The sequence below is a fragment of the Nyctereutes procyonoides genome, unplaced genomic scaffold, assembly GCF_905146905.1.
Source record: "Nyctereutes procyonoides isolate TBG_1078 unplaced genomic scaffold, NYPRO_anot_genome, whole genome shotgun sequence".
NCBI classification, from domain to species: Eukaryota; Metazoa; Chordata; class Mammalia; order Carnivora; family Canidae; genus Nyctereutes; species Nyctereutes procyonoides.
The window spans coordinates 204,023-338,995 of NW_026575098.1; the positions used below are offsets into that span (position 1 = coordinate 204,023).

The 134,973-nt window shown below is 41.2% G+C and overlaps 2 pseudogenes; one reads left to right on the forward strand and one right to left on the reverse strand.

The window, feature by feature from the left end:
- Positions 1 to 56,780: 56,780 nt before the first annotated feature.
- On the forward strand, positions 56,781 to 100,012 carry LOC129514754 (growth/differentiation factor 3-like; annotated as a pseudogene).
- A 4,135-nt stretch (positions 100,013 to 104,147) lies between these two features.
- On the reverse strand, positions 104,148 to 104,864 carry LOC129514755 (ras-related protein Rap-2b-like; annotated as a pseudogene).
- Between the last annotated feature and the right edge of the window lie 30,109 nt (positions 104,865 to 134,973).

The following is a 134,973-nucleotide window of genomic DNA, read 5'->3' on the forward strand; positions in this document are numbered from 1 at the left end:
ACTTGAATAGCCAGGTGGTAACAGACTGAATTATGTGATAGGGGCCTGATCAAAGAAAGAAAAATGTGGAAATAGCTAACATACAGGTAACGCCAAGACAGAGTTTGGCCAAGTGTCTAAGAGAAATCATGTGAGAGAGTGCAGACAGGGCAACTGCTCTGGGAATGGTCCACAGTTAGGGAAGAGGAGCCAGTGAAGGAAAGAGGGAAGCAGAAAGTAAGAGAATCCAAAAAAAGTACACCGTATTTGAGTATCTGTGATGTGGGAATTGAAAAACAAAACAAAACAAAACAAAACAGAGTAGTAGGTAATAATCAAGTCAAATGTAACAAAGTTTAGGAAGTGTGAGGATAAGGAAAGAGCCATTGGCTTTCCTGATTTATTGTGTTGTTTGAGTTTGGAAAATATCTTTTGTACTTCACATATTTGTCTTTACTAATGAATTCTTTGGGGCAACTTTTGGAAATACCCTGTATATTTAGGGAGCAAGCTTTCTATGTGCCCAATACTGATATCATTTTGATGCTTCTTATTTGTTCTTGATCACGTGGGCAGTAGTAAGAAAGTTCCTCTATAATCCCATTGTCTCTTGAAGGTTTCTATGAAATTCTTGCTTGTAAAGATAGAAGCTATGAAATATAAGGAACTCTGGGTTATCAAGATATATTCACAGAATGAGACTCAAATCAGAAAGAGAATGTATTTGTTTATTTTAAGTTAAAAATATTTTATGACACTTTGCATGCTTTGGTTGACAAGTCTATGGAGACAGGTTAATGCCATCTAAAACATCACCCACAAAGCCCCTCCTGGAATGTCATAGACTAAATCAGCATACCTATTAGTAAAAGAACCGCTTTTTATCTACTGTCAGTATTATGGAAGTCCTATACTCAAGCAAAGTTATAATTATATGTAATTAACTTTTCCATTTTCAGCTAATTAAATTTAAAAAAGACCTGAAAACCCATCATCCCTGTATAACAGAGTGTACTGAAGCTTGAATGTTTGAACATTTAATCAAAAAAAGCATATCAATTGTGGCTTCTTCTTATCCCTCTTGTTAACCAAAATAGTCCACGGGCTCTAGAATAGAAATGCCAAGCTTTGAAATTAGGTGGTGTTAGGTTGAGTATAAATTTGCTGTCATACTTTTGACATGCATTTTTAAATTCAGGTCTCGAAAGATCTAAAGTGGTATAATTTGTAAATTGAAAACAACATATTTAATAGGAAATGATTCAAAGAATCAAAATAAAACAGAAGATAGATCCTCTGAATAACATCTAAATAAAGCCATATGAAGAGATATCACGTCCTTACTGGTTGACAAAATGTAGTCTCAAGCATATACTCATTTAATTTGCTCATTCTTACGTCTGCTAAGAACAAGATTGCTTTCAAATGTTACTAATGTTAGAGCCATGGGTGACAAATTCTGTCTTACAGATAGGGAAACCTGAGATCGTTTATGTTTGAACATGGTACAATCCCAATTATATACAGCGAGCACAACTTCCCCATCAACATGGACTTTAATTACAAAATGTAAATTAAAATTAATCATGGACAAATACCTAATGTTGTAGAAGGGAAGAATTATTGTTGCCAAAAAGTACTGTTTGATATGGAAAAGTTCTAAGTGAAGAGAGTCTTCAAAAATAATAAAGAATGATACTGTGCATGTGTGTATGCACAAAAGGGTATATGTTTATTAAAGATGGAAACGACATATACCAAAATGCAGTGTATTGGGATTACAGGTTAATTATTTTCTTATTTGCATTTTCCAGATGTTCTCCAATATACCTCTATTACTTTGGCATTCATTTTATAATAATTTATTTATGATACTATGTGCCTGGCACTGTGTCAATCAGTGTATTGAAAAGTAAACCAAACAGGCACAATCCCTGCCTACATAAGAATGATATTTACAACACACAGTTTACTTTAAAATTTTTATTTCCTAATGGTTAAGAGCATGCTTTGGAAACCAATTTCCTATGTTCCAACCCCAGGATTAACTATGTGTGACTTTGGACAAGTTATTTAACTTGTTCCATGTTTCAGAGACCTCATAAGTAATAAAGGGATAATAATAATGCCTACCTTGTAGAATATGTTGAGATAAAAGAGTTGATATTTGCAAAGCACTTAAATCGGTGCTGGCATCTGGCAAGCTTTTTCTACGTGTAAGCTATTATTATTATTATTTTATTACTATTATTACTACTACTATTATTTCTATTTATTGTACTTTAAAATCTCTGATAATATGTGGGTGAAGAGTTTCATTGCCCCTTTATTTAAAAGGAGGTAGCTGAGCAGGCAAAATGAAAGCGTTCACCATACAAAATCTACAAAAGTGCAATGGAATCTAAGGAGTGGTAGTTATATTGAGAAAAGAGAACTTTAATCACAAGTTTATTATGAGGAATGTGTTAAAGTTTTACCATTAAACCTGTCATTGCAGATGCATTAGTTCATCGATGTTCCATTTCTGTGTTTACACAATAGTCAGCACACATCTGGCTTATCGGAAAATAAGGAAAATTTTTCCTGCTCATCTTTAATATGGGAAGAATAATTTCACTTAATGGGCTTGATATAAATTGAAGTTATAAGACATGAGGAAGAAAGGATGCTTTGAAGATATAATTATTATTTTTAAAATAGGTATAATTTCTGCATCCCTATTTATCAGGTTTAATTAATTACCATGCTTACCATGTTGTCTGATATGCAGTTTATGGTACATACAATGGTTGTGAAAACTGCCAATTACTTTTTTTTCAAAATGCCTTTTGAAGTTTTCAAATTTTATCCCAAGGGGGAACAAACAGGATTGGTAGAATGGTGTGAGGGATGGGATAACAACCATAGCGAGTGGCTTGCCTTTAAAGTTAAAATAGCTATTCTGCAAATTAAAAGGGAAGAAAAGAAAAGAATAAAGGACAACTTCTCAGGCATGTTTTTGCAAATGAAAACTACCCAGAAAAACTGAGCCTGAGGGTTGCATACTATTTCTTAGGATTATTTATTATTCGACCATCTATCAGTAGCTGCTTATGCTAGAATCTTGGTGCTTCGTTCAACTGCTCTTATTGAGACCCTCTTTGTGTGCCAAGCACTGGACTAAAACTAACTTCTCTGTCAACAAAGATGAATAAGGTCTAGCCCTTGCCCTCAAGGAGTTTACAGTCTAGGAGGAAAGCAGACATGTATACAAGCCATTACTGTTCAATATATTATTGCTAGAGAAAGGTTTAAGGGAAGCCATGCATTTCTTCCTGGCAATGAGTATGTGAAAGATTTTCATGGCATCTGTTGTCATTGTAAAACTTCAGGAGAGCCACCACATTTCTATGCACATTATCACTAGTTTCCATAAGTGTTTGTGATCCAGGCAAGTAATCAAGGTCTAAAATAAGGATTGAATAGAATAGGAGGGTCGTGTCATGTGGTCTACAGGAGGACAGTTATTCCTAGGCAGGGTATTTGTTTGGTAAAACTTGAAGTACTAGTGCTCATGTCTTCATGTGCTATGCTCATTTCTTTATGGATTTTTAAAGCCTTTTCCCTACTTCCACTATACTATGACCCTCTCCTGCCAAAGGGTATAAACTTGATGTTTCTGCAAATGAGTCTATCACATCAGAAACTAATTTTTTTTTGAGCAAAACCATGTCAATGAAGATGTAAAGAAAGGTGGTTGGAACTCCAAAACAGCATGTAAGACCTTCATAAAAGAGGGCCATTGTGAACAGGGCAATGATCTCTCTTTAAGCTGGTATATGAAGCACAGACTTCCTAATTATTTCATGGATCAAAGTTTTACCCTACTAAAAATATGATAAACACAGACATTCATTGTTCACAGTCTAATAACCTCTTCTATACTTAAAAACTGAGTGGTAGGTTTGTGATAAACTATTTCACATAAACTGACACATGCACAAAGCAATGATTTTTCATATCTAAATTATCTTATTCAGAAAAATCCCACCAGAGTATGTAAAAGAACAATCTATGATAATTTTATTTTGAGCTCGTTGTCAATTCTCATTCTTAGTTTTAAAGAGAAGCAATAGAGTCTATAGTTTTGATCTGCGTTTTGATGTCATCTTGGCCATTTCTCCCACTTTGTGCAAGTTTAAAGATTAAATAATTTTTAATTGGCAAAATCACAAATAAAATGAGTAGGAACAACAAAGGGACCACCCAGAGTCAACACAAAGGTCTCACAAGTTTCTTTACATGGAAGAAATTAGAAATTGTTTGGAGTTCAATACAGATATATAAGCAAAGTGGAAACAAGTGCTTCTGATAAAGAATTTTGTTTTATAGTTTTATTACATGAAATATGAGTTTAAAGAGTTTTTAAAGGCTTCTAGTAATTTTAGAGTGAAGCCTGCTGAAAAAGAAACTGGAATAAAATCCTTTAATTATAATGGAAGGAAGAAATATCTCTTAACCTACAAAAATGACACATTACCACTCTTTCTCCATCATTCCCTACACACTTACCACTCACGGAGCTGGGTAATTCCTGGTTGTATGGGCACAGATTCCTAGTGGGATCTAGGTAGAAAAGTCACATTGGAGAAAATGTTCAAAATCTCTGTGGTCAGATCAGTCCTGAGAAACATTAGGATATTTGTTATGCATGAGGGCATTTTTCCACAGTATTTTGAATAAAACAAAATTGTTTTTGAAATTTGTTCCTGCTGTGGTCAATCTTATGTGTCAGCTTGGTTGGGCCTTGGTACCCAGATTTATGATTGAACATTCCAGGTGTTTCTGTGAGGGTGCTTTTGAATGAAATTAACATTTGAATTGGCGGACGTGGAGTAGAGCACATTACCCTCCAAGATATAGGTAGGCCTCATTCAATCAGATAAAGGCCTAAATAGAACAAAAGACTGACTTTCTTTGCCCAAAAAGGAATTGGAATTCTGGTGCAGATGGCCTTCAAACCTGACTTGCAGTATTGGCTCTTGCCTGGTTCTCTAGCCTCAGGGCACATCCTGCAGATCTTGGACTTGCCAGCCTCCATATCATGTGAGCCAGTTTCTGAAAATAAAATCTCTCTCTGTATTTGCACAGGTCCTATTGGACATATCCCCATCAGCTTCTCTGGAGAATCTTAATACATTAGATGAAGCTCTAAAATCAAATTCTGGAAAACCATAGACATGACTTATCTAGTGGCGCAAGAGTGAGACAGTGTCAGAAATTCTTTTAAAAAGTACTGGAACAAATTAATAGGCGGTCTATCCCCTCATATTTTGGAGTGCAGTTAGTATAGAGGCTGGGAGACATAAACATCATCAGGTAGTGTTGCCAGCACATAGCAGGTAGGAAATTCCCACTCTAGACAATTGTGCGGCCTGTGGTGTGTGTGGTCAACAAGGATTGTTGGATCTAATGTAGTTTCCTTCTTCTTCTTCCTCCTCCTCATTCCCCCCCTTTTTTTTTGGTTCATTCCCATTTTTGTTATTCTCATTCTTCATAAGTTAATACTATGCTGGTAAAATACAAAAAAAAAAAAGACATTTGTAAAAACACATGAGGTTATTACATTTGACCCCAAATAATTTGAGCCTGAAATTCCAAAGGAGCTTAATCTCACAGATATTGATATAGGACCGATACAGGACGATGTAAGGACGTACTTTGTTGAAAAGTAACAAGGTTAATAGAAGGCAGACCGAATAGCATTGGAGATTGGGTCTGTGAGGGCAGAGGCATTAGAAAGATGAGAGGGAGTGAGAGAGAGGCAGAGAAGGTTACACGGAAGTGATATTATTAGAACCTCGGTGCTTGAGTTGGAAGGTTCTATCGGTCTGCAAACAAAATCCCCCGAAGATAGTGACTTTTCCAAGTTCACAGCCAGGCAAGAGGAGAGTCACCCAGGGCAGATGCAGAATTTAGTTTCCTCTAAGGAAAGAATTAGGTAAAAGTGCAGCCCGATTAAACCATAAGTCCCCTGAGAGTTTATCTATGTACATTCAGCAACTTTATTACAGTGCCTTGTACAAAGGAGATGCTTGACAAACATTAGTGGTTTGAAACCGATTAATAAATAAGCAGTCAGCTTGCTGTCGCAAAGCCCTTCTCAGCCTGAGAATAGAGGCTGGGAAGTACATTTAAGGTGCAGGGACAACTTTGGGGCAGTGGGCCCTGAGGCCCACCTCTGTGCACGGCTCCATGGCAGGACTGTCTCAAAAATATCCCTCCTTCAGCCCTCTGTGCAAGCTTTTTGGTTTTCATTTTTATACAACATTCCAGATTCCCTGACCTGGGGCCTCCATTTGGTTAGGGCACCCCCACCCTCCTTAAAAAAAATAATCAATCTACCCTTTTAGGGGTGACAGTTGGACAAAGTAGAACAATTGAAATTAGGTAGCTTTCTCCTATCCATTAGCTGAAATCACCTTTATTTGTAAAGATGGGGAATTTTTTGTTAGTTTGGGAGTAGGAAGTATTTTAAAAGGAGAGATAGCAGGATGTCACAGTAAATTAGGAAAACAATCAACAAGGGTGGGGGCTGGGTAGAGGGATTGAGAGTACAGACGTTATATGACTAGTTAAGGTAATCTATGATCTTGTCACTCGAGGTGCTGTCTGAGGACCCCACTGTGGTGTCACCCAGAAGCTTGTTAGAAATACAGAACCTAAATGCAGAGACCGAAAGGAGTCTCTATGACTAGGAAAGTCAGGAAATGCTAAGCTTCCTTCTTCTATTCCAAATGACTTCCTACCTGCAGGAGTCAAGACTCATGCCTGTGCTGTTACTCATGGATTTGAACTACCCTGTGGGTTAAGTAGGTTTCAAAACTGGTTGAAGAGTCTAACTAAGCCCTCAATATAGCACCCCCAGGGAAATGTGTTCTGATTTGGAGAGCTAACTTAGAGTAAGCTATTAGAACATGATTCCTTTATACACTCGAGTTGCCTTTAGTCACCCACAGGAAAGTCTTATTCTTAGTTCAGAAACAAAACTGAATTTTCATGCACCAGTCTATAAACAGCAGAGGCAATAGTATTAGAGTTTCCATATTCAGATGTCTGTGGCAGTGAGAGAAAATAAAATAGGCAGAAAGAATCCCTCAATATCATAAAATTATATATGATAATCATGCTAAAAAAGCTTAAAATTTTCTACTGAATGAAGAAACAACAACAGCAACCAACGAATGGGTAGATAAGATTTCTCTCCAGACTGCTTGTGGTATAAAGATGGAGCCAAGGGGCACCTGGGTGGCTCAGTGGTTGAGAGTCTGGCTCTGGCTCAGGTCATGATCCTGGGATCCCGAGATTGAATCCCATATTGGGCTCCCCATGGGGAGCCTGCTTCTCCCTCTGCCTGTGTCTCTGCCTCTCTCTCTGGGTCTCTCATGAATAAATAAATAAAATCTTAAAAAAAAGAGCCAAATCTTATCCATCTCTAATATCCAGAAGTGTGCCTGGAATAAAGAAAAGTCTTATTAGTTGTGAATAAATTAATGAGTAAGTCAATACCTAGTATGAGGCCGTATTTAAAGTAGATTCTAAGAAAATGTTTGTCAAACTAACAAAAATGTACAAGAACATACTAAATCCAAAGAATTACCCAGTAAGTAGAATAGGGTGAGTCAGAGTGATTAGCACATATCTGCTAAATTAAAATAGCTTGTTTTATGTCTTCAAGGATAGAAAGTAGAAAAAAAGATTTTTAAAAACTATACATTTTTCTTTGGATGTGGTGAAGTAGTCTATTAGCAACAGGGGTAAAGTTTGTAAAGGATTATCAAAATGAATTAATTTTCCTTGAAGACCTTCAAATCCAGATAATTTCTCTTATGGAGAGCACCGCCATTCGTGTTAGTGGTCAAATTTTTCACATCTAAAAATATAAGGGAATAAAAACCAACTTGCTGATTAATGTGCATTCTGAGTATTTTGTCCTAAGTCATATCCTCCAAGATGTAAGTATGGCATCAAATCGTTATGACAAAGTTAACTCAAGAGTTCCAGATCCTAACATTAGTTTCCCATGGCAAATCAACTCAACACTTGCCATGTGAACATTTTTGTAAACCTTTGCTTTGAAGGCAATTACAGATCAACTGAGAAACCTGGCAACCTCATCAGTTTTATGAATGGAGCAAAGACTTAAGAGACTATCACTGTAACCAGTAGCTCAGGACAAAGGTGTTTTTCATGTGGATTTTTCCTGAAACTGAATTCAGGATCGGGAGTTTGCCTCTCATGGATCAGCGTATACGGTGAGCATGTCTTTCCAAACAAGAATCCAGCACCTAAGCCATTCTAGTGCTCACTCGCAACAGCAAGGCTACGTCTCCCAGGAACTGACCACTTGAATCTGTGTGCTCAGACGGTCTTCTGAGCAAAAGTAGTCGTTGTTTTTTCCACTGGCCATTATTTTTGTCTTAAAACCACCGCTGTTAAGAAGTGCTTCTCTTAGGCCTGATTGATGCACTGCAATTATGTGAACGGCATTCGGAGTCCACATTCACACTAAGCACACTTTAAAGGTGCAAGTTATCTCTATGCCACTGCAGCGTTTACCTTGCCAGAGCAGATTGCCATGCCTTTGTGATTCTACCCTGACTTCATCCTCTCTCAATACCATAACTAAAAGATGTCGATTGCCTACCATGAGGGGCACTTTGAGAGCTGGGATGGAGCCACGAACATGACGGGCCAGGTCATGGCTCTTGGGGAACGTACGTAATAGAGGGGCTACAAGTAGGCAGACAGGAGACAAAAGAAAACCAAGCAAATAAAACCTCAACCTAACCAAATCCAAAGCAAACACAAATAAGGAAATACCAGTTAATGAGAAGTGCTGTGATAACAATAAAATAGTCTGATAAAACGTGGTACGTGGTAGGAAACTTTAGATCGTGCTCCCAGAAGAAGGGTCTGTCTCAGGAGATTCCATTTAAGCTGAAACGGGGAGAAGATGTCAGGCATGCAGACATCTGGGGTCCTGGGATCCAGGCAGGACCCATGTCCTGGAAGGACATTCCAGGCAGGGGGAGAACAGCTAATGAAAAAACCTTATAGTGAACAAAGAGAAAGAAACTGGGCTGGCTTGCAAAACCCAAAGAAGTGGGTGTTGGAAGGCAGCCATTGGAAATGAGGTCGGGGGTAGGCAGGAGTGAGACCACATAGGGCTTTACAGGCAAAGGTGAAGGTCCTGACATTTTCCTCTAATTGAACATAGGAAACCTTTGATCTATTTTAAACACAGGAATAATATGATCAGATTTAGGACTTAAAAAGATCACCCCACTGTTCTGTGAAGGATGGGCTGACAAAGAGGTACGTGTGTCCAGATGGGAGACAATAGGGCTTTGTGTAATAGAAGTAGAGAGGGAAGTGGGTATATTTTTCAAAATCTATTTATTTTAGAGAGAAAGAAAAAGAGAGGGCAGGAGTGAGAGGGGCAGAGGGAGAAGGAGAGAATCTCAGGCAGACTGGCCTGAGCACAGAGCCCAATACGGGGCTCGATCTAATGAAGTAGAGGTCATGACCTGAGCTGAAACCAGGAGTCAGTCGCTTCCCTGGCTGCACCACCCATGTGCCCCAGAGTGGGTGTACTTTTAAACATGATTTGGTGGCAGAGACGATAGAGGCACCTGCAAAACACGAAGATTTTATAGCTTTTTACAAGGGTGTGCTGTCCTGTTCTATTTCTGATACCACAATTAACATTATTAGAATTCTGTTGACATCTGTGACCCAGACTAGTTCAGAGGATCAATGTCTTCATAGAAAAGTTTATGTGGACTTCTGAGGTTCCTTCCTCTTACGCTTCTGGGAAATGAGAAAACTCACAAGCCACCACCTTTTTGAGCAGTTTGGGATATTTTTACAAAAATGTGTGATTTACTGTTTGCCTCTGAGCCCCTCTGAGGACAGGGACTGTGGAAAGTTTGTTCATCACCGAGGCTCCGTACCAGATGCACAGTAGATTCCTCATAAATGCATATGCAGTAAATGAATACATGCTGACATGTTAAATTTCATTTAAAATTTCATTTCAAAAATAAAAAAAATAAAATAAAATTTCATTTCATTCCTACTTACATAAACTTTAAGGGGATATCCTTAAAATATATCCCCTTTGCTACTCTGCTACTCAGATAAGATTTTTTTTGACTCAAGATAGCTCATGTTAATGTCTACCTTGGGATTATTTGATAACAGAGTATTTTATTTTTAAAATATTTAGTTAAATTGACGTCCAATACGTGGATAATTGTGTGTGCCTTTTGTATTACTTTGCTGGAGCTGCCATAACAAATACTATAACCTGAGTGGCCTAAACAACAGAAGTTTATTCTCTCAGTTCTAAAGGCCAGAGGTCCAAGATTGGTGGCGGCAGGTTTGGTTTCTTCCGAGGCCTCTCTCTTTGACTTGCAGATGGCCACTTCCTCACTGTGTCCTCCCACGACCTATCCTCTGTGTGCGTACACGCCCCTGGTGTCCCTTCGTGTGTCTAGATTTCCTCAAGGAGGACCCCAGTCAGATGGGATTAGGACCCACCCCAAAGACCTCCTCTTAATTTAATCACCTATCTAAAGGCCCTCTCTCTAAATCCAGTCACCTTCTGGGGTCCTGGGGGGTTAGAGCATGAACATGGTTTGGGAGGAACACAACTTAGCCTATATTTCTGTTACAAATGAGAATCCATTAACAATAAGAAAATAGATAAAAATAAGAAAATAAATAAGAAAAAATGAAAATAAGAAAAAAAATTTAAAAAAAATTAAAAAAAATATAAGATTTAAAAAAAATTTTAAATAAGCTTTTTTTTTTTTTAGTGTGAGGACAATACGCCGTCATTAAAACACACGCACAGGCACATGCGTGTGCACCTTATGTAAATAGTATTGTCTGCTGATGGACAAACTGAGACTGAGAGAGGACAAACTGGTGAAGATCTCAGAGACAGAGTGTCGGGGCTCAGATTTAAACCCGGATCTTCACGACTTCAAGGCCTGTTCTTTTAACCACTATACAGTGTTGCCATCCCTAATAGAACGGTTGTGAACGTAAATAATAAAATAGTGTGTGTAAAGTATTGGCATAGTGCCTGGCACATAATGACTCCACAAATATGTTACTTCCCCTAAAACTACAGGCTTAAAGGACAATAGCGTTTCAGTCAGCTCTTTCTGGCTCTCCTCGTTTATCTGGAATGCCAGTTTTGGAGTACGTATGTTGAAAAAACAGGCCATAACGCCTGTTTCCCTCCACTCAGTGTCAAAGCCTGTTGGCTATTTCAGTAGATGCTCTGTGTACGTATGAATTCATAGGAGCTAGATAATGAAAATGCTTTTAAAATATAAAAATAGTTTTCACAATTCTAATGCTTAGCAACTAGCTTTAAAAAGGGAAAGAAAAGCACAGTAACATTCCTTTTCCTTTAAAGACCATTCTGTTTATAAAACCCTCTCTAGCTGTGAGTGCTTTAAATCAGCAGGAATTAAGGCAAAATAAAATAAACTCCAAGCTTAACATAGCAGTGAATTAACTATTCAAGGTCCCTGCCATGAATATGTTTACCGATTTATGGAGGTAAAGGTTGACGGTAAAATGAAATGTATAGGGTGAAATGAAAATTAAGTCTCCGAACTAAGAAAACAGCCAACTGCTGCAGAAATGCAATCAAAGAGAATTCGAGACAGAATTTCTCCTCTTGTGATTTCACTGGTTCCTGCGGTACATGCTGTCTCCAATTGTCCGATGGTCATAATAGTCAAGGCTTGTTTTCGTGAAACCTGTAACGTCTTCTAGACGGTTCCAGCCTAGATGGTGTAATAGCACATACGTGTGTGCTGGTTTCAACTTTAACCTAAGGGGCAGTCGGTTTGCCTTAATAGAGATTCCAGAGACGGGAGGCAAGCAATTTATCAGAAAATGCCACTTTTCAGAGGTAACTAGTCCAAGCGCCTCAGCTATCTCCAGCTCTACACCTGAGACTTGGCTAATTAGCATACTAAATGTCAGAAGTGGTTTTTATCTGGGAAATTCATGGTTTATTTATAGGCACGGTGAATGTTAGAAATGGGCCATCATGGGTGACATTAAAGGTGTTCATGGATCGCTAAGGGATTTTAGAAAGACCTTTCTACTTTTGTATGAATCTGGGGGATCCTGAAACTGGTGCCAGCAGGGAGGGGACCCACAGCTGGACTCCCAGAAGCTCTTGTGTCCGTTCATGGTTCCTTAGTTTATGGGCTGCCCGAGGAAGACTAAAGAACAGAATCCTGCCTGTGGATTTCTGTTTTATCTATCTAGAGTAAACTTTCATGCAGGACACCTAAGTAGCTCCTCTGGCACATCTTCAGTCGTTAGGACCTGCTCGTTAGCAAGTGTTTGTTAAATGTATGTCTATATGTGTGGCAAAACTGGGTCTGAGATTTGTTTTTTTATTATAAGGTGGTAGCCAGTTTGCTGGGGAGGGGTCAGCCCTTTCCCACTCAAGGTCTTTGGGGTCAGATGAATTCAGGATGTAAACGTGTATAAGCAAAGTGGCTTAGCAGTCAGAGCAGCCTTTTAGGGGACACCTTTTCCTCAACTCCACTCTTTAATTTTCTGTGGGAATGTTGGCATGACCCGTAAAAAAAATAAAATAAAATAAAATGTACTAATCTTACTAACCATGTGATTTTAAATAGATCCTTAATAATACTGAACGTGGGACCACTTGAATGAATATTTTCCTTGTTTCTTAGTTTTCAATTAACCATCTTTTACATCTTTCCAGAAAACAGAGGAATAACAGCAAGAAGCTGCCTTGGGAACTTAAGTATTATAAATTAAGAAAAGCTTTGTCCTCAAGGCAAAGAATTCAGAGAGAGAGAGAGAAAAAAGCAGGAACTAGTGCTTTAGCCTTAGTTACATTTCAGAAACCGTTTTGTTCTGAATTTGGCAGAACACAAAATGCTTTTGCCAGATTTCTCCCTCATTATTTAAAGCCACATGTTCTATGAAGGGGATTTAATGCATATGTTACAAACGTTTTTATCAATATGTTTTACTAGTAGAGATTACTGAGCTAAGGTAACCATGCCTGAACATTAGCCCATTATAACCCGAGCCATGGGATTGTTTTAATTAATCAGTCACTTTCCTAAATTATGATGGAATGGACTTTACCTATAGAGGAAATGGATTTTAGTTGAACCGTGAGGAATTGAGGTTGAATATATTTATCACCAGTGAGATTTATGAAGCCTTACAATGTATGGAAGGCTTAGGAATGTAGATTCACTAGACAAATAAAAATTCAGAGCTGGAAGGGGATTTTGGCAGGTTGCAACCCCATTTGGCGTCAGTTTCTGCTTCTGTAAAATTTAAGGGTTGGTGTATGTTGTCGAATCCCAGCCCATTAATATTAAGGACCACCTTTATTGTTCACGCAGTCACCGTGGGCCCTATAATTTTGAAAATTTTGCTAACCAAATTGCATCTGAGGACTAATAAATCCTTTCTCGGATTTTTATTAATGAAACATATTAATCACTGGTTGTGATCAGTAGAAGATATCCAGGATTACCACACTGGGTGGATATACTGTTGGCCAAAGCCAAAGAAATTTGATCTTTTAGTTAACCTGTGCAGGTTGACTGTGGTAAAATTTATTATTTCCATCAGACATTTTAAAATAGAGGCAGTGCTGATTACATGGGGACAATTTGTTCTAGGAAAGGGCCCTTTACAGTGAGTCCACGTAAAACAGAGGTCGTTTTGCCTTGAAAGTTGAAGTTTCTAATTATGAAGATGAGTTTATTTTATTTTAGTCGTATTTGTAGGTAAGGGTCTATGTGTACCTGAATATATTATAGAATAATAGTGTGACAAGGATGTTGTTGGGTTTATTTTGTTGTAATTTTTTCGTGACAAGACTTCACTTCACCGTGAAGTTTGAAGTTCGTAAGACGGGTCCTTTTGGTTGTGGTGTGGGGCATAGTGGGTGCGAAATAGTCAAGGCCCGAAGATTCCCTTAATTCTTTGATCCTTAATCAAATTGTTCTCTTGCGTACCCTGATAATCGTTGACTTCAGTTTGTAGCTGATTTTTGCATTGTACCTACTACTCCGTGTGGCTGAAAGATTACAAGCATCGAGTAACCGTCAAAGAGAACGAAGATACTGAAGCCAAAGGCAAGCTAGATCTGGTGGTGACATGGGAGTAAAGAGGGGATGTGTATATATATATATATATATATATATATATATATATATTTTTTTTTTTTTTAATAGGTGATTCATTTCTGGGTGGTTGGTTTTTTTTTGTTTTTTTTTTTGTTTTGTTTTTCATGTTATATCTACCTTCTTCTTTTTGCAACTCTTTAAACTGGTTTCCCTGCCAGGGGACTGGGGAACTCTTATAAGGAAAATGGATCATTTCCTGCCATCCATTGAAAAGCGTCATTCCTTGACCTAGGAACCCCAGACCGGGAATCGCTTGATCTTTATTACAGCCCTCAATCTCTAATATTCTATACATTGGGTTATATGCTCTTTTTTTCTGATGTGGAAATTGAGAGGCTGAGGAGCTGTTATTCGCTGTAGGTCACATGTCTCCTACTGGCCAAAGCAGGTCTAGAATCTGGATTCCTGACACTTGTTTTGTTTTTTGAAACTTGAATATAATATTTGTGACTGCAAGTATTTATGATTTTGTTAATTCAAAGCATGCCTCATCTTTAAACTCTAATATATTTGATAATTTGATGAAATAGAGATGCTAAATGTTAAAAACAATAACTTTGTTTGTCTCCCTCAGAAAACCCCTGGACTTTAAAAGGATATCTTTAAGAAATATATTGTATTCTGTTAATTTTAATTACATTTTTCTAGTCCGGAGATCAAAATTAAGCTGTAATTTCAGACACTGGCACTCTAGAACAGTACAATTTGGCACAACTGAGCCAAGGGATTTTCCTTTGTTAAAATGTTTTAAAGAGGTAGGGCCATGTGGTCTAAGTGGTAACGACACCCTACTTGTCAACCTTCAAGGCAGGGTACCTGGAGCGGGCAGGGGAGCAACAATCTTCAGGCTCCCACATTGGAAGCAGGGGAGAAGGGATGAGTCTGAATATTAGAATCTGGGGTGAAACTTAGTATTATTGGTCTCCAGTCTTTTAAAACTTACCCAGAATTTGGTTTCACCTTAAATTAAATTATGGAACATTTCCTATATAAATTCATTGATGAGACACTGTTTTTTTCATGGATGTCTTCAGTGGGAACTCTAAGATAGCAGACACGATATTGTTAGTTTTACTTATTTTCCTCTCTGAGGAGTCATTTTTTTTTCAAATTTTTTTAAGCAGAAAAATGGAAGAAAAAAACCTTACTCTGCCTTGAGTCATATCTGAATAATGTCACAGGAGAGTCATGTATATGCTCTAGTTGACCCTTCCACAGTCCAGTTTTGATAACCTCTCTTGAAGAGGATCAGGATTTTTTTCTTTCCTTTTGCTTCTCTAAAATTCATGAGGAACTTATCTTTCCACTAAGCCATTAAGCCATCTATCATAGGACAAACTGGGAAGTGGAGCCCTTCTTGATTTATGCTGGTAAAACGGGTGGTCAGGAAGAGTTAAGAGACTTAAGAATCTTTGAGTTACTTCCTGCCTCACAGTGAGACTGTTTAAATTTAGGATTGCACACATAGTATAATTCTGGAAATTCTTGTGGAAATTCGGAAAAGTTTTAAAATTTCAAAAACATTCACTAGTAGATGCACTAATTGCTTTAACCTCTTCCGGGTCACAGCAGGAGAGAGTGGTTAGGTGCATGGATTTGAAGCCGGATTGCCTGGGCTCCACCTTTTACCAGTTGGGAGGCCTCAACTTCTATCTCAGTAGAATGGGGATGAGAATAATACCTACTTCGTTGGGTTGTTGAGAGGATATAAATGAGTTAACATATACAAAACACTTAGAACTACGTAAACATGGCACATGTTAACTTCCACAGTAGTGTTGGTGTTTAAAGTTTATCCTTCTAAATCCCTGATAGACATGTAGATGAATAGCGTCACAGATCTTATTTTATAATTAGACTAAGAAATCACCAGTAGTATGTAAAAGATCAAGGCTAATCTATAGCTTTGTATCTGTAGAATCTTGGGCCATTCAAAAATAAAAAATAAAAAAAAAGAGGAAGAAGAAGAAAAAAGACATGACTGTGCATTTCTCTAAATATATGAGGAGCATGAACACCAATTGTGGAAAAGCATCTGGTGAGGTTGTGGGGGTAAATTTAGAGTTGATTGGTGATTGAGAAATGAGTATCCCAGTAATTTGGCAGATTTCATAAAGTGTGACCCCTTTCTTCATAGTTTGATGGGATAGAGCAGTGGTTCTCAGAGCTGGATCCCCAGACCAGCAGCACCTAGGAGCTAGTTGGGAATGCAAATTCTCAGGTCTCACCCCAGACTTACTGAATCAGAAACTCTGGGGGTGGGCCCAGCAGTCTATCTTTTTATAGAGACAGTGCACTAAAGTTTGTGAGCATTGGAATAGGGAGATCACATGAAGATTGAAAAACCACCTCCTGTGATTCTAACCATGACATTTGCAGCAACCTCCCCCAAAATTCAGGAACCACCTCATGCATGGAAAATCATCTGTATTAAAGAAAAACAAAATAATTTTTGAAAGGAAATTTTATCAGGGAGGCAAAAGGGTTTTAACATTATCTACATATTTATTTATGGACAAAAGGTGCTTATTGTATTAATAAATTAAATCTGAAATCAGAGTCACCCAGTTCTGCTTTAAAATAAACCAAAGTGGTTGAAAAGTCCAGCACTGTTCTCTGAAGGGCTTTTGTTATTTCCATAGTTCTACTTTCTGAACTGAAGTGGAAGTGTTTGTTTACCTAGAACAGTTTCCACGTCTTGCATATCTCTATATTTTTGATACTGACCTAATGTAAGCACTGATAAATGTTTTTCAGAGTAAGTAATTAATGAACTGAGCCAAATGCTTATTACTTAAGGAAGATTAGTGGCTGAATTAATAAAGAGCATTTTGATTTCCATGCACAGTTTTAAAAGTAATTGTATAAAGCTGTAAAAGGAATTACAGTTTTTAGTAGGCACCTTGTTTTGAAATAAGTGAGGAAATTAAAAGGTCTGGTTAAAAGCAATATTATAAGATTTTTATTTTTAAGGAGATAGTTGAAATTAACTGCTTTCCAAGTATGCATGTCATAATTCTTAGCAGAGTTTACTTATATTTCCATGATGTGGCATAGCGTATCACCTGGAAACATAGATTTATACACACACACACACACACACACACACACACACACTCATTTTACCTTTAATCTGGTGGTAAAACAGATTGAAGATACTTCCTCTAGTCAAAAGGAAATTTGTTGTTTTTATTGATAGGTTTGGGCTATTATTTTAAAAGCTAGAAGAAAGAATAGTGGGGAAAAAACAAGTTTAGATTCACTTGAGTCACTGGGCAAGAATCCGGGAGAAAGGCTGAGCTCACAGCCTTCCAGGGAAGAGATTGGCATTCGCACGCGTGGGTTCTCAGAAGTGCACAGCCAATGGCCAGATGGTGACAGTTTGGGGAGAAGCAGGGCTGTCAGCACTGAGAACATGCAGGTTGCATACAGATGTTCTACGTGGGCTGGGACAGAGGGAAGCCTTGCCTGAACAAAGATAGAACCTCGGCTAAGGAGTTGTTTAGAAGCAAGCAATTCACCTAAATAGTGGAGAAAAGAGAAAAAAATGCTTTATAATATTTAACGTATTAGTCAGTAGCTATAAGATACCAGAAGCCATGTCTGAGGTCTTTGAGGTCATAATTCTTGAATTTGAGTAAATGCAGTAAGGACAACGCTGCTTTAGTCAGCTGACTGGAATGCTGCAGAGTGCCTCAGGAGTCTTACAGGTTACAACAACACAAAACAAAACCCCAGACCCATACATTGTATTTCCAGCTTCACTGGATTCCAGTCTGCAAGGCTTCCCATGGGCTCTTCATGCCCCAGCTAGTGATGCAGTCACTCCCAGGAACAAGTACCCTTGGTGCAACGGCGCATTCCAGAGTCCAGAGCATCCTGTCTGGTGCTGCCTGCTTCTTCACCTTACTGTTGTCCTTAATCCTTGCTCTTTGTGCAGGGGCTAAAACATCTACGATCCAAGTAGAAGTAGGCTGGAGAAAGGAAGGGAGCTGAGGGAGAGAAAGAGGGCAGTGAGAGCAAACGGCAGGGTAGTGGTAATCGACTCCTAAAAGTATGAAGCTAGAAGGAACCTACGGCTGGCAGAAAATCCCAGGAAAATCTCTGTTAGGCTGGCTCGTCTTGGCTCATTTGAATGATGTTCCCTTTAGATAATTGAATTAGTAGAAACTCTGTGGGCCTAGAATGGTCGTCAGTTCCATTGCGATGTGCGCGTGTAGATGTCAGTTTTAACTAAATTGCAAGTCAGAATAAGGGCTGTGCCATCTAGACTATGCTGGGGGCCCTGACTATCCCCACCGAGCTTCAGAAAAGAGGGTAACTTCCAGTCTTCCTATGAGCTGGCCTGAGGGATCTGGTCTTGGCAGTTCCATAGTCGTTGACAACACGGCTTCATTCATTGGACCGACCTTGAAAGTGCTCTCTCTCTCTCTCTCTCTCTCTCTCTCTCTCTCTCAACTTCAGAGGGCTGTGGGCCTGGTGAGGTTGGGGGACATGCCCCCTAGCTAGCAAGCCCCTCTTTCATCCCTGTCATACCTGAGGATGGTGAGAGGAAAACTTGCTTACCCAGTAGTATGTCTATGTGTCCCTTGTTTTAGGACCAAACCTTTGGGTGAAGAGCCTTACGTAGACCTGTGTAATCTTGCTGACTCCTGGCCATTCATGAAAAAGAAATTGGGCGGCTGGGTTGTGAGAACTGAGGCCAAGCAGCTGTTTCACGACAGGCTTCAGGAGGAAAAGCAAGGGCTTCTGATTGCAGTGTTTCCTGAAGCGAGGCCTTCCCAGGACTCTGGAGTCTGGAGAGTGTGTTGGGATTTGACTTTAGCTCTCCACTGCTTTTGGTCCAGAACAGGTGTGGAGCCAGCTTCCAGTATGCCCATGCTTGGAGGCAGGAGTGGGACTATTCCTACCTGCCCGCCTAACCTACAGAGAGACTGGGAACCAGGGAAAGAAATCATGGGGCTCTTTATCCAGGGAAGGGAAATGACTGCTAGGTAGACAAGCAGACCACTACACATGTTAGCTGATTCCCTCCAACACAGTTTTGGATTTAAAAGTCTTTAGAAATTATACTTTTTTCTTTTTCTTTTGTAGGCTTCGACTTTTAAAACCCCTTTTCCATATATTTTCTAATCTTAAGCTCACCGTGAGCTCTCTGTTTGAAGAGGCTGTTATAGAGCACTGATTAAGAGCACGTATGCTGCAGCCAGGGTTCAAAGCTTGTCAGGCTGTATGATCTTTGGGGAATTATTTAGCCTGTTGGTACCACAATTTTCTCATATGTAAAATAAGGATTATATTAGCAAGCTCTTCATAAGTTGGTGGTGAGGGTTGTATAGATTTGTATGCTCCAAACACACCATGGTACCTGGCTCCTCCTAAACTCTCAGTAGGTGTGAGCTCGTATCAGGAAACCGGAGCCCCTGAGACATGGACTGATTTAGAGGCTAAATTCCACCAAAACCTCAAGGTCACAAGACTAAGAAGTGATGATGTCAGGACTTAAATCCTAGTTTACTTATGTCAGCTCCAGCTCTCCTTTTTGGCAATGGAACACTGTAGGAAGATTTAAATGCACACACAGAGCGAAGAGAGAGAGGCCCACCGCAATGGTAGAAAATCACAATACATGCCATTGTCTGACAATTATGTGGGAACATTTTGTCTGTGATCATGAGCATTTTGGGGGGCAGGGACTCTGTCATTGTTTTTCATTTTCCCGGAACCAGGTCCATAAGGTGCCTAGCTCTCTGTCTGTATAGATGTTATGGAATAAAAGAATGGAAGAACAATAGAGTGAATGAGTGGACATGCATGATTAGCTAGTAGAGTGACACTCGAAGTCTCATAAATTAAAGCAAAGAGCTCGGAGAGGTTGGTGCAATAATAGGCCCCAAACCATGTCACCGTGCTACTAGGAGGAAAGCACTTGATGCGAGAACTGTCTACCATGGACACAGCTTCAAATGGTGTCCTAAGAGCACTTGTTCTTAGACAATGATACTGAAGGGGACTAAAATGTTGGAATTCAGTGTTTCTTCAGTATAGCACCCACCCCTCACCCCCATGCCCCAACCTCATAGGTGTAACGGGTCAGATTTCCTTTTGTCACCTAAGATTTTCTCTTTAATCTGGAGTCCTCCTGGGAGGAGGAGGGGCTGTAGCAGCTATGCTTTAGCAGCCATCTAGCTTTGCACCCAGTTTTCTGTCTCCTTGGTCACTCAGATCCCTGTGGCGGCCTGCTAACACACAAGAAAGGCTTCTGTCATCTACCGTCCCAAGCCCCCTCAGATGGAACCACTATTTCCTATCTTTCCATGGCTGGCTCCTTCCAGCAATCACTAGCAGCAAATAAAGATTTGAACTCTATAAATGAACAATCTGAAACTCAAAGTGTGTGTGCACCCCATGGAATTCCCTTGGCTGCCCATCATCCCTTTAATTCACCTTTTTGTTGAAATCAGACCTTATCTTAAATGGCACTTCAATACCAAAACAGAGGATGGCACGGACACATCCCACTTAGTAAGATGTAGGTTACTTGACTATGATTTGTGGATTTGCTTGATTTCTCCTAATTTTACAGTTCCAAATTAATTTAGTTAAGTGTCCCTATTAAACCATAATAACTAAATTTCTGCAGCAATCTGCCTCAGAGATGCGTAGTCGATTTCCCCTCTCTTTGCTCCTCTGTCCTCCCTTCCTCTGGGGCTTAAATTTTGCCCCTTGTTTACGCACTTAGCACTTCAGAAAGCCAGATTTTAGACACAGGCAGAGGGAGAAGCAGGCTCCATGCACCGGGAGCCCGACATGGGATTCGATCCCGGATCTCCAGGATCGCGCCCTGGGCCAAAGGCAGGCGCCAAACCGCTGCACCACCCAGGGATCCCAGAAAGCCAGATTTTAAGTTATCACCAGGACCTTCATTTTCAGGCTCATATTCCAACAGCTTAGTCTATAGGATATATTTGCAAGATTTATAGTAATAAGCTTGTGAGTGAGCTCTATAATGCTGAACATAAAAGACTGGGGTCGAAATATGCCACCAACAGTCTGGAGTTATTTTTTATGATAGATACGAGCTCTTTATTACAGGTAGAGGTATTCATTACAGGTACAACTTTGGCATGGCCCTACTGAAGATCTTAGGATTTCCTCTGCTTTACAATAATTCCATAATTCAATCTGCTTTTTTTTTTCAATGTCATTATCATTTAGGAGGGTGAATGAATTAGTTTGAAGGCAAGAACTCAGAATAAGGAGTTGGGAGATGCAACTTTAATTTCTGGTCTTATCGTTGACTCATGTTTTAGCTTAAGGCAACAAGGCCATCACTGTTTGTTAGGAGAGGATGGACACCTACAAAGTATAATGGCGGTGGGGGTGGGGGTGGCACTAGTACTATTTTCATGCAATGACAAAGCACATGTTGTTCTATTTTTGAAGGTTAATTTTTATTTAAGTCCTTCATTCTCTTTTATAAAAAGCAAAAGGAAGTAATGCACTAAGACCCTAATAACGTGCTATGACTTAGTATACTATATTAGTGGGCTGTCAGCCAAATGACATCAGTGTGTGTAAATATGTGGTGCGTACGGGGGAGGGGATGGCAAGGTTAGGGGTGTGAGTGAGTGAGAGGGCAAAAGAGCAGGGAGGATGGTTTTACAACATCGACGACAAATCACCTCTTTCAGTTTCTTAAACTGTAAAACAGGAGAAAAGCCCTGAGTCTCTACAGTCATTTGAGGATTTGTCAGCTAATGGTTGATAATGTATTGAGAAAACAATGGGAGACGTACGCAAGGGATCGGTTATCCAGCTGGGCACATCTGACATTCCCAGTGGCTCTCGACCTTTCACGCCTGATGGTGAAAAGAGCTGTTAGTGCTGTCAGGACGCGCACACGCGCACCCCCCAACGCTGTTATCTAACACCTTTCATACTGAGCCCTCTAAGCTACCAAGTAATCAGGGCAGTTAAAATAACACATTTAAAAAAAAAAACAGAAGTCATTTCTCCTCCTTAGATTTATAGTTTTGATAAAATACTATTTGGTTTTTTCAGTCCTTCCAGTATGACTTGGAGAAGGTAATGACAGGTTGCAATTTTGAGTCCACTTAGTTTTCTTTCCTCTGAATAATCCTATTTGACAGGCTCCCCTCCGCCCCTTTTTCTTGTCATTAAGAACAGCCTCGGTTTGGTCTGGGTAAAAAGTAGATTAATTGCATGGCTGTAGGAACACTACTGCTGTGTTCTGAGGGGTAAAGAAGGGGATTTCAGAAAGGGATCTGTCTTTCTCGGGAATAAATAGACTTAACAACACCTCTGAGCTCTAAGGTAATAGTCACCCGTTTGGATCATATTAGTGGGATATTACCTTTTATGACCTCATTTGCAGTTTGGAATACTGAGCGTGATTGTTCAAATCGTTTGGTCAGGATCTCAGTGTTCCCAGAATTCCGTTTTGCCTTATCTTTCGGAAAGCTACGAGAGCAGGGAAAGCTTAGCGTCTTGAAAAGTTGCCATTTTTAATGAAGCATTTAATTTGGACTTGACAAATATTTTAAGACTTTGCACAATTAGGGTGTGTTCCTGCTCGAGAGTTATCGAAGAAGAGGACCATTTCTCACAGGGAAGATACATTTTTTTTTCCATTTCAAAAGGAAATTAAGAGAACAGTTTTGAGGTGAATTAGTTGCGTACAGTAGGTGCATGCATTTTAACTATTCCCCCCCCCAAAAAAAAAAAACTCCCTTTGAGTTTACCCAGCATTTTGGAGAGTTAGGAAGAGGCATGTATTACTCCTGTTGGAAAAAAAAAGCTATTATGGCATCTAGATGCTAAGTGGCTTGCCAAGATCACTAAGTCAAGCAGTGGGGTTGAGGATAATGCTAGAGGTTTCCTGCCTTCCAGATGGTAGCGGGAGGAGATGAGGCCTATATGTCAGGTGTTTCTAAACGGGAGGAGGGTAGAGACAGTCCTTCAAGAGCAAGGGCCTCACCTGCTTTCCTCACAAGGCAGCTGAAATGTGAAGTTCTTGTTTGGGTCCAAAAATGACAGGGAGTTTTTGAATGAAATAATAAGACTACCAGAGAAAATAGGCTGGGATTGACGTCTTGAACAGCAAAGCTTTAGTGCCTGAGTCACAGGAGGAACAGCTTGAGGCCTCTTGGCTGACCTCCCTCGTCCTTGAGGACTGAACACTAACGCACTGGAACATCTCACCAACCTTTCTTTTTGAGGGGGCAGGCGGTAGTGGTGCTTTAGGGTGCAACAGAGTTCCTCTCAGATGAACCAAAAGAGTCACTTCTTCCTAGTGGGGCCTGGAGGGGTGGAGGAGGGAGCACTCACAGTGAAGCTCAAGGCGCTTACAGCTCGCCCGGCCCTCAGTCACTGCCTGAGTCAGGAGCCCCCACTGTAGGTCACTCTCTCCTCGAAAGCTGAGGGAATGGAGAACAACTTGGGGCACCTGGTTGTTCAACAACAGGAAGATAATCCAGGAGGATGAGGAGGGAGGAAGTGTCCCCAAATTACAAGCAACCGAAGACCTGTGCTGGTGTAGCTAAGCCCATTTTCCCACCTCAGAGGTTGCCTCTCTACCTAGAAACGCAATGGCTAGATTCCATGTGACCACACCTAGTTAGCAAAGATTACAGAGGTAATTCAGGAGATAGGAAGGGTCTCTCTAAGGTTTGCTGGAAAATCCGACTGTGGCCCTGCAACTTCCATTCAGTGGCTTCCCATTGCCCCTGCAGTTAGGACATTGTCTGCAGGGGGGAAGCAAGTGCAAAGCCTTTACCATGACTTATAAAGTCTGTCCCCTTCCCCACTTAGATATGTCTCCAATCAACGCTCTGTCACCCCCACCCCTCCCCACTTGCATATCCAGAGACTCTCCAAATTATTTGCAGTTTCCCAAACCTGCCAGGCTCCCTCACTTACCACCGCTCCTTCCTGGGGGTTTCTTTCCCAGTCTGTCCTGTTCCCTTACAAATATCAACCAGTTTATCTTTCAAGATTTAGCTCATTTCATCTCCCCCCATACCGCCTAAGCTGGTCACCACCACACCCAATAAAAATCGACCAATTTACTTTTACACCCCCACAGAGCTCAGTTGATTGTGCCTATTTGTTCCAAGTCTGTCCTTCCTGGCCAGACTCTGAGTGGCCTTGGGGTGGGGCCTGTGTCTTATCTTTCCGTCTCTTGATACTAACACTAGTGTCTCAGTACTTAAATATGTTTGTTGAATGAATGATGATCAATATTCTCTGCTCTGTTCTGTCTTGTTAGATAGGACAGTCTGCAGTTGCAGATTTGTAAGCCATGAGGAATTTGGAAGAATGATAGGGAAGGATTCTGGAAACTCAAAGCCCAACTCTGGTTTTCAGACCAGTTCTTGTCGAGATAGAGCAAATTCACTGCGTGAGAAAATTCAGTGGAAACGTTCTCTCTGCTGATTATAATGAACAACATTGAAGTCAAGTCCTAGCTGTGCTGAATACTATCTGTTTGGAAGGAATTTATTCTTCCTTTCTTTTTCTTTTTTGGACTATTTTCAACCCAGATAAATATAATCTGGGGAGTTTTTAAAACTATCTGATTCCTGGATCCTACCCTTCGATATTCTGGCTAAATTGGCCTATGGTAGGGCCTGGATTTGGGATTTGTAACTTTGCCAGGTGATTCTACTGTGTGACCAGGCCTGAGAACCACCACTTGAAGAGAACTTCTCCAAGACGAGGGCCTACATAGCCTCCTCTGTATATTGGCAGTTGTCAACTTTACAATTCCAACTTAAATCTAATGGGCCATCTTCACCTTTACATGTCCAAAAGCAAACACACCCCATGTGCCAAAAATAAATGGCTTCTCCATCCTTCCAATGGCTTCTAATCACACCAAAATCCTTGCAGCTGAGGAGATGAAGGGGTAAATTGAATGGTAGGGGAGGAAGCCAGGTACATTTTGATGGGGCAAGAACATTACTGCAGTAGATGAACCAAGCAAGTGCCATAGGAATTATACAAAGACCTAAAAAGTATTCAAATGGGATTTTTTTATGTGTGTGAGAGGCCCCTGGAGATATGAGTCAGCAAAGACTTCAAGGAAGAGGTGTTGTTTGAGGTTAGTCCTGAAGAACTAACAGCATCCCTGTAGTAGGACTGAGAACATTCCAGATGGAAAGACTATCTTGGCATTAGCACAGAACTGTAATGGGGTCAGAAGTGTTCATCAGACTAGCACTGTCGGCTCATGGTAATAATAATAATAATTTCTGACCCAGGGGTCAGAAATAAATCTGGAAAGACAGGACTTTGCAGTTAGGCAGGCCTGAGTTTGGACACTGGTGCTACCACTCGATAACTACCCAAACTGGGGTGAATCACTTAACCACCCTCAGCTTTGGTTTCCTCATTTCTAAAATTGATCTAGTCACAGGGGCACCTGTATGGCATAGTCGGTTGAATGACTGTTGGTTTTGGCTCAGGTCATGATCTTAGGGTGGTGAGACTGAGTCCCCACATTGGGCTCTGCACTCAGTGTGGAGTCTGCTTCAGATTCTCTCTCCCTCTGCCCCTCTCCCTTGTGCTATCTCTCAAATAAATGAAAAAAAAAATCATCAGAAAAAAATCAAATAAAATTGATCTAGTCATGCCTTTCCTGGGATTGTTTTGAGATCTCTGTTCTGTCATAGTTGTTTAGTACATGGTAGGTATTATTATTTTGCAAAGATCTTAACTATCGGGATGAAGAGTTTTTTGTTTCTTGGGTTTTTTGTTTGTTTGTTTGTTTGTTTGTTTGTTTTTTAGCCAGCTAAAGGAAGATTTGCACAAGGTAGCTACAGTTGGAATAATCTGCCAGCAATGGAGGGTGGGCAGGGGAAGAGGGAGGAGGCAGGAGAGAAGTTAGGAAGCTGTTTTGTGGTCAGCTAGTTGATCAATAATCCTCAGGGTGATGCTACTTGATGGTCAATCAATGACATCAAAGTTTTATTTTTGAGTTTTCAGAATATATGGATCTTGTTTATTTTCTTCCCATTGGATTTTTTTCTGCCAGTGAGTAAAAGGAAAATCAGCGGAAGTTCAATCAACTGATGTTACCATAAACAAAAGAGGAACTTAAATATCCGGGGTTAATGTGTGAATATAAGCATCTTTGAAAGATTTGGATAGAGCAGGCTAGAACCAACCACTTGGATTTAATATTTTACGGAGAGAATATGTCCTGATAATTCTTCCTTTTGTTCCAATGATACAGCTGAGTCACTATAGTGTTCCAAGAACTTCTGTATAGATACTTTTCTTTCTTTCATTCATTTTAGATTTTATTCATTTGGGAGAGAGACAGAGAACATGAGCAGAGGGAGCACCAGAGGGAGAAACAGACTCCGCTGAGCCGGGAGCCAGACATGGGGCTCGATCCCAGGACCCTGAGATCATGACCTAAGCTGAGGGCAAACGCTTAACCATCTGAGCCACCCAGGTGCCCTTATAAATACTTTCCTATCGGTTAATTTAAAAAGGCGGGAGGGCGGGGCTCATTCAGAGTCAGAAGATTTGCCACTGACCAGCCACATAGGACCTTGGCCAAGTCACTTAATTTTCCTGAACCACAGATTCCACACCTGTAATTTTGGAAAGGTAATTTATTTCCTGCCTTGTTTCAGGGTTATTGTTAAGATCAAATGGAGTAACCGACATAAAAATGCTGATGTTTTGTAAGGCACAAAATGCAAAGGATTATTCTACAGACCAATCTACATCCATATCAATTAGGCACAATCATTATAAACACTATTCGAAACGTTCCTGCTTTGTTTCCTTCTGTGACCTTTGAAGATCTGCTGGATTTGTCTTTGCAGTTGGTGAGTTATTTTACTTCCATACGTTGACCACAGTTAACCGCCCATTCTGGGTGAGATTTCCACGGTGCAATTTCAAACTAAATTGTCATCTCATCATTTTGAATTTGTGCTGTTTGCCCTCCCCTGTGTTTTGGGATAAGTACGGGACGGTTTGGTTTCCGACTTCAGTTATTTCATTAAGGGCCGTTCTGGAGGAGGAAAAGTTATTTTTCAGTCATTTAATGAAACAACATCTTGTCCAGCAAATTGTCTCATTAAGGGCTGTGCTGTAGACTCCAGGGATGACTTAAGAGACTGAGTCAGCATCTTTGTCTTGTGATGCATCAGAAGATGTGTTAGTTCCCCTAGGGAGGAAGAAGAGAAATTGAAAATAAAATCTTATTCCACCCCCCTCCCCTCCTTTTTGGTTAATTTCCCATTTTTGTCAACAAGATGAGGCAGTTACTTCTGAAATATAGACACACAGATGAGAAAATATGTGTAATGACTTAATAAGAGGGGAGACTTGCATAATGAAACTGAAATTCAATGCATTTTAAGGAAAGAGAAAGCATTCCAACTAAGTTTCTGGCAGATAATAATGAGGGAAGAAATCAAAAACAGTTGAGGCTCTGAAGTCACACTTCTGTTGATACATATGGCGTTAATGGATTTTGAGCTTTTCTGCCTCCTGGTAACCAGATGGTTTTATACTTAGTCTAAAACTAGGGGTTAGAAGGCTTGGGGGAAAAAAAGCAATGACCTTTCATCTCAAGTTTAGTTTTGGGCCTGATGATTTGTGGATTTCACCCTGTCAGAGACTGAAGACAACGAACTTTTCTAACACGCATTCTCATGCTCCCTACCCTTTAAGATGCTTCAACACTGACTGGGGTTGGTAAATCGCAGTTGATCCTCAGGGTGACATGTCTGTATCTGTATCTGTGTCTACATCTATATCTACATATCTATATCCCCCACCCCCCGCCCCGTCCCCTGGCTGAAGCTGTTTTAGAACAGTTGCTTCTCTTCTCCTGAGCAAAAGGTTAAATCAGAGAATTGTTATCTCCCACTGGATTGCCTGCTGAAGTGTGCAAGATGCAAACAAGAACAGGACACTAAAAATACCAGTTCCTGACAGGTTAACCAGAAAGTAATATTCCTGTAAGTAATTAGGCTGCCATGGAACTAAGTTAATAAGCTTTCCCCAAGCCTCCCGCCGCACACGCGTATTTTATTACAAAAATACTGGGCTCATTCCAAATCCTAACTAACTTAATTTAAAACTGTGAGTTTTATACAGCGAGTATATATATATATATATATATATATATATATATATATATATATATTTTAAGTTAACTAGCCGTTGTACCATCAACTCATACATTTTATGAATGGAAACAGCACTTCTAATTGATAAGCATGGCAAGCTTATAAAAAGAAGCTTAAACAACAGTGACACTCTGGGAAACAAACGTAACCACTTTACTACTTCCCAGAACTAGCCTGTTTAGAAAAGATACAAGAAAATTACAGATTTCTGCATTCAAGGCTCATGGCTGGAAGCTGAAGTACACGTGAAAGTCAAGGAGGAGCTGATCCTTTCCTTTCGATGGGTCAGAAGTACTAGGAGCAAACTAAGGGGAGGGGATGGGCCAAATAAAACCTGGAGGATCCCATCAATAATCACATTCTCACGTGGGTTCCCTGGGCCCCAGGATGCCAGGACTCTTTCAACACCGAACACAATGATGGAGAGGGAATTCCATATAAAGAAAGAACTCTCACCTTCTTTACAGTTTAGTGTTTACAAAACACCCGGAGAGAATGCATGCTAGTATATAATACCCTACTTGATTGAGTAAAGTTATGTGAATCAAGAGAAGATTGGATGGGTATGATATATTAAGAGGAAAACAGCATGTGCAGTACAATTCATTTTTTTTGTGACAAATAGTTCTCTAAATCTACACAAGAAAGACTGCAACATGGCATTCCAACAAATAGTGAGGTGGAGGGAATACAGATGATTTTCATTTTCTTCTGACTTAATCTGTATTTTCAAACAATAATATATTATTTCGAGAATAAGAGAGTTCTTAAAAATGACTTATGGGAAGAAACTTCAATTTATGAAAGCATGGGGCAATAATTATTACTTAGACTAGTAAATCTCTAAACATAAGGGAATAGAAAGCAATTAAAATATAGACATAAAGAAACAGTATTTATATTTCCTTTCATACCCTTGAACAATACATATTTGAGAAGTGAAATGTTTAGTTGGGCTCCACACTCAATGTGGAGTCTGCTAAAGTTTCTCTCTCCCTCTCCCTCTGTTTGCCCCACCCTAAAATAAATACATAAATCTTTAAGAACAAAAAAGAAAAAGTTCAGCATATATTACTAATATAAAACATAAAAATCCTTTTCTGTCTCAAAGGATTTTATAGAAAAATAAATGGACGATGTTCACGAAGGGCCATTGGTATGAATCTCTGGGTGATGGGATTAAGAGGTGATTTTATTTTTAATGTTTTGAGTTTAATATGTTCTCTTTTAAGTTTTAATATATTCTTAAATCGTTAAAACACACATAGATGTTTTCTAAGAAGAAAAAGGTCATAATAATATCATTATAAAAATGAGGAAAGTCTATGTAAGTCTGCCAAAACAGAGCAGAGAGTTAACAAGAACATGCCAACAGTAGGAGCTGGAGAAAGAGTTGACAATAGAGACAGTTACGATTCAGTAACCTGGCATTTTACAAAGCCAGTATTCAGAAAGAGAATACTTTCATTCTGAAAGCACATGATACGTGCTTCAAAATGAAGGTGGGATGTGAAAATTCTAAAACAAGTATATAATGACTGACTCTGCCCTGCTAATTTGCTAGGCGATACAAAGCAGTCTGGACCTCGGTTGTCCTGTTTGTAGAATGGGTTTAATGATACCTTGTCTGCATCCTCCCAGAGGTATTTTGAGAATAAGCGATATAAAGATATAGGAAGAGCTTTGAACTTTCCAGAGATGTTGGCTCAAGGCATTATTACAAAGGTAGCTTATGAAAAGATATGGGGTTTGATGCACCTGAAAATTTTGTGAATCTTGTGAAACTCAACCCTCAAGAAGCACCTATACATTAGGAAGATTTTAGATAACACCATATTGAGACTTTTACACAAGAACATTTTTATAAAGAAAAAAATGAATAGAAATTAACCTTCTATTTTCAGCTTGAGAAAACTGGAACAGTTTCCTTGATCCAAATTCTTTAGAAAAATCGGAGGATAACACTAATTCTGTGATTCTCATAATCCACTGGCTATTTCCTCCTAGAGAGAGAGAAAAAGATGAGTCCTTTACCCAGAAGACACGCTGGCCTCTCAGTTCCTATTGGAATGTTGTTTATCAGCGTATTGTCAGTTACCTTTAATTTCAGAAACGTGGCCTTCTAGGATTGGTTAGATAAATGCTAAAGCGCTGACAGATAAAAACAGTTTGAAGCCTAGAAATTTCCCTCTCCACCCTAACTCCTAGCCCACCTACATTCTATGGTCTTATTTCATTACCTTAGGGGCAGGGTATTGATACACATTTACTATTTTACAGTGGAATCTGTTTTGAGCTACTATTTTTTGTTTGCCGAATAGTGTATCCTGGCATTGTTTGTCCATATCCACTTTGTCCAGAGGACAGAGCTGTGTCCATGGCCTTCAATTAATCTAATGGCCCATTGGAATGGATTTCATCGAATGGTCCTGATAACCCAAGCACCTAGATCTCTCTGGCATTCTCTAGAGCGGTGACTCCAAAGTGTGGTCCTTGGACCAGCAGCATCAGCATCATCTGGGAACCTGGTAGAAATGTAAATTATCGGTCCCCACTCCAGACCTACTGAATCATAAACTGTAGAGATGCTGTCCAGCGATCTGTATTTTAATAAGCCCTCCAAGGTAATTTTGATGCCTAAAAAGTTTGAGAACTGCTGCCCCAGAGGAATTATAGGTGCCTATAATTACATATAATCATATAATTATAATATAGGTGCCTAGAGGCACAGTATGCTCCCTGGAGGGATCTGATGAAAATTACCAGTATACACCAGCTTACTTTGAAAACAACACTGAAATCCCAAGGTAGGTATTTAACGTAAAAACATGTGGTAGCTTCACTCTGCAGCCATTTGACCATTTTTCAGCTCACCATTATGGTAGATCAAAAATATTACTAATTTACAAACACAATAAAATCAAATAGGACGGGGGAAGCAAAGACTCTTAGACGTTTGGGGCAGCTTAGCATCATCTGAGTTTCTCTGTTAATTGCAACAGAGATGATTACACTTGCCTTTCAAAACCTTTCTGCAGAAAAAAAACAAAAAAAACAAAAAAACAAACCCACCAAAAACCAAACCAACCAAACACAACAAAACAAAAAAAACCAACCCAGAATTTTTCTCCATGGCCAAACTCAGAGTGAAAACCTGAATACCGGTCTTATTTCCGCCGGTAAGTCATCCTGGTCTTTGAAGTAAGATTAAAATATATGAAATCCCCAAAGAGTGGAAAGATCTGTACTATGAGATTGTCAGGCCCCTGTTCAGCCTCTCAACCTAACCACAGCCATTGGTGTAGAAGAGAGTTGGTCTTGCCTAGAAACTTCCTTGACACTAGATGCAGAAAAAGAAGGCCTCTTCTCTTCAAAGTAAACTCAGTTTACACGTTACAAGATTGCTCCTTTCCTTACAAAAGATGGACGAGGTAAAACCAGGAAAGACATAACATGAGCCAACAATAGATTTACTACTGAATTTCTTCCTTTCTTTTTTTTTACCTTAAAAGAATAGCATCTAACAAACTCACCTCTTTACTAACTTTAACTTTACCCGTGAATTTCATATAAAGATTTCGATGCACTAGAGGCTCCCCACACAGTATGTTGGATTTGATTATCTACCTCTTATTTAAATATCCTTGTGTAAACTGTGTTTATAAAGGAGCTTCTAAAAGGATTAATTTCCTGCTAAGAGTTTGTAAACAACTTGTAAACTAAATCTCTATCTTGACTCCAGTTAAGAATCAGATTGGTGGTTTTCCTGACAAAGAGACACGTAGATAATAGTTTTAAATTTTTAATAGTGAGTGAATTCCAGAAAGCTGTAAATACAGTGGTAGAGCTTTGCAACGCTAACTTCATTGTCTGAGCCTCAGTTTTCTCATCTGTAAAAAGAAACTAACAAGATGGTGGTGAGGATAAATGAGATAATTCACGTAAATTGCTTAGGACAGTGCCTTTCACTTAGTAAGCATTCAGAACATTAGCTGCAATAGTTATTTCAGAGACTGTAAATGCTATTCTGATTTCAGTTTAAATCAACTACAAAATGCTGAAGTCCGTACAAACAGATCAACTAAAGTTGAACAGTTTAGTAATCGAAAAATTTTCATGATGATGAATGGGGTTGCCTTATCCAAAAGTACTACTATTTACCTAAAGAATTCAGATAATAGAATACTTTATCCCTTAATAATCACACTTTGAAAACATCTAACCTTGCTAAGATCCTGATATGTAATATCTTATTGGAATTTAATTTATCTATTATAAAAACAAAACTATTTTTTAAAAATATTTTATTTTAGAGAGAGAGAGTGACACAAGCAGAGTAGGGGCAGAGAGGGAGGGAGAGAATCTCAAGCAGACTCCATGCTGAGTGCAGAGCCAAGGTGGGCTCAGTCCCAGGACCCTGAGATCATGATCTGAGCTAAAATCAGGAGTCGGATGCTTAGCCAACTGAATCACCCAGGCACTCTGAGAATAATAACTTTTTTTTTTAAGATTTTACTTATTTATTCATGAGAGACATATAGAGAGAGGCAGAGACACAGGCAGAGGGAGAAGCAGGCTCCATGGTCTTAAAATGCACATATTAGAAAGGAGAAGCAAAAGGAAGAAAAGAGGCTTTTTTTAATAGCTTGTCTCAATCAATCTGGTTAAGAACGTTGGAATATATTTTGTGTGTGGGTACGCACGTGTGCGTTATACATGCATGTACAGTTTTATAGAGAAGGCTGGAGCACTGAGAGATTAAAGACAAGAAACCACACTGAGAACTCACTGGAACCCTTGAAAACAAGATCATGCCTTTTAGAGCGAGACATGCCCTGTGCTTGGGACAACTGCACATTCCACAGAAAAGGAAAGCTCTTCTCTTCTCTTCTCTTCTCTTCTCTTCTCTTCTTCTTCTCTTCTCTTCTCTTCTCTTCTCTTCTCTCTCTCTCTCTCTCTCTCCTCTCTCTCTCTCTCTCCTCTTTCTTTCTTTCTTTCTTTCTTTCTTTCTTTCTTTCTTTCTTTCTTTCTCTCATCTCTTTCTCTTTTTCTATCTTTCTTCTACTCACCCCCAACCTCTTTTTTTTTTTTTTAATAGATAGTAGGCAAAACTTTAAAACCTACTATTCAGAGCTCCCTACTGGCCTATCACCAAGTGGTCTTCAGGCCTTACTGATCTTGAATTCTAGAAAGGCTTTAAGGCAATGCACATCTCTGAATTTTGAAGATTGACAAACAACTTGGCTCAGGCATATTCAAATTGGCCACTCAGAGTGGCACATTCACGGGTCCCGACCGGGCACTGAAATATTAATATAATATTATATATTATATAATTATACTATATAATATATTGTTATAATATATATTATTAATATATTAATAATTGAAATATTAATACAAGATGCAAATAATTGGGTAGGTAAGAAAGTGTGCTAATTAGAAAGTACTACATGCATGTTAATTCTTGTTGTTGTATTTTACAACCTGAAAATCTTAGCGAGTAAGACCAGTTGATCTCTGAAAGGGGGAACCTTAGAAAGATGTTATTGTGTAGACCTTTGGTCCATCAGCTGTTCTACAATTTCAGTTCTCTCTATTTATCAGACAGTAAACATCCAGTACGAATACCACATGACTGCCGTACATCCTACAGTCTAATTACCAAACAAATATGTACTCAGCCCATCCAAAGCCTAATACAGAGTCTCAGCCTTAGTTATGGACTAAAATTAATGGTGGTAACTATAAACAGTGACAGATTGGATGGCAGTCCCTCCTCAGTCTCAATTTGCAATTTTATTTTTGGCAGAACTCATAGGTTTTATGACCAACAGTATATTGCAATCCAAGGGGGAAAAAATGGGAGCATTATGAACCATTTCCAAAGGCCATCTCACAAAATGCACACTGTAATCACTGAACTGGAGAGAACAATTCTTTCCAGATAGGACACGGTAGGGACTGTTGTTTCTATTGTTGCTATTATTATTTTAAAGACAGGGAATATAGGTACTGCAACATCTTCCAGAAGGACTCGGCAGGAGAGCCGTGTCTTTGTGTGGAGCCAAAAGTTCGCCTAATACCATTCAGAATTAATAACAGAGAACCCCAAAAAGAAATTCTGTTTTGGGGAGTGGCTCAAGCATCAAATGTTTAACAAAGGTATGGCTTTGATTCATAAATACGATTTGAGGAAACACTGATATAAAACAACTGAAGACAAGAAAAATATTATTTTCAGTTTTTCAAGCTTAAACTCTGGGATAGATCATTTAAAAATCTCTTCATGAGCTACGGAAAGGTGCAAATGCACTCTCCCATATTTTGATCATTTAAGCTGTGAAATTCGTGAGTTATTAAAATGAAACACCACTGGTTTCATTTTCGTTTTCTGTTTTCTGGTAGGATTACAGTGATATTCAAGGATTAGCTCAGATCTACATAAAATCAAGCAATATCGACACATAGATTCCCCATTCTCTTTGCTTCGCTGAATTATTCTGAGGTCCCCAGTTAGATTGACCAGGTGGGAAATACTACTCTCCGGAAACACTTTCATGAAAAATTCACCCCCTGAGAGCAAATATCTCAGAGTTCAATTTCCCACAGGTTGCAAGTCTGATTGCACTGGGGGCAATGCCTTGATTGACAGTTTTTGTATAACAAATATAGAATATGAAAAGCAGCAAGAAGCAAGAATGTTAACATCTAATGAAAAACTAGTTTCAGGCAAAAACTTAAAGACTACATAGAAAGTGAGATATGCTTTCTTTCGTAAATCAAATCGTTAAGCAATCTCTACTCCAAGGGATTCATTTCACATCTCAACCTTTTTTTTTTTTCTAATATCTATCAAAGCACCTTGTTTTATTTTCTTCTCGGCACTTATCACCATCTAAAATTATCTTTGTGACATCTTCCCGTTAATTAGCAATTGACCTTGTCGGCTTGTTTCCCAAATGAATCCCCAACACACAGTGCAGTCACTGGTATGTAGGGCCTCAAAAAAATACTGTAACACCCGGGTGCCTGGGGGCTCAGTCACTTGAGCACCTGACTCTTGATTTCGGCTCAGGTCATGATCTCAGGGCCATGATCTCAGGGTTGTGCAACCCAGCCATGCGTGGAGCCATGCAGGGAGCCCTGTGGAGGGCTCCACACTTAGGTAGAGTCTGCTTGAGATTCCCTCCTTCTGTCCTTTCCTTCTCTACTCCCCTTCTCTCTCTTTCTCTCTCTAAAATAAATAAATAAATAAATAAATAAATAAATAAATAAATAAATAAATAAATATCTCTTTAAAAAGTTCTATAGCATTAAAATGGAAACTAAAGGAAACATGAGCGGGGCATTCTCTTTAGATGTCTCTTCTCCATAAGTTCTATAGATTCCTTTTCTTGACTTTTTTTTTAATTCTGTTTTTCTTATTCTCACTGCCTCTCTCTAATTGAAGAGGAGGAGAAACATTCTGTCGTGAATGATGAACAAAAAGTGTTCCTTGATCTGAAAATTTGAGAATGAGCTATGAAAACAGGAGCTTTTATTTAGAGATCCTAGAGTCTGTGAAAAGATACATATTATTAAGTTCTCTCTAGAAAAAAAAAAAAAAAAAAAGCAAGAAATCAAAAAACAAAACCAAAAAATTTAGCCAGCCTTCTAGTTAGGTGAGCCACAGAAAAGTTTTGACTTCTCCTTCAAAAATCTGAAATCTGACTGCAGGTATGGATTCTGATTAAATATGCATTTTATGGAATAAGGTGCATTGTAAGCTGGCTTCTGTCTTTTGATTAGCAATCCAGGAGAGCTGCTAAAGCATGGGCTCTGGAGTGAAGGTGCCAGAGTCTGGCTTCTGGCCTTTCTGGTTATTCGCTGTGTGATTTTAGGGAAGTTGAACAACCTCTTGTGTTTATTTTATTTTTTGTTTTTTTTTTGTTTTTGTTTTTGTTTTAACCTCTTGTGTTTAAGTTTCCTCAACTGTAAAATGGAGGAATAATGGAAATTTTTTAGGGTCATCAAGAATAAAGGACCTAATATGTTGTGAGTCTTTGGAAGAGTACATGGCATCCTGAGGGTGCTCAAAAAAGTTTTCCAATATTATCTGTTCCAGATAAAGTGTCCAAAGTGATATCAAATAGTAGTGCAAAATTATCTACCCTCACAAATACCAAACTGTCTTCTTAGAGAAACTTCAGACCAAGTGTAGTCCGGAGTATATAACATGTATGACCTGTTCACTGGCTGCAGGCCTGGAACCCACGTTTCACGGACTGAGACCCATTCTGGGAATACCTAATATCAAATATTAATTTAATATTTTAATTTAATTTGATATTAATTAATTAATATTAATTTTATTGATTATAAATATAAATAATTATGTTTATAATCATAAATATAAATAATTATAAATATAAAATATTAAATTTCATTAATTATATTAATATCTAAATATTAAAGAACTAACGTTCATTGGGTGACAAACTACGGTATTTCCAACTTCCTCAGATGTGAGAAGGATGTAATGGCATCTCCCAGAGCAAAATCATAGAGAGATAATAAAAAGGGAAGAGTCTGAACAACCAAACCAAGATTTGTTGAATCTCCCTTTGTGGCTACTGTCTTCTAAGTTAGGCCTGCACAAACAGAAAAACATCTTGTCTACACTAGCAGGTCTCCGTGTCAAGGTCTCACATGTCCTTCCAACCAAAGGGAATGGTGTAATCTGAATATATGAACATGCAGATCCTGAATCCTTTCTTAGTCAACAAGGACTTATTAAGTGGCTACTTAATGTGCCGGCTTTAGTGGTACTGGGACTGGAAAAAAACAAAACAAGCCTCCCTACCACTCTTTAACTGCTCAGAATGTAGTCGGATGGAGATGAGTTGTGGACACACATTAGAGAAAACAAATCCAGCTGGGAGAAGGAGGGAATTTTGATTTCAGAAATGAGGGGACGTAGGGTTAGCTTAGTAAAGTTAGCTTAATAAAATAAAAAGGCAGGGTTAGCTTAGCTTAGTAAAGGTTTATTTAGCTAAATAGAGAAGGGGAAAACTGTTTTAAGCAGAAGGAAGAACACAGAAGTGGCTCAGAGGTCAGATGCCACAAGGTGGATTCTGAAACCCCAAGTAATTGAGTACTGGTTTCTGACTCCCCTTCCTCCCTCCATCTCATTCTTTCTTTTCTTTCTTTTTCTTTCTTTCTTTCTTTTTCTTTCTTTTCTTTTTCTTTCTTTCTTTCTTTTTTCTTCTCTTTCTTTTTCTTTTTTTTTTCTCTCTTTCCGTCTTTTCTTCTTTGCCCTCAGCTTCTAAAGTAACAGGTCAAGGGGTGGTGAACATGCATTGGTATCTTTAAATGCATCATAGATAATGCTGCAGTGCCAGGTGACAAAAACAACCAAAGGTGGGACCAAGCAGAAGGCCTGACCTCGACTACTACCTTGTCACCAGAATGCCATCCCTAGGGCAACGGGATGACCTTGGAGAAACTCCTGCATGGGCCGGATACTCAGAGATTCACTCTGACAGTATTGCTCTAGCCAACTTGTGGGCTGGAGGGGAGAGACCACTTCCGAGGCTCATGTGGTCATCCAGCTCACTGCCTACGGCTCTCCTACAGCTCTCCTGGTTGTTTCTTAACCCCTGCCTCTCACACAGAGCAGCTTCCTTTCAAAATACACATTGGCTATCCTTAAATGCTAAAACTGGGCAGGGGTGGGGGGGAACCACTGAGCTAAGAACCCTCACACATCACGGGGGCAATCATTCAAACAGGAGTTCTTAGCTCTAATGGATTTCAAGCAGGCTGTGGGCACCCTGAAATTGTGTGTAAACATTTTACCTTCCTGGGCATGTGTTATTTTTCTAGACTGCTGGTCTGCAGTTTCCATCAGCTCAGTGAAGGGCTTTATGACCCCCACAAGTCAACAGCACATGAGGGAAGGAGCACATAGGGCCCTGCTGGGGGTGAGGTGGGCATGGTTAGAAACCTAGTTATCCCAAATATAGCTCTGATGTCATGTGTGGGTGTTTTAGAAACTGTCTCTTAACTTGAATTCTCCTGTGGTTTCTAAACCTGAAAAAGCATCAGAATCATCTAGGGAGCTTATGAGGAGTACAGAGTTGCAAACCTCATCTCAGAATTATTGAATAAGGGCCTACAGGGGAGGACCAAAGTGGTTCCAATGGCCAGTCATGTTTGCGAACCACCGAGATACCTTTTTATTTACAGAAACATTTACTTATAGTCCCTACTGTCTTGCTTTTATTGATATGTCTTAATTATTTATGCATAAAAACTGAATCAGAACTCTCTCTTAAAATAATACAAAATAATAATAATAATAATAATAATAATAATAATAATAATAAATGTAAATACTCTAACATCACCAATTCTATAACTCTCCGAACATGGGAGCATATAGATCATCCATTTTATATTTTTGGGGAATTTTTGAGTTGGAAGGTTTTTATTGTTTTGTCTATATCTCCGTTCCACGCCCCCCCACCAAGAACTGTTATTCAATCTTCTTCTAATAGTACTGTTTTCTACTTAAGATTTTTGTGCCAAGGTGAAAATCATTCTAAATTGCCTTATCTCAGCACTTGAAATAAATGGATACTCTTTTTTAAGAAAGAGGCTTCCTGGTTTGGGGAAATTATTTTCACTCTCCTATGAATCTGGCCCTCCCATGAATAGCCTTCTTATTTTCTTCCCCTTATGCTATCTGCTCCACATCTGGTATCCAATACAAGGCAGAAACAGCATGTTATCAACCACAAGAAGAAAGAAACATAAGGCCCTTAGAAATCTTGGATCTCATTTATGGTACTATTGAAAGCATACTCCGGAGTATCTGAAAAGCTTTAGATGATTAAAAATGAAATGTAAGAATGTGTTGTCCTAGACAATTATGAAGGCAGAAAGGAAACCTTTTGTATGTTGCTGGGCTACTGCTATCTCCAAGGACAGCTTGGAATAGTTGCGGGAACATTATGATACTCAGAAGGACTGATTGTGTAGGATTGATACAGTATTTGGGAGGATTTCTTGTTCTAACAGATTTAATAATATAAATTTGACATAGTTAAGTGTTCTAAATGACAGCAACGCACTTGCTGTCCTGATGCACAACTTTCTAAAAGAAATATTTTAAATAAGTTCCACGGAAATAATCTAATCTGGAAAAAGTCTAGTAAAAAAAAAAAAGACCTTTTTTTTTTTCCAAGATTCAAAAAGAAATTTTTAAGTAATCTCTATGTGGAGCTCAAAATTGCCACCCTAAGGCCAGGAGTCGCTCACTCTTCTGACTGAGCCAGCCAGGTGCCCCCAAAAATGGTTTTATGAAGATTGGGGCTAGAATCCTCTCGCATGTTTTGCTTTATACCTTCTCCCTATTTGTTTGTATTTTTTTCCCCTCCTGCTTCCCTTTGGGTTGCTTTATTCCACATTTCTATATCTCAGTGTTACCCTTTGGCTCTTCCGTGGTTTATCCCAGCTTCTGTCTCAGAGTTCTGCACCCACAGCTCTGAGGAGCTGGGCAGAGGCTCTCAGGAGAAAACTGCTGTGTGCTCCTTCTAGAAGGACATCGGAGAGAAAGGAAGGGCCAGGAACTTGAAGGAATTTGAAGTCTGCACATGCAATTTTCTATTTGTTACTTCCCGTGAACCCTCTCTTGTCATCCCTTTGCCTTATGAGAGTTATCTTCTTATGAATATTTTTTTCTTATTTCACATATAGTTTCTTATCATGGTGGTGGTACCAAGGTATCAGATTCTTTGGGGTTTATTTAGTCTTTGCTACCAACTTAAAATACTGCCAGGTGAAAACATAAAGCCTGTCTTTAGAAGCCTGACAATTTTTAATTTGCCTGAAAAAAAATGTGCTCCATGTCCCAAGCATACTTCACATCTTCTATCCAATCTTTCCTTTCCCTACATTTAGAATTACACCATAAAGGAAATGGTTTAAGTACTACCCAGTGCAAAAAGGCTTTTCTTGGAGCAGTGGTTCTCAGTGGGTTGACTTTATCCTTACCTTTCACTCTGAGACATTGGACATTTGTAGAAGTGCTACTGGCAGGTAGTGGGTAGAGGCCAGGAAGGCTGCTAGAAGCCTACTGTGCACCCCATAGCTCCCCACTTTACCCACTGCCACCAACCAAAGAATGATCAAGCCACAATGGCAGTAGTGATGAGGCTGAGAAACCAACTATGTTCTAGACTTCAGCATGGGCAGCAATAGGAAAATGTGTTCATGAGACCTGATGCTAAGTCACAGATGATAATTGTGTAAACTTTGGGAAAACTGGCTGTGCTTGTTAGACTTGATGGGTGTGTACGTGTCTCCCTGACACTCGGCGTGTTTGTAATGGAAAGTGAAATGGAGTCTCTTAAGCAAGGGTTGAGGCAGATGGAGCACAATCTACATAAAAACAGTAGACGGAGAGCAACAGCCCTGGCTCGGCCTTCAGTTGTTCGAGGGGTGAGCAAGTCACCACCTGGGGCTTCCCTTCTCATATCTGTCAATTTGAAGTAGCTCATTGCTTCCTGTTCCAAAATTATTCAGTGAATGAAAAAATCACCTCACAGTTACATGGAAATATTTAATATAATTTAGACTAGGTGTCTTCTTAATCTGTAGTTCCCTAAAATTTTTCTCATCAAAAAGCAAGAGTCCTCTTTAAATGTCTGTACTCAAGATTTATTGTCTTGAATAAGCTTAAATTCTAGGAAGACAGAGTATCCATTGGTGTTTAAATGTTACCCCTTTGCCATGTGATTTGTACAGAAAAATCTAGTTTGTCTAGCCACTTGTTTTCCCACTTACCTTGAAGAACTGTCAGTTTTGTTCTAACAGAAATACCCTGACCTGGCTGACCGCGAAAGCTCCCTGAAAAAGACAGTGGGGTAGGATGAGGTCTGAGGATAGCCTGTGGGAATTGTGGCCTGTGATGATGACCTCAGTCTTTATCCTGCACCACACCCTTCTCTGAAAACTCCCTGGATCAATGGAGCCTTGGTCTGACTCATCAGTGCCCAGAAGTTTAGAAGATGGAAAGGGAAAAGAAAAGGAAACAGGAGCAAGTAGCCGAGCGCTCAGCGCATACTACACACTTCACAAAGGTTATCTGATTTAATCATCGCAAATACTTGACAAAGTAGATCGTATCAGCATCCCTGTAACTGATAAGAAACCAAAGCTCAGCAACACTGACTTATTGACAAGCTATAGAAAACCCAATTCAAGGGGACCCAAGTAATAAAATGAACTTATAGGGTCATGTAGCTGAGAAGTCTAGAGGTAGAAATAGAGCTTGATCCAAAGCCTTAAACTATATCACCACTGTCCCAGGTCCCAGTTTCTATTTCTCCTTTGTGTTTCGTGAAGTGTTGGTTTTGGCTTTAGGCTACACTGTGCCTCCCAGAAGCCCTGGGCTCTCCCTGCAGGACCTCATACCTCATTGCTCGAGGGAGACCATGGCGCCCCTACAAGCCGTGGATTCACTCTCTCGCTGGCTCTTGTTGAGTTACATATTTCTCCCCAAACTAATCACTCTGTGTTGAGGAGGGTGAGTTGGTGCTGGGGAATGTTGATCCATCGGGGTCCTTTCCCAGTGTTGCTGAGTCAGGGCCACAGATTCAAAAATTGAATTCCTCAAAGGAATACCTGGGCACTATTGCAAAAAAAAAAAAAATGTGAAGGATTGGATACTGAGATAGGAACTCAAAGTCCACCAGTGAGTTAGGAAATCACCAGAGCACCTGGGGTTTCTCATACAAAAATAATTTTTTAAACAAACCTAAAACTAACTTGGAATTCAAATACTAAATGAACAAAAAGATTATTTCCTGGAATCTGGGCGACTAAGCTTTAATTCCCCAAAGTGTTCTAGAAACTCTTGAGATTTCATACTAGTAATTTAGAGTTTATTATTTACTGATATTTTGAGGGGGCTGGATAAGGCATAGAGACTAAACAACCTTTCCACTAAGTACAGTTTTTTTTTTTTTTTTTAATTTTTTTCCCTAAGTACAGTTTTTATGAGTTATTTGATTGTGATGAATATGACAATTTCTAAAGTGGTTTGAGTCAATTCTATAAGATTTAAAAATAATGAAGCTAACAATTTTAAAAGGAAGACCACGCTATAGTTTCTATTAAAGAGATTTTTTAAAAAAGAGATTTTTCTCTCCGTAATAAAAGATACAAACATCTTTAATTAAGAGAACTCACATGGGCTGAGGGAGATCATCTTAGCAGCAGCCACTTACTCTGTAGAGACAAAATCCATGGAATGTGGGCATTAAACTTGTCCTCAAGAAGTGAAGAGAACTCAATACGATTTAATCTGAAATGGCAGGATTTACATGAATTGGATGTTGCAGCATTTCTCTGTATGGATGGATATTGGGTACGAGAAAAAACAGGTTTCTGATCCATTGCATAACTACCAATATGCCAAACTAGTCTTTGGTTATCAACATCCCACCTGGATGGAAAATATAGTCCCCCCTTTTTAAAAATTACTTGTTTTGCTAGGTCAGAAACCCTGAGGTTGAATAAAATACTGCCTGTGAAGAAATTAGCACAAAAATCTCAAATATTAATTTTTTTGGTTTACCTCAGGCGGTTGCCTTTAGACAGACCACAGGGTAGCAATAATCTAAAATACCCACAAAACCTCCTGTATAACATTCTATTTTGAAACAGAAAACAAACCACAACACTGAAATGGTAAAGAATCCTCTTCGTGGACTTCTTTAGAAGCACTTATTGTCTGCGGGCAGAAGTCGGAGTTGGCCTCCTGCCGGTCCGTCTTCTCTTGGGCCTGGTTTAGGACATCACTGTTGGAGTGACCAAGATATGGACGGCAGATTCAGAGAAGAGGGACTTTGGTGGTGAGGGGCCTCCAAATGAGGTCGCGTCCAGTCTGGATTTTGTTGAATTAACTTGGAGAAGATGCCAAGACTTCATTTCTTTTTTCCAAATAACCAGAAGGCTAACTGGACCTGCAGAACTCAGTGCCCTATCCTGTAGCACCTCATGGAAAACCAGCCCCAGTGAATGGAGGCTCCGGAGAGCAGCGAAGTACACGAACGATAGAGCCCCAAGTCAGGGGTTCAAATACCTGTTCCACCACATGCTAATTACAGGAGCTTGGGAAGATATTTACCACTCTGAGGCTCAGTTTCCCTATCTGATAAGTAGGGAAAATAACAATTGACTTGCAGGGTTATTATAATAATCAAATGAGTCAACAATGTATGCAAAGTGCTCAGCGTAGCAACTGGTATTAATAAGGACTCAACAAATAGTGGCTGAGTAGTTGCTTCATAAATCATCACCACGCTGTTACTATTATTTGTTAGAAGTCTCCAATGATAAAAACTCTTGCCTTTGGAAGTACTAATTTCAGCTATCACTCGATTCGAGTAGCTTCTTAATGTGTGAGGAATAGGGGCTTGAAATCACCCAGTGAGGATTTAAATTGCCGTCCTAACATTTACTAGCTCTGTTACCTTGGATAAGGAATTTAATTTGTATGAGCCTCGGTTTTCTTTTCTTTTTATTTTTTAAAGATTTTATTTATTTATTTATTCATGAGAGACACACACAGAGAGAGGCAGAGACATAGACAGAGGGAGAAGCAGGCTCCCTGAGGGGAGCCCAATGTGGGACTCGATCCCAGAACCCTGGGATCACAACCTGAGCCGAAGGCAGACGCTCAACCACTGAGCCACCCAGGCATCTTGGGCCTTAGTTCTTCCGCAAGCTTGTTTTTTCCTGAGTCATAAATATAATAGTCAAAACAAGAGTATAAGTTTTTGAGCATGTCCTCAGGGTCAGGCACTGTTCTAAATGCTTCATATGCATTCATTTATTTAATCCTTTCAACCAAACTAGGCAGAGTTTGTTACTGTTATTCCCATTTTATAGGTGAGGAAACTGAGGCAAACAAAATGAAGTCATTTCCCCATGGGTCACACAGTTGATAAGGGGTAGAGCAGGAATCATGAGCCCAAGATGTCTGGCTCCTGGGGCCATGAGCTCATGAGCATCCCCAAGCAAAGCACTTGACCCTGAACATACATTTGTTCATTCCTTCCCCACGCACTGAAAGACCACTTAGCTGCCATTGCCATATGGTCAACAAGGAAACAAGAGCCAAATTTTCCAAGGGTAGTGATCTGAGCATCCGGACTTACCTTTCTGGAATGCCAATACGTGAACATTGCCAGTTAAGGTCAGATTGCCAGTTAATCAAAGATGACTTTGAAAAGTTACTAATGGGAAGAAGAAATCTAATGAATAAGTTCAAAACTCGAGTGTAAGCCAATCCCTCAGTCTCCAGATAATATGGATCACATCAATAAATTAAAAGAAGCCAAGATGCGTAGGGTATGTTGAATGTAAAATAATGGGTGCGGAACCTCTACCTCCAACTCGGGCTCACAAGGCTGCGTGATTTAGAAGAAGCAGGAGGAGCAACATCTGGGCTCCGGGAAGGCCTTTTCTGTGAAAAACATCCTTCATCACAGTAGATGTACAATAGGAAAAAGGTGCACTTTCAGCCCAGGGCCTAGTACGTAGGAGAGAAAAACAACTGTTTAGGAAAAGGGATCAAGGGCCCTGAGTCAAGTCCTATAAAGCTGGGTCCCCTGAAGGGTCTCCTGTAGCTGAGTGACTGTGACACTGAGCAGAGGTGACAAAGAGCAAGACTGTGTGTGAGTTTCCTCTCACATGCACATATGCACGTGAATTCGCACGCATATACGTATATGTTCTGAGATTAGACCCATACAAATAATTACCGTAAATCATGTCAGTTCTTCCTTAACTCTTTAGACAAAGAGTTTCCCCAAGTTTCAGAGAGAGAGAGAGAGAGAAAAAAAAAAAAAAGCTTTGTGATTCTTCAGTTGGAATTTGACTCACAGCCAAATTAATTTTCTCTTTCCACTGTTTTCTTTCTTTTTCCCCCCTTTTCCTGAATGGTGCTTAGGAAATGAGGAGCTTTTTTTTTTTTTTTTTTTTTTTTTTTTTTTTTTTTTTTTTTTTTTTAACGGAGGCACACACACATATTTTGGTTCCCTGGATTCGATCTTGGCGTAAACACCTAGAAGGGGCCATCGATGGGTGTAGCTGGAAGGCAGGAGTGCAGGGCCGAGTCCTCCAGGATGCCCTGGGACAGCAGGTCGAGGCACAGTGTCCGAGCAGGGAGTCCAGGGGGACATTGGTAATCCCCTAATTCTCAAGAGGAGACAATGACTCAGGTGTTTCTAGCGAAGCAGAACAGCGTCTGCGTCCGAATAAGAGAAGGGCAGAATAGAGAACTGCTGTTGTACAAGATAAAGGCCTGGACATGACTTACTGTGAAGGCCACGAGAGGCCTTTACAAAACTGCAGTGGACTTGAAAGGCTATTTTTAAAGTTTCCTGTGAGTGCCAAATAATAATGAAAAACAGCTGTGTATCTTTTCCCAAATAACAGATAAATAAAATATAAAGTGAACGGAGAGCAGGGGTTCTGTGCCCTTTGCCCCTGGACGAGCTGCTGGCCGGTTCCGTGGTTATTGTTTAATCCCCCCAATAGGAGGAAAATAGAATCTTTGGGCGCCATCTGGTGGGTTAGTGGCGGAAGGCAACTCCACGAGGTGGAATTTTTGGGGGGTTTACTCCATTTCCGACGCAGGAAAGGAGTGTAGTGCAACAGGTGCGTGTCAGGGGTAAGGCTTTAGTGTGAAACTTAGTAGGGAAATCGACAGTCACTGGTGTGAGCGAGAATTTGGAGGTGATTTGGAGAAGACAAGGACTTTTGCCTCTCGGTTCTTTTGTTTTTTTTTTTGGTTTTTATTTGCTCATTTGCCAGCACCTAGGATGACACAGGATATTCTGTATAAACTTGACATGAGCCTGTTTGAAACAAAATGAGGAGATGGAGACGAAGAGTCCAGGATTTCAGTGACCATATATATTTTGTTTTGCCACATATTGCACCCACCTGTGTTTTTTAAAGGGATGATGCAACTTTGGCAAATTGTTTTAAATAATAAAATTAAAATTCTTGGCATGAAAGCATTGCTATTGTGGATTCTTCAAAATCATGTGAGGGGGTCCTTTGCAGAGTTCAAAATGGAATGTCAGAAAATCTAGACTAGTCAAGGTCTAAAATTCCTATTACCCTCCCTTACCTGCTTGCTCGATTGTTTCTCTCTCTTTTTCACTTTTGTGCATTTTCATGGAGAGAAGGAGATTCACATACATCGTAGCTCTCTGGTGAGCTCGATGTCTTATTTAGACATTAATTTATATGGTCTTCACAAAGAAGACCGTTGGGTAATTTTCTAAAACCAAGGCTCAGAGATTTAGTTTATATAGTCATAAAGTCCACTCAAGGTTTTTGGCTTGAAAGCCTGTCATTTTGGTACTTTTGCCTGGGTCCCAGGAGTTGGTTTAGAGTTGGGCCTGTAACCCAATTATGGGCAATGAGACAGAGGAGGGGTCTTCCGGAAAAGTTTCTCATCCTGCATAACAAGACAGATAAGAGAGAAATGCTTTTTTCTTTCCTACTTCTTGACGTTGGTTTCTGAAAAGGTGATGCCTGGAGTTGCTGCAGTCATCTTGTAGCCATGAGGGGAATGAGTTCACACATCAACGACGACAAAGTAAACAGATGGGAAGATAGGCATTTTGACATTACGAGAACAACTGAGCTAACCAACCCAGAAGCTGCTGTACCTTGAACTTCTTGTTACATGGATCATAAAGAACCTCCTTTAGAAAGCCATTTAGAGATGATTTTTCCGTTACTTGCAGTTGAAAACGTGTTGATTAAAGCATTTAAGTGGGATATAGGAGATAAATAATCAGAAAGAGTTTTTTTTTAAAAACACTTAGAAAAGAGAACTAATATGAAAATGAGTGTTATATTAGTGAATCAGAGAGCTAATCCTGCATTTTAAAAAGTCAACAAGTGGTTCTTTGAAAAAAGTCAAACAAAATGTGTATGGAAAACTTTAAACTGAGGCAGAAGGAGCTAAATTCTGTACAGAGAACAATAAAAAAGACAAGAAAACAGTAACTCTGCTTGCACTTTGTGGGCACCACAATTTAATAGACTGTTAAAAACCACGCTTTAATGACTTTCTCAAACTCTCTGTCCTACAAATGGAAAGAAAGACAGGTAAGCCAAACTTGAGCACACAGGATCCATGCTGTCATCAGCATGCCGCCTACTAACATACTAACTGACATAGATGTTAACCCAAATTCACTTTGTTTTTCCCATCTCAGGTTCCTGCTAAAAGTGAGTTTTCCACACTGAACTGCAAGTTCTAGTTACTACATATATTTCCCCTGTAATTAAATGAATTTACTTTTTTATTTTTTTTTATTTTTTTAGCTTGCTACCTTAATTTTCTGGAAACCAAATCTAAGTAAGAAAAAAAAATAAAACAAAACCCCAAACCAAAACCAAACAATTCCAATTGCAGTGAAAATGAGAAGCCACGAGGTGGGTAGGGGGGCTGGTTTATTGAAAGAAATTCGAATAAAAGATAAGAATAAAGGAAATGATTTCAAAGTTAATGGAGGTGTTGATGTCAGTGAATACACAGTTGCTCGGATTACATTCCCTTAGCAAGACTTGAAAGTTAGAGCTATTTGCATCGTATTGTGTCTCAGCAGCACACACACACACACACACACACACACACACACATACACAGACACAAACAAAAACAGCAGCAAAGCAAAACAAACTGACATGATAGTTTCTGGGAGGAGAAGATTCTGAATCATTTCCTTTGAAATTATTTTTGGGGGGGGCATAAAAGATTTAAGGAGTGAACAATCTATGCTTCTCTGTGCCTCGCTTTAGACGTTGGACCTGGCAGGGGTTGGCAGGGAGAAACGGAGGCACCATCGGTCACCCAACCATCTTTTCTTGCTCCCATTTGGTTATTAGAGCCATCCTGGGGTTCAGAAGATGCACTCGGAATAAAACGGAGTCTCTTCTTATCCCAGGCTTGTGAAAGTTTGGTTTACAATTTGGTACGGCTTTTGCAGGAGTGGTTCTGTTACCTTCCTATGTTTCAAAATGGATATTTTGCCAGCATTTCAACTGTGATCAATAATGTCATTTCAAGTCTGAAAGAATTTATGTGGAAAACGTCACGATATCACAGCTCAGAGACATCCCCAGAATGTGTGTGTGTGTATATATATATATATATATATATATATTGGATATAGCTATTGCTAGACTATCAAAATAAAGTATGTGGTATTTTTTTCATTACTCTCATATATACCTTTTTACAATCATATCAGAAATAAGAATAAATCAGACAACAATTATTATACTTTCAGGAAATGCCTGTGAGATAGGTCTATTATCATTCCCATTTTACAGACAGAGAAACTGAGGCTGAGTGGAAATAACTCATATGAGATCCCACAGTCTCAAGTGCCAGAGCCAGGGCTTGAACCCAGGCCAACTGGACGACCGGCAACAGCAAACAGTCTTAATTCCCTCGCTCTGGTAAGACAATAGTTACTTTAATTAGCTTGTTAAAATTATGTCAGAAAGGATCTCTCATGCATTGCTGGTGGGAATGTAAAGTGGCAAACACTCTTGCCAACAGTTTAGTAATTCCTTATAACAACCCAACATGCAACTACCATACTGCGAGGCAATTGCACTCTTGGGCATTTAGCCCAGAGACATGGAAAACTGTATTCATTAAAAAAAAAAAAAGAAAAAACAGAACCCCAAAACAAAACATCACCTTTGTACAAATGTTCATAGTGACTTTATTTCTAACAGCCCTGAACCAGGAGCTACCCACACGTCCTTGGGCAGGCGAATGGCTAAACAAGCAATGGTGCGGCCATACCCTGGAATACTACTCAGCAATAACAAAGAATGGAGCTGTCGCTACACCCAACAACTTGCTTGTGTCTCCAGGGAATTTACCCCGAGTGGAGAAAGCCATTCCTAAAAGGTTAGGCACAGATTTTAGGTGTATAACATTTTTGAAATGGGAAAAATAAGGGAGAGGGGGTTGGTGGTCGTCAGTGGTGTGGGAGAGGGTGAGGGAGTAGGAAGGCGGTAGATGTGGTCACGGAGGGCAATGCCAGCCATCCTTGCGCTGATGGAGGTTTTGTCTTACCGCTAGGGTGGTAGAGTCACAGCCCTACAGAGGTGATGAAGTCACATAGAGCTAAACATGCAGGTGCACACGCAGTTCTATGTAAAACTGGGGAGCTTTGGGTAAAATCTGTGGATTTCAGGGGCACCTGGGTGGCTCAGTGAGTTAAGCCCCGAGATGCTTGGTTTTAGCTCAGATCCAGCCCTGGGCCGGGCTCTGTGTTCAGCGGGGAGTCTGCTTGAAGGTTCTCTCCCTCTACCCCTCCCTGGCCTCAAATACATAAATGCATCTAAAAAAAAAAAAAGAAAAAAAAAAGAAAAGAAAAAAAAAAAAAAAAGAAAAAAGAAAAGAAAAAAAGAAAAAAAGAAAAGAGTCCGTGGATTGCTTCAATGTCCCTATCTGCTTTTGACGTTGTTGTATATATGTTTGCAGGTGATCGTTGGGAGGAAAACTGAGTAAAAGGTACATGGGATCTCTGTGTAAATTTTTTTTATCCCTACATGTGAATCTATAATGACCTCAAAATTAAAAAAAAGTATAATTAAAAATTATCATAGATAATCCTGTTATTCTAATTAATTTTCTCATGTCCCTAAGAAAAGCAAACTAAAGATTTTTTTTTGTATAGTATGTAATTCTAGCCACAAAGTAAGATATAAAAATAAGGTTTCATTCAGCAAATAAAGCAGCCGGGTTTCATTGGTGCCCTGCTTTTATTGTCAGTAGTGCTTCCACTAACAAGTGATTCAGGAACACTGCATCTTTGTGCTGTATGGACATGCATTATACAGTGGTATTTTTATTTTTTATTTTTTTTTTTTTTTGAAGTGTGAAAATAAATCCCTTCACAGTACAGCCTTCCTCTTGCATTAATTCATTATCTGAGCCTGGGCATATATGTCTGCTTCCCACTTTCTTTGTGTGCTTTTGTCAAAGACATCGATTTTTAAATGTAAATTGATGTTATTCGTCAATGCCCACTGATTTTAAAGATATACAGAATTCAGTTATTTTTCTTCCAAAAATGGCATAGGAGTTTTTTTTTCTGACCTTCGATTTGAGCACAATGCAAGGGATGTATCTTTGAAAAAAATAGCTTTTAAAGTCTGCTTTCTTCAAAAATAGCCTTTAAAGTCTGCTTTCTTCAAATGCAGCACTAATGAGTTGAGGCAGTCTTGTTACACAGCTTCTGGGTTGGGCTGTCATTTTCTTCCCTCACCCTCGCACCAAATTTCCCAGCTTCTGCTCCCCTGCCACTTTTGTTCACCCCACACCAGTTGTTATTGGTGTTGATATAATATACACAAAGCGAGATTTGCCTTTATGGTTACCGTGGAGACGCCGCTCATTAATAAAAGTCTTTCTTCCAAAAGGAATTGTGATGTGATGCATTTGCCCAGGTCTGGAAGCAAGATTCCTACGTTCTGAGATTACATATTTAATAAGGAAGGAGCTCCGAAAAATTAACCTCTGACACTTACTCTGTCCCCTTCAGTGACCTTGTCCTGTTTCGCAAGACGTGCACTATTTTTCCCGAGTTGTGACTACACCCCTCCTGGCCACGGGAAACTAAATGTAGTAAATAAAGCAGGCAATAACTCTCTTCTTCCCTACACCACCCTCCTCCCAATTAAAATACCTGTGACAGTTATGTACATGTCTCCCTGCTGAATCCTCCAGTCAAAATTATGGCTAGCTGTACTTTGTGAATTTATCAAACACCATGACGCTTACAGTTGACATGATCCATTTGAGAAATTTATTGCAGACTGTCTTCCATCGTAATTTGTGTCACCTCCACTGATTGTGGATGGATCAAAGGCAACATCGCTCGGTCCTGTGCTAATTTTATATTCCTCTCTTCCTTCCCTCTCCCTTGCCTTGCTGACTTAGGGATGAACAGCAAATCGCTCAGTAGACAAATGTCTATTAAGCTCCTACTGCATGCCTGGTACATTCTAGGGGCTAGGATACAGCCGTGAATAAGACAGGTTTCTAGATTTTAATTATATTTGGAGAAAACTCAATTTACTTTGGGTATAAACGCCACCCAAACTGTTTTGTGGGTGCTATTCATTGCTGGGACCCTTTTATTCCTTATACTCTAAGCATATAAAAATCACAATTCTAAAGAGAAAAGTTAAAAAAAATGCAGCATTGTTCAAAAGCAACATCAGTAACTTTGATGGGAAAGTAGTGGGGTAGAAGTGGGCCTGTTTTTAAAAAAAAAAATTATTTAAATTCATTTTAATTAACATATGTTGTATTATTATTCAGGGGTAAATTTAGTGATTCATCACTTGCATATGACACCCAGTGCTCTTCACTTCAATTGCCGTCCATAATGCCCATCACCCAGTTACCCCATTTCCCTCACCTTCCTCTCCTCCAGTGACCCTCAGTTTGTTCCCTAAGTTAAGGGTCTCTTATGGTTTGCTTCCCTCTCTGTTTTTGTCTTATTTTACTTTCCCTTCCCTTCCCCTATGTTCATCGGTTTTGTTTCTTAAATTCCACATATGAGTGAAATCATGTGGTATTTGTCTTTCTCTGACTGACTTCTTTCACTTAGCATAATACCCTCCAGTTCCATCCATGTCGTTGCAAATGGCAAGCTTTCATTGTTTTAGATGGCTGAGTAATGTTCCATTGTATATATGCCACATCTTCTTTCTCCACTCATCTGTTGATGGACATCTGGGCTCTTTGCATAGTTTGGCTATTGTGGACACTGCTGCTATTAACATTGGGGTGCAGGTGCCCCTTTGAATCACAATGTTTGTATCCTTTGGGTAAATACTTAGTAGTACAATGGCTGTGTTGTAGGGTAGTGCTATTTTTGACTTTTTGAGGAACCTCCATACTGTTTTCCGGAGTGGCTGCACCAGTTTGCATTCCCACCAACAGTGTAAGAGGGTTCCCCTTTCTCCACATCCTCTGAAACTCTGGAAATAAAAGCTAGAGAATGGCTGTAATTTTAGTGTGAGAAGAACAGGGGACCAGAACTTGCCCGTTGCTTGAAATAAAGGCCTGGGGTAAAGGGCACCCCAGCCCATGAAAGGAAGAGAAAACATTTTTTTGACCAACATCTGAGGTTCCAGCTTATAGAAAGTTAATTATCTAGGTTGAAGGGGGAAGCAAAGACTACCTAGCACCCAGGACTTAAGCTAACTTGTGTACTAGCATAGTGCCTGGGTCTGTATTTGTTCCAATATTACCCCTGGGTAAACTCAGAGTCACCTATGCATGACCTTGTTCTAGAGTAGTGTTCCCCTGGTCTAGGTAGTACTTCAGTGGAGGAGATAAAATACATAGAGCATAAGAGAACAAGCAAACAACATAGAAGGGGAAAAAAACCCTCCCATGAAAATGAGCTCGAAATCCAAAATTCCAAAGTACATCAGAAATATTGTAACTGGAAAGATCACCAAAAGTGTTTAAAGATTGGGATGTATCATCACTCTGGATGAAATGAAAATACCAGAACCATCTGAGAAATTGAGGCAAGTGTGTTTAAGATTTTAACAAGATTTTTCGGAGAGAAAAGAAAACATAACAATCCTAAGACTATAAAGATTATGAAAAACAAAAGCAGTAGCATATGAGACAGAATCAATAAAAACCTTGGAAATGAAAAATATTATTATAGAAAAAATAACAAATAGAATGAACTCCAGGCTAAATGCAGTTGAAAAAAGTTTGAGAGAGAGAGAGAGAGAGAGACCATGAGCAGGTGACTGGGGGAGGGACAGAGGAAGACTCTGCAAGCAGACCCCACACTGAGTTTGAAGCCAAGAGGAGTCTTTATCTCAGCAGGACCCATGAGATCATGACCTGAGTGGAAATCAGGAGTCTGGTGTTCAACTGACTGAGCCACCCAGGGGCCCCTGAAAAGAAAATTTTAAAACATTGGGAAAAATATGCTGAGAAATAGACCCAGAATCCAGCCCGAGGAGGTAAGACATTGAAAATACATCTGTGCAATAGCGGTCAGGAGATATGGGTACACTATCAAAAGGCCCAAAAAATTGTTATTTTTTTAAGAAGTTTTGAAATAAGGAATCAAAGAAATAGCTGAGGTGCAATAAAGATAGGTTGATATTATCCAGAACTGAAAGAATAAAACGTCATCTCAAAATACTACATAGTACACAGAGGGATATGTTTAAAAATAGACTTATTATTTATTCCAATGAGAAGATTTCCCCAAATAAGACTTTATCCATTATAAAAAAGATGGTTTGTTGTCTGTATTTATAGACTTGATTTTGCTTTTTTGATTGTTTATTCATTTGTTTCTTTGTTTAGATTTTAACTTATGAGTAGAATCATATGGTGTTTGTTTTTCTGAGTCTGACTTACTCACTTAGCATTATACCCTCTAGGTCCATGTTGACCTCCCATGAAAAAATGGATGATATTGGAAAAGTAGAAAGAAGCAAATTGGAATGCTGTACAAAATCCAAAGTAAACAACAAAACAGAACATCTCTGAAATAAATAATTGTGTATACACACATAAGTCTTAGTCTTTAGGATGTTTAGGCCACTTCCAATCTTTCTTTTTCTTTCTTCTTTTTCTTTTTCTTCTTTCTTTCTTTCTTTCTTTCTTTCTTTCTTCTTCCTTCTTCCTTTCTTCTTTTCTTCCTTCCTTCCTTCCTTCTTTTTCTTTCTTTCTTTCTTTTTCTTTCTTTCTTCTTTCTTCTTCTTTTTTCTTCTTTCTTCCATCTAAATTTCTGTATTGTCTGAAGTAAGCATGTATTACTTGTGTAATCTGGAAAAAACCTACAGTATTTTAAATTGGGACTATTAGCTTCCACTTAGTAGTTCAGACATTTTTTTTTCCTTTTTTTTTTTTTTAATTTTTTTAAATTTTTATTTATGATAGTCACAGAGAGAGAGAGAGAGAGAGAGAGAGAGAGAGAGAGGCAGAGACACAGGCAGAGGGAGAAGCAGGCTCCATGCACCGGGAGCCTGATGTGGGATTCGATCCCGGGTCTCCCAGGATCGCGCCCTGGGCCAAAGGCAGGCGCCAAACCGCTGCGCCACCCAGGGATCCCTTTTTTTCCTTTTCTATTTGAAGTTTTTGAAGTGATATTTTTAAACCTTAAGTCTGAAACTTCTTATTAATACATTGTAATGGATATGATACTTTGTTGATTTTGTTTACCTCATATGTAATAATATGAGAATATGTTGAGTATAATCCCCAAATTACTGATTTAAATGGCTTCTGAAAGAAATATAGTTTGACTCTCTGCAAAAGTTTCCTAAGAAAATAAAGTGTATTCTATTCATTACTTTCAATGGAGTGAAACCCAATCCATTTACCACCAGTTATTACGGCACATTTTATATTATCAGTGTAATTTCAGTATGTCAAATTACTATTGTCATGAGAAAATATCTAGATCTTGGAAAGAAATAGCCACTCCTTCCTGAAACTTGTTTAATATAGAAAATATATATTTTTTCTAACTTCTTGCCTTTGAGTACCTGAAGAAATCAATAGAAAATATTGCTAGATAATAGATTCATAATCGTCCCAGATGAAAATCTTTGCTTTACTTCCCTGTGCTCACATTATCCTGTTTCAGGTGATAGAGATGCTCCTAGTAACTTCCATGTTTTATGAAGTCAGAGGATGTTTTGCTTGCACAGTTGTTCTGATGTAACCGATACTGATTCATTAAGTTCTTCATTTCAGTCATGCAAGCAACTCACATAGTGTTTTAGAATTCTCATTTCCTCCTCTACACTGTGACTCTGGAAAGACACACATGTATTGTGTCCCTCAACTCTAATTTCATTTGTCCTGATGCACTGTAGACTTTCACGCATTTACATTTGGTAGAATTGTTAAGGGAATTTGAAAATTTCTCACACTACTTCCGGTAAAATTTTACTTTGTAATCAAATGAGACTTTAAAAAGTATATAAAATTAAAAGGGTGACATAGTAGTTTTCTTCTAGCTCTAAAAGTACATAATTCAGTCAAATAATCTTTTGAGGCCTTTATAGCTGTTTTTTTCCCCCTAAGCTGGAATACCAGACTGCATTAGCACCAAAACAACTGATAGAGGTTTTTAATTGCTTTTGAAAAGTATAGCATCACATCATCCAAGTATACTAATAAGGATGTATTATAAGGGGGTTTTATGATTTGTATTTTTCTGATGATGAGTGAGGGTGAGCATCTTTTCATGTGTCTATTTGCCATCTACATGTCTTCTTTGGAAAAAAATGTCTATTCATGTCTTCTGCCCATTTTTAAATAGGATTTTTTATCATTTTTGGTGTCGAGTTGTATAAATTACTTATAAATTTTGGATATTAACCCCTGCAAGCTGGTGCAGCTACTGTGAAAAATGGTATGGCATTTCCTCCAAACAAGTTAAAAATAGAATTACTATATGATCCAGATATATGCACCCCTATGTTTATTGCAGCATTATTTACAATAGCTAAAATATGGAAGCAACCCCAGTGTCCATCCATAAATAAATGGATAAAGAAGACGTGGCACATGCACACACACACACACACACACACACACACACACACACACTGGAATATGACTCAACCATAAAAAGACTGCCATTTACAACAATATGGATGGAGCTAGAGAGTACAATGCTGAGTGAAAAAGTCAGAGGAAGCCAAATACTGTATGATTTGACTCATAAGTGGAATTTAAGAAACTAAATGAGCAAAGAAAAAAAGATAAACAACAAACAGACTCTTCAACAGAGAACAAAATGACAGTTTCTAGAGGGGAGGTAGGGAGACAGGGGCAGGAGAAGATGCAGTACACTTGTTGCGATGAGCACTGAGTAGTGTAGAGAAGTGTTGGATCACCATGTTGTATACCTGAAACGAATATAGCCCTGTATATTAACTATACTTGGGTTAAAAAAATAAGTAAACAAAATTTAAAGAATAAAGAGGTTTTATGGAAAAAATGTTGAAAGAACAGTTTACATCATGACAAGTGTTGAAAGCATGTCTCTCATATACACCACACACACACACTGACCCATATATGCTCACACACACACACACACACACACACACACACACACACACCTGTTGTGTGCTGCCTGGAGCAGGTCCCAGCAGCTGCTGGGGTGGGTGGAATAAGACAGCTGAAATTGCTGCTTCTGTCCTGTCTCAGGGAACAGCTGGTGGTGAAGGAGACATGTTGGCAAGCATGCAGGTGAAGAATCCAGTTTTTCCTGCCAAGCTTTTGCTTGGACATATAGCGGCAACGCCACCAAATATGCCTCGCTTGAACTTTGTGAAAAAGGCCAATATGGGGAGAGAACCCATGAAGCTAAGGACTAAGGTGTGGCAAATGAGGTACGGAGGATGCAGAATTTAAGGTGGCACTCACTAAACATGCTGGCTCTGCACCTGCACCACCTGGAGAGGGAGTTCCACCCCAAATTTTGTGTCTTGCTGGTTTCATCCCACCCCTGCCACTCTTGTTCTGCAGTGTCTCCTGTCTTTGTGTTATAAGCCCCCTATGACTAGGTATAAGTCAGGGGACAAGAAAATCCCAGTGAGGTAACAAGCGTAGTTTTCTTCCACTGATGCTTCTGGGAGGTATTTGATGATGGACTGGAAATAAGACCTGAGAGCTGAGAATTCTAAAGTTATGTTTTATTTTTTTTTTAAGATTTTATTTATTTATTCATGATAGTCACACACACACACAGAGAGAGAGGCAGAGACACAGGCAGAGGGAGAAGCAGGCTCCATGCAGGGAGCCCGAAGTGGGATTCGATCCCGGGTCTCCTGGATCGCGCCCTGGGCCAAAGGCAGGCGCTAAACCGCTGCGCCACTCAGGGATCCCTAAAGTTATGTTTTAAAACTTTATTTTATCTACACGCACACTCATCCACATGAAAAAAGGAGAACTATCTGACTTGATCAGCCTGTATAGTCTACTCTCGCTTGTTCTTTGTTTGGGCTTGATATCCTTAACTGATCCCAGCTAGGCTGTGTTTTTTTTTTTTTTTTAATAACATTGACTTAATCACTGGCTACAGAGGATTTTCTCTCCATCCACAGTCACTCAGAGGAGTTAGGTTCTAAGTAATGTCTGTCTATGGCCATCCTGACCTGTATTCATTGCACAGAGCTTAATGAAGTTGTTTAGCTCCCAGCTTTATTAGCAAGATGCTTGGCCTAATTCTTTAGTCTCCAAAGATGATGTCTCCGTATTTGTGCAGCATCCCCTCTCTCTGATTGATCCCTCACTGAGAAAGTCTCATCCTGTTCTAGGTTTTGGCACAACAACTTCCAGGTTGGTTGTAACCTGAGCAAATCCTCCATTGTGTGAAAAAACTGTCCTCCCTGTTGTGTTCTGAGTTGTGCTGCCGAGAGGCCCATCATTGAGTTCTAATATTTACCCATCTCATGTTCATTATCATGTAGGTTTTCCTTACAACACATGCCTCTTTCTATTCTAAATTCTGTGAAAAATGAGCTAGAGAGTCACAGAAGTACAGGTGGAAAATCCTTTATTTCACTTGTGCTTCTGACCTTCAAATCCTAAAGTCTTGTTTAACGCCCTTAAAGTCAAACTGGCTTCCAATCTGTGAATTAATTATCCATTCATAAGACAAACTCTTTCTGATTTGCCTTTTCCCCCAGGTGCACTTGTCCTTCCTGGCCTGATTCAGAATCCTTACTTAAGGCAGGAGTCACAACTTCAAATGCATGGAGTCCAGGCAGAGTATAAGAATGAATGAAGCTGACAGGTGAAAAAGAAGAGGGTTAGAGCTGTGGTAAATGGGCTTATGGGCCTTCTCGAGGGGTCCTGCATGGACCCCAAGTTCAAATCCAGATGTAAATAAGTTAGAATAATCCATAGGTGTAAAGTAAAAATGCCATATAAAAATAAATGCATATGTGTGTGCATGTGTCTGTGTTGTGTTTTGGCCATCCTGCTTAGATGTGCTTTTTTTTAAGGTTTTTTTTTTTGTTCAGAGAGACACATTGAGAGAGGCAGAGACACAAGCAGAGGGAGAAGCGGGCTCCTTGCAGGGAGCCCGACGTGGACTCTATCCTGGGTCCCCAGGATCATGCCCTGGGCTGAAGGTGGTGCTAAACCGCTGAGCCACCTGGGCTGCCCAAGGTGGCTCTTTTTTTAATGTAAAGTGTTGTGTATTTTGAAATTTGCATGCATAAGATGCATCTCTTAAAAAGCAATTAAAAATGCAAATTTGGGGCCAGAAAGAGACATTTTCACAGTTGATCCAGAAGTCCATGCTGGAGATAAGCTAAGTATAAGCCAGCAGTTTCTCCAGGAAGGAGGAACAGCAGAACTCCAATTTCTAGGCAAAATAAAATGCTAAAAGTAAACTCCAAGCGGGGAGCCTGGGAGGAGGATTTAACAGCAGCATCACAATCTCACTCAGGCTACTGAGGAGATCAGTGAGAAAACACCTTTCCCTGCAATTAATGGTTTTAGCATTTCAAACCAGAAAAATTCCAGGGTAGACAAAAGCATCACTGAGGCAGTAGTACTAAGACCAGAAAGATTGAGGATTCTGCTGCATTTTAACTTTCTACATTAATTCTTAAATACATTTACTGAACCACTTGGAATCTTGAACTATGAAAGCAAATACCGTTAAAAAAAATACTATGAAAGCCCCATAAATTGCATTTGTTCTGAAAAGCAAAGTTCAAAAACTGAAGTGTCTTGAGGTCAATCTTCTAAATGAAAGCTTAAAAAAAAAAGTTCTTTGTACTAATATTCCCCAATAGCTAAATTTTGTGAATTAGTTATAAAAATACTAGATACTATGTGCACTTAAGTGAACAGGGACCAAAAAAACCTAATTTCAGATCATAATTCCAATACAGCAAAATGATTTGATTAGCTATCAACCATGGTTAAATTCTCTTTAGGTCCATCTCTAAACGTATATCCTTCCATTGAAAATGTACTTTAACAAGGATATGGTAAGCAAAAAAAAAAAAAAAAAAGAAGAAGAAGAAGAAGAAAGAAAAATAGAAACAACAATGTCTTCCAGTGTCAAAAATCTCTGTAAAACAAAAACACCGTTTTCTCAGTGTTTCTTGAAAAACAACTCAGGAAACTGGATGGAATACTTGGTGAGAGCAATGATCTGGGGCCATCTTGTGGTCGTCACCAGTAATTGGATGAAGTTCTTAAAACCACCAGACAGTGTACTTTAGAGTAAATAAGGATGGTTTATAGCTGAAAAATTCCCTAGATGTCCTTCAGAAGGACTCGATCCCAGGATCCGGGGTCACGACCTGAGCCAAAGGCAGATGCTCAACCACCGAGCCACCCAGGTGTCCCTCTGCCTGGGTTTAAATCCTCACTTTGTCACTTTGTGTGCCCTTCAGCAAGTCATGTAACGCCTGTACCTCCATGTCCTCTCCTGTACAATGGGGGTGGTAGTAGTAGTAGTACCCACCGGTACAGAATTGTTGAGAGGATTAAGTGTGTCAGTTGCACCCCTGGGAAGTGTTGGAAGGGTGCCTGGCACAGAGGGAGGCCTGCATGAGTTTTCACCATTTTGAAGACTCCTACATGTTGGACATCTCTCCCAAGCTGCGGGGCTTTGTTTCACTGCCATCACCGCAGTGACTTCATCAGAGGCCTGACTCTTCCAAAGTCGAGGGGCACGTTGTAACGGCCTGCCTCGGCCTTCCTCGGGTTTACTTTATTAGTGCGTCCCTGTTAGAGAAGGAGCCTCTTGAAGTCACACCAGACTTTGTAGCCGAGATCCCCATGTGGAGAACATGCACCTCTGTCATGACCTCACTTACATGATTAATTACCCGGGGTCTTGGTGCCAAGCTTGAGATGGTGGGGAGCTTGCTTGGGCACCAGATTCTATCGCCTTCTTTGCAGTATCTGAAGACTCCAAATGGCTACCGGAAGGAAGTATCTTTGGTGCTTCTCCTCCCGTATGTGGATTGGTGGAAGTTGATAGGAATGAGGCATTTGGGAATCTGGGGTTTTGCAAGGTTGAGCATGTCAGGGTTTAAGTACCATGAACTCCAGCTTCTCCTAAAAGTAGCCGTTGTCCCACATGTCCACTCTGTCGAGGCCAACGCTTGAAGGTTCATGGACTGATTGGAAAGAGTTCTTCCAGGGTTCTTCTGGTGGCAAAGAATTAGGACTGGCTTCTTTGTTCTGGCCAGCTGGCCCTGGGCACTGGGCTCTAGCCCTGGATTCTTGGCACATCTCTCATGGGCCACTCGTCACCCTCAGCCAGCGGGGAGCATCTCTCCTGGACGTACTCCCTCAAGATTTCTTTCTCTCTCTCTATCCTGCCCTGACTCCCGGTCCTTGATTTTGCTGTGAGGCCTTTTTCCCATAGGGTTGCGTGTTGTCATTCTGATCCTACCTGGGTTGAGCTGGGCTCACTGGGGCCCAAAAGCCATTTGTTATTCTGGCCTCTATGCATTGGTGTCAGTATCCCAGAGTCGGGATACTTCACACAAATGACACTTTTCTCTAGCCACAATTTAGAAAGTGGCTGCAATCTTCCTCAATCTACCACCTTAACCCCCTGGCCCTCATCACAGTTCTCTGAGGACTTTCTATAAGGCTTACATTCATTCTGTAATGAAAGCTGGTCCTACGTGCATAGTCCATCACTGCTGTTCTGTGCCACGGTATCATCCCAAAGGCCTGTGGTAGCCCAAAGGAAAACCCACTCTGAGCTTCTTCTTCAACTTACGTAAATAAATGGAGGTGGCTGTTTTTACCCCCTTGTAACCAAAATGGAGAAAGGCTGCTAAGGCTTCTCCCCAAAATACAAGAAATGGGAGTGGAGATGGAGCAATTGATTGTCATGTCTGGGAAATCTATTTGTTCTTTAGCTCCATTGCCTTTCAGCTTGGGCATAGAGTTCCTAGAAAGTTCTATCCTTTGTTAGGGGATCCCCTGGGAATAATAGGATCTTTTATTCCTTGACTGAAGCATACTTCAGAGAAACCAGGTGTGAGGATTCCTCCCTTGAAGGGAATGGGCTCAAGCTGGGAGCCCTAGAATTTCTAGGCCACCAGGAACAGGCTTTGAAGTAGCACCTGAAAGGGGCCAACACCACAGACAAGTCGCTTAGATCAAGGCTGTCTGGTTCTATTCTGCTTCAGAATTAAGTCGGAATCAGGTTAGATCCTGACTTTTTCCTGGTTTTTATCACCACTGTAGGCAAGCTTGGCCCCTTAGCACCCTAGTGATAGGCAGATGATGTGGAAGGGGTGAGGAGTTCTCACTCCTTAAATTTGACCCTAAACCTACTGGCGGCTCTTTAGTAGCCTAAGGCATCCTGACCTCAAATCACACTGCCTGTTCGGCGTGTAATAATTTAATTAACAATATAATTACTCATAATTTTTCTGTTTTTCCCCCTACCATCACGATTAGTTATCTGAAATGCAAATCGATTGCCACTGACAAAAATATACAGTATGGCCCCTTGAATCATCAAGCTTTCTAAAAATGCCATCCCTAGGGAATGCAAAGGTCACAGTCCCTTCAACTCCACTTAGTGCCGCTGTTCTTCCCCCCCCCCCCCGACCTTTGTCCCAACTTTTGGAGGGAAGAACAAGCACTTCCCAACTCTTAGCTATTGATTTTATCTTTCCGTCCACACTCCACACCATCTAGCCCAGGTGAGGCAGCCACCGCCTCATTGGTCTCTGATGGAGACCACTCACTGTGGGATGTGTCCCGAGAGCCTGCGGTGGACAAGGATTGTTCATGCTTAGAAGGGACCGAGGTGATACTGATGGATAATGCTACTCAGGCTGGTAAATGAGCTCGGAGCTCCCTCCCTGTGCAGTACTCACAACCTCTTGCCCCACAGCCTCCTCCAAAAATCCCAGATTTGGCATAATTGCACCTTCAGGGTGCTCCCAGACTCAAGACCAAGAGTCCTAAGATCTGAGGCCTTGCAAGGGCATATGGCCAAATGTCTGTCATAGTTTTGAAAGGAAGTGACCCTCCGCCACCCCTGGCACGGCCCTCCATTTATCTCATATCTCTGCCTGTGGAATTAATGGCTTCAGAGGAAGGAGCCTGGTGCTAATATGTGGCAATTCTGGATAGGAGAATCTGGAGGGGTCAGGCAGGGTTGAGCCTAATAACAGGCCCAGGCCTGTGGATCAGAGGACTTTCTCTGACATTCAGCATGTTTTGTCCTACAGTAAGAATATTAATGGCTAATGCTTATAGCCAGGCCTTTTTTTTTTCTAAATTCTTCACATACATGAACTCAGCCCTGTTAACTCCAACACTAAAGAGAGATTTATGAGGGAGAAAAACCCCAATTCTATAATCTTACCCATGAGTCACTTGAAAAGCAATCCAACTCTTTTTCTCTTTAATTCTGTGTCAAGGGATCCCTGGGTGGCGCAGCGGTTTGGCGCCTGCCTTTGGCCCAGGGCGTGATCCTGGAGACCCGGGATCGAATCCCACGTCGGGCTCCTGGTGCATGGAGCCTGCTTCTCCCTCTGCCTGTGTCTCTGCCTCTCTCTCTCTCTCTCTCTCTCTCTGACTATCATAAATAAATAAAAAAAATAAAAAAATAATTCTGTGTCAAAGTATGAGGCTAACGTAACAATCTCTACTGGTTGTTATCCTTGGCGTTTCTGTAGGACAACTCTGGTCCAAACTGGCCCTGCAGTTAGCCTGGGTCCTGACTCTACTGAATGTTGACTCAGCTGCAAGCCGGGCTGCACCCTTGACCTTCCCCCTCAGAGGGTGCCCTATGCACCTTTACCGTTCATACCGTGCCCACCCATTCCACAGCACACCCAGCTATGTTTGGTCATTAGAGTAGAATGTCCCTTACAGCGGACCTATGTGGTGAAGTCATCCAGATAAAGCAGGACACTGAAACAAATCTCCAGGCATCCTGGACAGTGACTTTTCAAAATGTAACTTCAGCATATTGGCCTTGTACTTCATTGCCAAAAAAATCGAAACATTCACAAAATCTATTTCCTCTTCTATCCTTGATAGACTTTTTGCAACCAAAAGTCCTCTTCAATTGCTTTAGAGCTCCTCCTTAAAGCCCGACTTCATTCGATCAAATGAAGCCATGACAACATACTCCAGGAGGTCATCTGTCTCCCATAACTAGCAATCTGGATGTAATTTTAAGCTCAGCTGGGATTCTCCACGTACAGAAAAATTTAGTAGTTGGCTGAATGGAAATAGTAATGTGTTACAGAAATGAAGGAGTGTGCATTTCTTTCCTCTGGGTGGCCTGGAGCTTACGTTCAACATAGCACTTCTTTTCTGCCCCCGTGGGCTGTTTCTCTGGGTGCTTCCTCATGCATACAATTTCAGATTTCTACACACATTTCTACACCATTTCCTCTTTGTACCCAACACTTACTTGCCTCTGTTTCCTTTGAGGAGGCAACGCTATTCCATTGTTGTGTTAGTTAGGATACTTTGGGGACCAACTCGACTCAGATTAGGTTAAGCAATAAACAGTTTATTGCTCATGTAAAATAAGGTCAAGAGTTAGTCTGAGTTCTAGGTGAGGCTCGATCTGGTCGCTTAGCAAGGTAGCCTGTGATCTGACTGCTTAGCCATCCTAAAGCATTACAGATGGCTTTCAGCTACTGCTAGTGGCCACAGTCATACCTAGCAGTTAAGAATATTCTGTAGATTTCCAGTAAAGGCAACAAAGCTCTTTTCTTAAAAGCCCTAGTGCACATTTTCCTGCATTTCTTGGTCAGAGCCCATCTCTAGGCAGTCAGTTTTGGCTGGCAAGTGGTCTATGCCTGCTGGCCTGAACTATGCAGGGCTCCCCTCTGCTCATGGAAGTGGGATCAGCTTTTGCAGAGCACAGAGGCTTGTCTTGAGGACTGTGTTTTCCTAGAGGAACCAGAGTTTGGACACAGCAAGCTGCCCTACTATGACCACAAATGTCATCCCACTAACTGTCGAGGAAGCCTGTGCCGTGTTACTTAGCAGCTCTTCACACGCACTTTGTGTATTTCCCACGCTCTTTGCTTTGGTTTGCACAGACAGTGGAGGCCTTAGGCACTCTTACTGGATCCCCTCTCAACTATTTTCTCGTGTCTAGGTCCTGAGTCAAGTGCTTTATATACTTGCATGTTAGAATTTCACAAAAGCGTTGTGCAGCAGATGCCATCACTTCTTTTTGTAGATGAGGAAACAAAATTGACTAATTGTCACATAATTAGTAAGTGATGGACTCAGGCTTTAAATGCAGGTAGAGCCTCTCCAAAACCTGTCGCCTTAAGGACTACGCCATGGCAACTACCATGTCTCTAATGACCTGACACTTACCAACAGTGCTGGAAGAGTAACACACACTATTTTAGTTCTATTCAGAAAAATCAAGAGAATTAAGGAAGTTATCATCTGTTTCTTGGGGCTGATAACTTAGTATCAGGAAATGACGAAGCGTCAGTAGCACTCTTGAGTTTCTACATTGCTTTTCATCTTTTCTGTTAGGGGAGTGATCTTTGGTCAGAAATAGTAGCTCAAATAGTGGTAACTTAGGGAATAGATTTTGAAGCCGAATGAAGACATTACAGGAGAACACCCAGCCACTTCCATGGGTTCTTGTCTTCTTGCCTGGACAAATTAAATTCTGGCGCCTAAGAGAATCTGTGCCAGAGTCAGACTGCTGAAGCAGTGACGGTGATCTATGGTAATGGGAACTATTCCTGAAGGCTAGAGATTGGCAAATGGGAAGAAAAAAATCCCCTAAACAAACAAACAAAATATAAATAAATAAAAATTTACACTAAAGACTGACGAGGTGTTGACTGTGGGCCAAGTGCCAACGTAGCTACCAAAAACATAATGTATCAGCACTTAGAAAAGGAACCAGCTCTTCCAAATAAAAATGGCAGCCTGGAAATGGACATTTACTTCCCACTTCTTTCTTAGGACTCAAAAATCACAATAAAGAATTTTGAAATGCATAAATCTGAGTATCTGTAGTAGCAGATGAATGGGCCCCATATTTTTGAAGCTATAAATGCAACACGTGCATGGTAACTGACCTAGAAGTCCATAGAAATTGAAACTAAAGCCTGAGTTAAGGCAGAAAAGCCAACGAGAAGTAGATTTATCCACCACAAACCTGAAAGTCTTGGGGAAAGGAGACGAGAACGGCGGTAGTAGCCATGCTGCATAAATGAGGACTCCTTTTTCCTGCTTGGATCATGTAGCTGGGGTCCAATAATATACCACCCAAACCTCATGCACAAAATTGGAGTATTTCTCTTTAGGAAAAATGACATATTCAAAAGAAAAGCCTACTGACTGCATAATGACACCTTATTGCTTTCATTATTTGGATTCAGGTATGTCTCCCTTCTCTCAAAGGTAGGGACCATATTCTCTTCCAGTCTGCATTCCCAGCATCTATCCCAGTGCCTAGAAAAAAGAAGAAATGTATCATAAAATATTTTTATTGTTAGTTGGATACGGTAGGAATTTATACCCACTGATTCAAAAATAGTTCTCTCTGAATCCTGAGATACTCTGACTATAAAACAAAAGCTTCATTTTCAAGAAATTATCAAGATTGTGTGTAATGGAATGTGACCATTAAACTGCGTAAGTGAGCAAGTGGGGATCCATTAGGAATAGCACAATATAATATCTCATATAAGAAGTAGCGAAGGAAATGCAGTCATTGTCTCAAAATATTTATTTTTTTCATTCTCCGTTTATATGTAGTTTCTTTTTCCCTTCTCTTCATTCTGTTCACTAGTCTCCTCACATTTAGAGACCATGAGATTTTGTTCTGTGTATATGGTGGATATTATGTATGTCTATGACTCTCAGTCTTTCTTTTTAAGATTTATCTGTTTGAGAGAGAGAGAGAGAGAAGAGAGCGAGCTTGACCGTGAGAATGAGGAGGGGAAATGCAGAGGAAGAGGGAGAGAGAACCTCAAGCAGACTTCCCCACGGAGTGCAGAGCCCCATGCGGGACTGGATCTCACGACCCTGAGATCAGATATGAGCTGAAACCAAGAGTCCGACGCTTAACCCACTGCACCGCCCAGGCGTCCCTATGACTCTCAGCCTTTTATACACCAGCCAGTGCCAGGTGTCCACTGGTTAGCCGTTTCTTGCATTTAGAGTTGAGGACTTTGGAAGCACAATCTTAGGAACCACTGTCTATTGGGAAACTTTTGTGACTAACTTTGGAGAAATTTTGGGATTTATGAACCATGTGTCTATAGCAGGTTTTTTAATGACAGGTCTCATGGAGTTGTAGGACTAGGGTTAATGCTTTTTTTTTTTCCTTATTATGACTGGCAAGGCTACAAAATATCTCCTCCTAGCTACATAAACCCCACTGATTTGTTTGAATCATTATACTTACTTTGGAGATAATTCAGTTCCACAAAATTACATAGACATATTAGAAAAAAGTGAGCATAAATATAATACAAATGGGGATGACTGGGTGGCTCAGTGGTTGAGCCTGCCTTAGGCTCAGGCAGGGTGTGATCCCGGGGTCCTGGGATTGAGTCCTGTATCAGGGTCCCTGGGGGAGCCTGCTTCTCCCTCGGCCTATGTCTCTGCCTCTCTCTATATATCTCTCCTGAATAAATAAATAAAATCTTAAAAAAATATAATACAAGTAAATGAACCATATTTCATTTAACTGAAAGGTTCATGAGGGGGCAGGAGTCATGTCTGTTGTGTGCTTACTGTATCTCTAACATGTAATACAATACAGAGTATATATAACACAGAGTAATAAAGAGTAGATAATAAGATTTGCTAAATAAATGAAACATAAAAAAAGAAACATATAATTGTGGTAAGCCTTTAATTATCTCCTTAGATATACACTTATAGCGCTATCATACATTTTTAACCAAATAAGTAGTTTTGATTATTGCATGAATGTAAAATAAAATTCTTCTGTAATCAAGACAGTGTGCCATTGGCAAAAGATCGGACAAATTGATCAAGGGAACAGAACAGAGAGTCCAGAAATAGACCCACATAAATACCAGTCAACTGATTTTTAAGATAGGAGCAAAGACAACACAATGGAGTAAAAGTAGTATTTCAACAAATGGTCCTGGAACATCTACATGTGAAGAAAATGAATCCAGACATAGATCTTATACCCTTCATAAAAACTAAACTCAAAAATGGATCACAGATCTACATGTAAGATGCAAAACCTTAGAACACCTAGAGTATGACATAGGAGAAAACCTAGATGATCTTGAGTCTGATTATGACTTCTTTAGATATGACACCAAGCATGATCTACAAAAGAAAGAATTGATAAGCTGGATTTTATCAAAATTAAAAACTTATGCTCTGTGACAGAAAATGTCAAGAGAATGAAAGAACAAACAACAGACTGGGGAAAAAATATTCGCAAAAGACACATCTGATAAAGGACTGTTATCCAAAATATACACATAATTCTTAGAACTCAACAGTAAAAAAATGAATTAAACAAACCTAATTTAAACAAATGGGCCAAAGACCTTAACTGACACCTCACCAAAGAAGAGATGCAGATGGCAAATAAGACCATGAGAAGATGTTCTACGTGATATGTCATCAAGGAACTGCAAATTGGAACAGCAGTAAGGTACCACCACACCACTATAGGAATGGCCAAGGTCTGGAGCTTTCACACCACCCAATGCTAGTAAGGACGTGACAACAGGAACTCTCACCCATGCTGGTGGGAATGAAAAATGGTACAGCCACTTCAGAAGGCAGTTTGGCAATTTCTTGCAAAATTAAGCACATTCTTACCATATGATCTAGCAATTGTGCTTCTTGGTATGCACCTGAAGGAGTTGGTGACTTTTGTTACACAAAAACCTAAACATGGTATTCACAGCTGGTTTTTTTTTTTTTGGTTTTGTTTGTTTTGTTTTTTTTTTGCAATTATGAAAACTTGGAAGCAGTCAAGCAAGACCTATTTCAGTTGGTGGTACATCCAGACAACGAAATACTACTTGGTGCTTAAAAAAGTGAGCCACAAAAATACCTGGAGGAAACTTAAAAAAATGCGTGTTACCAAGTGAAAGAACTCAATCTGGAAAGGCTACATAATTCCAGCTATGTGACATTTTAGAAAAGGCAAAACGATGGAGACGATACAAGGATTGGTGATTGCCAGAGGTTAGCGAATAGGAAGGATTGAGTAGGAGTCACACAGAGAATTTTTAGGGCAGGGAAATTTCTCTGTGTGATATAATAAAGGTGAAGACATACCATAAAATGTATAAAATTGGACATATAGGGATCCCTGGGTGGCGCAGCGGTTTGGCGCCTGCCTTTGGCCCAGGCGCGATCCTGGAGACCCGGGATCGAATCCCATGTCAGGCTCCCGGTGCATGGAGCCTGCTTCTCCCTCTGCCTGTGTCTCTGCCTCTCTCTCTGTCTCTCTGTGACTATCATAAATAAATAAAAATATTATTGGCTTAAAAAAAAAAATTGGACATATAAAATTGTCCAAATCCGTAGAATATACAATACCAAGAATGAACCCAAATGTAAACTATGAACTTTGCATGATTAATATGTGTCAGCGTAGGTTCATCAATTGTTACAAAAATACCACTTTGTGGGGGATGTTTATAATGAGGAGGCTGTGCATGTGTGCATCAAGGTGTATGTGGGAAATCTCTGTACCGTCCTCTCAATTATGCTGTGAATCTAAAAGTGCTCTAAAAAAACAAAGTCTTAAAAATAATAAACAAGTGACAATAACAGAAACTCCTTCTCCTAGAAGGTCAGACTTAATATCAGCATTAGCGCAATGAAAAACATATAGCTTTGAAAAGTATATGTAGAATTATGCAAAGTTTATATACTATTGGCTTAAAAAAGAACCTAATTATTAAGCAGTACCTATTCATTTGAAAACTGCTTTGTCTTAGAACATTTTAAGGGGACATTTCGTTAAAAAATTATGTTATTTCGTATAAGGTGGTTTCTAGATGACATTTACACTTGATGTTTGCTTTAGCTTACATTTATTTATTTATTTATTATTTATTTGTTTAGCTTACGTTTCTTCATCAAACATGCACACATTCAGTTTATATTTAAGTTTACTCTAAACTCACAAAAAAGTAACAGGTTGCAATTGATGATACTATTCAAGGATATAGAAATATGAATGTACCTAAGGTGGCACATCTCAACCAAGGCAAATCTAGAAGAAAGAAGTGAATTGGATTTTCTTGAATTATTGATTATTTCTATAAACATCTCCAGATATTGATTTTATCTCCTTCAAGAATTACAATTTAATAATACTATTTTCTTAAATTTGGAATAGGTCATATGCATCCTTTTATATCATTCAAAAATCATCAATTAATTAAAAAGTATTTATGATAAAAATTTTCTTTCCTTCCATTGACCCAATACAGGGAGAAGCTTATGCATCCTTCTAGAGAGCTTCTCTATAGTACATAAGAATAAACCATCCCCCATTACCATTTTTTTATTTTATTATTTATGATAGTCACACACAGAGAGAGAGAGAGAGGCAGAGACACAGGCAGCTCCAGAGGAGAGAGCAGGCTCTTTAGGGAATGCATGCACCCAGAGCCCGATATGGGATTCGATCCCGGGTCTCCAGGATCGCGCCCTGGGCCAAAGGCAGGCGCCAAACCGCTGCACCACCCAGGGATCCCTGAATCAAATTTTAATCAATTTTATGTGTGGTTATTTTGATTTTACCTGTGGTTATATTTTACCTGTGGTTATATTAATGAGGTTACACTGTACTAAGTGGCTTAGGATCACAAATATAAAATGTAGTGTGCCTGCCTTCCTGACCTCATAATTTACTAGGGATGATAAGCAAATCTAAAAATAAGTTGGATAACAGGTGAGTGTGGGTAAGAGAGAAATTAAACCTGACTAGGGAGTCAGGGAAGACTTGTGCTGGGACAGGTGGGTGGGAGGAGGGTAGATTTTGTGAAGCAGACTTAAAGGAGGAAGGGTCTTAAATGACTTGTGAATTTGGGGTCTTTGGAGGGGGTCTGGTGAGCATAATGAGGTGTGCTAGAGAGTGGTCTTGAAGCGGTGGTCTGAAGCATGAAAGACGTCTTGATAAGCAGACTCAAGAGTTTTTTGAATTTTAAAGGATCTCCATTCTCATTAAAAATCATTTTGCAAATGAAGAAATTGAGGCAGGACTCAAGAGATTAATGGATTCTCTTAATGTCTGAGTTGTCAGAGACTGTGACTGTGCGGGGACTCCAACTACGGATTCCTGTTCCATGGTTTTCCCCATATTTATACTCCCTCTTTAAGACAGTGGTCAAACCGTAGAAGGTTCTGAATGCCAGTGCAGGAATATGGAAAGGACCTGGAATGATGAGATTTGTAGTTAGGATAGATTAGAGGGAAGAGGGGATAAATACAGGAATCAGGTGAAATCTGGGCTGTCCTAAGAAAAGCCAACCTCAGTTCCATTTTGAGGCCTCACAAAGCCCTGGGTAGGTAGCACGATTGTTAGAGTGCTTTCTACTCTTCTGATCTGAGGCACTGTGTGGGCACGCAGGAAAATATGAGTATCTATGTCTGTATTTCCTGTGTGGGGTCATTGGCATGAGTAACAGAATCCAGCCTGCCTATTTAATAGGAAGATCCAGCTTTGCCCTCTGGAGTCACCCTGGCCATGTCACATATATTGCCTTCACCCTTAGGACACTCACCCAAAAGGTCACTCCTCCCAAGACTGCACCTTAGGAAGGAAAGAGCAATCTAGAGCAAATGAGTACTTCATGTGGCCATAAAGTCAACACATGTAATTTAATACTAAGACAACCTCATTGCTATGGGCTCATTCCATATCAGCACATAAGTACAGGCTTTCGTATTTTATCACTTTTTTATCCATCAGCAGCTGAATGTTTCAAGTTCATCTTTTGTACAAGCAATCAATTCTCAGGAAAACTGGCTGTCAAGCCTAGAGCTCGATGGAAAAAAAAAGAGAAGAATATCAATAAGCTTCTTGCTGCTTTGTCCTTTATAAATGGTCAGATTTAGGCCTTGTTTGCCTGCTACCTAGTTTCTGACGCTAACCACTTGGCTTCCAGACCAGAAGGGAGCCCATGAACTATCTACCTTAAAGATCTGGCTGTTTACCTCTGGGACCAGTTAATTAGCTTTTTGGGTTTTCTCATTTAAATTAAAGACAGAAGAAAGAGGAATAATTACATTCAGTGGCATTCTATTTCTGATTTTATTATTTCTTTAGCCTGGCTTGATGGGGTTGGCTTCAAGTCTAACAGCCAGAAAACAGGATTCCACAGTTGAGACAATAGAGTGACCATAAAAAGCATAATCACTTCATAATCGGGTTTATGTATTCACAAATTACCATGCACCAGAATTGTTCAGTTTAAAAGTTAGGAAAGTAATGTCCATAGTGGGGAGCTTTTCAATGAAACACATATGTAATTTTCTAATAGTAGCAGCTCAGGGGTGATTCCTGCCACAGTGAATTTAGCGATATTTAAAATAATAACCTTACATTACGGTCAAACAATTACTTTTGGGAACTAATGCAAGCCCATAATGCATTTGATTTTTGTCACAGTCATACTCTAAATGCATGCTTTTCAGATGCTACCAAGAAACTTACTCTCTTGGAGAGCTCAACATCTCGAGGCTTTTCAGAGCATTTGGTTTAGCCAGCACCTCATCTGAAAGCAAATGGAGTCCTTTCAAATGTGAAGTTTGATAAGCTTGCAAACGGGAACTCCACTAAGCTATTGATTTCTCAGTAAATCGAATAAAGGAAAAACAGGAGGTGTTGTGACTGCATTATCTTCATCCAGACCGATTAAGGCATTCAGTACGTAAATCAGATTTTTCTGTAGCAGCTGCTTACTTAGTGGAGCAATCAATGAAATAAGTTACAGAAATATGCATAATAAATGGAGAGGTCAGGAAAATGCGATCTTTGAGAGCTTTAGGAAATCAAATACACCTTTCACAAACATTTATATTTATTAAGAAAAATTATATAGTGCTCTAAGAAGGTAGGGTCTAAGTAGGAAGAACAATGAAAGCCATATGATTACTTCAGTTCTCTATTATGTTCCCTATTTGCTTAAAATCTATCTCCCCTTGAATTAGTAGCTTTAATTTTCCAAGTCTAGTTCTATCTCTATGCATAACAGGTGAATAATACTGCTTGTCTATAGGGGCAAACCCAGGCAAGAGTGGATGGTTCAGAAGAGTGGCTGATGTGTTTACACTGGAACGTGGGTTAAAGGGGTCCAGTATTGTACCCCAATAATTCAGAACGAAGCCTTCTCTGGGGGTCCTTCATGTCGATATTATGGTTCATTTCTTATCTTTACCACTTTGAAGTTAGATGGTAAGTTAGTTTTCTTCTCAGCTTCATCTAGACCAACAAGTTCGAGTTTTCAGTTTTCTTGAATGCAAGAATAATTGCTTCTCTGTGCAGAAATTGGCATATTACAGACAGGGAGTCATATATGGTCTGGGTCTGTTTTACATTTTTAAAGGATTGCAAACAGGATGAACAAAACCCAGAATATTGTGGTCAAGACTGTAGGCCTGCAAACTCTAGAATAATATACTATCTGGCACTTCACAAATAAAATTTGTTAACCCCTGCCCTGCAGGCTTATATAACTTTCTCAGATGCTTAAATGAGAAATACTAAATAATGCATTTTTATTCTTTATTATTTCAAGCTGCTGGGCTAAAGTACTCTCCTCTCTTCCGAACTGTCAGTGTTTGCATTCAGGGTTATATTATAGACACTCATGTCAAGGATGCTGTGTTTGTTATATCCGTTCATTGCACATCGAATGTTTTAAGACTTGGGACACTCATCATATTTTGTAGTTTGAAGCCACTACACTTCTATGCTTACCTCTTCTTCAGATGCTCAACCTTAGAATCGGTCAACTACTACAGTGGGAGTTTGGCCAAGGGTGAAAAAGCACACAGTGTCAGGAAGTCTGATTTGAATTTGAGCTTTACCGCCCATCCAATGTATGACATGGGCCAGTGTAGCCACCTTCTTGGATGTAGTTTCCACCCTCGCTACACAGTCCAGTAGGGCCTTCCAGAATTGTGTGACTTTTAGTGAGAAAAATCCTAATTGAAAGCATCTTGCTCAGCTTCTAATGCACAGACTCTCCCCAGAATATTAGTGGACTTGGAATTTGAGGTCAGAACGAGGAATGAACATTCATGGACTTAACTCCATGTTGGACCACAAAAATAATACCCACGATTTCTATAGTGAGTGAAATTAATTCATTTTTTTTTTAAATTTTTATTTATTTATGATAGTCCCAGAGAGAGAGAGAGAGGCAGAGACACAGGCAGAGGGAGAAGCAGGCTCCATGCACCGGGAGCCCGATGTGGGATTCGATCCCGGGTCTCCAGGATCGCGCCCTGGGGCCAAAGGCAGGCGCCAAACCGCTGCGCCACCCAGGGATCCCTCATTATTTTTTTTATTTGGTTCATCTTTGTCATTTTCTTTACAGTTTGAATATATTAGACATGACAAATTTTATGACATGCGTGGTTGTCTATATTCTTTCTGCACGAGGAGAATCTTTACCTTACGATGTTATTTAATATGTAAATGAGTTTTATTATCAAGCACATAGTTTTTAACTGAGAAACAACTCAACTCTACGAAGTGCGTGCTTAAGGGGCATATCCGTGAATACTTGAGCATCTCTAACGTGTGATGCCACACGACTGAGTGCCCCGGGAGATCTCCCGGGAGATCTATTTCTTCTCGCACATGTGTTTATTTTATAACATGGCTTCATTTGGAAACATGCAGAATAGCATGCTAGCAGCAGTCGTTAGCAGCTCCCCAATATCTATTTTCTCTTTAGTAACGGAACTCTTATTCTTACCATTGCATATCGGTACCTAGGAAAAGACTGCTAGAGGTCCTCACCTTCCTTGCAACTAGGTATGATCATGGTTGCAGCGAGTTGTGTGGTAACTGATGTAGGGAAGATATTGTGGTTTGGAGCCAATGGCCAAGTAAGACTTCTTGAGATGGCTTTGGTACAAAGGGGTGTTTTTATTAAGGACGGGGACAGGACCTGAGGGCAGAAAGAGGTGCATTGGTGTCACGAGGAGTGGCTCATTATGTGCTTTCAAGTTGGGTAGGATGAGGGGTAACATAAGTCTCTAAGGGATTTTCGAAGCAAGGCTTCCAGGACCTTGAGGGGGCTCCCCATTGTTGGGAAAAGGTTGTTCATTACTGTCTAGCAAAACCGTAGTCATGAGATTCTTCAGATGGATATCGGTGGGCCATGTGTTTGGGGGATGATTGCCAACACGTATCTTGGGGAGTAGAGATAAAGGAAGTTTCCAAAGGAATTTTTACATGTTCAAGTAAGACTCACAAGATCTTGGCGGGGGTGGGGGGGTGCTAAGATCTCCTTTTGCCCTTGGCAAGGTATTAACATTGAGGCAGCTGAGTTCCTAGAGGAATGTCACTCTGCCTGTTTTAAGGACTCGTCATGGGCTGTAGGTAGTAGGGAAATTTAATAATTTTTCTTCTGCCTTTGTTTCCTACATCAGTAAGGTCTAAGGAGTCTTCTACAAGAGACTGGCTGTATCTTCTCTCTTTCTTCCATCTGACTGCCTGGAATGCAAATACAGATGGCTGGAGCTCTAGCAGTTATATTGGAACATGAGGATGAGGATTACCCAGAGTAGGGAGGGCAGAGACCTCCAAGGTACCTGAGTTTCTGAGATTTCAAAAGTCTTTGTAAAATCTGTATTGTCTTCCTCCAGACTTATTTTGTGTGAGATGACAAATAACTCATATCTTGTTGTAGTTACTATTATTTTCTTTTCTGCCATAGGTGGTAAAATCCAATTCTACCTAGTATAGATATCAACAAATGTTAATTCACTTGCAGCAAAAGTGAAACATCATTGTATTTAAAAAGCAGGAGCATATTGATGCTGTAGCAAGGATCAGGAAATTGTGTTTAAATATGTACCTTGACATTGTCTTTAAATATATCATCATATCATTCATACCACTAACTAATTATAAGTAAGTGTGTGTGAGTGTGTGTATATAATGACTATGATACAAAAAACTTTTCCAGAACACTGTTTTAAGTAACTTGAAGTTCCAGTGTTGCACCTCTTCTTGGGCAGAACTGGCCAGCTAGTCAGAGATCTTGTGTCCATGAAGCAAGAATAAATATTATCCAGGTACAATTCTTTAGCATAAATCAATTTTATCACAGAAAGAGTTAAGGCATTCTGTCAAAAGTGTGTGGGTTATTATACTTTGAAAGAAAAGTTATATTTTCTACTTCATTTGCATTTTGTTCGTTGACTACAACAACACTTGGCAGGTGGTACTAATTCATTAATTGCTACCAATGAATACTGCTATTTTTGTGAATAAAACAACTATTTAACAATCACAGAGGGTGTCTTCTATGAATTATACAGTATAGTTGTGCCTCTGAAAAAAAACACACTGATCATATCATAATTTTAAATATTTGTTATCTATGAGTTTTCACAACCAGGCAGTGTGGCAAGAGGTTAGAGCCATATGTGGAATACGAAAAAATACATGTTTAATAATGCCCAGAAATTTCTCTTTTGCCTTCTTATTAGGAATAATATATTCAAATATGAAGTACAAATTACTTGTAAAATATTAAAATAACCAACAACTTTGTAACTGACTCAAAGTGTAAGCATTAGTCTCCTAAAATAGTAAGCCACTCTTCTTTAAATTTCAGAAAACTTCACCATAAGACTTAAAAGTCACAAAAGTAAACACTAGAAGAAGGAAGAGAATTCATGTTTCTTCATTTCCAAACTAGTGCTCCCTTTTATATGCCATACGTTTTTTTGTTTTTTTAAATTCACTTATATTTTAATGGAGAAAAACTAGGCAATGAAGTTAAATTGACATTAACTTGAGAATATTTTTCAATGACAGTGGACACTTCGAAGATCATTTGTTTTTGTTTTTAAGATACTATTTATCTATTTATTTGACAGAGAGAACACTAGTATGCAGAGTGGCCGGCAGAGGGAGAGGGAGAAGCAGGCTCTCCACTGAGTAGAGAGCCCCATATGGGGCTCAGTCCCACAACCCTAGGATCATGACCTGAGCTGAAGGCAGATGCTTAATTGACTGAGCCACCCAGGTGCCCCTTAGAAGACCACTTGTGCATTTTGCATATGTTAAATTTTTTCTTAATCTGTATGAGTAAATCCATCTTCTGGTAGTTCAAATACTGTGTATGAATCATATACAAAAAGGGAAAGTGATTATTTTTATTCTCCATACTTTTCCCTGCAGTTAAATGGTCAGTCTGCAAGGATCATTCTATATATTTTATAAAGCTCTTCTCTTTTAGAAATGTATTGGCTTTTTGGGGCACCTGTGTGGCACGGTTGGTTAAATGCTCAACTCTTAGTTTTGGCTTAGATCCTGATCTCAGAGTCCTGAGATGGAGCCCCATGTCACTCACTGCTCCTTTCAGAGTCTGCCTCAGATTCTCTCTCCCTCTCCCTCTGACCCTTCTGCTCAAGCTCTCTCTCTCACAAATAAATAAATCTTAAAAAAAAAAAGAAAGAAATGTATTGCTTCTAAAGTTTATCTTAGGTGAGTAGTTCTTTTTTTTTTATTTTTTATAAATTAATTTTTATTGGTGTTCAATTTACCAACATACAGAATAACACCCAGTGCTCATCCCGTCAAGTGTACCCCTCAGTGCCCGTCACCCATTCACCCCCACCCCCCTCCCTCCTCCCCCTCCACCACCCCTAGTTCATTTCCCAGAGTTAGAAGTCTTTATGTTCTGTCTCCCTTTCTGATATTTCTCACACATTTCTTCTCCCTTCCCTTATATTCCCTTTCACTATTATTCATATTCCCCAAATGAATGAGAACATACACTGTTTGTCCTTCTCCGTTGTTTTTTTTTAATAAATTAATTTTTATTGGTGTTCAGTTTACCAACATACAGAATAACACCCAGTGCTCATCCCGTCAAGTGTCCCCCTCAGTGCCCGTCACCCATTCACCCCCACCCCCCGCCCTCCTCCCCCTCCACCACCCCTAGTTCATTTCCCAGAGTTAGAAGTCTTTATGTTCTGTGTCCCTTTCTGATATTTCCCACACATTTCTTCTCCCTTCCCTTATATTCCATTTCACTATTATTCATATTCCCCAAATGAATGAGAACATACACTGTTTGTCCTTCTCCGATTGACTTACTTCACTCAGCATAATACCCTCCAGTTCCATCCACGTTGAAGCAAATGGTGGGTATTTGTCGTTTCTAATGGCTGAGTAATATTCCATTGTATACATAAACCACATCTTCTTTATCCATTCATCTTTCGATGGGCACCGAGGCTCCTTCCACAGTTTGGCTATTGTGGACATGGCTGCTAGAAACATCGGGGTGCAGGTGTCCCGGCGTTTCATTGCATCTGAATCTTTGGGGTAAATCCCTAACAGTGCAATTGCTGGGTCGTAGGGCAGGTCTATTTTTAACTCTTTGAGGAAGCTCCACACAGTTTTCCAGAGTGGCTGCACCAGTTCACATTCCCACCAACAGTGTAAGAGGGTTCCCTTTTCTCCGCATCCTCTCCAACATTTGTTGTTTCCTGCCTTGTTAATTTTCCCCATTCTCACTGGTGTGAGGTGGTATCTCATTGTGGTTTTGATTTGTATTTCCCTGATGGCAAGTGATGCAGAGCATTTTCTCATGTGCATGTTGGCCATGTCTATGTCTTCCTCTGTGAGATTTCTCTTCATGTCTTTTGCCCATTTCATGATTGGATTGTTTGTTTCTTTGCTGTTGAGTTTAAGAAGTTCTTTATAGATTTTGGAAACTAGCCCTTTTTCTGATATGTCATTTGCAAATATCTTCTCCCATTCTGTAGGTTGTCTTTGAGTTTTGTTGACTGTATCCTTTGCTGTGCAAAAGCTTCTTATCTTGATGAAGTCCCAATAGTTCATTTTTGCTTTTGTTTCTTTTGCTTTCGTGGATGTATCTTGCAAGAAGTTACTGTGGCCAAGTTCAAAAAGGGTGTTGCCTGTGTTCTCCTCTAGGATTTTGATGGAATCTTGTCTCACATTTAGATCTTTCATCCATTTTGAGTTTATCTTTGTGTATGGTGCAAGAGAGTGGTCTAGTTTCATTCTTCTGCATGTGGATGTCCAATTTTCCCAGCACCATTTATTGAAGAGACTGTCTTTCTTCCAGTGGATCGTCTTTCCTCCTTTATCGAATATTAGTTGACCATAAAGTTCAGGGTCCACTTCTGGGTTCTCTATTCTGTTCCATTGATCTATGTGTCTGTTTTTGTGCCAGTACCACACTGTCTTGATGACCACAGCTGTGTAGTACAACCTGAAATCTGGCATTGTGATGCCCCCAGATATGGTTTTCTTTTTTAAAATTCCCCTGGCTATTCGGGGTCTTTTCTGATTCCACACAAATCTTAAAATAATTTGTTCTAAGTCTCTGAAGAAAGTCCATGGTATTTTGATAGGGATTGCATTAAACGTGTAAATTGCCCTGGGTAACATTGACATTTTCACAATATTAATTCTGCCAATCCATGAGCATGGAATATTTTTCCATCTCTTTGTGTCTTCCTCAATTTCTTTCAGAAGTGTTCTATAGTTTTTAGGGTATAGATCCTTTACCTCTTTGGTTAGGTTTATTCCTAGGTATCTTATGTTTTGGGTGCAATTGTAAATGGGATTGACTCCTTAATTTCTCTTTCTTCAGTCTCATTGTTAGTGTATAGAAATGCCATTGATTTCTGGGCATTGATTTTGTATCCTGCCATGCTACCAAAATGCTGTATGAGTTCTAGCAATCTTGGGGTGGAGGCTTTTGGGTTTTCTATGTAGAGTATCATGTCATCGGCGAAGAGGGAGAGTTTGACTTCTTCTTTGCCAATTTGAATGCCTTTAATGTCTTTTTGTTGTCTGATTGCTGAGGCTAGGACTTCCAATACTATGTTGAATAGCAGTGGTGAGAGTGGACATCCCTGTCTTGTTCCTGATCTTAGGGGAAAGGCTCCCAGTGCTTCCCCATTGAGAATGATATTTGCTGTGGGCTTTTCGTAGATGGCTTTTCAGATGTCGAGGAAAGTTCCCTCTATCCCTACACTCTGAAGAGTTTTGATCAGGAATGGATGCTGTATTTTGTCAAATGCTTTCTCTGCATCTAATGAGAGGATCATATGGTTCTTGGTTTTTCTCTTGCTGATATGATGAATCACATTGATTGTTTTACGAGTGTTGAACCAGCCTTGTGTCCCGGGGATAAATCCTACTTGGTCATGGTGAATAATTTTCTTAATGTGTTGTTGGATCCTATTGGCTAGTATCTTGTTGAGAATTTTTGCATCCATGTTCATCAGGGATATTGGTCTGTAATTCTCCTTTTTGGTGGGGTCTTTGTCTGGTTTTGGAATTAAGGTGATGCTGGCCTCATAGAATGAATTTGGAAGTACTCCATCTCTTTCTATCTTTCCAAACAGCTTTAGTAGAATAGGTATGATTTCTTCTTTAAACGTTTGATAGAATTCCCCTGGGAAGCCATCTGGCCCTGGACTCTTGTGTCTTGGGAGGTTTTTGATGACTTCTTCAATTTCCTCCCTGGTTATTGGCCTGTTCAGGTTTTCTATTTCTTCCTGCTCCAGTTTTGGTAGTTTGTGGCTTTCCAGGAATGCGTCCATTTCTTCTAGATTGCCTAATTTATTGGCGTAGAGCTGTTCATAATATGTTTTTAAAATCGTTTGTATTTCCTTGGTGTTGGTAGTGATCTCTCCTTTCTCATTCATGATTTTATTAATTTGAGTCTTCTCTCTCTTCTTTTTAATAAGGTTGGCTAATGGTTTATCTATCTTATTATTCTTTCAAAGAACCAACTCCTGGTTCTATTGATCTGTTCCACAGTTCTTCTGGTCTCAATTTCGTTGAGTTCTGCTCGAATTTTAATTAACTCTCTTCTTCTGCTGGGCGTCGGGTCGATTTGCTGCTTCTTCTCTAGCTCCTTTATGTGTAAGGTTAGCTTTTGTATTTGAGTTCTTTCCAGTTTTTGAATGGATGCTTGTATTGCGATGTATTTCCCCCTCAGGACTGCTTTTGCTGCATCCCAAAGATTTTGAACGGTTGTATCTTCATTCTCATTAGTTTCCATGAATCTTTTTAATTCTTCCTTAATTTCCTGGTTGACCCTTTTATCTTTTAGCAGGATGGTCCTTAACCTCCACGTGTTTGAGGTCCTTCCAAACTTCTTCTTGTGATTGAGTTCTAATTTCAAGGCATTATGGTCTGAGAATATGCAGGGGACGATCCCTATCTTTTGGTATCGGTTCAGACCCGATTTGTGACCCAGTATGTGGTCTATTCTGGAGAAAGTTCCATGTGCACTTGAGAAGAATGTGTATTCAGTTGAGTTTGGATGTAAAGTTCTGTAGATATCTGTGAAATCTATCTGGTCCAGTGTATCATTTAAAGCTCTCGTTTCTTTGGAGATGTTGTGCTTAGAAGACCTATCGAGGGTAGAAAGAGCTAGATTGAAGTCACCAAGTATAAGTGTATTATTATCTAAGTATTTCTTCACTTTGGTTAATAATTCGTTTAAGTATTTGGCAGCTCCCACATTCGGGGCATATATATTGAGGATTGTTAAGTCCTCTTGCTGGATAGATCCTTTAAGTATGATATAGTGTCCCTCTTCGTCTCTCACTACAGTCTTCGGGGTAAATTTTAGTTTATCTGATATAAGGATGGCTACCCCTGCTTTCTTTTGAGAACCATTTGAATGGTAAATGGTTCTCCAACCTTTTATTTTCAGGTTGTAGGTGTCCTTCTGTCTAAAATGAGTCTCTTGTAGACAGCAAATAGGTGGGTCCTGCTTTTTTATCCAGTCTGAAACCCTGCGCCTTTTGATGGGGTCATTAAGCCCGTTCACGTTCAGAGTTACTATTGACAGATATGAGTTTAGTGTCATCATGATATCTATTTAGTCCTTGTTTTTGTGGATTGTTCCACTGGACTTCTTCTTAAAGGGGAATTTTAAGAGTCCCCCTTAAAATTTCCTGCAGAGCTGGTTTGGAGGTCACATATTCTTTCAGTTCCTGCCTGTCTTGGAAGCTCTTTATCTCTCCTTCCATTTTGAATGAGAGCCTTGCTGGATAAAGTATTCTTGGTTGCATGTTCTTCTCATTTAGGACCCTGAATATATCCTGCCAGCCCTTTCTGGCCTGCCACGTCTCTGTGGAGAGGTCTGCTGTTACCCTAATATTCCTCCCCATGAAAGTCAGGGACTTCTTGTCTCTTGCTGCTTTAAGGATCTTCTCTTTATCTTTGGAATTTGCAAGCTTCACTATTAAATGTCGAGGTGTTGAACGGTTTTTATTGATTTTAGGGGGGGATCTCTCTATTTCCTGGATCTGAATGGCTGTTTCCCTTCCCAGATTGGGAAAGTTTTCAGCTAGGATTTGTTCAAATACATATTCTGGCCCTCTGTCCCTTTCGGCGCCCTCGGGAACCCCAATTAAACGTAGGTTTTTCTTCCTTAGGCTGTCATTTATTTCCCTTAATCTGTCTTCATGGTCTTTTAATTGTCTGTCTCTTTTTTCCTCAGTTTCCCTCTTTGCCATTAACTTGTCTTCTATGTCACTCACTCGTTCTTCCACCTCGTTAACCCTCGTCGTTGGGACTTCTAGTTTGGATTGAATCTCATTCAATTGATTTTTAATTTCTGCCTGATTGGATCTAAATTCTGCAGTCATGAAGTCTCGTGAGTCCTTAATGCTTTTTTCTAGAGCCACCAGTAGCTGTATAATAGTGCTTCTGAATTGGCTTTCTGACATTGAATTGTAATCCAGATTTTGTAACTCTGTGGGAGAGAGGGCTGTTTCTGATTCTTTCTTTTGAGGTGAGGTTTTCCTTCTAGTCATTTTGCTCAGTGCAGAGTGGCCAAAACAAGTTGTATTGGGAAAAGGAGAGAAAGAGAGAGAAGGAAAGAAAAGAGAAAGAGAAAAAAGAAAAAGAAGGAAAAAAGGGAAAAAAGAGAAGAAAAAGAGAAAGAAAAAGAAAGAAAGGTGAAAAAAAGGGGGGTGGGGGAAGCAATCAGAAATCAAAAAGAAAAGAAAAAAGAAAAAAAAACAAAAACCACGGGGGAGTATCTTCTGATTCTGTAGACTTTAAGCCCCTTGACTTCCCCTGGAACTGGTCCGTCCAGCTGGTCTTCTGGGGGAGGGGCCTGCTGTGCTGATTTTCAGGTGTTAGCACTTGGGGGAGCTGCTCTGCCCCTGCCTGCTGCAGGGCTCAGCGGGGGTTGTTTACCCCGTGAGGCCCCAGGAGGAACAGCCGCAGTTGCTATGGCAACTCTGGAAGCCTGGATTCAGCCTCCGCAGGAACTACGGGGCTCTCCGTCTGCAGGGCCTGGAGGCTCCGGGCGGGGCCGCTGATGTGCTCAGCTCGGGGCAGGAGCGTCCTTGCTGTCCTGGGCCCTCCCGGCCCCTGCCTGTCCCGGGGGAGGCCGGATCCTGGGCTGTGTCCCGGCGCCCTGTGCTCCGGGGCCTGCGCTGTGGGATTCGCGCTCCCGCCCCGCAGCCCCCTCCGCGGAGCCGCCGCCCGAGCCCCTCCGAGCTGCTCCGGCCCCGCCGTGCGCGCTGCAGCCCTTAGGGAGCTCGGCGCACTCTCCCGGGGCGCAGGTGTCTGTTAGTGTCCCCGGGAGCCCGAGGGCATCCCCGCCCTCCTGGGTCCTGCCCCAGCTCCCTGCGAGCCCCTTTCCGCCCGGGAAGGTTGGTGCAGCTCCTGCTCCTCCGGGACGGGGCTCTCCTGTCCTGGGGACACTCGCCCCGGCCTCAGCCCGGCTCCTCGCGGGCCCCTCCCCCTCGGAGGCCTTTTGTTTCTTTATTTCTTTTTCCCCGTCTTCCTACCTTGATAGAAGCGCGAACTCTTCTCACTGGAGCGTTCCAGCTGGTCTCTCTTTAAATCTCAGGCCGAATTCGTAGATTTTCAGGATGATTTGAAGGTTATCTAGGTAATTTGGTGGGGACAGGTGATTTGGGGACCCTGCTCTTCCGCCATCTTGCCCCTCCTCCTCTTTATTTTTTTTAAGATTTATTTACTTATTTGAGAGAGAGAGATCAATGAGAGAAAGTTATATGATCTCACTTATATGAGGAATTTAAGAAAGAAAACATAGAAGCATAGGGGAAGGGAGGGAAATATAAAACAAGATGAAATTTTATGAGACAAACCACAAGAGACAATCATAGAAAATTTAATTGAGGGTTGCTGAAGGGGAGGGGGAAGGAGGGATGGGATAACTGGGGTAACAGGCATTAAGGAGGGCACTTTTTTGATGTGATGAGCACTGGGTGTTATATGCAGCTGATGAATCACTGAACACTTTCTCTCTCTGAAACTGCATTAGGTGTTATTTAATTGAATTTAAATTTTATAAATAAATAAATAAATAAATAAATAAATAAATAAATACATGCATTCTACCTTTTACCAGGAATGCTGATCTAACTAAAACAGAAAATAACCAAATTAGAAGGATAAGGAGATTTGAAATTTGTGAATGTGTGGTAGAGGAGTATGATAAAGCTAAATCTCTGTTGAAAGTCATTAATAATGCCCAATACCAAAAACAGGAATTGAAGGAAGGAAGGAAGAGAGAGAAGGAGACAAATATATAACATCAAGAAATATCATTATAAACATGCTATTTTGAAATATGGAGATAAACACACACACACATACACAGAAAATCCGCCAAAAAAATTTAAGGTGGGTGCTCCTCAGAAATAAAATGGAGAGCGCAGCTGAAGACAGTCTTCACAAATCCACAATTGTGGGCTACTTTACAGAATATGCACATATAACTTTTTAAAAATAGAAAATAGGAAATATTCAGAAAATAGGAAGTATTCAGGAAACAAAAATGAACATGTTTCATGCTTAGGTTAGGAGAGGTGGGGTTTTTAGGGAGAATATGAAAGGTTTGAGGAGATTCAAAATGTGGAAAGGAACAATATAATTACAAAAACGTTGCCAGATTTCATACAGAAAATCATCAGAACCATGGGATGCCTGGGTGGCTCAGCAGTTGAGTGCCTGCTCTTCCGCCCAGGGCGTGATCCTGGATTTCCTGCATGGAGCTGCTTCTTCCTCTGCCTATGTCTCTGCTCTGTCTCTCTCTCTCTCTCTCTATATATCTCATGAATAGATAAATAAAATATAATTAAAAAAAAAAATTTCAAGAACCAAGTTAGATTTATTTTTTTATTTTTATTTTTAGATTTTATTTATTTATTCATGAGACACAGAGAGAGAGAGAGAGAGAGAGAGAGAGAGAGAGAGAGAGAGAGGCTCCAGAGAAGCAGGCTCCATGCAGGAGCCCAATGTGGGACTCCAATCCTGGTACTCTGGATCACTCCCTGAGCCAAAGGCAGACGCTCAACTGCTGAGCCACCCAGGCGTCCCCCAAGTTAGATTTAAAATCACAAATAATACAGTAAAAAAAAAGAGAGAGAAAGAAAGAAATTGCAGCATATATGACAGATAAAGAACACAATAATACTAATGAATAATGAATAAGAATCCAGGGGCACCTGGCTGGCTCAGTCTGAGGAATCTGCAACTCTTGATCTTAGACTCCTAGGTTCAAGCCCCACATTGGGTGTAGAGATTACCTAAATGAATAAAACAACAACAAAATCTATTAGATGAATTTCAAAGAAACGCAAAGATTTCTCATCTGAGGAAGTATGAGTAAACTAATGTGTAAAATATTTCACTTCTACAAGTTTTTAAAACCTAATTCAGATAGCTTTTAAACTATTGCATGGCAATTTTAGAATAGATAATACTAGGAAAGATGTACTGTGAGATTAGCATTTCCCATAGTTGGCAGCTGTGAATGAAATCTTTGAAATATTGTCTAACAATAGATATTAAGAGCTTTAAAATACATACATGCAAAAGACGAGATTTGAGACCAGGTAAACTCTTCAATTAGCTCTAGTACCTAACACATTACAGATTCATAGACATGAAACACTTGCTTGTTGAGTGAATTAACACTTAAGACCAACATCTCTACTTAGAGTATTACTAAAAACCAAATTCAACTGAGTACATTTTTAAAGATCTATATTGGCTTTCTTCAACGATCTATGAATGGGACGGCAACCCATCTAGTGGATAGAATGGAGCTCCCAGGACTGCACAAAATGAAGGGAGACGGGAGCATCAAGGACATTACACCAGGTAAAAAGCTCATTGGAAAAAAAATAATAATAAATAAATAAATAAATAAATAAATAAATAAATAAATAAGCTCATTGGTTATTGCAAGGTCACTTTCCTTTAGGGATATTGGGATTCCATCAGGCCGACTACCTAACTAGTGTTGATCAGGCGATTCCTGATTGATTGGTTTAAGATATCATCTCTGGGAGAGCTGAGACTATAATTAAATCTCAGTTTGATGAAGTGTGTCTTAACCTAAGTGAGTCGTCTTGGGCATGTTACCTTGGTTCTAATGCTATCAAAATGGGCACAGATGTCCAAGGGAATCTCAGACACATAAACATATGGTGAACCAATGCATACCATTTACATTTTCCATTTTTGAAAGTTGGAAAATATGAATTATCTTTTCTTAGTAAGAACTAATAGCTAGGATTACAAAATAGAGCTGCGGGAAGAGAGCTTAATAGGAAGAAGGAAAAGAGGAAAGAGAGAGCAGCTGGGAAGCTGTCCCAACCCATGTAAGGGCTTGAATTCTCTCAGATGTTGGGGCTCTTTTCCAGACATCAAGAACTGTTGATGTTTTCAAGGGATAGTGTTAGTTAATTAAGTAGAAGGAAAGGAGAAACCAATGTGTCAAACAATTTGCTCATACAAGTTACAGTTCCATGGATATATTATTTTTAAAGTAAATTAATGTCACAATTACAAAATATATGTGTAACTAATATCTTCTTGGATTCTGCATGATTTACTATTTTGCAAGGAGAGATGTTAATGATGTAGTATTTTAAAAAATGTTTTGAAATATAATTGACATGACATCACGTAAGGTTAATAAAAATGGTGTGTTCATTTGATTCATTTATATATCGTAATACGATTCCACTTTTTGTTTAGCTAAACACCTCTATCACATCACATAATTATTTATTTCACGAGGAAGAAATTAAAATCTAGTCCTTTAGCAACTTTCAAGTTTACAACATGGTATTGTGGTCTATAATCACTATTTTGTGATCAGAGCTCCAGAACTCATTTATGTACTAGTTGCACATCAGATTTACTCTTCTACTATCCCTAGTGCTTTGTTATTTGTTTCTTCCTGTTGTTCTCCACACTACCCTCAACAGAAGACAAAGTAGGAAACCCGGGGATCCCTGGGTGGCTCAGCGGTTTGGCGTCTGCCTTCGGCCCAGGGCCTGATCCTGGGGACCCGGGATCGAGTCCCGCATCGGGCTCCCCTGCCTGGGGCCTGCTTCTGCCTCTGCCCGGATCTCTGCCTCTCTCTGTGTGTGTCTTTCGTGAATAGATAAATCTTTATAAAAAAGAAAAGTTTCGCCTTCGGGAGCAAACATTCTGGTGGATTGAGACAACAAACCATAGGTCCAAAATATAGGGCGGGTCGTGAGTAAAGGGATTCCAAAGAGAGGTAAAGCCTGGTACGGGAGGGCGGAAGCTGCTGTTTGGGAAGATCCCTCAAACAACACGGTTTCTGCGCTGCCTGCGCTCCGTCCGCGGCTCGGGGCTGGGGTGGGCTGGGCGGGTCTCCCCCTCCACGCCTCTGCTTCTCCCCCTTTCTCCGGCCCCTGCTTCGGTCCCTCCGCCCAGTGTGCCTCTCGCCCCCGCGCAAGTGTGTCCCCTGTGCGCTGGTTCAGGTTGTCCACTGCATCCCGAGTGGAGAAGCCTGTTTCCCCGGTGTCCAAGGCCATCTGCCCTGATAAGGCCCGACACGCGTCAAGCGGGGGTAAGCAGCGGGGCTCCCGGCCCCTGCGCCCACCCGGGCCCCGAGGGCTCCGCAGCCCCGGGCGCCCGCCACACCCAACCGCTCCAGGCTTTGCCCCTTTTCTTGCCAGCACCGCCTGCGGCTGCTTTCCTTTCCGCGAATCCACCTTAGTTAGTGAAATTCCACAACGAAGAGTCAATATATTCCCCGGGTTCGAGTCCTGGGGCTGTCAATGATTGAAAGGCTTAGTGGGAAACATTTAATGACTTTACGATAGGAGAGCCGGCTAACGAGAGCGGCCTGCGGGGCGGGGTGCTGATAGGAAGAGCTCAGGATGGGGGCAAATGTCCCAACATCTGCGGTTTGAATGAAGATCCTGGAACCTAAGGTACTGCCTAACTAGTCAATTAGGCCTACCAGAAGAACGCCGGGGGTGGGTGGTTTGGGGGAGCGCCTGGGTGGCTGCATCGGCTAAAGCATCTACCTTCCTCTCATGTGATGATCCCAGGGTCCTGGGATGGAGTCCCGCATAGGGCTCCCTGCCCAGTGAAGAGTCTGCTTGTCCCTCTACCTCTGCCCCTCCCTCTGCTGTGATCTCTCTCTGTCTTAAATAAAATATTTGAAAAGAAGAGGGAAAAGAAAAAGAAAAAGAAAAAGGAGGATGGACATAATTCCCCACTCCTTTTTTTTTTCTTAAAGATTTTATTTATTTATTCATGAGTGACAGAGAGAGAGAGAGAGAGAGAGAGAGAGAGAGAGAGAGACAGAGACATAGGCAGAGGGAGAAGCCGGCTCCAAGCAGGAAGACCAATGCTGGACTCGATCCTGGGAGTCCTGGATCACATCCTGAGCCAAAGGCAGATGCTCACCCGCTGAGCCACCCAGGTATCCCAACTCCCCACTCCTTAAGTGTGGGCTGGACAGCCTCGCTTCATTTCAAAGTGTACAGTATGGAAAGTGGGGGTTGGGGGCACAATGGTGGAGAAACCTACCAAACATGATGACCTCAGCCAGGTGATCAAGGGCAACGTCAAGAGTGATAAGTCACATTGGTAGCACGTACCCTTGATCTGAAATGATGAAAATGACACTTTGTCACTGTGGTCTCCTTTCAGTAATCTGTAACCCTGATCTCATCACAAGAAAAAAAAATAAGGATGAATTCCAGTACCGCAATATCGTACAAAATACCTCACTAGGACTCCCCCAAATTGTCAAGGTAGTCGATAACAAGGCAAGTCTAAGGAATTCCCCAGCCAAGAGAAAGCTAACGAAGACAGGACTGCTACATGTAATGCGGTGTCCCGTGTGGGATTGTGGAACAGGAAAAGGACATTAGGTAAAAGCTAAATAAAGGAAATCTAAAATAAATTTTGACTTTAATAATATATTAATATTGGTTTGTTAATGTTAATAAATGTACCATTCTAAAGTAAGAAAATAATAGGGGACATGGTCATATTTGCTTCTCGATTTTCCTATAAATCTAAAGCTATTGGCAAAAAATGAAGTCTATTCCATCAAGGGCATAGCTCTTGGCAGTTTGACCTTTTATCCTTTATATACAGTCAGCAGCTTCAGCCTTTTCTACCTTTGCTTCCCTCAGGCTACCTTTACGTTTATTAGGAATTTTGTATATCTTTCTTTCTTTTTTTAAGATTTTATTTTATTTATTCAGGAGAGACACAGGCAGAGGGAGAAACAGGCACACTGCAAGGAGCCCAATGCAGGACTCAGTCCCAAGACCCTGGCTCAGGACCTGAGCCAAAGGCAGACGCTCAACCACTGAGCCACCCAGGTGACCTAAGATTTATTTTGAAGTAATCTCCACACCCAATGTGGGCTCCAACTCAGCACTCCAAGATCAAGAGTTGAATGCATTACCAACTGAGCCAGCCTGGTGCCCCTGTTTATATTAGAATTCCTAATGTTTTGTGTAGTTGCATAGATTTTGAGTGTTTTTGTCTCTCTACCCTATATTCTCCATAATGACTGCATGTGTGTTTCTGTTTGTGAGCATATGCACACACATAATTTTGCAGGACATGAGACTTTTCTGAAGTTGTATGTGGCAGGCTGAATCATGGCCCTCAAAAGGTGTCCACATTCAGTTCCCCGGAACCTGTGAATATGTTACTTTACATGGCAAAAGAGACTTTGCAGATGTCATTAAGTTAAGATTCAAGACACCAGAAGATGATCCTGGATAATCCAGGTAGGCCCAAGATAATAATAAAGTCTTTGTAATAGGGAGGTTGAGTTACATTTTCATTTTTCATTTGGGTTACAGAACAGTAGCAGATGAGAGACAAGGTCATAATGACCCCAGACTCAGCTTCCTATTATTATCTCCCCCTGGCAGGAGGAGAGAGGCCTACCCATGGGTATTGAGGAAACTGGACCTGACATTAAGTGCTTGGTGCTTGCACACCATATTGGCGTGCAAATTTTTTCATCCACATTCTAAGGGAGGTGTCTCTACCCTGTGTGCAATGAGAATACTTCCATCTATGTTCTGGATTTCAGCCCCCTCTTCCTCAGGGAAATGCCTTTTCCTCTTGCTTTCTGTCTTCAACTCTGGTTCCTTCCCATGAATATGTTTGAACAGGTCTAAGTCCCTACCTACAAAAAATACCACTTTCTTTTCTTTCTTTTTTTTTCTTTCTTTCTTTCTTTCTTTCTTTTTTCTTTCTTTTTCTTTCTTTTCCTTCCTTCCTTCCTTCCTTCCTTCCTTCCTTCCTTCCTTCCTTCCTTCCTTCCCTCCTTCCCTCTCTCTCTCTTTCTCTCTTTATTTATTTCTTGATTTTATTTTTAAGTAATCTCACACCCAACTCAGGGTTCAAACTCACAACCCCAAGATCAAGAGCTGCATGCTCCACTGACTAAGCCAGCCAGGTGCCCCCCAAATACCTCTTTCTTTCCTTCTCTCCCTCTACTTCATCTCTTATCTGCTGTTCAATGCTGATTTCTCAATATCAGCCCTTTCCTTTTCTGGTCTCTCATCCCTCAATCTGGGGCCTACCTGCTCCCTTGAAGAGCTTTGTGAAGATGCTCTGTATATATATATTTGAAGGTTTTATTTATTCATTCATGAGAGAGCACACACAGAAAGAGAGAGAGAGAGGCAGAGACACAGGCAGAGGGAGAAGCAGGCTCCATGCAGGGAGCCCAACACGGGACTCAATCCCGGGTCTCCAGGATCACACCTGGACTGAAGGCAGCGCTAAATTGCTGAGCCACCCCGGCTGCTCTGCTCTGTTCATATTTATCAAAGTCCTCTAAACACCTAGTGGACCTTGTTCAGGCCTTCTTCTCAGAAATATTTGACCCCTTTCAAAAAGTCTTTCTTAAAACATTCATTTAACTTACACAACACTACATTCTTCAGGATTTCCTTTTATCTAGAAGGATAGACACTTTTTCCTTGCATTTTGTTCTGTTAAAAGATGAACTGAAAAAAATAAGAAAAAAAGAAAAGATAAACTGAGGTAAGGCACTTGGCTGGCTTAGTCAGTAGAGCATGTGACACTTGATCTCGAGGTTATGAGTTTAAATCCCACATTGGGCATGGAGCCTACTTAAAAAGAATTAAAAAAAGAAAGATAAACTGAGACATATTGAAATTTTTTTAAGAGTTTATTTGAGCAAAGTTTATTTTAAACAGACAGCACCAAACTGGAAGTAGTTAGGAGCCCTGCAAGGACAGGACCAGAGGGAAAGACATACAAAGTTTAGAAGACAAGCGAGAAAATTATTTGGTTGATTGGCTATTGCTTAAAGCCTTGGTGGCTATGCTGGTTGTCCCTAGCATTTTGATTTTGTAACCTTGAGGCATTCATGGGCTTAGATTTTGGTTTATTTATGTAGGCTCCATGGCATTAGAGTCACATCAGTCTAATGGCCTCCCTGTCTAATTAATTAAACAGTTCTTTCTGTGGATTCTGCACTGTGTCCATGATTTTTCTCATGGTACATTAGATGTCGTCAAGGATTTCATGGATGTGATTTAAGAAGTTAAAGAACTCCCTAAAAATGCAGTCAGGGTTGTGAATATGTTTTCTCTGGGAAGCAGATAGAAAAATGTATTCTAAGTGTCCCTGATTCATAAAAGATAATGATCCATTGCTCTGAGCAAGCTTCCTGGGCAATCCAATGACACCTAAATTGGCATATGCAACTCTCCACTCAACGTCTCTTTGGACATTAAGGTGGCAGCTGAGCTTTACCCCCAAACCTGCTCTACTTCCTCTATTTTCTACCTCAATGATTGGCACCCTCATCCATCCAGCTGCCCAGGTCCAAAGCCTCACTGCCATATAGAATTCCTCCTTTTCTTTAGCCTAGATACTCAATCGCTAATTCTGTTTAGTTGTATGTATTTATTTTCATGTCTCTCCAATCCTTGCTGCTAAAGCCACCCTTATTTCCAGTCAGAATTACTGAGCCAGTCCCCTGGTTGACCTCCTCCTATTACTTAGTTCTCTGTGATCCATTTCTTTTCCCATTGAGGGTATGTTTTGCTGAAAGGTTATGGGGAAATCCAGCCCATGCCCTACTATGGGGCTTTATTAGTCCAGAAGAGACTGTGTCTAAATGACTGTCTAGAGATGAAATCTTAAAAAAAAAAAAAAAAAAACTACTACAGTTGATGTGTGCTATCAAGCAGATCCTGGCCTCATGAGAGCCAGGGTGATGACAAGCTTGCTTTTAAACTCCTCAAAGCCCACTGCCCGCCAAATGAAGTCCACATTTTTCATATGGTTCACAGGGCTTCTCCTGCTCTAACCCCTCTTCTATTTGATCATCTTATCACTTCTCCCAGGGTTTGGTTTAGGCTCTGCCCAATTCTCAACCTCATCCCAAGTCCTGTGTGCCTGCAAGCCCCAGATGTCAGGCACATGTGCAGCTCCCTGCTGCCCCACCTGTCCCCCAAATCCCATGATGGTAATGGCGAATACTTGTTAAGGCTGAGTTGGGCTGAGCGCTTTGCTTTAATTATTTCCTTATCCTCACAACATCCATATAGGAAAAGTACCTTTTTTTGGATAAGGAAACTAAGACATAGAAGTTAAGTAACTTGCACAAAGCCACATGGGAAATAGTGATGGAGCCCTGGAAAGATCCAGGCAGTTGGCCTTCAGAGTACATGTCATAACCACTTCTCTAGCCTTACTGAAATGGCATTTCTTCCAGGAAGCACCTCAGATCCCTCATTTCTAGGTAAGGCACTTTTCACATTGCTGCCTCCGGATGCTGTACTCACCCTATTACATCATCATTGTTGGTTTTCTTACCAGTCCCCTGACCAGAATGTTAACTCCATGAGAGAAAGCAGTTGTTCAAAAATGTCATTAGTAAGGTGGCATTCACACTGCCTTGCCAGGGACCCATATTAAGAAATATACCCAGGGTGGGACACCTGTGTGGCTCAGCGGTTGAGCGTCTGCCTTTGGCCCAGGGCATGAACCTGGAGGCCCAGGATCGAGTCCCACATCGGGCTCCATGCATGGAGCCTGCTTCTCTCTTCTCTTGCTGCCTATGTCTCTGCCCACCCCCCTCTCTCTCTCTGTCTCTCTGTTTGTCTCTCATGAATAAATAAATAAAATCTTTAAAAAATGAAAGAAAGAAAGAAACAAACAAACAAACAAACCCAGGGCATCTGGGTGGCTCAGTCCCTCAAATGTCTGCTTTCTGCTGGGGTCATAATCCCAGGACCTTGGTATCAAGCCCCAAGTTGGGCTCTCTGCTTAGTGGGAAGCCTGCTTCACCCTCTCCCTCTGCCTCCCTCTTCCTTTCCCTTTGCCTTCTGCTCCCCCTGCTTGTGCACACGTGCTCTCTCTCTTTCTCTCTAAGTCAAATAAATAAATAATTTTTTTTAAAAAAAAAAAATATATACCCAATATAGAGGTGGGTGCCTTGAGGACTCAGTTGGTAGAGCATGCGATTGTTGATCTTAGGGTTGTTAAGTTTGAGCCCTACACTGGGTATAGAGATTACTTAATCTTCCAAAAAAAAAAAAAAAGAAGAATAAATATAAACACTATAAAATTAAAAAAAAAAAATAAAAAATTTAACTCCCCTCCCAAAAAAAGAGAAAGAAATATAAGTAACATATCCAGATAAATATTAATAGCTAAAATTTTCAGGAAAAAATTAGCCATTGTGCAATGCACTCTGATATTATCTACAGGGTTTGTTTTTTTTTTTTTAAGATTTTATTTATTTATTAATTCATAAGACACACACACACACACAGAGAGAGAGAGAGAGAGGGAGAGACACAGGCAGAAGGAGAAGCAGACTCCACACAGGGATCCCAATGTGGGACTCCATCCCTGGTCTCCAGGATCAGGCCCTGGGATGAAGGTAGCACTAAACCCACTGAGCCACCCGGGCTGCTCTCTACAGGGTTTTTAAAAATATTATATTTATTTATTCATGTGAGACACAGAGAGAGAGAGAGGGAGAGACACAGGCAGAGGGAGAATAGGCTTGCCCGAGGGAGCCCAATGCAGGACTGGATCCCGGACCGAGGGATCACACCCTGAACTGAAGGAAAATGCTCAACCGCTGAGCCACCCTGGTGTACCAGTTTATTTTATTTTATTTTTTAAGATTGTATTTATTAAAAAAAATTTTTAAAAAGATTGTATTTATTTATTCATGAGAAATACAGAGAGAGGCGGAGACACAGTGAGAAGGAGAAGCAGGCTTCATGCAGTGAGCCTGATGTGGGACCCAATCCCAGGACCTGGGATCACGACCTGAGCCAAAGGAAGATGCCCAACCACTGAGCCAGCCAGGTGTCCCCAGTTTTTTTTTTCAATCCGACACACAAAATTTATTTCGATTTTCTTAATGAGTTAAAACAAAGGTTGAAAAACACTCACCTAGGGCCCTTGGGTAATTCAATTGGTTAAGCCTCTGCCTTGGGCTCCTAACATGATCCCGGGGGCCTGGCATGTCCCCACATCAGGCTCCCTGCTCTGCAAGGAGCTGGCTTCTCCTTCTGCCCCTCCCCCATTCATTCTCTTTCTCAAATTAATAAATAAAATCTTAAGAAAAAAGAAAAACCCACCTCGTGCATTGCCTGGAACAAAGTTAGGACACCATAATATCTGTTTAGTCATTTGTTTGATTGTTAAATCAATGGGCACGTATATTTCCTACTCATCTATATAGTAAGTCACATTTAGTCAAAGAATGAGTGCATCCGTTTTTCAAGGTTGTTTTGGTTTTTGTTCTTTCTACCTCAACCTTAAAATTCGTTAATTCTGCTACTGCTTTTGAAACAGCAAAAATAAACTTGGAGCTCCTGAATCTCAACAGAGGTTAAAGAGGTTAATCCTAAGGGTAAAGGTCAAGAGCAACATCTTTTCTATTATCTTCCAACCCTTTACAACAAGAATAACTTTTAAAAATTGTTATCTAAGGATGCGAGGCTTACAAAACATTGTTATCCAAAGTAATACAAATGACCCCACCAATCCTTATCAAGGGCTAATTTCTACCCTTGGAGGAAAGGAGGACTACTTTTTGTTTTCTTTGCTCTAGGCCCAGACATTCAGCGTAACGTTTTAGATAAAATAAACGACTTAAAATAGCATTAATATTTTATTTCCCTTGCCTTCAGAAAAAACTAAAAGATTCACACACAAGCTGTTATCCAGAAGAGAGATTGTTCATAAACATTTGAATTGCCATTCAAGTAATTTCTTAGTCATAATGTACAAAATATCAAATATGACATTTTATCATGAAATATTATTTTATCTTTCATCTAATTTTTATTTCCAAAGTTATTTGGGCAGCCCCAGTGGCTCGGTGGTTTAGCGCCGCCTTCAGCCCAGGGCATGATCCTGGAGACCTGGGATGGAGTCCCGCGTCGGGCTCCCTGCATGGAGCCTGCTTCTCCCTCTGCCTGTCTCTGCCTCTCTCGCTCTGTGTCTCTCATGAATAAATAAAATAAAATCTTAAAAAGAAAAAAGTTATTCAATTCTGTGTTATTTATCCTATCTAAAATACATAATTGACTGTTGCTTTCTTTCTTTCTTTCTTTCTTTTTCTTTCTTTCTTTCTTTCTTATTTTAAAAAGATTTTATTTATCTATCCATCAGAGACACAGGGAGAGGCAGAGACATAGGCAGAGGGAGAAGCAGGCTTCCCACGGGGAGCCCGACATGGGACTTGATCCCACGACCCCAGGATCACGACCTGAGCCAAAGGCAGATGCTCGACCACTGAGCTACCTAGGCGTCCCAGCAAGTCTATAGTGTATAAAAACCTATAATATGCATATTCCTTGACCCAATAATTCCATTTCTAGAAAGTTGTTCTGTAGAATTACTTGAAGTGCCCAAAGATATTTCTACTTATTTATTCAACAAGTAATATTTACTTATTTATTATATTTATTGAGTAGTGACTGTCTTACCCCACTAGAATGTAAGTTGTTTGAGGCCAGGGATTTTTATCTGTTTAGCTCACTCGTACATCCCAAATGTGTAAAACAATGCCTGACACAAATATCCATTGAAGAGATTAATGAAATTATTTGTATGTTAAAAAATACATGCTTGTGAAGGATGTATTTTTGAAAGTCAAGGAGACTGCGAGTGTGAGAGAGAGAGCACAAGTTGGAGAGTAAAATGGAATGGTAAGAATACACTTTAATGAGAGAGTGAGGAATGTGTAGAGACTTGGAGGTGAGAAAGTCAGACATGGGGACATCTAGTGAAAGTTTTCCTGGCAGAGGGAGCTGTGAGCACATAAAAAATTTAGAATAGCACCAGTGGAGGAGAGGGAAGATTTTTCTCTCTCTTTTTCTCTCTCTCTCTCTCTCTCTCTCTCTCTCTCTCTCTCTCTCTCTCTCTCTCACACACACACACACACACACACACACACACACAAATTGGAGTAGCAGTCAAATCACTGTGCTGGAGCCAAGTGAGCAAGGGACAAAATTAGTAGATGAGGCAACTGGGATAGGATCTTGTAGACAATGACTTTTCCTTTGAGTAAAACAGCCACTTGAGGGTTTATGAGCAGATGAATGAATGAGTTAACTGACCTTTTTAAAGAATTTGGCTGATGGGGGATTCCTGGGTGGTGCAGTAGTTTAGCGCCTGCCTTTGGCCCGGGGCACGATCCTGGAGGCCCGGGATCGAATCCCACATCGGGTTCCCGGTGCATGGAGCCTGTCTCCATCTGCCTGTGTCTCTGCCTCTCTCTCTCTCTCTGTGTGTGACTATCATAAATAAAAAAAAAAGAATTTGGCTGATGTAGGGTGCCTGGGTGGCTCAGTCAGTTGACTGGTTCAGCATCCAACTCTTGATTTTGTCTCAGGTCACGATCTCAGAGTTGTGGGTTGGAGCCACCTGTCTGGCTCACCACTCAAGCAGGGAGTCTGCTTGAAATTCAATCTCCCTCTCCCTCTGCCCCTCCGACCTCTCATGTACATGCATTCTTTCTTTTTTCTCTCTCTCAAATAAATAAACAAAATCTTTTTTAAAAAATGATTTATTTATTTATTCATGAGAGAGACAGAGACAAAGGCAGAGGAGAAGTAGGCTCCATGTGGGGAGCCCGATACGAGACTCAAATCCCAGGACTCCAGGACCATGCCCTGGGCCGAAGGCAGGTGCTCAACTGCTGAGCCACCCAGGGGTCCCTAAATAAATCTTAAAGAAAATAATCTGGGGATCCCTGGGTGGTGCAGTGGTTTGGCACCTGCCTTTGGTTCAGGGCGCGATCCTGGAGACCTGGGGTCAAATCCCACGTCGGGCTCCCGGTGCATGGAGCCTGCTTCTCCCTCTGCCTATATCTCTGTCTCTCTCTCTGTGTGTGTGACTATCATAAATAAATTTAAAAAAATTAAAAAAAAGAAAATAATTTGGCTGATGTGTTGAGAACAGACTGGTGGGAATGGGGATAGGCCAAGATTGGAGGCAGAGATCAATTCAAAGGTTACAGTAGAGAAGAAATAACAGTGTCTCAGATTAGAGTGGCTGCCATGGAGTACAGATTCTGAAAATATTTTGAAAATCGAGCCAGGAGAATTTCCTGATGAACTGAATATGGGGTATGAGAAAATGTAGTCAAGGAATTCTAAGGGTTTGCAGAGGGGTAGGGTACATAGAGCAGAAATTCCAGTTTGAATAACATAAAATTTTACAATGAATTTTAGACACCCAAGAGGAGATGAGTAGATAGCTTAGTAAAATGGTTCTGAAAGAAAGAGACGATCTGAGCATACAAAACGTCATCAGGATATATATATATATATATATATATATATATATATATATATATATATATATATATGTTTGAAGCCATAGCTTAGATGAGATCAAGGTGGTGAATGCAATTAGAGAAGAAAAGAGACCTGAGACCCAAGGTTGGGATACCCCAACTATAAAAGATCAGTGGGAAGAGGAAGCAGAAAAGGAGCTTGGGAATGAATGACCAGTGAGATAGGTGGTAAACCAAGAGAGAGAGCACACTATCCTGGAAGCCAGGTAAGGGTAGGAAGTGGGAGAAAGTGATCAACTGGGTGAAAAGCTGCTGAGGGATAAAGTCAGATGAAAGTCAACAACTCAGTATTAGATTTGGTTGGTGCCCTGGACAAGAGCAGCATTGTAAAATGAAAGAATAAAACAGGGTGCCCGGCTGGCTTAGTTGGTGAGCATGTGACTTTTGATCTGTGGTCATGAGTTCAAGCCCCATTTTGGGTTTAAAAAAAGAAATAATAAGACAGCAAATATACTGAATTATTTCAAGAAGTTTTCGGCAAGGGGCACTTGGGTGGTTCAGTGGTTAAGTGTCTGCCTTTGGCTCAGATCGTGATCCTAGGGTCCTGGGATTGAGTCCTGCATTAGGCTCCCCATGCTTCTCCCTCTGCCTATGTCTCTGCCTCTCTCTGTGTGTCTCTCATGAACAAATAAAGTTAAAAATAAATAAATACTTCTCCCTCTGCCTGTGTCTCTGCCTCTCTCTGTGTGTGTCTCTCATGAATAAATAAATTAAAAATCAATCAATCAATTAATTTTTAAAAATGCTGAATAGTAAGAAAGTGGTGCCTGGGTGGCACAGTCAGATAAGTGTTGGACTCTTGGTCTTGGTTCAGGTTGTGATCGCCAGGTTGTCAAGTGAGCCACAGGTTGGGCTCTATGTTCAGAGAGGAGTCTGCTTGGGATTCTCCCTCCCTCTCCTTCTGTTCTGGTGTATAACTCACTTCAAACAAACAGACAAATCAAAAAAATCAAACAAAATGAAAGGTCAGATTCTTTCCAAAAATATATTGTTAGTGTGTTGGCTTTGGAGGTGCCCTCAACAAATTCTTATTCTGCCTGTTTGGGTAATCCCTTATAGCCTGTGCTCTTTCCTCTTTTCTCTAAAAATTGCAGGAGAGATGTCTAAGGTGAGCAGGGTGTGGGTTGTTGTAAGTGGTATGGAAAATCTTAAACTATTTTTTTAATTAATTTATTTATTTATGATAGTCACAGAGAGAGTGAGAGTGGCAGAGACAGAGGCAGAGGGAGAAGCAGGCTCCATGCACCGGGAGCCCGATGTGGGATTCGATCCCGGATCTCCAGGATCGCGCTTGCTGGGCCAAAGGCAGGCGCCAAACCGCTGCACCACCCAGGGATCCCAAGATAAGGAGCTGTTAACAATGGCCCAACTGGGCCTGGATTTGGGGCCCAACACTTATTATAAGCCAGGACCGAACTGCAGTTGGCTCCGTCCCTGGTTCAGGAGCCTCACGGGTGGGGCCAGTCCATCCCTAAACCAGCTAAAATGCTCCTATTACAGTCAGTACCATGGCCTCGAGGTGTCGTCCACTTCAACCTGCTGGATGTGGCTAAGGATTGGAATAACAACCCCAGGAAGAACTTAGGTTTGTTGCTAGAGATACTGGTGAAAGGAAACAGAGACTATGGGGTGAATTTTCAGCTTCAGGACACCTGTGCCGAACTGAGACAGTCCTTCATGCTTCTTCCTGCTGGTGGTGACTCTCAACCCTGAGCAGTGCCACCCTTCATCCCGGAAAAGGAGGGAAGCCATCCTTTTCCCTAAGGCTTCTTGCCAGAACCTCTGCCATCGTCACCAGCTATTCATCAACTTCCAGGACTTAGGTTGGCACAAGTGGATTATTGCTCCCAAAGGGTTCATGGCAAACTACTGCCATGGAGATTGTCCTTTCTCACTGACCACCTCCTCAACAGCTCCAATTATGCGTTCCTGCAAGCCCTGATGCATGCAGTTGACCCCGAGATCCCCCAGGCTGTCTGTATCCCCACCAAGCTGTCCCCCATTTCCATGCTCTATCAGGACAATGATGACAATGTCATTTTACGTCATTATGAAGACATGGTGGTTGACGAATGTGGATGTGGGTAGGCTGTTAGAAATAGAAGGAGTGCCCTTACAGTAAATCTAATAAAATTAGAAACTTGGTTTATGACTTCTTGGATTTAAAATAACAATATATTTATGTTTAAAATTTGTCTTCTTGGAAAATCCATCATGATTAATGATCTCCCTAATTACATACACACACATGGACACACACACACATTCAGCCCTAATGATCTGTCATGATGTAAATAGGGAGATATTAAGTATAATTTATGCTAATAAATTAGGAACTGTCTTCCTAGAAAAAAAATAACAGAGTCATGATGCACTTGACAGTATGTTAGACTCTAGATAGGAGACTGGCATTTATTGGTGGCCTATTATGGGCAGGCATTATCCTGTGTGTTACCTATAAACATCATTACAGGATGTTTCTTGAGATAGGCCTTATTATTTATACTTCATAGATATTGAAGGTGAATAACAAATTTCCCTAAAGTCATCAACTTTCCCTGGCAGATCTCACAGGCTAACAACGTTACTTTTTTTTTTAACAATGTTACTTTAAAAAAATTATTTTTATGAGCACCTGGGTAGCTCAGTTGGTTAAGTAGTAGACTCTTGATTTTGACTCAGGTCATGATCTCAGGATCCTGGGATTGAGCCCAGAGTCGGAATCAGGTTCCACGCTCAGGGGGAGTATACTTGAAGATTCTGTCTCCCTCTTCCTCCGCCCCTCCCCCTGCTCACGTACACACACTCTCAAATAAATAAATCTTTAAAAAAATTATTTTGAGACAATACAAAATAATAAGAAAAATATTATCAAAACTGTACCTGATATCTACATTTCCTTCTGGTCCTTTATTGTTATATATGATTATTTTTAAAAGATTTTATTTATTTATTCATGAGAGACACAGAGAGAGACAGAGATACAGGCAGAGGGAGAAGCAGGCTCCTCACAGGGAGCCTGATGTGGGACTTGATCACCGGACCCAGGAACATGCCCTTTGCCAAAGGCAGATGCTCAACTGCTGAGCCACCCAGGTGTCCCGTTATATATGATTTTTATAGCTCAGATCACACTGTACATATAATTTTTTTAAAGATTTTATTTATTTATTCATAGAGACACAGAGAGAGAGAGAAGCAGAGACACAGGCAGAGGGAGAAGCAGGCCCCATTCAGAGAGCCCGACGTGGTACTCGATCCAGGGTCTCCAGGATCATGCCCTGGGCTGCAGGCGGTGGTAAACCGCTGAGCCACCGGGGCTGCCCAATTTAGTCCCTTTTTTAATGCCATTTGTCACTATCTTATGTCAACTTCACCACTCTCACCTGGATTATTGCCACAACTTTTAACTGAATTGTGGTTTTATTTTTAATTTTTTAAAAATGTCAATTATTACAATTTAACTATATTACAAATACACATATAGATGCCCACATAATATTCCCAGTCTCTTTTCCCATTCTCGTAATGAAACCACCATCCTGAAGTTGATATATTTTTTAAATATTTATTTATTTATTTATTTATTTATTTATTTATTTATTTATTTATTTATTTATTTATTTATTTCAGAGAGAGAGAGAGAGAGAGAAGCATGAGCATGGGGAAGGACAGAAGGAGAAGCAGAGTCCCCGCTGAGCAGGGAAGCTGAGGTGGTACTCAATCCCAGGACCCTGGGATCATGATCTGAGCTGAAGGCAGATGCTTAACTAACTAAGCCACCCAGGCACCCCACTGAAGCTGATATGTCTTTCCCATTCTACAATTTGAATACATGTATTTGAAATCATAAATAGATAAATCATTGCTGCATAAATATGTAAACTTTATAGAAACAATATTGGAGTATATTTTTCTACAACATTATTTCCCTCTACTATTTCACGTATAATTAATTTTTCCCCCTCTGCTGAGTCATAATCCATTACATGTATATTTCACAATAGATTTATCGATTATTGAACACTGGAGGCATTCAAACAAACTGCTACAATCATTTCAATAGGATGGACACAAAGTCTCCTTGCAATCTCCTTGTCCAGCTGGGACTTCCTTGTAGCACAGCAGTGAAGGGGTAATTATAAGGAGAAGGGACTACAGAGCTTGGAGCAACTCTGAATGCATATCCTTGAACACAAACAGAACTGATCGATAAAAAGCACCTTGTCAAATGCCGTTTGAACCAGGAACACCTTTAAGATTTTTCCATATTTACGGGAGTTAGAAGTAATGTCACCCAACTTGTCACTGAGGTATTTCTGCTGGGGGCATCATGCACCTGCTGCCCCTATCCACCTCAGCCTCGATACTGTATTAAATCACTGAATATGAAACACAGAAACACAAACAATAGTTTTGGATTTGTTTCTTTAAAAATGACATCTGTATTAAAAGTCTTAAAATGGGGGATCCCTGGGTGGCGCAGCGGTTTGGCGCCTGCCTTTGGCCCAGGGCGCGATCCTGGAGACCCGGGATCGAATCCCACATCGGGCTCCCGGTGCATGGAGCCTGCTTCTCCCTCTGCCTGTGTCTCTGCCTCTCTCTCTCTCTCTGTGACTATCATAAATAAATAAAAATTAAAAAAAAAAAAGTCTTAAAATGGAGAGACAATGATTAAACGCGTGTCTGGAATTAAAAATTACAATTAGTGAGAATTCTCTTGGTACATCACAACAGGAAAATTTTGTTCTTTGCTTCTGGAGGAACACCCTAGAACAGATAACCAAAAAAAAAATTTAAAAATAATACAAAGGGGAGCTAAATACCTGAACATTTGAACAAAATGAAGCCAGATAAAAAAGAAAGAAGGGGGGGAAAAAAAAAAAACAAACAAACAAAAAAACAACCAAAACCATTGCAAGACATGGAAATTACATTTTAGAGGCTGGAAATAATAAAGAAATTCACCAAACAACAGGCCCTATGGTCCTGGCTCCTTCAGGAAGATTACAGAAAGGAAACTAGGAAGTGGTTTGGGGAATAGCAGATTCTGGGTTATGGTGGGAAGTTCACAGGTTGGCACCGGCTGGAACAGCTGAGTTTTGAAGGCACTCTGCAGACACAGGGGTGCTGGGGCCCTGAATCACATTTTTGAAGTCTTTGTACTGTATTTTAAAGAGCTAGTCATCAAAACCTGTCACTGCCAACCAAAAAGAAAAGCTAAACTTAAAAACAAAACAAAAAAAAAAAAAAAAAAAAAAAACCCAAAGAAACACACACACACACACACACACACAGTACACACAAAAATGTGCAGATCTGTAACATTTATTTTCACAGCTGATAAAAAAATACTACCGTCCTCCCCCAGACTCCCCTTTGATACAGTAGGTAAACAAAATAGATTTTTTTCCCCACAAATATCAGCAGACACTTTCTGGCACCCCACACTGCATTGGCATCAGTGTTTACAGTCCCAGTTCAGATGTGCATACTTCAGATTGGATACACTGTAACAAGAATCCAACTTTGCATAGACATCCTTAGAATCACAATCAGTCACAGGGTTGCCCTTCCAAGCTGGCAGAAAAGGAACCCGATCTTTAATTTCCAGCTCCTCCTGGAAAAAAAAAAAAAAAAAAAAAAAAAAAAAAAGCCAACACAAAAGTTTCTTCCCTTCCTCCTGTCCTGCTCCTTCATTTGGTTCTCCCGGACTTCCTTCCATGTGGAACTACAAAAAGGGGTGGTTGGAGGCAAAAGAAAAAAAAAAAAAAAGGAAAAATTGCCCCCCCTTTCTACCTCCCCACCCCATTTATTTATTTATTTATTTATTTATTTATTTATTTATTTATTTATTTATTTTTTATTTTATTTTATTTTTCTTTTTTTGCAGGCTGAAACTTTGGCCGTGTCGAGCTGCCCACACAGCGCCCTAACGGCTCCTTACACGGGGAGTGGGGTGGAAAAATCCGCGTCTCCCGGGGTCGACGAGCAGCGTGCATGCAGCAGGAGCCGCACCGCCCCGGGCTGCACCGGGGCTGCACGGGGCTGCACCGGGGCTCGGAGGGGGGAGGGTCGGCGGAGGTCGGCGGGGGTCGGGAGCCGGGCGGTGCAGCCCAGCCGGGCCCCCAGCACCCCCCCCCCCCCCCCCCGCCCCGGGGCCGAGGCACAGCGGCCCCGAGGTCCGCGCGAGCGCAGCGCATCCCCGGGGGGGGGCGGGGCGGGGGCGCATGGCTCCCGCGCGCGGGCGGCTCAGAGGATCACGCAGGCCGAGCAGCAGCCCTCGTCGCCGTTGGGCTGCGCCGCGTAGTTCATCTGCCGCACGATCTCCGCGAACAGCTCGTCCACCGAGGCTTTGTTTTTGGCCGACGTCTCCATGAAGGGGCAGCTCCACTCCTCGGCCAGGGCCTTGCCCTCGCCGTACGACACCTCGCGCTTGCCCTCCAGGTCCACCTTGTTGCCCACCAGGATCATGGGCACGCGCGTACCGCTTGACGCGGATGATCTGGTCCCGCATGCGCTTGATGTCCTGGAAGCTCTGCTGGTTGACCAGGCTGTAGACGAGGATGAAGCCCTGGGCGTTCTTGATGTCCACAGGTCCGCATGGACGCGAACTGCTCGGTGCCCGCCGTGTCCAGGATCTCCAGCACCGACGGCGACGAGTCCACCTCGATCTCCGTGCGGTAGAAGTCCTCGATGGTGGGGTCGTACTTCTCGATGAAGGAGCCGGTCACGAACTGCACGGTGAGCGCCGACTTGCCCACGCCGCCCGAGCCCAGCACCACCACCTGGTACTCTCTCATGGCTCCGCCGGCGCCCTCGCCGCGCCCGCCGCGGCCCCGTCGGGGGTGCGCCGCGCGGGAGCCTGGGCTCGTCGGCTGCACGACCTGCCCCCGGGCTCAGCCTGGCGGCGGCGGCGGCAGCGGCGGCGGCGGCGCAGGAGGACAATGCCGGCGGCCGGTGCCCGGCGGCGCGGCGGCGGCGGCGGCGGGCTGCCGGGGGGCTGCTGCTACGTGCGCGGCCCGGGCCGCGTGTGCCATGGGGCCCTGCAGAGCGTGCGCCCACCGCCGCGGCCCCAGCGCGCTCTCCCCGCAGCCTCCGCGGGGCGACGGCTTCCTCGCCGCGCGCGCGCAGCCCGGCCCCCCCCGCAGGCGAGCATGCCCAGTGCGCTGACGGCCGCTCCGCGCGCCCGCCGCCACCCCGGGTTTTCCGGGGGCCCAACGGGGCGGGGCCGCGCGCAGGGGCGGGGCCGGGGCGGGGCCTCCCGTGGGCGGCATGCCGGGGGCTCGGGGGGCGGGCACGGGGGCGGGGCCGGGGCGGGGCCTCCCTGGAGCGGCCTGTGAGGGGCTCGGGTCGGCACGAGGGGCAGGACCTCATGCGGGGGCGGGGCTTGGCCGCGCTGGGGCGGGGCGAGGGCGGAGCCTCCCAGGAGCGGCCTGCGAGGGGCTCGGGCTGGGCTGGGGGGCGGGGCTGCTCGGGGGGGGGGCGGGGCCGGGGGCGGGGGGGGCCTCCCGGGACCTGCGAGGGGCCCAGGGCCGGGCGCGGGGTGAGCAGCGCGCGTGGGTGTGCACGGGGGCGGCGGGTGCAGCGGGGCGGTGGCGCCGCGGCGTGGGCTGCGCGCGCTCGGCCGCTCCCGTTGTCCTGGGCGCCGGGAGACCCCGAGGGCGTGGGAGCGGCGCGCGGGGCACCTGTGTCCCTCTCCCCACGGCGCGGCCCCCGACACGCTCCCCCCCCCCCCGGCCGTCCCGCACAAAGGAGCCAGGCGGGGGCTCCGGCCCGCCGAGGGAGCCTCCCAGAAGCGCAGAGGCCGGGCCGACCCCCAGCCGCACGGCCGCGGCGGCACCGGCAGCGAGCCCGGGCATGCTCAGTGGGCGGAACAGGTTTTCGGGCTTAGAAATAGGAAGCTGGGGCCCCGCGCGCAGCCACCGCGCGGCTCACATTACCCTCTCCGGCCTCGGGCCCCATTGGCCCCGCCGCGCCCGTGTCGCGCCCCCTGGTCGGGCCCCATTGGCTGCCGCCGAGGCTCCCGCACTTGCGGCGGCTTCATTGGCGGAGAAGTAGCCTCGGCTCGCGATTGGCGCCTGCGGAGCTCGAGCGGGGGCGGAGAGCGCAGCTGTTCTTTCCCCGCTGCTCCCCGCCCCCTCCTCCCGCTGCCCCGACCTAGTCGTTCTGGGAGCCCGGGGTGCAAAAAAAAGAGGAGTTGAGGCGGAGAGCTCGGCGCTAAATATAGTGCATCGCCGGTGCTGCGGGGCGAGCCTGGCTGCGCAGCGCCCGGAGGCCGCGGGCGCCCTGCGGAGTTTGCAAAGTGCGCGGCTGGGCGGGAAGTGGGGGGACGGGGGTGTGCAAGGGGGCCACCCGGAGTGCGTGCGCCGCCCGCTCCTGGGGCGGGGGCGGGGATGCCCAGGCTTGTCCTTCTGCAGGCGTCTGGGTTTGGGGCGGGCCGCCTGCACGTCGGGCTGGGCTCGCGGCCGCGGCCGGGGCGGGGGCGCTGCTGCTCGACCTGCCCCAGCCTCCCTGCCTCCTCGCCCGGGGCCCGGTCCCGGGACCTGTCGGAGGGCCCGCGTGTGCACGAGCCCCGGGCCCGGGGGTGGGGGGTGGGCAGGGGGGGCGAGAGCTGCGTCAACCCCCAGCTCCGAGTCTGCACTTTTTTTTTTTTTTTTTTTTTTGCAAGCCAAGGCTACTCGCGCTCGGCGTGCGCATCGGACGAGACGCGCCCCGCTGCGTGGCGAGCGCTGGGTTTGGGCCCCGGGTCCGGCCACGCTCGCGGGCTGACCTGCCCCGAGCCGCGGAGGCGCAGCCCCGAGTCCCCACCCCCCGCGGGACGTGGGTGCAGCCGCCGCCTGGGGGAGGGGGAGGGGGGGAGGGGGTGCTGGGGGTGCCCGCCCCGCCCTCACGGTGGAGCGCAGAGAACGTGTTTTTTAACCTTCACTATCAGAGAGCCCGCCTCGAACTCTGTGCTTATGTAATTCTCCAGGAAAAAAAAAAGAAAAGAAAAAGAAAAAAGCACCGCACCTGTCAGGCACACCCACCTCCTGCAGCCGAGAACCCCCGCAGCACTGACCCAGCGCTGAATGTCTGCAGAAGGTCCCGCACGGCTCCGCGCCGCCTCACAGGCCTTGCTACACCTGTTTTAAAGAGGAAGAAACTGAGGTCCTGGGATGTTGGGTGACTTGCCTGCGATTTCCCAGCGGGTGAGTGGCCGGGCTAGGACCCCGGCCTCCGTGTTGGGCTGCAGAAGCTGGCGTGTGCCTCTCAGGCCCTACTGTCTCCTCTCGGGGATGTCCCCAGGTTGTACTCTTGCTTAGGGTCAGCCTTGGGGGCGTGAGGTCAGACTGTCTCCACCCCAAGGGAGAGGGACCTCTGCCCACCGCCCCGGGGCTCTCCCCTGGTGATGCACCTTCCCGCAGGGTCAAGGAAGCTGAACCCGCTTCTAGGCCAGGCTCCAGGGAGTCAGAATTCTGGAATCCTCTGCCCAAATAGTACCCAGACCCTCCTCCTCCAGGACTTGCTTGGACTTTTGAACTCAGTCCTGTGTCCAGGGATGGCTGTTTGTTGGGCTGAGGTGTGCACTCCCAGGTGCTGTGGGCTCCCAGTGGGTGCAGGAAGGGTCCTCCATGGAGTCAGCTTTGCTTCCCTTCCCCTTTCCAGCCTCCTCCTTGGAAGAGTCCCGAATTCCTGATTCACACCCTGCAGGTCCTTGTAAGGAGGTATTTGTCAGGGTGAGAGGATACATCGATCCTATTTTGTTAACAGTTTGCTATCTTGATTTATAACTTAAGTATTTAGAGTAATGCCATGTGGGCCTTTCTTTGTCCTCTTGCCCACAAATACTAGGAAGGGTCCTGAGTCTGACATAATAGAAAATACTTTGTCCTTACAGGTCTGGTGTCTCGTCTCAAGAACTGGGTATCAGTTATTATCTGAGACCTTGGGCGAGTCCCTTGAGCTCTCTTGACTCTAGTTTCCCCGTCTATAAAATGATGATAATAAAATTTGCCCTATGTACGTACCTAGCTACATGAGGAACCTTGGAGAGAATCTAGTGACCAAACCCCTCATTTTGCCTCAGAGAGAAGGGAGCAAAATTAGAACCCTGGTGTCCTGGCTGCACTTTACATGGTGCCAGCCTGTCCTCAGGGAAAATAATTGACAGATAATGGATGGAAACATGCTTTTAAAGCTGCAGAGCCCCATGAATGCATGGCAGTTACTACTCTGACCCAGCTAGCCTCACAGCCTGGTCTAGAAGATTCCCTCCTCAGGACCTCAGGTCGTCACGTGGATCGGTATTACTGAATCTTGGTACCAGTACCAGAAAGATGCCACAGTGTGAATACTGTCTATTAGGGATTTAAAAAGTTCCATCATTATATTTAAATATGCTTCCCTTATAGAAATAAAGACACTGATTTTAAATGCTAATTAGTAGATAATTGCAATTTTATTCTGTAAAAGGATATAAGAATATTACCCTACAATAAAATTTATTGAATTATTTTTGTGGTGACAAAAACCCAAGAAATATTAACATTAACTCATACAGAAATGGTTTAGAAATTGCTCAGCAGGTTTGAGAATCAATTGGAATAAAACAGGTTTTTTTTTTTTTTTTTTTTTATTTTTAGAAGACCATTCTAACTGATCAATGTCCAGAAAAAACAAAAACAATTTTTTCCAGTTTTACTGAGATACAATTGACATTTACCAATTGTTTGTTATTTTGAATGTCATTGGTAAATTATATGGGATATCACATAGTTATCACAAAATGAGCTTGATCTATATGTATTGACCTCAAGGGATGCCCATGTTTCTGAGTGGGAAAACTAACAGAGAAATGAGTATTTTATGATCTTATGTTTACAACAGAAGATTAAAAAAATTAGATATAATTCCTAGATGGGATCTAGGAAAAGACAGGGTGAAGAAAGGAAAAACGCTTTAGCCAAATGGAAAAAATGGCACAATGTTAGGAAGAAGTTCTACCTATTATATTACTTCTTATGTGCATATTGACAAGAGTAGAAGGTATAAAATGAACACATGGAGAAAGCACACTGGCACGTTTAAAGCTCTGAACTCTTCTGTACTTTGAAAACTCCAGCTTAACTTGATTTTACCCAATATTTCTCAAACTTATTTCACCGTAGCTTTTTTTTTTAAAATCAAATAACATTTAATATCCAGTTGAAGGGCACACTGTGAAAATGCTGCTCTGAAAAGTGGTGATTATGTGATGATACGTCCCCTCTATGCCCACATTCCAATGTGAATCCCCTAGTAGGCATCTGTTAATATTTCTTAGCTTATAAACTTGCAGTTACCTTTCAGCTTCCTAATGACTCCCAACCCTAAAACAGGCCATGCAATAGTTGTTTCAAGCAACAGCAGTGCAGACTTGGGGTAAAGGGCACAGCTTGGGTTACTTAACCTTCTCTAAGTTTCAGTTTCTTCATCTGTACAATGGGAATGATAATCCCTTGGTTTTGTTGTAAGGACTCAATAATGTAGCACATGTAATTCTCCTGACACAAAGGAAGTGGCCAGAAAGTAACAGCAATTACTGTTGAGACCTGTGTTTCCTGTCTCCCTGGTTGTATTTTCAACAACTTCTTGGATAAGGAATCAGAGAAAGCCATCATCAATACTCCCCCAGCTACGTTCTCCACAACCAGTTTTATTGGCTAGACATTACATGAAAGGGAATACACTAAGTAGCTGGGTTGGAAATCTCACTGTGATGGGATCATTAGCAGTATTTATTTTATTGATCACCCTGTGGCAAAGACTGCAGTTTGCTGCCTAGTATCTGTTATCCCTGTCTCCTTAGTAAAATAATCCCAGTTTTATTCTGGATGGCAATGTACCCAGCTAGATGACCACACTGCCTTACTTCTGCAGCATCGTAGCCTTATAGCAATGTGGAACTGTTGGGACTTCCTTGAGGACACCTAAAAAGAACTGGTTCGTCTGGGAGAAATCTCTGTTTTGCTTTCCCCTCCCTACTGGGTAACAGAAATGCTTATGCAAACACTGGAACTCCAACAATACTATAGGATGAGATAATCTTATAAATAAAAGCCACCTGCTAGGATAGTATAACAAGTTCACAAACCCTATGCCCTTTTTTTACAATGGAGCTGCCATATCAGCTCTGTTATGCCCATCTCTGGATGTCTCTTACACAAAGGAGAAATAATCTGTAGTATCTAGGCTGTTCTTATTTTGGGGTTCTTGTTATATGCGGCTGTAACTAATGTAGCTGATATATTACCACTTCCTGAAGTCCTGAAGTTTAAAGGCTGTTCAGGAACAAGGAAGAGGTTTAAAAAAATTACGCTGAAATGTGTTAAATATTTTCTGAGAAGAGTTATACAAAATTAAAAATTATGATATCAACCACAATAATTCATGGCACAATTTTGGCAAAATCGTTGGCTATGCCATAGCAGGGTCTGGGTCAATTTTGCCACAAAGTGTTCTAGAAATGTTCAATTGAGGTCAAGGCTTTCAAGCCAGCTGCAATGGTAATACAGCAGAGGGTAGCAAACGGACAGCCATGTAGGCTGCAAGGGCTGGTGTCCTAATGTTTTCTGAAGCTCCAGGAACTCAAGGCTCAGGAGGAAAAGTAAAAAGGATACGAGACAGTGAGTGAAAAAGATACAAGTAAGAAAGTGAAGGCTTATAGGGGTGAACCAGCTTAAACCTAGGATCAGACTGATTTACTTCCAGCAGCACCCAGGACAGCGACAAGGAATAGATGGAAACTTGGATCCTAGAAAGCAATAAAGGTAACTTTTATTAAGCTAATTGGTTACCATTACCCATCAGAACCTCTGGTATGAGGTTAAGAACACAGATCCCTGGGCTCCAAGCCAGATCTATTTAATTAGAATCTCTGAGAATATATTCTATCAATTTTAAAGTTGTCCAGAAGACTCTGCTGTACAACCAGGCAGAGAATCACTTAGTTCATGTACAGTTTGTCCCTCTTTAATTCTCTTGTTTCAGCCTACAAAAACCACATGAGGCTAACTTGTTTTCTCCATTTTGGAGATTAAAAAAATAGAGCCCAAAGGAATTAATGTAACATCTCGAATAATCCAGAGAAATGTAGCATTGCTTATGGGTTGTTTGCTTCTAGAATCCTTTGCAAGCAGAGTAGGTTATACACAGGTTAATTTATCTGGGCTTATATCAATTTATTAGGTTTTTAGGGGTGAGAGAATCCTGAGTTTGTTGTGGAAATTCAAGTGTAAAAATGCAGTTTTACCAACTTTAGCATTTTTCCAATGGTTTTTAGGTTCTGATGAGGGTTATGAAGAAAGAGAGCATGAAGTAACAAAATTATAGAAGGAGGATCCATTGTTGCATCGTATTTGTTATTGGAAATTACGAGGCAAAGAAATCTCATTTTAATAGAGAGACTGCACTGTCTTACCACTTGCAATCTGCTAAAGAAGAAAGAGTTGCTTATTGGTCAATGTTGATTTTAAAAATACTAAGTGTGGGTTTATCTTTGATTACATACAAATGTGCCAGAGAAAATAAGGCCAATATCATGCAACCTCCAAATGGGCCTATGAGAATAATTACACTTACAAAATATATAATGGATAGCTGTAACTAAGGATGGACAGTGTTGAGAAAGAGGTCAGCCGGACAGGGTCAGTTCTCATACACTCCACTGAGGCAATTATAAATAGTTTTCCATTTCCTGTAAGGGGTACAGTGCCCAAGTGTGTCAGTTTTGTTCATCAGAGAGATCTGCTCCAACACGTCAGTAATAAAACCTCTCTTGATCTGAAGACTAATATTTCAATTGCCTGAAAGTTTCAACTCCTATTGAGTTATATTTTAACAATTTTTATAGTCTCTTTAGTAATCTACTGATACATAGGTACTTTGCTCACCATGAAGAACAGGCTATGAGTGAAGCTGTAGATCTGTCTCTGCCATTTCTGAGAGCCTGGAATGGCCGTCACCATTCAGCAGGAAGCCCAACACACACACCTAGTCTTCCCAAATCCGAGTCATTTCATTTGCAAAGTCAAACATGAGATCAAAGATAAACCCACACTTAGCATTTTTAAAATCAACATTGACCAGTAAGCAATCCTTAGAGCATTATGGACTAGGAGGGGGAAAAATCTATTGAGATGAAAGTTTCTATAAAGAGAAATTCATATATGCAGAATTCTCCTGTGTATGTACACAGTAAGAGTGTATAGCAGGATGATATAAAACTATAAACTGATATGAACTCAAGATGCAAAACACATTCCTGTAAATACATGTTTATGTAGCAAAACAAACTAGGAACCACTAGAGTGAGAAAGATGTAACACATTTAAAAAAAACTTTTTTGTCATTATATAATTAATTCCATATCTTCTTTTATTTCTTGACATACATATTTCTATTTATTGCTGGTAGTTTTAGAGAAAGTTGCCTCTGGTATTTTAATTGACTGTGAATTATGAATATGAATATATTCTTTGAATATGAATTGAATTATTATTTTCCATTCATAATGCAAGATTCTTAACTCATTCTCTTTATTTCATGCAATATTCTTCAAGTCGGAGTCTTCAAAGAAAACTTCACATGAAGCAGAATATATTTTCTAATTTCTTTGGCCAAATTAAAATATATGACATAATTTTACACCTAATGTTAGATGATATTCTTCTACACAGTTTTCAGAGAGACTATATGGTATTTGGTAAATATCAGAAGTCACTGTAAGTTTTACTGCAATGAAAATCAGTGGGAAAAGTCTTGTATTTTTCCAACTTTATTCATATATAATTGACATATACCATTTGGAAGTTTAAGATGTACAACATGCTGATTTGATCGTTGTATATATGGCAAAATGATTGCCACTAGAAAATTAGTTAACACATTCATCGTCTCACAAATTACCTTCTTTTGATGGTCAGAATACTTAAGATCTATTTTCTTAATAATTTTCAAGTATACAACCTTAGTGCTGTTAACTATAGTCATCATTCTGTCTACTAGATTCCTAGAACTTATGAATCTTAGAACTGGAAGTTTATAATCCTTGACCAATACCATTTCCCCTGCCCCCAGCCCCTGGCAAGCACCAGTCTACTATCTGTTTCTCTGAGTTTGGCTTTTTTAAGATTATACATGTAAAGGAGATCATACAATATTTGTCTTTTCTTTGATTTATTTCACTTAGCATAATGCCCTTAGATTCATCCACATTGTTGACAATGGCAGGATTTCCTTTCTATTTTTGGCTGAATAATATGGCTGATCTATTCTATATCTATATAGAGATATAAAATCACATTGTCCTTATTTCTTTATCTATTCATTGTTGATGTACACTTAGGTTTCCATGTCTTGGCTATTATGAATAATAATGGCAATGAACATGGGTGCAGACAACCCTCGGAGACAGTGATTTCATTCTCTTATATATTTCTGGATATATACCCAGAAATGGGATTGCTGGATCCTATGGAAGTTCCATTTTTGACTTTTTGAAGAACTTCAATACTGGTTTTCTGAATGGCTATACCGATTTGCATTCCCATCAATGCTGCACAAAGGTTCCATAACATCACCAGTACTTGTTTTCTCTTGCCTTTTGATAACAGACATTCTAACAGGTGTGAGATGTCATCTCATTGGGGTTGTAATTTGCATTTTCCTGATGTTCAGTGATGTTGAGCTCCTTTTCATGGACCTGTTGGCCATTTATGTCTTCTTTAGAGAAATGTCTATTCAGATCCTTTGCCTGTTTTTTAATTATTTGTTTTTCTGCTATTGAGTTGATGAGTTCTTCCATATTTTGGATATTATCACTTATCAGATATATGGTTTGCAAATATTTTCTCTATACTGTGTTGCCTTTTTGTTTTGTTTGTATTGCTGCAACGAAGCCTTCTAGTTTGATGTGGTTCCACTTGTTGATTTTTCCTTTTGCTGCTTATGTTTTTGTTTTCATATTCAAAAAATCACTGCCAAGACCAAAGTTGGGAAGCTCTACCCTGTATTTTCTTCTAAAGTTGTATAGTTTCAGGTCTTACATTTAAGAACTTGATCTACCACAAACTAATTTTTCTGACTGGTGTTAAGATAGGGGTCCAAAGTCATTCCTTTGCATGTAATATATCCTGTTCTCTCAACACCATTTATTGAAGAAACTACCCTTTCCCCATTGAGTATTCTTGGATTTCTAGTCAAATATTAGTTGACTGTATATGTGTAGGTTTATTTCTGGGCTCTCAATTCTGTTCCATTAGTCTATGTTTGCCAATATCTGTTTTCATCTATCTCTTTTTTTTTTTTTTGCCAATACCATACTATTTTGATTATAATAGTTTTGTAATATAATTTGAAACCAGGAGGTGTGAAACCTCCAGCTTTGTTCTTTCTCAGGATTGCTTTGGCTATTAGGGGACTTTGTTGTTACATATAATTCATAGGATTATTTTTTTTCTATTTCTGTGAAATATGTTATTGAAATTTTGATAGAGATTCCATTGACTCTATAAATAGCTTTGGGCAGTATGGACATTGGATATATGATTATTAATTCATCTTCTGTTTATAGCTCTTAAAGTTTTATTTGACTTTTCATTATATATATATATATTTTTATATTATAAGCAATGATAGAACTCTTTCAGTTTGCTTGTCTTTCCCACTTGACAGTTGAAATACTCTGTTTTTTATACATCCACTTTTATATAAATCTTTACATATATTTTTTTTGAGAGAGAGAGAGAGGGGAGAGAAAAGGGGGAAGAGGTGGAGGCAGAAGGGGAGAGAGAAACCCAAGCAGGCTCCGTGCCCAGCACAGAGCCCAACAAAGGGCTCAGTCTCACGACCCTGAGATCATGACTTGAGCTGAAATCAAGAATTAGATGTTTAACCAACAAAGTCACCTAGGTATCCCAACTCACTTTTATATTCTTAAAAAGTTAAGCTGCACTTAGTATATATTAGGACCTCAACTTATATAGGTTTAATAAATAAATGAATGAATGAATTCATTACTCTCATGTTGAGCATATTTAACTGATAAACTCTGTTGAGCATATTTAACTGAATGCTTAGTGAGATAGAGATAGATCTAATGAAAGATATAGAGTGAAAGAAATTGTACTCTATGATACACTGATTTGAGTATGAAGAGCATATAAATAACAGAAATCTGTTCACAGTACCATTAAGTATGAGAATATTTCTTGGTTATACATGCACACAAAACCTCCTGAAAATGGGAAGTACTTGAGCAATTTAGTAAATACATATGTGATTTGCCTGGGTATGTCTATATCGAAAGTGGAAGTAAGTAGGATACTACCGGTTTAATCTTAAGAACAGAACGATTTACCATGGCTTGTAAAAGCAAACTCAAGAATATGCATTTTGCATTAGCATAATTTATGTTCACCTTGATGATATAATTTTAAGGCCTTAGTAATACCCCCTCATAGAAATATCCCTCCAAGAGCTTATCACTGATGCCCAACATTCCACTGTTGTCAGATAATCCCTTTAGGTTACTAAATTACCTTTGAAATGTGTATACTCTTGAGAAATTATTTTAATAACTACAAGACATTTCAAGTGAGAGACATAACGATGACAGCTATGGAGAATACAGGAGAGAAGAAAAAAGTAGTTTGTGCCTGAGAATGAGGAATCAATGGCAGTACTATCTGTCACCAGATTCCATAGGCCAGAAGAAAACATGGGTCTATGTGCTACCTTAATAAATGCGACCCTTGGTGCTCACCTTTAGTATTAATGATTCACCGATTCAAAAGAGAAGTACATGCTGATCCCTCACAAATCCCTAGCTCCAGTTCCAACCTCTCTCCCAAACTGTATGTGCCTTTTGATGCTCTTCAGGATACCTCTATTGGGATGAGGTACAGATAGGTCAGACTCAAACTTCCTTCGACAAACTTTGCATTTCGAATATCTATTACAACATTATTACAACGCTTTTTAGGTAACATTTGCTTAATAAATATTTATTGAATCAATGAATATAGGACTTTTGTTTAAATTAATCAGCTTGGACCAGAGGTTATTTTTGGATGACTTGTGAACCTGCTAAATCATAGATTGCCAGATGCAGAGAAGATTTCAACAATCATCTAATTCAGCCCCCGCCTTTCACTTGTGAAGAAACTGTGCGCTTGGAGGCAAGTAAATTTCATCAGGTGGCAGACATGGGAATAGAATGTGGATCTTTTGACTCCAAATCACAAGTACTTTCAAATCTTAATTCTACACAGTCATTTGGATCATTCATTGCCTAATTAGTTTCTGGTTTAATCCTTCCTTCATACCCAAAAGCATTATTCAGCTTCACAGCTAATTTATATCAATATCAACTTAAGTTATTAATCCCTTTGCTAATCTAAGAAAGTTTAGCTTATGGCAGTTTGTCACAAGAGAGTATGTTTAAGTTATTTTTTATTAAAAATAAAACATGAAATTTAATAAAAACATGTTGGAAGTAAAATGTCTGTTTTTACTTTTTTAGTCTATTGTACCCATGGATTATCATTTTAAAACTCTTTAAAAACTCCACCTTCCTTTTTAATTCTTCCCATGGTTATAAACAGTGGTATTTTCCCCAGAGCTAAATTCATGCTTCCATATTCCAACCTAAACCTTAATATTATTAGACAGGAAGGAAATAGAACAATACTTAAAGGTCACTGTCAAAATTTAGGGGTAAGTATTCCTTTATTGTTTACCGTTTGAGGTGCATGGCCTCTCAGATCACGTTTTCTGAATGTCAACTCTGTGCACAAGAATTACACTTTGAAGGACACGGGTTGTCTCCTTTCGGGAAAGAATGGAACTGCATCTGTGCCACACAAATAGTATATTAGAATTATAGGCTAAAATTGAATTCAATGAACTTAAGTGTAATTATTTTAATGTTCAAATTCCCCCCAGCTTTTAGAATCCTAGAAGTCATGGGCCGATAAGACCTCTATGGTTTTCTGCCTTTCTGTACTTTTCCAGCTCCAATGTCCAACTTCTGCTTGGGACACCTTTACTGATGGGTGGTAATGACTTCTCAAACAGACCCATCCCTCCTCAGACAATCTGCGTTTTAGAACTCTGCCTTGACTTTTTAAAAAAAATTACTGACCAGCGTTGTCTAATTGGTATGATATTAAATCTCTGAGACACATCAGAAGCCTTTTTTTTTTTTAAATTCTGTGCGACCAAGCTGAGATATAACAAAAAGAAAAACTTGGACTTCCTGGGGGATAGGATATATAGTCAACATGATAAAGTATAAATCATGCTAAATGAAGCTAACAGATCTGACCAAACATAGATCCTCCTTCCCCTCCAAATACATAAACAGTCTGGTCATCAGGATACAATTTACACACAAATATCTGGTGTGGTCAATCCAAGGACATCGCCAAGAGACCAAGGAGTCTTGAAGCTTCCCAAGGACTCTCAATCTCTCCTCCTGAAACAGAAACCTCCACCTCTTCATTATCTCCCAGGAAAGCCATTTAGATGTTGACTAGCAGCCCCATGGAGCTCTCTCATTTCAACCTATGAAATCTCCTTGTTTGAATTTTCTTTTGGTAGGTACAGTCATTTCTTTGCTGTTGAGAAGAATGGAATGATGCATGTTAGCATATGTCCAACCAACACCCTACATTTAGGATTAACCTCTTCTTTAGGTTTACTGTCTCTCTCATGTTGCCCATTCTATTTGTCCCCTTCTCCACCCCCAGATAGTAGAGAAGAAGTTTACAGCTTTGGCCCAGCAGGAATGGGAGTGGCAGGAAGCGAGCAGGTGATTAGCAAGTAGGGCAGGATTGCAGAGCCATGGGTTCCAGAGGCTCAGTAGGAACCTACATGGCACAAGAGGGGCAGAGGGTTGTGAGGGCCACAGAGGGAATTGGGGTATGAGGCTTCTACCGTGCTGGTGCTCTTAGAGGGGCTCAGGTTCCCATGGAAAGGCCACAGCATGTGGAGGCTGCAAGGTGGATGGATGGACAAAGAAGCACTCTGTATCAGTGTCTCTGGCAGAACCAGGCTGATACCCTCACGCCCACACAGAGACCCCAAAGAAGAGTGTCCCTCCTGCATCCTCAGATGCTGTGTTCACTCTGAAAGAGAAGTGCTCAAAGGGCTAACAATAACAGTATCACAGAGCAGATAGGGAAGGATGCATTTCAGATTGAGAGCCACTGATCTGATGACTGGCAAGGAAGATGAGGTGCAAAGGGATTCAAATTGCCCTCCTTGCCCTGCAGGGTGCCCTTTGTGGAATCTGAACTTCCTGCAGGAGGCCTTATCTCCCACTGAACTTAGGAGGTCAACACGAGGCCAGAATTGGACAAAATGTGAGCAAGATTATAAGAAATTGGAGTTAGAAAACGTAATATGAGGAAATATGGGACATTTTACTCTGTTGTTTGAACATATCTTCCTCAAAGAACTGTGCATTTGTTTGATTTTTTGGAACAACATCAACAAATCTTTAATGATAGTGGATAGGTCCATGACAGTTCTGGTTGTAATACATCCAATTGTAGGTTTAAATCTGACTGTAGATTAATCTGTGAATCAACTATAAGTCATAGTGTTACTACGAGAAAATAAGTTTTATGTTTAAAAATCATCAATTTGTGAATAGAATATAGCCCGTTTTTAGCCTGGGGAATGCCTTTCATATCAACTCCATATATGGTTGATAGGATTCAAGTGTAAATCAAAGCTACCAGAATACAATAACAATGCAGTAAATACCAAGTTGTTATTCATTAAAATTTGATTTGGGGGAATATCACACATTGTTTTCCAGTAGTGCAGGTTCAAACAAGAACATAATTGTGATGATTGATAGGGGCACCATTAAAACTTCAGAATGACTTTTCTTCATGGAATAAAGGTTCTAAACTTCTCCATAAAATGTTGTTGTTATTCTGAGCAACTGCTGCCACCTTTTAACAGTCTCTAGCCCAGAACAATAAAAGAAAACAATTTTTCAAGGAGTAATAAAACTATATGACAAGTAATAAAGAAAAAAATGCAACATTCTAAGGTGCTGTATTATTGAATACAGACATTCAAGTTTAAAGCATTATTAAAAAAACATGTTGTTTCAATAGGTAGAAGCCAAAAAGAAGCACAAACTTAGAAATTAAGACTCAAGCTAAAATCCAAACTCAATATAGAAATTATGGTACATGGATCCTCAAACTGTATAAATGAATTGCACTGTGGTGATGTAGAACATGATGTAGTGAGATAAAACTCATTTGTTCCTACCTGGAATCTGGGAGTTTTACTGCCTCACTTCATCTCTAGACACAACAGGACAGAAGGTGCCCACAACTGATGGTGTACTTCAAACCAATTTCTAATGTATAAATTTCAGGTATCTAAGCTTTGATTATTAAAAGATATTGGTTTCTTTGTTCTTTTTATTTAAATTAAAAAAAGATTTCTTTATTTGAGAGAGAGAGAGAGAGCATGCATGAGTGGAGGGAGGGGCAAAGGGAGAGCAGGAAAGAGAAGCAGATCCCTACTGAGTGTGGAGCCCAACATGGGGCTTGATCTTGCCACCCTAAGACAATGACCTGAATCAGAAGTTAGAGTTGGATGCTTAATTGCCTGAGCCACCCAGGTGCCCCTCTTAATTCTTTTTAAAATTTTCTCTAAAAATTTATTTTGAAATTATTTTTCTTAAAATATTTATTTACTTAGAGAGAGAGAGAGAGAGAGAGGCAGAGGGAGAAAGAGAGAGAGAGAACATGAGAGAGCATGAGCAAGGAGAGGGGCAAAGGAAGAAGCCAGCTCTCTGCTGAGCAGGGAGTCCAAGGTGGATGTGTGGCTCGATCCCAGGACCCTGGAATCCTGACCTGACCTGAAGGCAGATGCTTTACTGACTGAGACACCAGGTGCCCCTGAAATTCTTTTATATTCATAGGAAATTGGAAAGATAGTACAAAGTGTTTCTGGTACCCTTCACCCAGTTTCCCCCATGGGGAAACTATCTCACATAGTTATTACAATATCAAAACCATGAAATTGAAATCGGTCCATTGTATGTATAGTTTTGTATCATTTTATCACATTTGTAACTTTGTGTAGCCACCACTGCAGTCAAGATATAAAACTACTCCATTACCACAAAGATCTCTCTCTTGCTACTCTGTAGAGTCATACCTGCCTCCTCCTCCCTACCAATCATGAATTGCTTTTCATCTCTATGATTTTGTCATTTGGGGAATGTTATATAAATGGAATCATACAGTGGATGACCTTTGGGTGTGGCTTTTTTCTCATAATCATGTCCTTGAGATGCATCTTAGTTATGTGTATCAATAGTTTGCTTATTTTTAGTGCTGAGTATTACTTATTCTCACAATGGCTTTTGACTGATTTATATTTTGGTTCTTGGCATGATCTCTCTTGCTCTAATGAGGTGTGGGAAGATTTATCCATGTATCACTAGCAATTCAGCAGAGTACAACAGCCAGAAGAAACAAAATACTAGGAGAAATGAAGATGTATTTCAAAATCTTCCAGGTTTGGAAGGCAAAAGTTGTTGAAGGCTAAAAAGTCACAGGTAAATATTTAAAATATTGCTTTGAAATTTAGAATTCAAGAAGTGTTAGAAGGAATATTCTATATGATATTTATATAAAGAACAGGGTTGGATTAAACTGTGTTTTATAACAAAGGTTAGTGAGGAGGATCTAATATTTCCCTTAGAAATTACGTATCAAACCGATTCAACATCACTTGTATTCCTTCTTAGGACACATTTAAATATTTGCACTTTAAAGGAAAACATTTCTTTTCATAAATAATATGAACAGAAACATCAGTGGATAAACTTTGAATCTCTTTCAAAATATGCAATTTATAGTTGAGACCTTAGGAATGATACTGAGATCCACTACCCAGTGGCAGTATATCCTAACTGCATACTTCAAACGGGTGGGCCTTGTGAATTGGGGTAGGAGAGGGTGGAAGCTTCTACAGATCTAAACCTGTAAACCCTGAGGCTCAGAGGTGGCACAAACCTCACACTAGCTAGTTGTGGTCGCTAGGTTGTTCCTATCTGTGATTGGACAAAGGATGTTGAACACATAGGGTTACTTTCTCTTTTTTAAGATTTTATTTATTTATTCATGAGAGACACAGAGAGAGGAGAGACATAGGCAGAGGAGAAGCAGGCTCCCTGCAATTTTCCTTTCTGAACATATCATGATAGTCTAAACCATTAGGTTTCCATTCCCAGATTATAACTGTTACCTCCTTTTTAAAAAAAAAAAAGATTTATGTATTCATTCATGAAAGACACAGAGAGAGGCAGAGACTTAGGCAGAGGGAGAAGCAGGCTCCCTGCAGGAGCCCAGTACGGGACTCGATCCCAGATCTCGGGATCACACCCTGAGCCGAAGACAGACGCTCAACTACTGAGCCACCCAGGCATCCCTATAACTCAGCATTCCTTCTTGTCCCCTCTTATATCTCTTCTCTGTACTCTAGCCAGAGTGATCTTTCAAAAATGTCATCTGATGCCATGACTTCTTCTGCTCTGACTCTTCAGAGAATTCCCGTTGTTAATGGGATAAAGCCAAAATATGTGCCCAGGTATCCCATTCTCTCTGTTATGGCCCAGTGGGTCCCTTAAAGCAGGGGTTAGGAGTCTACAGCCTGCTGGCCAAAACAGCTTACTGCCTAGTTTTCTATGGCCCATGAATGAAGAATGGTTAAAAAATATTTTCAAAATAATATTTCATGGCACATTAAAATGATATGAAATAAAAATTTCAGTGGCCATAAATATAATTTATTGGATCACAGCATGCTCATTTGATTACTTATTGTCAGCTTTCACACTGTAGTGGCTAAGTTGAATAGTTATGACAGACATTATGTTCTTCAGAGCCTAAGATATTTACTGCCTATTTTACAGAAGTTTGCTGAGCTCTGGTCTACATTTGTGGGCACCTATACTTCTGTGTCTAACGTGGTCCCTTCATTCACGACGCTCTCTCCAATCTCTAGCTCTTGCACAACCTGTTCTTTCGTCTAGAGCTTTCCCCCAGCACATCTTTCACTTGACTTACTCCTCTCTATCTCAGACCCTAGGTCCAACTTCATTTTTTTTGAGGAGGCTGTCTCAGGACCTTGCACTTGGACGAGTTGCCTCTCTCCTTTCTGTCATCCTCATGTCCACATCCTCACATCCCTCTTTATCCAACCCCCAACTCCATAGTCATTATCCACAGCTTCCTTTGCTATACTCACCTTCATCCCTCACCCTGTCCAGTGTTTTCTCTTACAACCCCACAACCCCAGCCTGGTTAAGGGCAACTCTTACCCAGGCCCCTGAGCAGTGGAATGGGGAAGGTAAGAAACACACCGCATCACTATAGGACCACTGCTTTAAATACATGACCACAGGCCTCAGGGTTCTGCAGCTGACATCCTGAGCCTGACCATAGTCTACCCACTGTCCATCCCTGCAAGCCAGCCATGATGTCCTCCTTTAAAAAAAAAAATTTTTATTTATTTATTCATGAGAGAGAGAGAGAGAGAGAGAGAGAGAGAGAGAGACACAGGCAGAGGGAGAAATAGGCTCCATGCAGAGAGTCTAACGTGGGACTCAATCCCAGGTCTCCAGGATCACGCCCTGGGCTGAAGGCGGCACTAAACTGCTGAGCCACCCAGGCTGCCCGATGTTCTCCTTCTCGTGTCTCCCAGCACCCCTCACCACTCCTCGCTCTCTGCACACCTTGCTTCATCTTTCGTCAGCCTCTCTCCATTCACAGTGGAGGAATTGCACATGTAAGGCCACCCTGTCCTATTCTCTTGAACTAGAGCTCATCTCGTCTGAACAAGGACTCACCTCCAGCCATTCTTCACACTCTCCTATCCTAATGTTATGCTTCTTCTAGATTATTGCCATATGCATACAAAAATACTGTAATCCCAGTTATCTTTTAAAAATGCCAATAGCCCTTTCTTGTCCACAGGACTTCATTCCTCTGCTTTTGCCCTACTCATTCCCTTCATAGCCATCATACGTGTTACCCTCTTTGTCTGGAATGATCTCCTTTAGATATTTCACAGCTCACTTCAGTATTTCATTAGGGGCCCTATCTTCTCAGAGAGGCCCCTATGGCCATTATATCTGAACTAGGCTTTCTTTCTCATGCTCTCCCCTTGTCCTGCTACATTTTTTCTTCCTAGCATGTATTACCACCTAAGATATATATATGTGTGTGTGTGTGTGTTTATGTATTTCCTATTTTTCCAACAAAACAGAGACTCTGATGGCAGAGACTTTGTCATCTCTATTCATTGCTGTGTGCAGCTCCCAGTACTATGTCTGATAGATTAAAATACTTGCTGAATGCATGAATAAATAAAGAATATTTATCAGGCTTCAGCTGTTCTTCCTTGATTCTGGGGTTGCACATCATCAAAGCCCTGATTTTCTTTCTCTGCTTGTACTTCGATGGTGACAGCTTCATTTTAAAGCTGGTTTCCCTCGTAGTGGAAAACTACAAGGAACTGTAGCAGTTCCAAGCTTCACATCTACGCCCTACACCAAGAGTTGGCAAACTTACTCTGTACAAAGCCGCATAGAAAATATTTCGGCTTTGTGGGCCATATAGCTGAATCCCTGTTGCAACTACTCAACTGTGCTACTGTGCCATGAAAATACACCTAGACAGTTTGTAAACAGATGACTGTAGCTGTATTCCAATAAAATTATTTTCAGAAACAGGCGGCAGGCCAGATTTACCCTGGAGGCTGTAGTTTGCTGACTCCTTCTCTACACCATCGAAAAAAGCAAATGTCTTTTCTAGTAGCTCTCTCAGAGGAATGAAGGGACTTTGTTTTCCAGAGTTCCCAAACAGCACTTCCCTTTTACCATGTTGGCCTGAATTTGGTCTAACTCCTGTTAGTGAATCAATTCCTATAATAAATGGGTTGACACTGTGCCACTGGTATAGAGTCATCATGGCCCAATCCCAAAGCTACAGGTGGAAGGAACAAAGCTCATGGGTTACATGGGACCAGGTAATTAGCAGAGCAAAACTGTACATAGTCAGAAAGGGGCAAAGAATGAAGAAAGGCACCAAATAAGGTCTACTATTTAGAAAAACTTAGTGTATTGCAGTATGGATTTGTGCAACTTCTATTCCCAGAATGGAATGTAAGTAAGCTCCTTGAGTTCAGGCACCGTACTGTTTATTAGTAACCTTAGCTGGCACCTTGTACAGGGCTTAAATTCAGTTAAATTGAATGTGGCAAGAACCCTTTGCTGATGGAGAATACTGTATTTTTGTTGGTTTTGTAAAGATTTAATCATGTGAATGATTAATGGATCATGTGATCCATTATCAGTCACATAAATGACAGGAAAAATTATTTGGAAAGAATTTTAATTTCTTTCATTGTTGATCGAAACTTCTGAATCTTGAGGGATTAAATTGAATTTCTTTTTTTTTAATGAAGGTTCACAAAAAGGATTCTGGCTTTTGGCGAGAGTTTGGCTTTGGAATGACTTGTCAGTATCGATCAGATTTCCTGACCATAGGTAAGTATACCTTACATTTAAGGATAGGGCTGTATATATTTACTGTAGTACCTTATGGCATTTTTCTAAAAGGTCTCAGAATCGAGTGTTTTCCTATTAAATTATGAATGAGATTAGCTAAAAGAGGCATCTGGAGATGTGAAAAGCAAAAGTAAGTTTATGATTAATGTCTCTAAGTAGCAAAAATGAGATCATAAAATAAAAATGAAATAGAATATTTACTTGTTTCCTTAAATCAAAACACTAGTTTTTAAAAACATCTGTTTGGCTTATTACCAATATTTGCAATTGTTTTGAATATCCTTATGAAAGCTCTCTACCTAACTCTGGTGTTGTGCTCCTGGATTGTTGCATCTGGAAGTAATGTTAGATTATCTAGTCCAAGGGCTTTTGTATTTTTTTTATTTAGAGATGAAACCACTTTAATTGTCTGTTGATCTATTATGAAAATCCTAGTATTTAAGACAGCCAGTCTTTAGCTCTGGTTGAAGTTGGAGTGTGGAACTTGGAGTCAATTGGCTTAGTCATCCACTCCTTGAAGCCAAAGATGACCCTGAAGAATCTGGTCTAAGCCTCCTGCCCCACTTTAGCTTCAGCAAAAAAAAAAAAAAAAAACATTGTCAGAGGACAGTATAAGAAAGCAGGCTGAAACTTGGTTCCACATCTCCTGATCAGTCAGTGGCTGCATTTCCACAGCATATAAGAATATATTTTATATATTTATGCATGAGTGTGTATGTACATATATAAACACATATATACGTATATATATATATACACAGACACACCTATATAATATACACATGTATATATTTATATATATATTTATATATTATAATAGAATATATTTTGTGTACCTTTTAGGCCCATCTTACATTCGTTTTTATAATCAGCCATTTGTTTTTAGAAATTCCTCCACCTTATCTCTGTAACATTGTAACATCTGAATCCTAGAAAAATCAGCAAATAGCAATAAAATGACTATTAAATGAAACTAATGCCCTTTCCCGGATTCTGGCTCAATAAAACAGCAAGAATACATCATTGCTTTCTAACCTATGCCATTTCTCACTGCTCCTTATTCATTATTTTCTCCTTATATTCCTGTTTGGTATGTACTGGGTATAGCTAATGGTGTCCCACATTTCTCTGAGACTCTCTTCATTTTTCATTATTTTTTTCTCTCTTTTTTCTTTTACTGATTCTTTGTTCAGATCTGGAATGCATAATCTCAATTGATCTATCTTCAAGTTTACTGATTCTTTGTTCAGATCTATACTTAGCTGCTCTAATGAATTTTTCATTTGCGTTGTCCTTTTTTTATCAGATTTTATTTATTCATGACAGACACACACACACACAGAGAGAGAGAGAGAGAGAGAGGCAGAGACACAGGCAGAGGGAGAAGAAGCAGGCTTCATGCAGGGAGCCTGACGTGGGACTCCATCTTGGGTCTCCAGGATCAGACCCTGGGCTGAAGGTGGCACTAAACCGCTGAGCCACCCAGGCTGCCCACGTTGTCCTTTTTTAGCTCCAGAATTTCTTTTTATATGTATAATTTCTGTCTCTTCATTGATAATCTCTATTTCATGAAACATTTTCATCTTCCCTTCTCTTCTTTAAGCATGATTTCTTATAATTCTTTGAACATATTTATAATGGTTTTGAAATTTTGTAAAAACTGACATCTGGGCCCTCTCACAGTTTCTATTGCCTACTTTTTTTCTGGTATATGGGTATATATATTTTTTCTGTTTCTTTATGTGCCTCGTAATTTCTTTCTTGAAAACTGGACATTTTAGGTCATATATTATGGCAAGCCTGAAGATTGATTCCTCCTGACTCCAGGGCTTGTTTTTTTTTTTTTTTTTTTTTTTGCTTGTTTATTGACTTGGCTTTACTATTTCAATGAATTTTATCTCCCCATTCCCCAGCAATATGAAGCCTCTCCTGACACTCTCAGGGCATGAGCACAGTCACCCTGGGATGACATGGATTTAGTAGGGTTCTCTCTCTCTCTCTCTCTCTCTCTCTCTCTCTCTAAGATTTTATTTATTTGAGAGAAAGAGAGTGAGCAGGAGCAGGGGGAGAGGTACAGGGAGAGGGAGAAGCAGATTCCCACTGAGTGTGAAGCCCGATGCAGAGCTCAATCCCAGGACCCCAAGATCACGACCTGAGCCGAAGTTAGGCACTCAACTGACTGAGCCACCCAGGTGCCCCTAGTAAGGCTGTCTTTTACTGTCTCTGCAGTAACACTCCCACCTGTTAGGCTCCACTCATTGCTCACTGATTGCTCTCTTGTTTTTGACAATGCTCTGGGACATAAATTTTTCCAGTCTGACCCAGTTAAATTGAACCCCTTTTGCAAGATAGTTTTTGAAGCATGTCTTTGAGTTTTGTTCAGGCCTCAGAACCCACAAGAAGGGTTCTTCTTATTTGTCTCTTTCCCTGTTTCTCTCCAGTAAACTAGCCGGCCTACATTATTAGTTTATTGCTCTAATGGACCCATCAACCTTCTCTTAATTGCTTACCACCAAATTCTCCATTATTTTCAAGACCCCCTTAGGCTTGAACTTCTGCACACTGAAATAAAGTTAGTTCCTTTGGGAAGAGCTTTGAGGCAGTTTGTTCTCATGCAGTGCTTTCTCCCCTGGGAAAAATTGCTGAGCCCTCCTCTGGAGGTGGGGGTGGAGACAATGGCACACTTGTCTCAGAGTGCCACCCCTGTGTTATAAGTAGGACATGGGGTGGGGGATCAGGAGTCCCACTCCTTCCTTGAAGTGGAGCCTCTACCTTTTGACTCTAGGCTGGATGAGAAAGGGAGCCCCTGGCCTCTCAGCAGCACTTGTTTGGAATTTGGCTCTTTGATTTTAGAGCTTCTGTTCTTTTCTTTCCTCTCCTTCTGGTATTACCATTACACATTTGTTATACCTTTTGTATACAATTCTTATGAACTATTCTGATCTGTCCGCCCCCCCCCCCCCCCGTCCTCTTCGTTTTTGCCTTTTCAATTTTGGATGTTTCTATTGACATATCCTCAAGCTTAGAGACTCTTTCTCTCAGCCAATACAAAGGCATTCTTCCTTTGTTACATTGTTTATCTTTAGCATTTCTTTTTTATTCTTTCATAGAATCTCTCACTCTCTGCTTACATTACCATCTGTTCTTGATTGTTGCCTACTTTTTCTATTAGAGCCCTTAGCATATCAGTTATAGTTGTTTTAAATTCCCAGGCTGACAATTTCAGTACTCCTGGCTGAATCCGGTTCTGATGCTTGCTCTGTGTCTTCAATCTGTCTTTTGTCTTTTAGTATGCCTCATTTTTTCTTCATAACTGAACATGATGTATTGGGCAAAGGAAACTGCAGTAAACTAGTAATAGGTGGTGAGGTGTGGGGAAAGAGGAAGTATTCTGTAGTCCTGTGATTAGGTCTCAGTTCCTTAGTGAGATTATGTATCTGGACCATTAACTTCACAAGTGTTTCTCAGACACCATCCCCAACCTTAAGTGAGACAGGATGGCTAGAGTGGGCTGCAGTTGGGTATGTCCTTTCCCCAGGTAGGTTTGACTCTAGTAAAATAGTTTCTCCTGAGGCAGGCCTTATTAAGAATAAAGTGCTCTGGCATGTTTCACAACGATTATATTCCCACTGCTCCTGCTGAAAGCACGAGGGTATTTTGCTCTAATCTTCACAGTGAAAACCTACTAGAGCTCCTGAGGGTAAAACTCACACAAGTGTAGGGACCATTCTATGCCCCCCAATCTGGAGTTTTCAACTTTTACACTTGTCCACTGAGCCTCTAGCCATTCGTCAATTACAGTTCCAATTTTTCCCCCACCTCAGACTGGTTCCCCTGGAGATTTCTACTGGTGGCTTTCTGCTCTAATAGTTGTGATTCCATTTTACCTGCCTGAGTCTCCAATTTGGTGGTGGCAATCTGATCTGTGACCTTATTTCTCTGAGGGATCTGAGAGGAGTTGTTTATTTTTCAGTTTGTTTCGCTTTTCACTTGCTGTTAGGATGGTATGACTTCTAAGCGATGTATATGCTGGACCAGAAACTGGAAGTCCCTCATTTGTTTTAAGTATCTATACCATCTCTAATATTTGAAGAACTTTTATCTACAGAGAAGAAAAACCAGTATGTATTAGACATAGTGTTTTATAAAAGCTATGACTATTTAAAGCAATACTTTTCAGAGATCTCAGGATTATTGTCATCCCGTGAGTGTAAAATTTTTTTAAGATTTTTTTAAATTTTTATTTATTTATGATAGTCACAGAGAGAGAGAGAGAGAGAGAGAGAGAGAGAGAGAGAGAGAGAGAGAGGCAGAGACACAGGCAGAGGGAGAAGCAGGCTCCATGCACCGGGAGCCCGACGTGGGATTCGATCCCGGGTCTCCAGGATCACGCCCTGGGCCAAAGGCAGGCGCCAAACAGCTGCACCACCCAGGGATCCCCGTGAGTATAAAATTAAGTGGTATATAATTATTCGACAGAAGACATAATTCGGAAAACTTGCTCTTAATTAAAGAATTTGTTTTGAGTTTTTAAGAATGTTTGCCTGTTCTTCAAAAAATTCCGAATGGTCAAAAACAAAAATTCCAAATGGCTTATGTTCTCTATGATTCTTTAAGAAAGTTTAGCTTAAACCAATGTGAAAATAGTCTCAACTTTATGTTCCATTTCATGTGTTCACCTGGTCCAGTTAGTCATTTGCTCCATCGCTCCATTAGAATTATTGTAGTAGGGAAGGTTATAAGTGACATTTAGGTTGCCAGGTCTTTTTTTTTTTTTTTTTTCTTTTAATTCTTTTTTTTTTTTAGGATTTTATTTATTCATGAGAGACACACAGAGAGAGAGGCAGGAGAGGCAAGCTCCTCGCAGGGAGCCCAGTGCGGGACTGGATCCCTGACTCTGGGATCATGCCCTGAGCCAAAGGCAGATGCTCAACTGCTGAGCCACTTAGGTGTCCTTTTTTTTTTTAAATTCTTAACTGAGCAGCACACGCTTGACCCTTTCTTCCTGAAGATACTTTTTTCATTTGACTACTGATAGCTCATTCTCCAGAATTTTCTTCATCCTCTGGGGCCATTTGTCAGTCTCTTTTGCTGATTTCTTTTTCTCTGTATGTTTAACCTGTAGGTATTGGCATTACTTAGTATTTAGATCTGGGCCTATTTTCTTTCTAAACACCTTTAGTAATTTCATCCATTCCTGTGGCTTTAAATCATCCATGTCCCCTTCTCAAATGTATATGTTCAACCTAGCCATTTCTTCTGTTTTCTCCTCTGGAAAGTTGTCTGTGGCCCAGAAAAACTTGTATCTCAGTGGATAAATATGTTAATCATAATATTAGTAGTGGTGAAATTATGGGTGATTTATATTTCCTTCTCCTTTGACTTTCTCTAGATTTACTATATAACTTAGACATTTACAAAGCATTCTCAAATATTTAATCTCATTTTGATACTCCCAACAACAGGCCTTTGCTGCTAGAAGTCAGCTCCTAACTGGACTTCCAAACCAGATGTCAGTCCTCTCTCGGGTATCTTTAGGCTGTGCTGTGCCATCTCATTTGAAGTGGAACATCTTAATTCTTATCAGTTGTGCTTTGGTTGACAGGCAGTTACCGACATGTCAGTTTTCATCCTGCAGGTGGATTTGACGTGGAAGTAAAAGGTTGGTGTGGAGAAGATGTTCATCTTTATCGAAAATACTTACATGGTGACCTGATTGTGATTCGGACTCCAGTTCCTGGTCTTTTCCACCTCTGGCATGAGAAACGCTGTGCTGATGAGTTGACTCCTGAACAGTACCGTGTGTGCATCCAGGCCAAAGCCATGAATGAGGCCTCTCACTCGCACCTAGGAATGCTGGTCTTCAGGGAGGAGACAGAGACGCATCTTCACAAACAGGCATACAGGACAAAGAGCGAAGCTGTTGGTTAACGTAACCATTGGCACATTTGTCTAAACCACAAACCAGCATTATTTATTCAGCCTTAATTCCGATTCCAGATGCAGTGCCTCTTTCAGAGAAGACATGCTTATCTTTTGTGCTCTTTCTGATATTACTTTAGCAGTTTAACTTGATATGAGAAGAGAAAGCAAGTGTTTCAGTGCAAAGCCTGTTTCTTGAGAAAACCACACTATGGTGGTTTTGCTGACAAATCGAAATCTGGTGTTTGCCCCCAAAGTAGTTTTGAGTTAGTTTCTACCCATGTTCTAATGTACCCTGGCTGCCTCTGGGTTGAGGGATGGAATGTGTTACGCTCATGGTAGGTCAGGGGCATCCAGTTCCTCCAGAGAGGACAGAGTATTATGGATGCAGTATGTAGACAAGAGTGCTTCAGCTGCTGACCACTTAGTCAACCTGCTTTTAAATTAAGATCTTTTAATCAGTTGCTTGAAGAATCCTCTTTCACTGAAGCCGAGGATGACTAAAGGACACATCTGAAATTCACAATCAAAAGAGAGCGAAGTAAAAACCCCTTAAACTGAATGTTGCTTAGCTCCCTGAATGTGTTATTAAATAAATGGATGATAACAGAAAACTCTCTCTCTCTCTCTTTTTAAAGATGTATTTATTTGAGAGAGAACACATGAGCTGGGAAAGAGGATGAGAGAAGAGGGTGAAGCAGACTCCCCACTGAGCATGGAGGCTGACACAAACTGGGACCCAGGACCCTGAGATCATGACCTGAGCCAAAATCGAGTCACCAGCTTCACCGACTGAGCCACCAGGCAGCCCTCCCCTTCTCTTGTCTTTAACAATCAAGTCCCACAAATGTTTTCCCACCGGGGTGCACCAGGCCCAGGGATGGAACCTCAGGATGAAAGCTAGCACTGCACAGGGAGCTTACCCCCCAAGTCTGGTATGTGAGAGTGTGGGGTGGATGCCCTGCCACAGCGAACTCATGGCACAGAGGGAGGGGAAGGGGCAACAGCAAAAGCGCTGAGCTCAAAGCCCGACCTGGGAGACGCCAGCCCGCATCCTCCATGGCTGCTGCTGGTGATGGTGTTACTAATGGAAGCTTGGGTGGAGCATCCCACCACCTGCACCTGGAGGGGAGAAGCGGGGTGCCCACAAAGCCCACACCACCCCAGGAGGAAGGTGGACCTCGCCATGCAGGACTCAGCCCCAAAGGCTGGCAGTTGGCCTTATTTCCACTTCTCCCAAGGGCAGAACCGGAAGCCCAGGCCCAGAGAACCCTTACTTGGGGCCAGGCAGGGGCCCCTCTCTATCACCAAATGAGGCCAGCACAAGCGGTTCCCTCTGTGTGAAGAAGGGCCCAGCAGAATGTGGAGGGGGAAGCTTGCGGGACCCCAGAGAAGCCATGACGTCCAGAAGGACCAGGAGGAGGTGAAGGTTGGGCTATAACCTCCAGGAGAGGAAAGTTCCACTGACCTAAGTTAGAAGGCCAGGGCCCACCAGCTCGGCGGCCTGGTAACACCCACACAGAACCCTTCCCTGCACACGGCCCTCGGACACTGACCCCTGGCACCTGGCCCGCACTGGGGTCCAGGCCAACCTGGTCTCCGGGAGCAGGTCAGCCCCGGGAAGAGGAAGGAAAGCCCACAGAGTGGCCAGGGTGGAGAGACCACAGGCAGGGGAGGCTCCAGGCTGCTCAGCTCAACACTTCTCTTGCTTCAAAGCTCAGAACTAAAATTATTTGAGTTCTTATTTAATGGGATTTCCACTGGGGACAGAAAACATCTCAAAGCTTTATCTTGGTGGTTGGCAAAGCTTTTCTGGAAAGAGCTAGATAGTACATATTTTCAGCTTTGAGGGCAGCCAATGTCTCCTCTTATATACCAGAAAACAAGTTTCAAAAAAAAAAAAAAGTTTTCACAACTTTTTTTTTGTTGTTGATAGAATTCAAAATATAGCAACTGAATACTTCTTTCTTTCTTTCTTTCTTTCTTTCTTTCTTTCTTTCTTTCTTTCTTTCTTTCTCTCTTTTTTTTTGTAATACAGGTCTACTAATGAGAAGAATGGAACTGGGACGGGGGATGTGGGGTAATATTTCACTTGGGTTCAGAGATCATGCTCCCTGTCATCAAACACCACACAAACTGGCAGAGGGCTGGATCTGGCCCAAGGTTTGCCAACCTCCATGAGTGCAGGTGTGTGTTGATGGTGGTAGGAGCCGGAGACAGGGCTGGGGTTAATTACTGTTCTCTCCTTGATGAAGCTTTGAAAACTTCTCTTGATAAAAAGGCTTTCCACTCCTTGCTAGTTCCCTGCAGCCCACCCACCAGGGTTCCTCAAGATGAAGGGCACGAAGACAGGCTCACACACGATGCTCCTGTGGAGGGGGAATAGTTTGGCTGCTCGGGGGTAAGGGCTGGTCACTCCAAGATTGGGCACTGTCCCCATCTCTCCATCTCATCCCATGAGCTACCCTGCACAGAGCAGCAAACCCACTTCTCAGAGCCACTGCTTGGGGACATTGCTCCTAGAAGGCCCCTACAAGCAAGTAGGGGATGGCAGGTCCAGCCCTGGGCCATCGGCACAGGGAACCACCAGAGACACCACTTGGAACTACTGGCTATTCCCCGCAGGAGTAAGGGGGAGGACACTGGGGAGGTCTGGAGAGCTCAGGAGGCTCGAAAGAGCTCCCAGGGTGCTCTGAGTGGGTCCCAAAAAGGCCTAGGGTGGCCTGACCAGCACTTTACTGCCCCCTAGATCCCAGAGCCCAGCCCCCACAGAGCAAAGGGTGTACAATCATTTCTTAACAGCCAGGCTGATTGATGGTCTCACACACAGAGCAAGTATCTCAAGGAGAGAAAGAGCATGTAAGGCAGCTGTGTGGAAGACTGACTCCTTGGGCCCTGTTTCTGGGGTTCTTGTCAGATGTCAGCTGCTAACACTGCTTCTCTCGCCTCAGAAGAGGTGGTCTTAGGGTGTGAACTACTTCTAGGGCAACTTTACCCGGACCAGCTTCATCAACAGGGCCTGAATGAGTGTCACACAAGATCCTGTTACACAACAGGGCCTGAACGAGTGTCACACAAGATCTAAAAAGAAGAGCATTAATCACCACAACTGGCTGAGCTGTCCTGCCAGATAGAGGAGTACAGAAAGGGGCCCACATGCACCCATAAACATAAGCACCCACCTGTAATGCAGACACGGAACTGGCAACGTGGAGTCTGGGCTCTGGTGGCAGCAACCTGGTGGCCACTCTAAGGGTGCTGAGCTAGACACACTTCCTGAGACATGACCCCAGTGCCAGGCCTCTTGTTGGGGTGCACCTCATGGGGTGCCCACCAGCCCAAGCAGGGGCATTTGTGGTGTTACATACAACTAAGACCCAAGCATCTGTGCTTCACCTGTCGCTGTAAGACTCCATGGAGGGAAAAGTGAGAAAGCCCCGCCACCCCTCACATTCACCTCCTGGCTGAGCAAAGATCTGGGGGCCCTGGCTCCTTCCCCCCTCCTTCCACTGCCTCCTGCACCTCGGGCAATGCCACGTTTGGCACCCCCCTTCCACTTTGTGAGAACCTCTGGGCTTGCTCCCTTTGCTCCACTGACACCAGCAAGAGAAGTTTTCCATTTTTCTCATCAGCTCATTAATGATTTTCAAGCTTAAGTTACTCAGGCCAGGCCCCAAAGCCACTCTGGACTCGGAAACTTGTGATCCACAGCTCAGCCAGCTCTAGTCTGCTCCCCAGGGAAGCCCCCTTGAGGTTAACAGTTCTCCCCAAGGGGCCTGAGGCTGCCTGGGCAGGAGGTCAGCGGGGCAGTTGGCTGGCCTTTGCTTGAGACCCTAAGCCCGGACTTCAAACTCCCTACCCCATCCTGCTCTTCTCATCCATCCCTTCCCCCAGCAAATCCTATTGTCCCCTCATTCAAAAGCCTCTGTGTCTTCATTGTAAGGTGCCACCTGGCAAACTGATAAGGTTTATCACAACCTTGCCAGCAGAAAAAGAAACATGATGGCCTGAGAATCAGGAGCTCAGCTTGAGGCTTATGGTTCACAAGACGGTAGCCTGAGCATATGAGGAGACCGTCTTTCTCTCTGCGGATCACACCTTTAAAAACAGCTGCTGCCAAAGAGAAGCCACAGCCTAGATCCCTGGGGGTAGAGGCTGCAGTTCTGGGAAGGGTTGCCCCAGCCCCAGCCCCAGACTCTGGTCTCAGTACTCATGGGAAAGACAGTGGACAGGGGTGGGAAGTGCTCTGGCTTTTCTGTCCTTCTACATGAAAAACATAAAATCTACAGCCAGCTTTTCTGACTCCTGTTCAATAAAGACAAACAGCTGAAACAAAGCAGCTAAAACATTTTGGTATCAAATTAGAATGTGTACTTATTTTCTACTTCTGTAAACTACAATACTCATCTAGAACCATTAGGAAAATGTGAAAGAGGCAGTTGGCTGGCTCAGCCAGTAGAGCTTGTGACTCCTTGTCTCAGGATTGTGAGTT